General features: G+C 42.7%; 5 protein-coding genes across 5 annotated transcripts; 2 read left to right on the forward strand and 3 right to left on the reverse strand.

Annotated features, from left to right (window-relative positions):
- The first annotated feature begins 7,851 nt into the window (after nt 1-7,851).
- LOC311004492 (uncharacterized protein) lies at nt 7,852-40,355 on the forward strand. The gene is made up of 13 exons (XM_083996568.1): nt 7,852-7,958; nt 9,444-9,542; nt 9,710-9,864; nt 13,698-13,815; nt 18,386-18,448; nt 19,584-19,646; nt 21,152-21,178; nt 23,795-23,863; nt 24,299-24,343; nt 24,632-24,703; nt 27,005-27,064; nt 27,827-27,991; nt 39,808-40,355. Exons 1-13 carry the CDS (start codon nt 7,868-7,870, stop codon nt 39,939-39,941), a joined length of 1,161 nt encoding a protein of 386 aa, XP_083852694.1. The 5' UTR covers nt 7,852-7,867; the 3' UTR covers nt 39,942-40,355.
- A 14,286-nt stretch (nt 40,356-54,641) lies between these two features.
- Nucleotides 54,642-75,391, forward strand: LOC311004754 (uncharacterized protein; the record flags this gene model as incomplete). Its single annotated transcript, XM_083996923.1, has 12 exons — nt 54,642-54,732; nt 57,087-57,241; nt 60,858-60,975; nt 65,049-65,111; nt 66,508-66,570; nt 66,832-66,858; nt 67,825-67,893; nt 68,343-68,387; nt 68,527-68,598; nt 70,901-70,960; nt 72,108-72,272; nt 74,845-75,391. 12 exons carry the CDS (start codon nt 54,642-54,644, stop codon nt 74,976-74,978), a joined length of 1,062 nt encoding a protein of 353 aa, XP_083853049.1. The 3' UTR covers nt 74,979-75,391.
- Nucleotides 75,392-112,536: 37,145 nt separating this feature from the next.
- LOC311004502 (complement C1q-like protein 2) lies at nt 112,537-114,523 on the reverse strand (the record flags this gene model as incomplete). Its single annotated transcript, XM_083996582.1, has 2 exons — nt 112,537-112,716; nt 113,942-114,523. 2 exons carry the CDS (start codon nt 114,521-114,523, stop codon nt 112,537-112,539), a joined length of 762 nt encoding a protein of 253 aa, XP_083852708.1.
- Nucleotides 114,524-121,044: 6,521 nt separating this feature from the next.
- Nucleotides 121,045-126,887, reverse strand: dbi (diazepam binding inhibitor (GABA receptor modulator, acyl-CoA binding protein)). Its single transcript, XM_083996589.1, has 4 exons — nt 126,752-126,887; nt 124,993-125,110; nt 122,205-122,267; nt 121,045-121,367 (listed from the first exon to the last, which is right to left on the reverse strand). The coding sequence occupies exons 1-4, from the start codon at nt 126,764-126,766 to the stop codon at nt 121,294-121,296; spliced, it is 270 nt and encodes an 89-aa protein (XP_083852715.1). The 5' UTR covers nt 126,767-126,887; the 3' UTR covers nt 121,045-121,293.
- Nucleotides 126,888-128,843: 1,956 nt separating this feature from the next.
- LOC311004506 (UPF0538 protein C2orf76 homolog) lies at nt 128,844-134,701 on the reverse strand. Its single transcript, XM_083996587.1, has 5 exons — nt 134,485-134,701; nt 133,483-133,533; nt 133,124-133,161; nt 132,885-132,966; nt 128,844-129,216 (listed from the first exon to the last, which is right to left on the reverse strand). The coding sequence occupies exons 1-5, from the start codon at nt 134,612-134,614 to the stop codon at nt 129,140-129,142; spliced, it is 378 nt and encodes a 125-aa protein (XP_083852713.1). The 5' UTR covers nt 134,615-134,701; the 3' UTR covers nt 128,844-129,139.
- Nucleotides 134,702-144,179: the final 9,478 nt, after the last annotated feature.

The following is a 144,179-nucleotide window of genomic DNA, read 5'->3' on the forward strand; positions in this document are numbered from 1 at the left end:
TTCTTCGTCCAAAAAGACACACCAAAAAACATCCAAATACCTCCATACTGCTCGCGTGTAATGTCCCTCTTGTATTGAAGCCCCGACATGAGAAATTTTCCGCCGGACACAGGAAGAGCAGTGAACTGAGACACTGGGAGCTTCCGCTACAAACAAGCTTAAAATATAGACTTATTTAATTTTTTTTCAGAACAATTTCTCATGTTGGAGCTTCAATACAAGAGGGACATTACAGACGAGCAGTATGGAGGTGTTTGGATGTTTTTTGGTGTGTCTTTTTGGACGAAGAAAGTTGTTATCCATTGACAACCATTATATGGACAAATACTGCTGCACGGACCCCCCTGTAACTCAGAGAAGGCACGGAGGACTCTGAAAATTCTCACAGCTCTTAGTTGACATGAGGGTGAGTAGATAATGAGTTCAGCAATTTGAATTTTGGGTGAACTATCCCTTTAATATACTAGTTAATTGTATATTACAGAGACATGGGTGTGTCATAAGAAAGAATACAAAGTGCAATAAACAATTGAATAAATAAGTAACACACAAAGTGAAAAAGATGCCTTTAACTAGGCCTCTACTTTATATTAGTTTAAAAAAAATAGCTTGACACTGTCCATCAAGTGGTTGTGGGCATGGGAGTTAGCCTAGAGCTGTATCCAAAAATCACTCACTACTCCCTTTTCAGTACACTAAATACATACTAAGTACTACTTATGAATGTATAGTGAGAATGATTACACTCCATAAAGTGGACTCTGTGTATGCTGATACTGTTGTCTTTAGGGCAGGAAAACCAGTTTATAGGCTACATATCTATCTGACAGATGAATAATAACACAGTGTAGAAAAGTCCAAGGAAGACATCGATGGACCCAATGTCTTGTCTTTTATGACTTTAACCAGCCATCTTGTATTTGGGGTTTTAAGCTGGTTTTTCTTCCCAAACAATGTTTGTTGTTCAATGATGCTTTTCGTAACAAACTTCACCAGCTGTATTTAAGTACTCCTCCTGTGTGCTGGCAAGATACTGAGCCCACTCTTGCCCTGACCACTGTGTGAATGTGCGTGAATGCTTAGATACCAAGCACAACATGAATTGTATGAGTGTGTGTGAATATGACAGTGTAAAGCGCTTTAAATGGTCCTAGCAGCTAGAAAAGTGCTTCATGAGTGCATACTGTCAGACCCTCTACTCACCTTTCTGTTTTGTCTTCTTGACCACTGTACCTGCTCTCCTCTCTTCCTCAACATTACAGGTCAAGGATTGAGCCCTAACAACACAGAGTGATGGTATAGTCGTACAACTATGACTCATTATAACCTGGTAGTGTGCTTTTAATGACTGTCAAATTCAAATCAAAAACATACACACAGCCTATTGGTCAGTCTAAATTGCTCATAGGTGTGGCTGTAAATGTGAATGGTTGTCTGTCTATTCAATGTTGGCCCATTGAGTGACTTGTTCCATGGTGGTGAAAATAATTGCTTTATTGCAATACAGTACAAACAATATCCAGGGTTGTGTAACCCTCAAACAAGTACTGTATATTACTGGCAAATATTTCGCCTCGAAACATGTTGAGTGCTTTCAGCAGGAAGCCATGGCGACAGACCGCCACCTCCACACCCTCTTCATCCACTTTGCTGGTCGATTTGTTTGCAGCTTCCCGTGCCGCTACCCACTGGCCAGCTCCGCATCTCCCTTTTCCGGGATTCTAAATAGTTGAGGGTAAACACAGACACAAGAATTTAACAGCTTGACCTCAGCTGTAAGTATGGTAAAGTGACATGTTACTGTATCATCATGTCAACATATGAAATTGATTGAATGCACAAAACAAGTTTCCTAAAAGTTATACATTTGTACAATAATGTATACAAAATCAAATTTACATGTTTTGTTGTCCTATGGATGTAGTCCACAAAGGCTGAAACATCAGCATCTTTTGCGAAAAAACCATCATAAAATCCAGCAGGTCTGTAAAACACCAAAAACACACAGAAAATTAAAATCTTATACAGTTACAAGCCACTAATAGGAACATCTGTGTAACATAATGCAATCCCATACAACAGCTCTGCTATAATTTCTATTTATAGACACATTTTTATTTTTAAACATGGTCAAAGATGATGATTCTAGATCTTATATTATTGAGATGGTGGTGAGTATTGATTGTGGAATGCGTTACGCTCATACATCTTCAAATGTGTTCTTAAAGGGGACCCATTATGCTGTTTCAGTTTTTTGGACTCATAAAATGTTGGATTCTTGCTTTAGACCAAGACTAGAGAGTGGGGTGTTGTGACGTCACAACTCCCGCAGGAATACTTATATGGTCACTGCCTGGCTCTAAGGGCGCACTCACACTAGGCAATCGTACCGTGCCCAAGCACGTTTGCCCCCTAAAGTCCGGATTCTATTGCTGGTGTGAGTGCAAGTGTTCCGTGCCTGAGCACGGTACACTTCCCTGGCCCGGCACGGTTGGGAGAGGTGTGCTTGGGCACGGTACGCTTGGCCAGGAATGTGCACACGTAATGCGCTGCGGGCTCGTTCTCCACCACGTGTCTGCAACCGCATGTAAACAACAGTCACTTAACGATTACGTCGCGCCGTAAACATCGCTCGTTAACGTCGCTTTGATTAAACTTCAAGATAACCATGACAACCGGTCAACGCGCCGTTCTTTGTGCAGTCAGAGCACATCCGCCGTGTTGGTATATCAACGTGATGACGTATGTGTCGGAGGCAACCATGCTTCAGCACGCTTGGGTTCGAGGCAGTGTGAGTGCGGGCCAGCGGGGGACAGAGGAGGGGGGGCATTCGGGCTTCAGCACGGCACGGATCAACTGGCCCTAGTGTGAGTGCGCCCTAACATTCTTCGGAACCTTGTTACTGCCTCCCTGATTTAGGGGGCTTTCACACCTAATAGTCCGAGGACCAGACTTTTTTTGTGACATTGTTTCCATTTAGTCCAGTAAAGTTCGCTTTCACACTGTTATTATGACAGCGGACCAAAGGATCTACCTACGCCATGACGTCATTACCCGCAAGGGCTGCGCCTGCTTATAATTGTCAGTGATTGGCTTGTGGTTGAGCGTGCGTCTGACGTTAACGTGTATGAAGTGCTCTGAAAAAATAAAAATAAAAAACATTTGTAAAAAATAAAGGAGAGAAAATAGAGAGTCGTGCCACGGCGAGCCCGGTGGAAAATGCTCTCATTGATTACAGCGGCAGCAATCAGCTCCGGTGCAGCCCGTGGTGCTGACGGACGGATTAAAAGCCCCTGAAATTAGCATAATAGGTCAAAATAATCTACCTATACTACTACTACTACTACTACTACTACTACTACTAAGTGAATATAAAGCTAAATAGGTGTTGTGTTGGTTTGCACAGGTGACCTAATAAAATGGCCTGTGCTGTGCCCACACACACACACACACACACACACACACACACGACATACCCGACATAACCCGGTTGACTCTTAAACCAATAGAGTTTCCGGTTGCCATCCACGGCAATAGCCAGCATTGAGGGAGTGCATGCAGGGCACTGAAAGTGCTGCACCTCACACAGCTTCTCCACCTCAAATTTGGCATATGTCCACTCTAAAAATGCCTTTTGCATTGCGTCCCCACATATCTAGCCACTCTAATAACAAAAAAGAGAAATATTACATAGCAGCACAATACTATAAATGTTTTCCAAGAAGTGGGTAATTAGTTCCATCTTATACTCATCCGACCATAGAGTTTTGTTCGGTGGTCAAGCATGCTGATGAAAGCTTGACGTGAGATGGCTGGTGCAGTGATCTTGAGATCCTCGTATGTTGTGAATAAATTCACCTCATACAAGGTCTCGAAGTTGACTGTGGCTGGCCAGTAGCCACAATCCACAAGATCATCTATCCCCGGTGACCAACTCTTTCCACAGGAGCAGGTGGTAGTTGGAAGTAACAGATTGTATCTTCCTGTAAGTTGAGAAAAATCACTCAAAAACAAGCAAAAACAAAAAGACCATATCAAAGAAAAAAAAAATCTGAAAAATTCCTTACCATTAATTCCAATCAAGATCACCTGCTTTCCTTTGGAAGGAGTTGCTTGCCCACTTGTACAATCACTGGAGGGAAGCGTGATTGGTAAAAAAAAAAAAAACACTCTAAGAAGAAAATAAAGATTTTATTGAATACATACATAAAAATCAAGAGTGAAGGTGCTTTTAAGTGAGATTATTTTATCAAGATTTAGTTCCATCCACAAAAACATTTGTACATACAGTATACTGTACAGTCGTCCTCTAAATTATTCATACCCCTGGCAAATACAAGGAATTTCTTAATTTTGTCAGTCACAGATTAGTATTACAACTCAGATTTGAGATGAGTAGGACATGAGGGAAAGTCTGGAGCCATGACTAAAGTGTTTACAATTATTTTCAATGTTTTGGGGAGTTTTTTGAGCAGTTTTCTGACTATAAAAAAGTTGACTTGCTTGTGACATTTCAGTCATTTTCATGTCAACGCAAGACTTGCTATGGCAAAGACCAGAGAGCTCAGTGAGGACACATTGGAGATGCCAAAAAGGAAGGAAAAGGATACAAGAAGGTGCCAGTGTCAATGGTGCAAAGTATCATCAAGAAGTACCAACGATTTAACACAGTGAAAACCCTCAAAAACCCTCAAAGGATGCAGTCAAAAGTCAGTAGTGTCACCTCAGCTTGTCAGAAAAATCAAGCGAGATGTTGAAAACAATCCAAGGACTGCTACCAAGGCTGTCCTGAAGGAAGTGAGTGCAGGTGGTGTCACTATATCAAGACAGACACTACAACAGACACTGCACAAAAATGTATGGGTACAGAGATGTGGCTTTTGCCTGGTGACAAATGGGCAAAGCAGGCGGGACCGTGTTCTTTGACTTGTCTGCTTTGACTTTTATGGTCAAACCACTTAGGACTATAAAAGGACTACTACCAGGGCTGTCCTGAAGGAACTGAGCCTTGGTAGTAGTATTTTTCTGACTAGCTAAGGTGACACTACTGACTTTTGACCGCATCCTTTGAGGGTTTTCACTGTGTTAAATCTTTGGTACTTCTTGTATGTTTAGCCAGCTTAGCCTGCGGGTGATAAGCAGTTGTGCGATGCAGTTTCACCCCAAGGCTCTGGGCAACGGCGTTCCACAGCTCAGACGTGAACTGCGCGCCACGGTCAGAGGATATGTCCGAAGGGGTGCCGAAACGGGCAACCCAGGTGCCGATGAATGCCCGCGTCACCTCCACAGACGTCAGTGATGACAGCGGCACAGCCTCAGGCCAACGTGTGGTCCTGTCTACCATTGTCAACAGGTAAGTGAAACCATGAGAGGAGGGCAGAGGGCCGACAAGATCCACGTTTACATGATCAAAACGTCTCTCTGGCACCGGGAACATCTCCAACGGGGCTTTTGTGTGGCGGTGTACTTTGGCCCGCTGACAGTCAATACAAGTGTTAGCCCAGTCTCTAACGTCCTTTTTGAGGCCGTGCCACACGAACTTCGCTGCCACCAGTCTCTGTGACGCTTTCGAATCGGGGTGGGAAAGACCATGGATGGCGTTGAAAACTCGTCGTGTCCATCCTGCTGGAACAATTGGCCGAGGGCTGCCCATGGAAACATCACACAGGAGCGTGGTGCCGGCATCATCAAAAACTCCAGCGGTAATGTCCCGCAATGCGAACTGTGCTTTGGTTTGAGCAAACCATGCCGACGCTGACGATTCCCAGAATTCTGGAAGCTTGAGGGTAACAGCATTCGCGGTCATGGTCGTGTCGTGGTTCTGGATATGTCCAGCAACAAACGTTGGGGTCACCAATGTGGAAATTGTATGAAAAGGTAAGAACAATTTCTCAGCTTGAGTGCACAAACTGTGTGCCTCGTTTATTGACACAGGAAGTAAACTAACTTGCAAGATGGCGACGTACAGTAACCAAAAAACGAGCAGGGGCTCATCGTCATGAGAACAACATAGTTTCTTAAAGGGACCGTGATCCCGGAACAGTACTTCCTACATGCATAACACAATAAGAACTAATCGCATGACATAAGTGTATAGAACTACAAAGTGCAAGGGTGAATTATGTAAGTCCATTCACTACAATATAATTTAGGACTAGTAGAGAATCGAAAGTCGGCCGAAAGTGGAAAAATAATAACTAGGAAAAAATCCACACAATAACAGTAGTGCCAGGGCGAAGCACTGGTCCCTGCAGCTATTTCATAGCTGTAGGGGCCAGTGCCCGGTGCGATGGCCCGTGGCCCTAATAACATCAGTTTAGCACACAAGTATACATCAAGACATAATGGACTCAGAACAAATACTAATATAAATAGATGGCGGATAGAAATATTAGTCTAAGAGGATTTTATTTTATTTGATTTTATTAAGATCCCCATTAGCTACTACACCTGGTAGCAGCTACTCTTCCTGGGGTAGAGTAGAGAGTAGAGTAGAGGAGAGACAGCATTAAACAAGTACATATCATAATTAGTCTCTATGATTAGGCTCTATGAACCTTACTGAAGCAGAGTAAGGGCCCTTACAACATACATTCAAACATCAAATATACAAAGATATGCATACAAACATACATTATAAAAAGTAGTCCAATAATAACTCTTCATTAAGGCCCTTTGGGTGCACAGTTTGCAGCGTGTGGATTTCTTATGATGGAAAGAATCAGTCTCAATGTAGACTGAACATATTTGAAGCAGCTAAAGGACTCTGAGTTTGTGAGAGAGAAGTTTCTTGAGAGGGAAAACCAAAAAGAAGAAGCAAAGTTTCTTGTTTATCATGCCATTAACTTGTACGCCTCTAAGTTTCCACATGTCTCAGCTTTTTAAGTTTGTTGTCAAACTCTCACCTCTGACCTATCTGTGAAAGTAAGACAGGAGCCATAATGGAGAAGTGAAAATAAGTGTAGCATCTTTGGATATTTGTATATATTTCTGGTAACACTTTACAATAACAGTCCTTTAATTAAAGCAGAAGTAAGCAATCCAGTCGTTTTGGCTAACTTCTTGTCAGCCGATGGATTTAGCAGTCCCCGCCCTCGTCCCTACGTCACCGCATTAACGCGCATCCCTTGGCTGCACACACAGAGAGGACCGCCCCTTTATGCCGTTCTCTCTCCTCATTGGATAAAGGTTGTAGGATACAAGGAAAGTTTTCTCCTCGGCTTACAGCAGAGCAGAGTGACTGACAGACCCATGTTTCAGACCAAACACTCTATGTAAGTGATTGCTGTCGGAAGATATGACTATTTAAGACTTATATTAACACAAACATTCCGCTTACTTCTGCTTTAACGTTAGTTAGCACATTATTAAGCATTAATATATAAGCAAATGTGTTAATTAATGCTGAGTAATGCATACATAATGATAACAATTACATTATTCAACTTTTATTATTACTTAATAATTTAGGAACTAACTATAACTTTGAGTAGTAAACATTAATTAACTGCTTACTAATAGGCTACATTAATTAATGTGTTTCCTAATCCTAAGTAATACATAATAATGATTGTTAATATATCTGTAAACAGTTAATTAAGTAAGGGATAATGTACAGTTCGGAGGTTGTTATGGAGAAATAAACCCTGACAAGTTGAATGGAACCCCGACGTGAAGCTACTGCTACAGCTACAGTATTTTGTTGAGGTCAGCAAATGAGCTGTAGTTCCCTCCTCTACAGCAATCTTTTTTTGTTGTTTCAAGGAACAATATGTTGCAATCAGAGGAAATCTGTAATTTCCTGTGTGCCGGGTGTTATAAGGGGTCCTGAAATGGGAAGTGGAGGTAACTCTTCACTCTAGACACCATGGAGACATCAGTGGACTCGCACACCCACAGTAACCCGTTGTTTGGCCTGTCACTCAGCAGAAGTGATCTGTACAGCTTCCAGCCAGAAGGTGAGCACTAAGTGCTAAGTTTCTACTCGGAGAGGGAATTTTAGGTTTGAAACAGTGACTCAAATGTGGCCCATCAAGGCTACATTGTAATTTAAGCTGCTACTGCTAAAATCCAGATTTTATAACCACACACATCAGGCAAAGACGTAGGCTTAGCTGTAAAATAATCGCTTGATTTAAAAAAAATATATATATACAAGTGGAACTAAAAAGTATTCAAATGCATTAACTGACTAGTGAAAGGAAGCTGCAAGCTCACGCTGACACCACAGAGATGCCATGACTCATGTCTCATATGACAGAAAGAAAACAACCGACACAGCAAAACTGACTTCCACTGGGAACTTTACTTGCAGGTACAATTGATTTATTATATAAAGCTGTGTTGCCACACCTGTGCTGCTTCAGACACAAATCTGTCTCCGAGGTGCTGATTCAGAGACAGTGCCACATCAAAATGTACACAGGTCAGTTTTAACGTTGAAAAATAAGAAATGAGGAACTACCCTATCAAGCTCACGTGCAGAAGAAGACAATAGAAATATGACTGAGCACATGTATTTCAGAAAATGCTTTCATATCATCACTGTTTTAAATAAGATTATGAATGGGTTATAGGAGGTGTGTGTTGTAATGTTTTATTTCTTAGGTCAGTTATTAAAGGCAACACAGACTGGACAAATGTAAAACTTGTGTTGATCACATTTACACAATCCCTGTTTGGCACTCAGCGACCATTAGAAAGTTAATGTAGTAACAGCCATAACCAGCAGGTAGCAGCAATGATCCATTTTTCCTATTAGGCGGAGCAGATTCCTACTGGAAGTGTCTTAAATGAAAGCGATTAAAGCATTTCACAAGCAGGTATTGTAGAGAAAACAAATGAATTGCAGTACACAGAGTGGGTGTTTTGCATAAAGTCAGCCATACACATTATTACAAAAAGAAAATGTGTGATTTTGTTCATTTTATTTGATGAGCAATACAAAATTGCCCGTAGTGCATGAATGTGAGTTTCTGTGTGTTGTTCAACTCTCCAGGGTGTAACCTGCCCTTGCCCTATGGAAGTTAGCTAATCTGTATGATAATAAATTCGGTGGATCTTGCAACTGTTTAAAACATATTCTACAAATTCTGTAACTGATATGTGAAGATGAAACTCATTTTGAAATAAACTGAAAAATATAAATCTTCACAGACCACATTGATATCAGCTCACCCTCACAAAAAAGCATCTGTGAAAACTACAGAGGGAGCAGGAAATTCAGTCAATTTGTCAACTTTCCAGGCATAAAAAGAAATCCCTCTCTATGGACCCCCAGCTTCTGACTGACAGCTGACATTTCTATTGGTTGTCCACATATTTTATAATAGGCATTTTGTAGGTATGTGTACGGGCTAACTGGGATACCTTCTGTCCCTTGGAATCACATTTGCTGCAGAACACTGATCTGGTCTTTTAAACACTTCCTGTTTGTGTTTCAGCTGTGAAGCCTGTGAGGCCTAAAAGGCAGTGGTGCTTTATTGGAGTTGTCATTTACCTGATCTTACAGACTGTCCTCAACATCTTTCTCCTTTATGAAGGTATAACTCCATATATTACATTTATTATTACATTTCTTAAGTGATACTATGCATAAGGAGAATGAAGAGTATTTTTTATACCAGATTGTACTGGACCTTTTTCACATCATGATAGATATTGTAAATACATAATAAAGGCAGTTACTAACGTAAAAGTGTTGTCCCAGTCTTCAGGTTGAATGCTTCATTGTCCAATCCCAGGACAGAGAAACTGACATCCAATCATATTTCGCTGGGTGAAGACAACCTCCAAACTCTCATCAACAACAACAGTCAGGAAACCAGGACCCTGAGAGGCAATCTTTCAGCCCTGCAGAGTCAGGTATGCACCGGAAACAGCTTCTGTTCAATTTTGAGATCATATTTTCAATTCAATTTCATATTCAGTTTAGTCTACTGTATATCCATTCTATCTATCTATCTCACAAAAGCGAGTACACCCCTCACATTTTTGTAAATATTTTATTATATTATATCGTTCAAAAATCTTGAACGCAATATGTAATAAACTTTGCCACATTTTGTAATAAGGTGTTAGATTTTGCATCAGTTATTACAAATTGCGGGTGTTGCACTTTTTTTTTATGAAGAAAATGTAATAATTTGGTGTATCATGTAATAAACCACCAACACCCACCAATGTGTGGCAGTAGCCTATATGAATATCTACATGGACTGGACCATGGACCCCCAATTAGGGATGCACATTTAGAATTTTCTTTCTGACCGATAACCGACGCTCATTAACCGATGAGATTACAACGCCCGCTGGGGCGATCACTTTTTTTTTTTGGCCGTTGAACATACATGTGCGCTGCAACAGCTGATTGCTGCATCAGCTGATCGCACTCATAGGAGGTTAGATCATCCAATGTTTAACTTTTTTTATTAGGGCTGTCAGAGTTAACGCGTTAATCCCGAAAATCGCTGTTAATCGCGGCCCATTTTGTCCTCTGTCTGCTGTACTGGAGGACTGGAGTGTGGGACCTCCAGTCCAGTAGGTGGCGGTAAGTAGAGGTGGGTAGTAACCCGCTACATTTACTCCGTTACATTAGGCTCGTTCGAGATGAACTGCGCCTCGTCTGGATGGTCAGCGAGAGCAGGCGGCAGCAGCAGGGGGTGGTGACAGAAAGCTGCAGTCAAGTCGGACAGTTTCCAGCCGCCGTCAATACAAATAGGAAGTCACCAAAGTATATATTTCTTATGCTGTACTGCAATTGTCCAATAAATAACCAATATATTTCTCAGGACATAAGTTTGATTCAGTGTGAATATTTTTTTAAGCAGTAGGCCTACAACATGAGATTCATAATCTAACATTATACAACAGTGTTTGCAGTCCTAACTAAGAGCCAATCAGCTCGTGATCTGGCGCGTTTCCCATCATGCCCTGAGGCTTGCAGGCGGTAGCAGTCGGTGGAGAGCAACTGCGGCGCCTGGCTCTAAAGACTGCGGCCGCCTTCATCTCGTGAGGTTATCGTTGCAGGCGCGTGCATGACGTCAGAGCAAGTCGGGATCAAGTCGGACACAAATCTAACCGGCATGCATTGTGTGCTGGTCACCGGCGATCGATTCTGCGCACGCCTGGCTCATCTCGAACGCACCTATTTACTTGAGTAACTTTTTGGATAAATTGTACTTCTAAGAGTAGTTTCAATGCAGCATACTTGTTACTTTTACTTGAGTATATTTATTCAGAAGAAGCGGTACTTTTACTCCGTTACATTGAGCTTCATTCCGGTCGCTACTCGCTACTTTTTCTTATCAATCCAATGTGCAAATTGTTTTGTTTTAATGAGATACTTCCGAGCCTCTGTCACATGACTGCATTTCACCAATCAGATGTAGCCACTTGCGACGTTTGCCTCCGTGTAACCATCAGACAGAGCCAGGCAGTCACATGACTGCACACAAAATCTCCGCGGTAAACAGGACGGCCACTCCGCCTCAAATTTGAGAAACTGCGGCTAGTAAATGTTTAGGATGACGTCAGCCCTGGTATGTCGTGGATAATGTCCGTCAAGGCAAAGATATTCAATATAAACCGTCTTTGGTGAAGGTTCTCAGTCATCCAGGTCGTCTTATTCTTCTTCCTCCAAAGGAAGTTTAAACCCCATACACACCTGGAGACATGACTCCTAGTCACATGACCACCCCTCCAGTTTCGGGGGTGTGGTCATGTGACTTTGGTTTCACTAGAAACCAATCATAGGACCACCCACTCTGGGTTTAAATACCTGGTTCTGGCATTCAGACAGTTCATAGACCTATGTAAGTTATTGTGGCTGAATTTGTCTTAAAGCAGAAGTGAGTGGTCCGGTCGTTTTCGCTAATGCTGCGTTCCAGGTAGGCTTTTGAAATCGTAAATTACAGCTTCAAGTCACAACTTACGACTTTGTAGCGTTTCAGGCAACCCACTCGTGTTTTTCCGACCTGTTTTACCGGTGAAAGTCACTATAACGGCCACTCGTAACTTCCGACCGGTGAACTCGTACCAGATCGAACTGGTACCACTTCACGGTCGGAAAAATACGAGTTTCCTTGAACGCACCATAACAGTCCTCGTCCCTACGTCGCCACATTCACGGCGTTCCTTGGCTGCACACACAGCCCTGCATGCCGTTCTCTCTCCTCATTGGATAAAAACTGTAGGATACGATAAATGTTTTCTCTTCGGCTCAGAGCAGAGCAGAGGGACTGAGAGACCCGTGTTTCAGTCCAAACACTCTATGTAAGTGATTGCTGTCGGAAGATATAACTATTTAAGACTTATATTAACACAAATATATCACTTACTTCTGCTTTAATTTATGTTACTTTGTAAAAAAAAAAAAAAAAAAGTCATTTAGGCTATTGTCTTAGTTGTTAAATGTTGTTCTTTGGCAATATCTGAATTTTTTCATTGCTATTATATTTCTGTGTATTTGATTAGGCCTACATTTACGCGCTGATCATTAAGCGAACAAATCAGAGGTTACTCAGCAGTTACTCAGTACTTGAGTAGCTTTTTCACCAAGTACTTTCTACTCTTACTCAAGTAAATATTTGAATGGCTACTTTTTACTTTTACTTGAGTAATATTATTCTAAAGTAACTATACTCTTACTTGAGTGCAATTTTTGGCTACTCTACCCACCTCTGGCGGTAAGGCACCTTCAAGTTGGATGCCAACCGCCAGCCCCGAGACGAAGAAAAATGAGAGCGGATGTTTACAGTCTATGGGATGTACTTTGAGCAGTGTCAGAGTGTTGCCGACTTTCTCTTGTCAAAAACGACTAGCGACAAATCTAACGACTTTTCCCGGTGGTGTTACAAACGTTGCTGGTTTGAAGACTCACAGCTGTTTTCAACGAGTAGATGGTGCTGCCGTGAACTCCAACCGCTGCTGCTCGGAGTTGCTGCTTGTGTGTCTCGCTGTGACTCTCGAGCTGTGTCCCAGTGCAAGGGCTGCAGCCTGAACTGGCACACAGCTTCGGGCTCGGATTTGATAGCCATAGTACAGATAGACAGGAAAGGGGGAGGCAGAGAGAGAGGGAATGACATGTAGGAAAGGTCTGCCCGACGCGGGATTCGAACCGGGGACGCCTGTGTTGAGGACTGTAGCCTCTACATGGGGCTGCCGCCTTAACCACTGTGCCACGCACCGCCCCAGAAGGAAACTTCTTCTAAAGATGATGCACAAGAAAGGCTCCCTGTGTCGCGGTAACACAGACAAACTGTCTTTTTATTTATTGTCTGATGTCAATAAAGATGCGTCGGGGGGAAAAAGTAGTTTTGTTCCAGTGGTGCTATGGTGAGCTCCTTGTTCTTGGCATGATGGTCTGGTGCTGCTCATTGCAAAAATAAATTGTAGCCTGTTGCAAATACGCGCCTGGTTCTTATAAACGCCTGGGCTCCAAGTCGATTTAGCATATTAAACGCCCGGGCTACTAAATGGTCATCTACGGTAAATGACATTCTTGATTATCCAAATATATCTCCTTTATTTATGAACAAAATCATTGATTGTACTGTATGGACAGTTATATCATGCTTGTCTATCAGAATACAACTTATGTGAAAGAGGAAAGGTACTTATTTTTATTCAGAAAGAAGTGTTTCTTCTAGCACTGCTTTGACATCACAGTTAAAGGTTTGTTATTGCCTTGTCAACAGGTCAACGGTCTGTGTGGGGAGGATGGCCAGTTGGTCAGGCTGAGGGCTGACCTGAGCCTGCTCAACACCAGCAACTACAACCTGCAGGGCAGACTGACAACCATCAGCCTCACACCAGGTACGATACTGTGTGTGTGTGTGTGTGTGTGTGTGTGTGTGTGTGTGTGTGTGTGTGTGTGTGTGTGTGTCAGGACAGTGGGGGCGTGTCCGCTGCAGGCCAAGAAACCACGCCCACTGCATAAGAACTAGGCCTGTAGCCTACAACGTCTCTGATACAACCTAAAAATGAGGTCCTCAGTAGAGACACAGCTCAAACTGTTCTGTAAGGGATCTAGCTATGCTAGGTTGAGGTTGCTACACGGATCTGTTTAGGTGGTGCACACTTGAGTTAAAGCAGAAGTAACCGGAATATTTGTGTTAAGTCTTAAATAGTTATATCTTCCGACAGCAATCACTTATTTAGAGTGTTTGGTCTGAAACACGGGTCTGTCAGTCACTCTGCTCTGCTGTAAGCCGAGGAGAAAACTTTCCTTGTATCCTACAACCTTTATCCAATGAGGAGAGAGAACGGCATAAAGGGGCGGTCCTCTCTGTGTGTGCAGCCAAGGGATTCGCGTGAATGTGGTGACGTAGGGACGAGGACCAATAGATCCATGACGAGGGCGGGGGCTGCTAACTCAATCGGCTGACAGGAAGTTAGCCAAAACCACCGGATCGCTTACTTCTGCTTTAAGAAGTAAACACAAGTTGGATGTACTCTGCTCTCCGTCTCATCATTGTTATCGCCCGACATAAGACATAACACAACATGGTGTCAGTGTGGGATCTGTAAACTCAGAGAAGACAAACTAAACCTGAAAAAAAAGAAGAAGAGAACAAGGGAAACATGCTAGCAGCAGCGGCCGCACAGGTAGCCCCGCTGCTAGCTCCACAGCTAGCCCCACCAGGCAAGTTCGACTTCACGGACGCTAATGAATGGCTGAGATGGATGAAACGCTTCGAACGCTACAGAATGGCATCAGGACTGGACAAGCAATCGGAGGAGTTTCAGGTGAACACTTTTATGTATGTGGCTGGTGACGACGCTGAAGATATTTTGAATGTACAACCTCTGACGGACGCAGAGAAAAAGTCATACAAGCGTGTCACGGAAGCTGTCAATGTGCACTGTGTCAGCAAGCGGAACGTCATATTTGAAAGAGCATGCTTCAACAGACGGAGCCAGGAGCCCAGTGAGAGTGTGGAGTCTTTCATAACTGCAGTACACACACTGGCTGAACACTGTGAATTTGACGCCTTGAGAGAACAGTTAATAAGGGGCCGTATAGTTGTAGGCATACGAGATGCTAGGCTATCAGAAAGCTTACAGTTAGATGCAGATTTAACATTAGAAAAAGCCATTACAAGAGTTAAACAGAGTGCAGCAGTGAAAAAAAACAACAGCCAGTGCTGAGAGGGACAGAGTAAGCAACTGGAAAAGTGGAAGTCATTTATAAAAAGAATAGCAGGGGACAAAAAGGGACAAAAGAGAAAAGTGACACACAGTCTTCAGGATGTGGCAGATGTGGAAATTCAAAGAAACACCTGTGGAAAGACTGCCTTGCCCGTGATGCAGAGTGTAGGAAATGTCACAAAAAAGGACCTTTTGCAAAGAAATGCAGATCAGGCTGCGTTGTTCATGACATTACACAGGTGCAAATGGAAAGTAACGAAAAGGAGGACTTTGCTTTCTTAGGAGAAATGCGCTCAAAAGAAGCCAATGAGTGGATTGAAATGCTACAGTTGAATGGGGATTTTTTAAATTTATTTATTTATTTGATTAGGACATTGCATATTAATCAACATGTCAGCCAGAGCGTCAATGTAAATATGCCGGAGTTAGCATAGTTGCTAATTCACATCCGTTGTCCTAAGGCACCACACCAGGCGCCACACCATATGTCTGCCCCACGTCGAGTTCCCCTCCCACTACGCGACAAGGTGAGGACATAACTGGATCGGATGGAGGCTGTGGGGGTGATATCTAAAGTCACATGACCCACTTCATGGTGTGCTGGCCTCGTGGTGGTGCCGAAACCAAAATCAACGGAACGACTCAGACTGTGTGTAGACCTGACAAACCTGAACACGTGGGTCAAGTGGGAGAGACATATCCTGCCAAATGTGGATCACTCACTAGCGATGCTGACAGGAGCAAACATCTTCACCAAATTAGACGCCACATCAGGGTTTTGGCAGATCCCCCTGACCGAAGACAGCGCTCTCCTGACCACTTTCATCACTCCATTCGGCCGCTATTGTTTCAACAGGCTGCCGTTTGGAATATCCTCAGCCCCAGAACACTTTCAGCGTCGGATGACACAACTTCATGAGGGCTGTGAGGGCATGGTGTGTCATGCTGACGACATTTTGGTGTATGGCAAAAATCAGAATGAACATGATACTAGACTGCACCAGGTGCTGATGAGACTTAGTGAGGAGGGGCTGACTTTGAATAAGGAAAAGTGTGAATTCGCCAAAAGCAAACTCATGTTTCTTGGACACAGTGAAACCCGACCCGGGCAAAGTCAAAGCCATACTGGACATGCCAGAGCCCACCTGCGTTGCTGATGTCAGACGAGTGATGGGCATGGCTAACTACCTGGGCAAGTTCCTGCCTCACCTCTCCCCATATACACAGCCCCTAACAATTCTACAGTCAGAGAAGACAGAATGTTGCTGGGGGACACCACAGCAGAAAGCTTTTCAGAAGCTAAAATCAGAACTGAGTTCACCCTGGAGAGTCCTGGCCGTATACTCACCATATGCAGAGACGCGTGTGTGTTGGCTGATGCATCGTCATTTGGGATCGGAGCGGTTTTGATCCAGAAACAGCCAGCGAGTGAAGACTGGAAACTGGTGGTGTTTATCTCCAGACAGCTATCTGATGCTGAGAAACACTATGCTCAAATCGAGAAGGAGGCACTGGCAGCAGCCTGGGCATGTGAACGGCTGCAATCGTACCTGCTAGGTATGAGCTTCACAATCGAGACTGATCACAAACCCTTGGTCTCTTTGCTGAGCTCCAAAGCGCTGGATGAGCTTCCTCCTCGTGTCTTGAGATTTCGACTAAGACTGTTCAAGTCTGCAGGCTGCAACAGCTAGCAGAGAAGCAGAAAGATGACCCTGTCTGCAGTACATTAAGACAGTACTGTCAAACAAAGTGGCCTGACAGAGCTCACTTGCCACCTGATATCGGTATGTGAGAAATTACCATAGACTGTAAAAAGAATGGACGTAGCGTCCGTGACGTCACCCATTGGTTTTGGGTAGTCGTTTTTGTGACTCAAATATGGCGGCCTGGACAGCGCCATGTTGGATTGGCCGGCCGAGAACCCGCCCACTCGCCTCGAAGCAGCTGTCCACGGAGCTGCTCGGACCTGTCACTCAACGTTTCCGCGCCCTAATTGGCCAGAGCTTTAACCTTATAACAGTAAAACGGTAGAGTTAAAAAAAAATTCACCCCCCTCAGAGTGTGTGCGGGGGTAGAAACTATCGATTGAGACGAAAAAACGTTCTGACACCAGGCTTTTAACATGTTTACTGAGGATGTAAAATCGGCGATTTTAACATGGGGGTCTATGGGGAATGCTCCCTTCTGACACCAGCCCCCAGAGGAATCCGAGGGGATTGCAGTTTTTTGAACGCGGAAGTGAGCTTCACTTCTCAGACCGACAACTGCCCCCTTGGAAATTACCTGTCCATGGCTGGAGACCTTCTCTTAAAGGGACAGAGGATCGTCATCCCCAGCTCCTTAAAAGATGACATCCTCCACCAGGGTCACCAAAGGATAGGAAAGTGTCGAGCCAGGGCCCGTCAGTCAGTCTGGTGGCCAGGGCTCTCAACTGAAATAAAGAGAAAAGTGGGAAACCATATGCATCAAACACAGGACCACACAGAGGGAGCCTCTGTTGACAACCCCTATACCTGAGAGACCGTGGCAACGTGTTGGAACGGATTTATTCATCTGAAGAATGAACAAGAAAACCTAGCTTTTACTGTAGGGCAGGCAGGATTTTTTAAGTATGTTTTTTGGGGCTTTTTTCATACGTTTATTTGACAGTAGGCTACAGTCAAGAGAGACAGGAAATGGGGAGGCAGAGAGATGGGGAATGACACACAGGAAAGGGCCGTCCGATGCAGGATTCGAACCGGTGGCGCCTACACGAGGACTACAGTGTAGCCTCAACACATGGGGCGCCTGCTTAATGCACTGCACCACCCGGCACCCCGGGCAGGCAGGAGATTTTAACAACAGCATATAAATCACCGATTGAATCTGTCCTGACCTTCATCATCACATCCTGACCTTCATCATCACATCCCGGTTCACACTAATTTCAGTAAAAAACAAATCTAAGCACCCCCGGATCATCAAACAATCATGTAAAATAACTGGAAAAACTCAAACTCTGCTATCAGAACTCCATAACTAAGCAGTCCCCTTGTCAAGAAAAACATTTAATTCATTCCCACAGTCATACATCCCACATTCTAAACAAAAACTGAACAATTCAAATGCACCACAACACTGATTACGTTGTCAGCACTTTAGTCCGTATGCAGTATACCTGTGTTTTTCTTTCTTTTAGCATTAATGCCAGGTTCTAGTGTGTACATATGAGCAATATTCTTATGTGTTTCTTTAGGACCTCCTGGTTCTCCGGGCAGAGATGGAAATACTGGGCCACCAGGAGAGAAGGGCTACAAAGGTGGGGCGCATGACGTCTGTCCGACTACCAATTCTCCGACCATACATTTCTTTATTTTTGCGTCCATTAGTCCTACCTCTCATTCCTCTGACTTAAGTAGCCCTAACCCTTAACCTTACCCTAAACCTAACCTTAACACTGTAGAATGGGTAGTCAGAGAAATGAGCCGTCTGACTTTTGGGCAGTCGGACTGATGTATGCTCCCCACAAAGGTGAGTCACCCTTCGTTGCTTCCTCACCTCACATTTAGTGTTTCACTTAGAGGCCAGGAAGCAGCTGCACTGGCTTTCTGTTCAACGCCACCTTAAAAATGTGCTTCTCACAACTAAGTCACAACCTGCACCTATGCATATCTCTAATCTGCTCTACCTTGCAAACCTGCCCATCAGTGACGTGCGGTGAGCTCTAGGACAGGGTAGGCAGGCGGGGCGGGGGGGTCAGGTCGGCACATCAGCTCACATACATACATTAGATTATCCCTCACTTATTAAAATCCAACTCATCAATAACAGGATCACGATATTGGTGCACTGCTCACAACACCCAACAAACCCTTTTTCTAAAAAAGGGTCCTATGTTCCCCGCTTTTCCCCAAAAGGGTTCTATGTTCCCCTCTGTGTCCAGACAGGGGAACATAGGACCCTTTTTTAGAAAAATGGTCCTATGTTCCCCACTTTTCCCCAAAAGGACCCGGGGAACATGCAATTTTTGTACACATACCTGGAAGTGGAGTTGTGAGTGACTTGGCATATTTTTGCCTATTTTTGAGTGAGAAGTTGAGTTGTGACTTTGAGTGAAAAGTGTAGGCTAATTGTCCCATTGGTTGGGTTTAGACAATGAAGAAAGGAGTTGGTTAAGTTTAGTAAAAAGACCAGGTAGAGGCTAGACAGGCCAGATAGATAGAGTCCAGATAAGTAGAGAGAGTCCATCGACCAGCAACAGCGGGGAACATAGGACCCTTTTTCAGGAAAAGGGTCCTATGTTCCCCAGTATGTATTGCGACCGGGGAACATAGGACCTTTTTGGTAAAAACGGGGAACATAGGACCCATTTTCAAAAAGAGGGCCCTATGTTTCCCCATAGGGGAGTTGTCTAAAAATACCATAAATATAATTTTATATTATATTCTCTCTAGGGGACAGTGGTGTTCCAGGACCCAAAGGTGACATGGGAATGAGTGGACAACATGGAGAACCAGGTTGGTGGGTTTCATTAGGATTCTTTATATCATGTACTTGTTTTTATATGATTTTAAAATGTGTTCTCATATGGAGGATAAATGACATAATGAGGCTCCAACATAGTAAAAAATGTGTAAAAAAAAAAATGCTGCTGCGGACATTTAGATAACTGACAAAGAAGAACAAACTGTAGCACCCAGACAAAGCAGGACTCACTGCAGTCATCTCTTATGGCGCATTTCCACTAGCACGGCTCGGCTCGATACGGCTCGGCACGGCACGGCTCGGCTCGGTTTGGTTGTGTTGTGTTTCCATTACAACTGAGTATCACTAGTACCGCCGTGACGTCATTTACACGGCGCCGAGCAACGCTCTAAACTCTGTAAATATATAACTTGAGCAACATTTGAAACATTTTCAGGCGAGAAAGTAGTCGTTTAGATCCCCAACGTGTTGAAAAACTGACAAAATACCAGCTGTTTACAATTTTGTTTCAACGAAGTCGGCGTTACTAAAGCTAGCCGTAGTGAGCAACGCACTTCCGGTTATTTTCACAAAATAAAATACCCGTTGCCTTTTATCATAAGGAAAGCCATTACGATAGAATTGGTGCTTTTACTTTGTAAACAGGAAGTGAACCTACCATCGCTGTAGCTAGCTTTAAACCGCCGTTTTGACTCCTATGCTCTCGTCCCGTTAACGGCATTTAACCGTTCAATATGCCTTACCGGAGAGTCTACCAGCTCTGAGATCGGCCTGGTTCATTGTAAAACATTTATTTATTGATGTAAATGTGGTGTTTTCTGTGCGTACAGACCCCAAGGCAGTGCTGCTCTTCTGTCTAACCACAAACAAACTTCTGCTACAGCCACAATTGTTAGATTTCATCAATGAGACCAACATTTAAGAGTTTAACCAGCCGGTGGTAAACCTCTAAAAGCCATCGGGGAAGTTAATTAGCGGTCTGTTCTCCTCGGGGTGACGATGGTAGGCTGGCCCGGCGGAGCACGTCAGGAGCCGGGCTGCTGCCTCTGTGATGAACCGGTCGCTGCTCGGACCTGGAGCTTCACTTCTCCGAAAAACATCGGGGCAAACTTCTAAACAGCCGTCGTTTGGATAAACTAACCGCACATGGGGATCTAAACAGTTACTTTCTCGCATGAAAAAATATTAAAACTTAATAAAGTCACGTAATAACAGAGCCAGTCCCAATATTAGAAATTCTCTGGTAATAACAGGCTTCAGCAGGAACATTTCTGTTGTCGGTCGTCGCTTCCAGTGACGACACTCATCGGCCAATCAGTGGAAGGCAGTCGGCTGACGTCACGTTTTAGTAACGCTTCGGCTCGCTTGGAACCAGGGCTGAGGTGATACCAAAAATGTACCCGGTTGCAGGTACTGCGTGCTAGTGGAAACACGCAATAGCGCGCCGAGCCGTGCCGTACCGAGCCGAACCGTGCTAGTGGAAATGCGCCATTACTGTACTGTACTGCTCAACCTCAAAACTGCTTCCCTGTTTCAGGCCAACCTGGACCTCCTGGACCTTCTGGTAAGCTTCCAGTTTTGATAAACTTCCATGACATTAGAAACCTTTGGTTGAGACCAGGTAGCCCATTATTGGGTCCTCCCATCATGGTGTTGTCAGTTTGATCTCAACCCTGATCTCAGCTAATATTGGATGGATATCATGAAATCTTGTAAAGACAACCATGGTCTCTAGAGCAGCCATTCCCAACCTGTGGGCCGCGGCCCCCTGGTGGGCCGCAACGGTATTGCAAGTGGGCCGCCAAATCATTTTCAAAATAGTATGATTTTTGTGGAAATATTTTTTAAAACATATTATATATAAAAAAAATAAGCCTGGGCGATAAAACGATCTCTAATCGGGACCGCGATTATGATTATCAGCTATGGACATGTTTCCTTGATATCACACGGCAGAAATTAATGCGACAGCGGCCTGTCAGTCTGCCGTCTGACACACCGCCGCCTGTCGCGAGTGTGTAGTAGCCTAGAACACGGTGCGTGTGGAGCGGTACATGAGACGAGTCCGACCCGGTCCGTTCGCCTGTGTCGGGTCGTCATGTGTTTGAAGCGTCGCACCAGACACCCAGCAACGTAGGCTACTTTGATTAGTGTCGGAGGCGGAGGGTTGAGTGTCCAGTAGAGCAGCAGGCCAGTGGGGAGACAGAGGAGGCTCCAGCAGCTTCATGTTGCTGCTGAGAGGAGCAGAGTTGAGCCAGAGCAACGTGATGTCACTCCGGTAAGAAAGGAGGAGAAAACTCCGAATGTAAAAAAAAAAAAAAATACTCCGAATGTGGAAACACGGCGCTGCTCGTGTTGTTTATTCTGCGGTAACACGTCTTATATGTTGACTGGTCTACGGCGTGAAGAACATGCGCTAGGCTCCTGTAGATGCAAGGTTGTGTACGTGTGTCAGCGCTGTACACAGACACACACGCACCGTTAATATAATACATCCATGACACGCACACACGGGGCGCAGCGTCGGAGCAGTGAAACAATAACCTGATCACCTGAGCTGACGTGAACTGTGAATCAGAGCACTAAAAAAAAGCTAAATATTCATCAAGAACCATATCCTATTATCAAGATAACAGATGTTGATGTAGGCTACAGCTGCCTAATCCCTCTCACTGCAGGTAGCCCAGTCCTAACTAATGCAATCTAACATTGAACAGAGAGGCATGAACATCTTTATAATGAAAATATTATAATATATATATTTTTTTTTTAATGATTAAAATAAAAATAAAATATTAATATTCTTTAAAATGAAATGAACAGAATGGTGTTTCTGGAGAGTTAAAAAATAGGAAAACAACAACTATGTAAATCAAACCAAACTGTGGACTTGTGAACTGTCTCACTCTCAGTGAACATGAAAGTGAACTCTCCCAAACTGAAGCCTTCTCTGTTATTCAGGATTTAGTCAGGATGCTCCTCCAACTGGCAGCTGTGTTACAGTAGTGACTGTGGAGCTTCCTAAATGTCCCCTGCTTTCAGTTCAATCCTGAATCTTTATCATTAAATAATAAAAATAAAAAAAGCTCTGAGAACGCATCATTTGGTCGATGTAGGTATGAAGGTGGGCCGCGAACATTGTTTAGATTTTCAAGTGGGCCCCGAGTTGGAAAAGGTTGGGAACCCCTGCTCTAGAGAATGAATCCTTTACTCTTTCTGATTCCTCTATATAATTCAGAATTCAAAATCAATTAGATTTGTTAAAAAATAAAGAAAGGAAAAGAAAAAACTATACTCCAGCTGGCTCCACTGGTCAACTTACTGTATATTCAGCGCAGATGTACTGTAGGGTTAGGGTTAGAATCAATCTGATGCATAGCGTGGCAAAGGCCACAACTTGTCCACAAGAGAATTTTGGCGTTTCTGGATTGTGTATTTGCTGAGTTTTGAGGGACAGGGAACCAGTACTGTTCACTTCAGCTCGTGTCTCAAAATAACATGGACCGATAATTAAAGTTATTACACCGCTCTATTGAATGCTGCTCTCTGATTGGTCCATTGCTGCGTTCTGCACGTGTGTGTGTCTGTGTGTGCCTGTGTGTGTGTGTGGGGCACTTGGCAGAGGTTCATAAAGAGACCTGACGGAGTATTATCTTGAAATTTCCGACCAAGTCGCAGAGTTTACTTTCACTTTCATCAACTTACCAACTGGAGCTTTAAAGCAGAAGTAAGCGGAATATTTGTGTTAATATAAGTCTTAAATAGTTATATCTTCCGACAGCAATCACTTATATAGAGTGTTTGGTCTGAAACACGGGTCTGTCAGTCACTCTGCTCTGCTGTAAGCCGAGGAGAAAACTTCTTGTATACTTCCTTGTATCCTACAAGCTTTATCCAATGAGGAGAGAGAACGGCATGAAGGGCTGTGTGTGCAGCCAAGGGATGCGCGTGAATGTGGTGACGTAGGGACGAGGACCGATAGATCCATGACAAGGGCGGGGACTGCTAACTCCATCAGCTGACAAGAAGTTAGCCAAAACGACCGGATCGCTTACTTCTGCTTTAAATACAGGACATTTTACAGCAACCGTTTGTTTGTTCTTAAACCACTCTTTTAAAATATTGCGCTGTACCAGCAGTCAGTGTGTGTGTCTGTGTCTGTGTCTGCGTCTGTGTGCAGGTCCACCTGGTGTCCCAGGGAATCAAGGACCAAATGCAAAGGGAGAGAAAGGAGAGCCTGGAGGCTCAGGTAAGGATCTTTCACATGACCTAATGAATAATAAGAATTGTTTTGTGCCCATTCATAGATTTTTTTTTTTTTAAAGAAATGCCTGTAAGTTTATTGTGGTTTGCCAATGTTGTCAACACATCTTGGAGTGTACCCTGATGAAAACCCTGACTGCAACTGGGTTTTAGGGTGTGTAAAGCCCTTTGCAACAAACTGTTTCTAAAAAACGGGCTATAGAAATAAAATCGCCTTGCCTTGCCTTTTAGGGTTTAGCCTTCTGTATCTGAGAACAGAGACAAGAACATCATGAGAAGCTGTTTTCAAGTCACATGTTTCCTATCCAGTGAACACATGTGGTTTACTTTTGACATTGTAAAGAAGAAGATTCTAATCGACTATAAAAAAAAAAGGGCTCAGGCCATAATGTTGTACTGACTGTTGTCCCCTTGATTACAGGCCCACAAGGAGACAAAGGTGACATGGGGAATTCTGGCAAAGCAGGTACCTGAGAATGTGAAAGGCTGCGTATATGTTGCGTGGCTGCGTATATGTTGTCGTATATGGTGTATAGACCTTTTCAGAGAGTATAAACAAATACAGGTGTTACCAAGGATACTAATTAAGGCTCCATTCCATTTAGTGTACCAGAGCGTTTTCTAATGAGCCACACCTGTCTTTGTTTATACTCTCTGAAAAGGTCTATAGCTGTCTGTGTGTGTGTGTGTGTGCTGATCTGTATAGCTTGTGTGTGAGATACCTCACTTCTTTTTGTTGATTTGTTGTGCACAGGGTCACCTGGAGTTCCTGGGCCCAAAGGAGACAAGGGAGACCGGGGAGATGTTGGTGCAACAGGACCTACAGGTGAACTGTGTAACATCTGCATTGTCAAGTATCCCAGTGCTAACTCTTGATTCCTCATCATCAGCTCATGCTGTGATAAATGACATGAATAATGTTTGAGTTCAGTCTTCATTTGTTTTACATGCACATTTTGTAAAGGTAATGATTAATTTAGGATCAAATAATGTAAGACACAAATGGTGGCCATCCAGGCCTTTATGTCTTTAAGACAAACCTGAAGTTTGATTTATCTGGTTAGTCTCATGTGGCTCTACTGTATAAATGAATACAGCTGGGTATCATTTGTGTAAAGCTGCAATTGTAGCTTAAAGCTTTGATAAGATGATAAGAGCTTACTGACAGACGAATGTAGGGTTTAAATCAGGGCTTGGTCCATAAATACAGTTAATATGACAGGACAGGGCAGGTTGGAAGAGAATGTGCACATGTCATGCTGGGATTTTTGGATCTAAGCTCTGATTTAGAACAACATATTCCTCCTGCTGCAAGCAGGTTTCCCTGAGACTCATCATCACATTAATGATCAGTCATCAGATTGTTGACCAATAGGGATTAAGACTACGTTTACAGGTGCCCGGCTATTTTCATAAACGGACATTTCACCCTCTCCGTTTACAAAAAAAACTGCGTGCACACCAATCCGTTTTCAGAAAACTTTTCGTTTACACTAACTGTGCGTTCACACCAAAAGCCGGAAGTCAATTCATTTTCAATGAGAGCCCGGCGACACTGAGCGTCCAAAGCGTCAACAGGCGTCGCCGCGCTTCCAAAGCGTCCAAAGCTTCCAAAGCATCACCAGATGAGAAGTTGAGCCAGGTTTAACTTTAGGGTAATTAGCTATGACGCGGTTCAGCGGCAACCGGCGGCAGCCTGTCAGAATAGAGATGTCCATCGGCTGCCTTTTTTTTGTATTTCGGCTCCCCAATGACCAGCGCGATCGAACTTTGACGTCAGTCACCTGACGAGCGGCCAAAGCGGCTGAAAATATTTGCCGTTTTGGGAGCTGTCTTGTCTGACGCCCACCCTCGAGCGTTTTTGACGCTTTGGAAGCTTTTGGTGTGAACGCACAGTTACACGTGTATATATGCCGTCAAGAGCATCAGAATCCCGCACATGATCCCACATAGCAAGCAACAGCAACAACAACAACAACAACGTCACTTGCCCTCCTTGTGTGTAAAGTTTTAATATTTTTTCATGCGAGAAAGTAACTGTTTAGATGCCAAATATACAGCCAGTTTATCCAGATGACGGCTGTTTAGAAGTTTGCTCCGATGTTTCTCGGAGAGGTGAAGCTTTTTTTTTTTCCGGAGAAGTGAAGCTCCACCTGTGGAGCAACGACCGGGACATCACAGAGACAGTGTCCGCTCTGCAAAGCTGCTCGGTCGGCCAGCCTCTGTCGTCCTCCCGGGGGACAAAATTATCGCTAATTAACTTACCCGCAGGTTTTTAGAGGTTTACCACCGACTGGTTAAATTATTTTTAGGAGATAAATGTTGGTCTCATTGATGAAACCTAACAATTGTGACAGTAACATTAGTTTGTTTGAATGAAAAGAGAAGCTTCATGTGTGTGGACAGAAGAGCAGCGCTGCCTCGGGACTCTGTACAGAAATCACCCCATTTAACGTTCTAGCAATAAATAAATGTTTTACAATGAACACCCAGTCTGCATTAAATTTTATCATTATTATTATTTATTTATGTAATATGGTTACGGCTACCCAAATCTCAGTTTTTCTCTGTTTACATGCAAACGTGCAAACGGAGTTTTACAAAATCTCCACTCTGGCCGGAGTTTTTGAAAAGCATCGTTTTCAGGGGCGATTTCTCCGTTTGCGTCTAAACTGAGGGTGCAAACGATGGTTAATGTCTCTGGGTACATTCGTACGCCTAAGAGGAGAGATCTGATATTTGACAGTCCACATTGAATCTTTCTTTTGGCTCTATTATAGTAGTTGTATTACTTTGGGTTTTTAGAACTCCTCCTCTATTTATTTTTGTTGAAAAAAAAATCAGGACAGTGGGAGGCAGACACAGTTTCTCAGGGGTTAGTGGCATGCAAGACTGTGATTCTCGTCTCAACTCTGGGTTGTCATGGTGTTGACTTTCTAATGAACTCAGTCAGATCACTACGAATGAGAGCAGCTCCATCCAGTGTAGAATGTATGCTGTCTCTTCGCTTACCTGCTACTGAGCTTTCAAAACGTCTGTTCTGAAGTTTTCAATCTTTTTGTTTGTAGTTTAAAGTTAAAACAACAGTGATGCCATCAATATGACACACTCATGCTTTCCTCCACAGGTTCACGAGGACCACCAGCTCTCAAAGGACAAAAGGGAGAGAAAGGAGCTATAATGGGTTGTAAGTCTGCGCTGTAGTGAACAGAGACAATAGGATTAACGAACAGAATGTGGGAAACATGGAAATGTTAACAGGAGTTGATGAAGGCAGCTTGAAGGCAGACTTTGACCAGTGCTGTTTCAGTACTATGGTGTTCTCTGAATCCAGATTGGAAAGCTCGTTGCTGTGCAGATGTTCGTGTAGCTGCTCTAGGACAACCTTCTCGAGGATCTTAGAGATGTAAGGAAGGTTGGATATAGGCCTATAGTTGGCTAAGACATCTGGGTCAAGAGAAGGTTTGGCTACACATGTAGTTTACCACCACCAGTGTGAATGCGGCATGAATGAATAATGGTTGCTGTACGCGCTTTGGGTAGCTATTGGGTAACAATAGAAATGCACTATATAAATGTAATCCATTATTATTATTATTAGTCATATTTTTCAATGCAAATGCAAATGTATTAAACATTAACCAAAAATCAATATTAATAATAATAATGATACAAATCTCCAGAGCCATCAAAGGCACTGTATTGACATTAAAAAAATATGATCCAATTATTACACGATGCACCACCTGAGTGCTTACAAGCTGATTAATTTCTGGCTAATTTCAATCATGGGTCAGGCCATGGAACGCAAAAGTCATGCATTAATCAAGCATTATTGCAGGCTTAAAATGTATGAAAGTTAAAAAAATATATATATATACTCATGGAAGCCACTAGTGTAACTGTTGGATCTCTTCCATCATTAACATGGGGATCTCTGTTGTCACAGCGGATGTGCGACTTGTGCCAGGGCCGTCACGAGGACGAGTTGAGGTCCTGTACCTTGGAGTCTGGGGCACCGTGTGTGATGACGGCTTTGATCTTATGGATGCCAATGTAATCTGTAGGACCCTGGGCTATAGGTCTGCCTCTTCAATTATCTCTGTCTCCCCAGGTAAGAAGTGCACTTTACCCATCATGTTCTCTGCCCCATACCATCCTCTAATGCTCAATAATCTACAAACCCTCACAATTAGTTTTCTTAAGTATGAATTTACTGTGGGTTAATCTTCTTAGGTCAGACCAGGGTTTCCCGCAGCGCTTTCCTGTTAAGGCGGCCGCCTTAACAACAAAGAGCTGCCGCCTAAACTAACGTCTTAAAAAAATAAAAATGTAGCGATATTCACAGCACACACACACACGACGGTGACATTAACGCGCGCCGCCACGTCTGCTCATAGCGCAGCAACAATGCAGCAGCGTCAGGCCGTCACTGAAACGCTCCGTGGAACCGAGACATGACACGGCGCGCCCGGTGTAAAAGTTCTCAGAATCAGCCCCGGTGACCGCGGCGCTGACGATTGGGGGTGAGTCGCGAGCGTCATATGTCTTGGTAGAGCACGGCCGCTGCAGCGACCCTCCGACAGTCCCATCGCTGCTGTCAATCCCCCCTCTCACTTTCTCTCCGCGTCCCCGTCTCTCTCCAGCTGCCATTTCAAAATAAATGCATAAAAAGCCAGAGAAAAAAACAAAGTAGGGGAAACACTGCTTTGTTTTTTCTGTCTTTTTATGGTTTAGTAATTCTTTCATTGGTGCAGTAGCAGCGTTCAGTTACCACGAGCGTAGTTGTGACCTGTTGTGATCATAGATGGCATGGCATATGTTTTTTATGTAAGTCCCTTCGAAAAGTCCCATGACCAGCCAAACTCCTAAAAAAAAAAGCGTGATTTATAGTTCATAACATGGTACTTTTGGCATATGGCACCAGGGCCGTTGCTAGGAATTCTGGCCCCCCTGAAAGTATACTAAAGTGGGCCCCTGCCCCCTCACTTTTCCACTTTTACGTATCTATTATCATTTCTTATTTAGCCTACTTTGTTTTGATGCTAATGCAGCATTACTATGAGTATCAGTCAGGGTCTTATGCAGAATAATTCAGTCATACAAAGATTAGACTACTGGGGTTTTCGTGGGCCCTACTGGGCGCTGGGCCCCTATAATGATCATCACCTTTCTCCCCTATACAACGGCCCTGTATGGCACTACAGGACCAGTTAAATATAAAACACAATTTTATACAATATACTGTATATAAGTAGGGGGTCCCCGCTCCATCTCTCCATCAGTTTGGGGGTCCTTGGCCTGGAAAACGTTGAAGACCCCTGCTCTACACACCACAGAGAAGCGCGCATGCATAACGGCAGCGCGCATGGTGAAAGCGAAACTTAATATGGCGCACCGACCGCCCGACCCCCCCCCCCCCCCCCCCCCCCCCCCGCCAACAGGACAGACACCACCTTAACTAACACATTTTCTGGGGGAAACACTGGGTCAGACAGCAAAACAACAACATAATTAAGCACTTGGAAAATGAGGACGGGGTTATGGTAACAGACATGAGTTACATGAATGAATCATTCTCAGCATTGTTTCAAGCATTGTATGCATCATACCAGGAGGAGAGAATGTTTTATGTCCCAGATGCATCTGTCTTCTCTGTTGGGGGACATTATATGCAGTCATTTCGGGTAAACTCTGGACTATATCCCTTCAGGACACTTGGATTGCCCTGGACGAGCGGTGTGGAGGAATATTTCAAGGTTTTTGTGTAGTTTTATGGACCTGTTTGAGTCGGGCACGATGCATGCATGTGTCGCATGAACGTGCGAGCGCGCACCAGGCAAATTAAGATTAGGTTAAGGTTAGGCACATAATGAGAATTAGGGATGGGCATTTCGAATAATTTTCTAACCGAGTATCCTAACCTTGTCGTACCCGGGTAACCGAATACTGTAATAAAAAATAAAATTACGTCATGTCTGACGGACAGAGCGCAGCCGGTGCATAAATGCGCTCTGTCCGTCAGACAGTCCACATTACTGACACACAGCGTTGTCAGACTAAATATCAGGTGGATAATAAGAGTAGAGACTGGAGTTTAAGATGCACATATGGGGCATATGTGCATCTTTATGCCGGGGAATGTAGTAAACCTTTATTTTACCAGGCAAGAATTGTTAAGAATACATTCTTATTAAGGCAATGGCCTGGTAGGAGGTGAAAGACCTCCTAAGGGGAAGGGAGAGGGGGAGTATAACATTAAAATATAGACAATAAAAGCACATACAACAACAGTGACACAAAAGAAGAAAGACTAAAGACAATAAGCCAACATAATGCAATGACATACCACAAAATGACAGTTAGTTTGACATACAGTGACATACAACAAGTTATGTAAGGACAGAGACACTAAAAGTAAAAACAGTGATACTAGACAACCATAAATGAGACAGTAACAAAACAACAACAGTAACAGACGGTGTTAGTGAGGTTAGTGAGGTGACAGGATCAGAGAGAGCTTTGGCTGGGACAGCTGCAGGTATACTTTATGGATTTAGTTATGACATGTTTGAAGGAGTTGACAGAAGTAAGAGTTTGTAACTGTAAGGATTTTTGGAGTTGATTCCAGCTGTCGGCGGCAGCAACCTGGAAGGAGGAACAGCCCAGGGAAGAGTGCACCCTTGGGGCATTTAACAGGATGAGAGGGGCAGAACGGGTGTTGTGTATAGGGGGAGGGCGCAGATGCAGAAGCTGGGTTAGGTAGGGAGGAGTAAGACCTAGGAGGGTTTTGAATACCAGCATCAGCCAGTGAATGTTGCGCCTGGTTTCCATGGGGGGCCAGTTTGCCAGGGTGTAGAGGTCACAGTGATGGGTCCTGTACGGGGCGTTGGTAGCAAATCAAATGGCGGAGTGGTATAGAACGTTGAGCCGTTCCAGTGCTCCTTTGCAGGCAGATCTATATATGACGTCACCGTAATCAAAAAGTGGAAGCACAGTGAGCTGGACCAAGGAGCGTTTGGCAGTGGCAGTGAACGAGGAGCGGTTACAGTAAAGAAAGCTGAGCCTGGCCTTCACTTTTGACTGCAGTGAGGATAAGTGCTCAGCGAATGACAGGCTGCTATCTATCCAGACTCCCAGATATTTATAAGAGGATACCAGGTCAAGTTTATGGCCGTCAGCGGCCAGAATGGTACCATCTTGGACAGCGTGCTTACGACCAAACCACATGACCTTGGTTTTGCTGGAGTTTATGGATAGGCCGAGGGCAGAGAAACCAGACTGTACGGCTTGGAAGCTCTGTTGGAGTGTTTCCAGGGCGATTGCATGGGAGGGGCCGGTGGCATAGAACACTGTGTCGTCGGCATACAAGTGAATAGATGAGTTGGCAGCTGATTTAACTATATCATTTATGTAAATTGAGAATAGGACTGGGGCTAAGATTGAGCCCTGTGGAACACCATTTAAGATAGACAGGGGTTGTGAAGAAATACAGTCAGATTTCACAAATTGGGTGCGTCCAGTGAGATAGTTCTCGAACCAGGCTAACGAGCTGTTTGAAGCACCGATGGAGTTGAGGCGAACCAAAAGCTGTTTACTGTTTAATAAATGCGCTGCATGCTCTCTGAGCGCTGAGCGCAGCGCATTTATGCCGCGGCTTCCTCGGAGGAGAAAACTTTTTTTTCTTTTTTTTTTAAATCATTAGCGGTGCTTATTTATTAGTCCACACTACATTTTGGTGCCTTCGGTCCTCTCTGCCTCGCATCGTTTCAGGAAATAACTGGGAAGGTTTCAGAATATTTGTAAACTGAAAGTATATTTTCTAACAGACTTGATGACACCTGTCGTCTCCCTCCCGACGGCTTACGCCGAGGGAACCACCACAGATTATTGTAAAAGGTTTGAAAGTCCGAGGCTCGATCCAAAAACGCTTTTACACAGCAGAAAATCACGTTGCTTGATCCGAAACTGTTTAACACTACAAAAAGCCGAACCATGGCGTGATGATGTAGTTTGATCCGACACTAGACTGCGCTCTAACGTGCCATTTCTTATAGGTTAACCGGATAATAAATTCATAACCGAGTAGCAGATTGCCTACTCGGGTACCCGGGTACTCGGGTAACCGTGCACATCCCTAATGAGAATAATAAAATCACAATGAATGGTGACAGATAAAAGTGCAGTGATGCATCCTATTGAAGGACAGGGATCAAGAAATAAGTTTGTAGTAAAACATGAACAGGAGAGGGGGCAATACACACCCCTGGGGGAACCAGTGGAGGTGCAGCTCTGGATAGATAAGAGTGCCATTGACCCGTACTGTCTGTGTCCTATTATTTAGGAAATTTAAGATCCAGCCCACAAGATTATTACTTAAATTGAATTGTTCCTTGAGCCTATCTATTAGATTAGAACATGGGGTTGGATTATATTAAACGCAGACGTGAAATTAATAAATAAAAGCCGAACATGTGTGCCTTTCCCTTCTAGATGTTTAAAGCTCATATTTGTAAGAGTGACAGTAGCATCCTCAACTCCTCTGTGTGGCCTATAGGCAAATTGCAAAGGATCAATATCAGACTCTGCCCTCTTTATAATTTCAGATCTCACAAATCTTTCAAAGGTTTTCATTACAGTGGATGTCAGAGCGATAAGTCTGAAGTCATTAAAGCAGAAGTGAGTGGTCCGGTCGTTTTGGCTAATGCTGCGTTCCAGGCAGGCTTTTGAAATCGTAAATTACAGCTTCAAGTCACAACTTACGACTTTGTAGCGTTTCAGGCAACCCACTCGTGTTTTTCCGACCTGTTTTACCGGTGAAAGTCACTATAACGGCCACTCTTAACTTCCGACCGGTGAACTCGTACCAGATCGAACTGGTACCACTTCACGGTCGGAAAAATACGAGTTTCCTTGAACGCACCATAACAGTCCTCGTCGCTACGTCACCACATTCACGGCGTTCCTTTTTTTTTTTTTTTTTCTTTCTTTATTGACAAGCAAGTAGAGTACAATATCGTTTTAAGACAAAAAATAGATATGGAACAAGGTAAAAGTCAGGCGATACGGTAATAAAAAACAAAACAAAACAATAACAATTAGAAGAGGAGAGAAACAAATAAAAAAAAAAAGAAAAAAAAGAAAAAGGGTACATACATTGGTCACGCATAGAATACAGAGTACACAAAGATTATGATCATCAAAAATCCATAAAGTCATTAGAAATAATATTAAGATTAGACATTCATCAGGCTGTCGTAATACTGCAGTAATAGATCTTTTTTTTTGTCATTTATAATTCTGAGAGACTTAAAATGAAAGTTGAATTCAAGTAGAAACACCTTAAACTTCGGTTTAGTTTTGAGAAATCTGTGTTTGTGTATAAAGAATTTACAGGAGAGAATTAAGTAATTGGTAATGAATTCAACAGACTTGTTGTTATGAGAAAAATAACAAAGAACATCTCTTTTGGTGAACAGGTATGAGACACTAAGAAAGTTAGAAAAATGATTTCTCAGGTCAATCCAAAAATCATGCACAACACAACATTCGTAAAATACATGAGCGATAGATTCCTCTACATCACAGAAGACACATTTACTGTTCACATCCATAAACTTAGATAGGAATGCATTACAAGGGTAAATTTTGTGTAAGATTTTAAGATGTATTTCTTTGACCTTATTAGAGATGCAAAACTTATAAGGCAGTAACCATGCTTTTTTCCATTTAACGTCATAAATTAACTCATCCCAGAAGAATTTCCCTCTTGGAGAACACTTATTTTTAACATGGATGGCGTTACGTATGAATTTATTATTACATTTTTTATCCAGGAGAGGGCGACCATCAATAATTAGTTTAGGGTCAATTCTTCCATTTGTGCTGTATGAAAGGTGACATTTCATCAACTGTATGATACCAGAAGGAATCGCCTGACATACAAGACTAAATTCTTTAAATCTAATAGGAAATTCAAAGGTTCTAAGAAAATCATTATAGGAAAGGAGATTACCGTGTTTATCAAATAAGTCAATAATAAAAGATATGCCCTTTGTATGCCAGGAAGGAAGATAGATAGATTTGTTTTTTACTGTGATATCTTTGTTATTCCATAGGAGGGTTTTATGAGGGGAAAAGTTGTGAACATAAAGAAGTTTCCATGCTAAGAGAGCTTGTCTGTGAAAGTTAGACATTTTGAGAGGAAGTCTAGAAGGACAATAATTACATTTTAAGACATACTGTAAACCACCACATTTTTTAAAGATATTGCAAGGAATGAGATACCACAAGGAATCTTCACCATTAAGCAAGCATCTTCTCAACCAATTAATTTTGAAGGTGTTATTGATGTCAATGAAGTTGATAACTTCAAGACCCCCTTCAGACCTATTATTTGAGAGAACAGCTTTTTTTAATTTGTGCTGTTTATTACGCCAAATAAAGTTCAAAAAGATGTCATTAATATCTTTACAGGTGGAGTCTGAAGAGTACAAAGATAATGCTGGATATACAAAACGAGAGAGACCTTCCGCTTTGGAAAGAAGAACTCTGCCAATGATAGAGAGATCTCTTTGAAGCCAGTTGTTAAGAATTCTCTTAGTTAAATTTAATCTAGGAAGAAAGTTGAGATTTTGGCGTGTAGTTTGGTTTTTGCAGATGTGAATACCTAAATATTTGACAGAGTCTCTAACAGGTATACCACAGATTACTTGGTCATTTGATTCATGAAGACAGAGGATTTCACATTTATTCAAGTTTAAGTGTAGACCAGAGGCTTGGGAAAAATATTCAATGGATTTAAGAGCAACGGGAATTTGATTTTTATCTTTTAGAAACAGAGTAGTATCATCTGCAAGCTGAGAGATTCTAATTTCCTTATTAAAAATGGAAATGCCTTGCATAAGAGTGTTATTCATAATGCTAATGGACATTAGTTCCACCACCAGAATAAAAAGAAAAGGAGAGATGGGGCATCCCTGTCGAACGCCTCTATGTATACAAAATCTTTTGGAGGTGTTATGGTTAATAATAATAGAACTGTTAATGTCTTTGTACAACATTTTGATAGCAGAGATGAAATTAGATCCAAAGCCAAACATTTCCAGGGAGGCGAAAAGAAATTTGTGTTCTACAGTGTCAAAGGCTTTACAAAAATCTAGAAATAGAATAATGGCATCTGAGTCAATAGAGTCAGCATAATCAACCAGATCAAGAGCCAGTCTTATATTACTGCTTATATGACGACCCTTCATGAAGCCTGTCTGTGTTTCATTAATCAGGGGGTCCAAACATGTTTTAAGTCTATTTGCAAATATTAGGGCGAGTAATTTATATTCGATAGTTAGTAAACTTATAGGACGCCAATTATCTATATACAGAGGGTCTTTTCCAGATTTAGGTATTAAGGAGATAACTCCCTGCTTCATAGTGGTCACCATTTCCTCTTTTCTGAGACATTCTTTAAATAGATTGAAGATAGGTTTTTCTAATAGGTCCCAGAAGTGTAGATAGAATTCAACCGGTAGACCATCTATGCCTGGTGCTTTATTTTGTTTCATAGACTTAAGAGCATTATTTAATTCTGTAATTGTGAGCTCTGCATCACATAAGGATTTGAAATCATCTGTAACAACAGGAGCATGGTTACGCACTTGTTGTAGAAAGGTCTCACATTTGTCTTCCTGAAACTCGGATTTGTAAAGGTTTTCATAAAACGAAGAAATGAAGTCAGATATTTGAACAGGGTCTTTACACAAGGTATTATTAATATTTAGGACAGACAAAGATTTACGTTTATAATTTCTTTTTTCAAGAGCAAAAAAATAGCTACTGTTTTTTTCACCTTCCTCAATCCACTTAGCTCTGGATCTGATGAAAGAACCCTTGGCTAAATCAGTATATAATTTATCAAGTTCCAATTGAGTTGTTTTTAATTCCATTAATTCTTCATCAGAGTGATTATCTTTGTTTAAGAGACTATCAAGCTTAAGCATGAGGGTAGATTGCTTAAGAAGCCTGTTTTTTTTCAACTCCTTGCTACGTTTAATAGCAAGCCCTCTAACCTTGAACTTAAATAGTTCCCATTTGCTCCCATATGTTGATTCTGCATCTGAATTAAAACATTCAGACAAACATTCTGTGACAGAGGAATTGAAAGCTGAGTCATCTAAAAGTGAAGTGTTAAACTTCCAGTAACCGCGGCATCCATTAGATGAGTCAGAGGTTAATAACTTAAGAGATATCAATTTATGGTCGGTTAGAGGAGCGTGAAGATGACAAACATTTTTAACATATTGCAAGAGAGGGTGGGAGATAAGAAAAAAGTCTATTCTAGATCTAAGGGTCTTAGAGCCATTGCACCAAGTGAAATCCTGTATGTTGTCATTAAAGAAACGCCAAGCATCAACTACAGATAATTGATTACATAAAGAAGAAATTATACCATTTGTTTTAGAGCCCTGAGATATACGAGGGGGAAATCGGTCTATGAGGTTGTCAGGGGTCTCGTTAAAGTCACCTGCTAAAATCATTTGAGCATTTGTATACTTATTTTGTAACTCAAAAATCTTGCTAGTAAGATCAGAGAATAAGACCTTATTGGAGTTATGAGAATTATAACCGTATATATTACAAAGAAGAAAGCAGGCATTATCAATATTAACTATCAGTATCAACCATCTTCCTTCACTGGAAGTAACCGATTCAATAATGTCACCTCTAAACTTGTGAAGTAAAATCATAACACCAGCAGAGTGATTTGTGCCATGGTCAAAGTAAATAGAATTCCCCCATTGTGATTTCCAAAATTTGCAATCAGATTCACCAGAGTGGGTCTCTTGTAAAAAAATCAGATCTGCTTCAGAGTGTTTACAAAATAAAAAAAGTGCTTTTCTTTTTGTTAAGTCTCTTAGACCTCTTACATTTAAGGAGACAGTATTAAGTGAGTTGAACTCAAAATTTTGCATGACCTTGTAAAAGAAATAAACAGAAGAAAGGACAGACACAAAAAAAAGATGAAAAATGTACTAGTACTAAGACTAGGAAGCTTAGTGATAGTAAGGAACCTGAGCTTAAGGAACTATGCTGTCCCCAAAAACATGGCAGCAGTGACCTTTAAGTAATCCGTTGAACTGATATCAAGCAAAAAGTCATCAGAGTGAAAGCTTTCTGTTGAAAAACACAGACCCGGTGAAGAACAGTGGGTCAGTTGAATATAAGAACAGTGAATGAGTATTGTGTAAGTCTTTTCATTCAGAAACAAGTCAATTGAGGTTATAGGAAAAAGTTTCAGACAGTTTATATATGGTGAAAGGCTAGCCCATGACACAGATGATAATGAAGTCAGGCTAGGCCAGGTATTCAGCCATTTTAATAAGTTTTTTTTTTTTTTTTTTTTTCTCTATTTCACCTCCAGGAAGTCGATCTTCTTGCCATCAATGTAGGCGAAGGGGCCTCTGAAAGATGCTCTTTTTCCTTCATCCCTGGCCTTTTTCACCAAAGGCCACAGTTTTTCTCTGGCAGCTGCATCCTCGGGAGTCAGGGCCTCTTTGATGCGGAGGTTGTTGTCGCGTAGGAATCCGGAGTTCTTCGCTTCCCGCCAGATGATGTCACGGTAGAATCGCATGGTGAATCTGACGATGACGGTGCGAGGAGAGCCGACCTTTTTCATGGTGCCCAAACGATGTGCGATGTCCACGGCGAGCGCCATCTTGTCACTAATTTGCGGTGCCACTTTGGAAAGAATGTCCATGGTGATGTGCCTTATGTTCTCCCCGTTTTCCTCCTTCACTCCGTGTAACTTCAAATTCCACAGTCTACTGTGACGCTGCATATCATTTAGTTTCATCTTTAGCTGAAGGTTTTCTTTCTGCAGCTTCTCTGTCTCTAAATCAATCTTCTGAATTTTCTCGCTGTGGGTGGTTACCTGATTTAGCAGAGACTGCACAGTAGCAGTGAGGGCATCCATGGCTTTGGCAGTGGCTTGAGAAGATTTTTCAATGGAGGAAAGTTTTTCGAGGATGACACGAGTTGCCGAGTCATTGCTGTCGACTGCTCTTAACTTGGAAGGAGGGCTTTTGCTCGGAGTTGCAGGCAAAGCTTCAGCTGAAGAGTCATCATCCATGAATTCAGCCATGTTGTTGAGATCCGAAGCTAGCTCTGCCGTTAGCTCTGCCGTGTTTCTTCTTTTGCGACCCTTTTTTCCCATCAAAGAGAGAGGAAATAACGCCTACAGAACACTTTTTGTGTAAACTTCACAAAACAAAACAAAACGGGTCTGGGGAAACGCGAGTTTCATTTCAATACAGTCACATACTGCGATATTTTCGGAGACGACGTTCAAAAACTCCCGCTCACGACGCCATCTTGGCACGTCCCCCTTTCACGGCGTTCCTTGGCTGCACACACAGCCCTGCATGTCGTTCTCTCTCCTCATTGGATAAAAACTGTAGGATACGATAAATGTTTTCTCTTCGGCTCAGAGCAGAGCAGAGTGACTGACAGACCCGTGTTTCGGTCCAAACACTCTATGTAAGTGATTGCTGTCGGAAGATATAACTATTTAAGACTTATATTAAAGCAGATATCAGTGGAATGTTTTTGTTAATATAAGTCCTAAATAGTCCTATTTTCCGTCAGCAATCACTTACATGAAGTATTTCAGCCTAAACACGAGTCTCTCCGTCACTCTGCTCTGCTGTAACCCGAGGAGAAAATTTTCCTTGTGGGATACAAGTGTTATCCAATGAGGAGAGAGAACGGCATGAAGGGCTGTGTGTGCAGCCAAGGGATGCGCGTGAATGTGGTGACGTAGCACGAGGACCAATTGATGCCTGACAAGGGCGGGGGCTGCTAACTCATGGTGCGTTCAAAGAAACTCGTACTTTGTGTTTTTCCTTCCTGTGAAGTCATACCAGTTCGATCTGGTACGAGTTCACGGGTCGGAAGTTACGAGTGGCCGTTATAGGGAACTTTCACAGACAACAGGATGGTAAAAACACGAGCTACGGGTTACCTGGAACGCTACCAAGTCGTAGTTGTGACTTGAAGCTGTAACTTACGGTTTCAAAAGCCTGCCTTGAACGCAGCATTAGCCGAAACGGCCGTGAAGCTGATATCTGCTTTAACACAAATATATCACTCACTTCTGCTTTAAGTACCTTAGGGCAGTTGGTTTTGGGGACTGGGACTACTATGGCATCCTTCCAACATTTGGGGACATGCTGTGTTTGCAGGGACCTATTGAATATGTAGTGAAACATAGGGCCCAGTTCTTTTGAGCATGATTTAAGCAGGCGGCCACAGATTTTATCCGGACCCTGGCTTTTATTTGCTTTCATTAATGAGAAGGCTCTCACAATGTCTTCTTTTATATTAAGATGGCTTGTGACTTGTCTCCTGTGTTTCTCTACTAAAATCCATTGTGTCAAATCAAGAATAAAAACTATTGAGGGCATTTGCATGGTCATGACAGTGCTGCTGGTATTTGAGTTGGGCCTACCAATACCCACAATACTTTTCATGCTTGACCCTGCTGAGCCCAGCTTGTTTGCAGTCATGTTGTTTTCAGTTTTTTCCTTGTAATCTTGTTTTGCTTTTAATATCTCAATTTTCATATTTTTATTAGCTGATTGTAGCCTAGCTATGATGCATCTCTTTCCTTCAAAGCAAGTTTTTTGGCCTGTATGCTAGATTTTACAGACTTTGTCACCCATGGTGTGTTATTAGGGTAGATTCTTACTCTTCTGCATGGTATTATTATGTCTCTGCAAAATGCAGAATATGAGCAATTGAGCATATTGCATCAGCATCTGTTTCATCAACTGTTTCAGGATTTGTCTATGTGTGTCACACTAAGCAATAAGACAATGGCAACCATGTGGCCTTGACAATACCGACTAATCAAACTGTTAATTGGTCCTTCTGCAGGCTCCGGTAAGATCTGGCTGGATGATCTTCGATGCACAGGTTTAGAGACTGACATCTTCGACTGCCCAAGTTCTGGAATTGAGCAACACAACTGCCAACACAGTGAGGATGCAGGGGTGCAGTGTGTGAACTGAGGACACACATGATAAATACAGTGCTCCTACAGTACATTCCTCAGGGAACACATGCTGTACATCAGAGTACACGTGGCATCACAGTCATTCAGCCTACAGTAACTAGGTTTGTCTTATGTCACATGCTTATTGCTTTGCCTAACATGGATTTAGCTTAATGTTTCCTTTAAAAAAAAATGTTGTTGCTGTTGAAAACAGTGGGAGTATTGTACATGACCTGAGGACATTTGGACACAGGAATGGAGAAGAGTCTGACTGAATTGCATTCATCAATTGCATTTTGTTTGACCACAATGCCTGTAACCATTGATCAACTGTGTAAGTGTCTCACTGGCCTTTTCTCATGGTGGGTGTACTGTATTTCCTCAGACCTGCTTTTTCTGTAGACTCACTGTATTCTGAAAATACAATAAAATCATACCACCACAGCAAACATTGGAACTAATATTCTTCTTTTGTGAGATTTTATGTTTTTCTCTGCGCAAATAGTCGGAATAGTTACTCCTACAGAAGGAAGTTGTAAGTAAGCGATCCGGTCGTTTTGGCTAACTTCTTGTCAGCCGATGGAGTTAGCAGTCCCCGCCCTCGTCATGGATCTATTGGTCCTCGTCCCTACGTCACCACATTCACGCGCATCCCTTGGCTGCACACACAGAGAGGACTGCCCCTTTATGCCGTTCTCTCTCCTCATTGGATAAAACTTGTAGGATACGAGGAAGTATACAAGACGTTTTCTCCTCGGCTTACAGCAGAGCAGAGTGACTGACAGACCCGTGTTTCGGACCAAACACTCTATGTAAGTGATTGCTGTCAGAAGATATACATGCTACAGGGAGGCTGCTCGCGCTGGGTGACCGGACAAGGGTGCTGTGTCTGGGGGAGAGGAGCAGGAAGAGTTGGGGCCTGGAGCTCCGCGGCGCCACAGTGCAGAGAGACCCCGGTCAGGCTGAAGCTGCGGCTGGAAGTGGTTGTGTGTCGGGGAGAGGATCAGGGAGACTCGACGCGGCACCGGTACTAGTAATAAGGGCAGCAACACATTCTGTGCTTCTGTACTGAATGATGAACACACCAAACAGACGAGGACCCGATGCCCGACTGTCGGGCAGGTGTGTCCTTGGCTTAAGTTGTAAGCTTCAGAAACCATCAAATATGGAAAAGTCATGGACTGAGAGACCTGTAGTTATTACATATAGCCTACAGTACATTAATGACCTCATGTCGGAATGGCGGAACGTTTGAAAAAAAGGAAAGAACCGCCATTCCGACAATGGAAACAGAAATTGTCGAAGTGGTGGGACCTTTTCAATCAATGGAAGTGCCACCATTGCGACAACTAGACGTCAACGTCGGAGTGGCGGTATGTCGGAATGAACCGCGGATACCGTTGGGAGGACCATTCAGGAGGTAAAACAAAAGTGGTTTGATATAAAAATAGATGCCAAAAAACTAATCAAGATTAATAAAACCAACACTTCAGCCATGGGAGGAGGAGGACCGTCCCAGCCACCACTGAGTGCAACAGACCAGCGCATCGCTGGCATCATTGGGGAGACCTCCTTATCAGGGATCATTCCTGAAGGAGATAGCGACATGCCTCCTTTGGAGCGGTCACCATCAAACTCAGAAGGTAAGGTCACACGTGTCATATCACAATACATTCTGAAAACCATCAATTATAGCTTAGTGCTAAGTTATGGGTCCTATAGTCCCACCAAACAAGCAGCATGGGGTGCTCTTTAAATTGAATGAATAGGCAACCAGAAATTCTATTTTGTGCTAATGATAAACGTTAAATAAATCAATAAATTATTTATTTTTAGTCCTGCAGTGCTGCGAGTCCTTCATCCTTTTTTCACGACAGTACATTTGACTAAGCCGGCCCTTTCCTTATGAGATGTGCTTGTTTTTTATTAGATTTTTCAAAGACAACAGTTAGCCTACAGCATTTAGGTCATTCAAATTTAATTAAAAAATTAATTTAGGTTTGTGGTGTTCAAATTAGGCCCAATTAATTTTTTTAAACAAGTTCTGTTTTTACAAGTTCAAATAAATCTACTCTTCAGCCAACGTAAATGTTTTTTTTTTTTCAAAGCTATTTATAGATGTTTTTAATTGTTGCAGCCGGCGAGTGCTCTTCCCGCGGCGCCAGTCCTCCACCTGCTGCTCCTGCTGCTCCTGCTGCTCCTGCTCCTTCACCCAGACGCCGAGGCCGGAGAGGTGACCCGGTCCTAACCGACGAGGTGCTGAGGAACCAAGCGGCCATTGTTACAGTAGGGCAGTTGAACAAATAAACACTACCCTGCAAGACATCAACACCAGCCTTAAGGAAATCTGCCAGGCACTTTTGCCCCCCAAAAGATAAAATTTGCTTTTTTCAGTGTCCCCCCCTGTGTTTGGTTATTCTGGGTAAAAACATTTGGAGCTGTGGAAAATAATAATCAGTGTTGGCTACTGCCTACTGCAAGAACAAAGGCAGTATTAAAATGAATTGATGAACTAAAATAAGCGGGATGTTGGATAGATACAAAACAAACAAATATACGTTTTTGCAACAAAATAAAATGTTCAGAGTAGCTTTTTTTTTAAAATGTTTATGGTAGCTTTTGCAGTACTTTTTAAGGTATTATCTATGTCGATGGTTTATTTATTTTTTTATTTCGGTGGTATTTGTATTTGACTGCGTCATTATGTGCACACGGCATAGCTACAAAGCGCAGCGTAGACCCTTTGCCTCGCTAGCTATGCTAGTCACTGACAGTCCAGCGAAATGAAAAGAAAAAAGCCCGGTAAAGCGGACATTAGAAGTTTTTTGACTACCAAAATTAAAGAGTCCGAGAGTCCCATGCAAGAGCACGCCATGAGCTGCAGCAGCAATGAAGCCGACCACAATGCTTCCACAACCGGCCCCCGCCCTCCAGACACCTGCGGCCTCTCTCCAGCCACTGGCCTCCATCATGACGCCGGCTGCCTCCCCCCGGATACCAGCCACTGCCTGCCAATCACCGGCCTACCTCCAGACCAGATGGCGGTTGCCCCCGAACACCTGCGCGCACCCTCCTCCAGTCACTAGCCTACGTTACCTCCGGACACCTGCTGCCTCCCTCCTCCAGTCGTGGAAGACCGCGAATGGTTTACGTTTGGATGGCCGCTGCAGCGGGGGGGGGGCGACCCCCATTCCGAAGGACCGCCATTCCGACAATCTGCCAGTCCGAAAAGTCCTTTGTGTTTTATTTTGAAAATTGACCGGATTCTCTCGTGGTTTGACTTCCTGCCCGGCTTGACACGATCGCGCCGCGGGGACAGCCCTCTTAATCCAGGTGTGTCTGAGTAGTCACAATGGTCAGACACACCTGGATTCATCAGTTTGTCCAATAATACAAGACAGGAAATAAAGGAGCTGCCTTAAATTCAGGAAGTAGTGGAGCTGTGCATAGAGCCCATAAGGATGATGATGACAACACATCAAAATACCAATGGTCTTCAGAAAACAACTGTACAAAATGTATGAGTCATGGTAGCTGATGTTTGACAAATACATCAGAATTTTACCTCAAAAAACTAAATTTTTCACAGCATTTTCAATTTTTCTCTCATGTGAATGTAACGGAGTTAAAAGATAATTTGATTCCACTTGCCATAAAAACTCACCACACAACACAAAAACTTGTTTTTCCTATGGTAATTAAATGCATCGCCCCTGCGGATTAGGGTCGTGCACCCCGGGGGGTAGCCGTAGTCGGACGATGCTGTTTCCCTGGTAGGTGCACAAGCTACGAGCTCCGCTATTGTTTCATATTAATTACTTTAATTTCAATGCTAAGGCGTGGTTTAAGTTGTATTTCTTAAGCATATAGCTCCCGAACAGTCGAGCACGTCCTTTTCCATATAAAGTTGACGGTGTTTTTCTTTTATTTCTGTTTACAACATGGCTAGGGTTACATGTGGTAGCTAACCTGCACTTTCCTTTCGGTTTACATTTTTCAGCCGTGTATGTGTGTGTGTGTGAGAGAAGAAGAGCTGGACTGACTGTAAATGTGGATTTCTCTGCCAGGTACGCTTTGTGTTATTTTATGTTAGTTTTGAGAATGTTTAGGTAGTCGGACGATGCTGTTTCCCTGCCGTGTATGTGTGTGTGTGTGAGAAAAGAAGAGCTGGACTGACTGTAAATGTGGATTTCTCTGCCAGGTCAGTCCATGTGTGCACAATAAACGGCGAGGTTGCCAACGGTGAAAGTCTGACTCGTATGTTAAAACTACACAACGCAAGGATGAGTACCAAAACCGCTACAATGGTGCCGTGACCCGTTCGTGAACTACACTGCTGCCGGGGTCTGCTCGTCTCCATGGTGACGCAGCGAGCTCGACGTGGGACCTGTGGCTCTGCACGCGACTGCTTCACCTGTGCTTTATTCATGCCCTGGGTATCGTGAGTCCGGTTGCAGCAAAGAACCCGGGTTTGGACTGTGTTTGTTTGTTTTTTTCTGTTTATAAGTGGCCTGTCTGTGCCACGGAAAAAAAAAGGAAGTAAAAAAAAAAAAAAAGAGAAGGTTTTTTTTTGTGGATTCCAGTAGTGAACATGTCTTTGATATAGTGATGTGTTTTAATGTGTATTAGTGGGGATATATTTTTTTTTCTTTCTTTTTCCACTCTTTCATCATATTTGTGGTCCAATTGATGCATAAATCCCCCAAGGTATATATATATTTTTTCTCTATTTGAGATAACTGTCAACAAGACAGAAAAGAAAAAGAAAAGAAAGGAGAAGAGTAATAAGTTAGTAACTTAAAGCTGCAAAAGGGCAACAGAATCTTAGTTGTAGATTTTGAGATTTTATTTCATTTTTTCAAAGACAATGGCTCAACATAACGTGTCAAGTGTTGGTAGGGGTTCTAGACAGTGGTTCAGTCAGTTTCCTACACTGGATGGGTTTAGTGAAGGCAGACATGTTACATCTACTCCTCACAGTCGCCCTGGGAGGGATAGTGCATGTGCCACTGCAGATGTTGGGGTGGATGGGGACTGCACTTTCTGGTCAAGATGTCCACGTTCTCAGTGACCTGGTGAAACGGATAGGGACCAGTATAGGTGAGAACATTGTTTCATGTCTTAAGTTCATTCCAGCTACTGATGCTAACATGACTCAGTCAACCACAGCAGATCTTTCTAAAGTTAACTTGACAATTACACATGACAGTTATGAACCACATCCTTTCCGGGGGGATAACACTGATAGGATGTCAGTCTCTGAGTGGGAGGAAGCTATGAGGCTTTACCTGAGTAGGAGGGGCATTGAGCTATGTTACCAGGTGGATGAGGTTTTGGGCAAGCTAAGGGGGAGGGCACGTGATGTAGTGACCATTGGGCTTCGCAGTCAACCCTCCTTAGACTTAAATTCAGGCCCTCAACCAGTATTTGACATACTTAAGCAGCACTTTGGTGACTCTGTGACCTCCTTTATGCCCCTTGCTGACTTTTATGACACAAAGCCACGACCCACTGAGACAGCTGTTGACTATTGGATCCGGCTTAACAAAGCCATTGACACTGCTGTAGATGGACTAAAGAGACAGGGAAAGACTCTCGACAATCCTTCCCGTGAAGTCACAGTCATGTTTATCACTCACTGTCCAGATACTGAGCTGTCTCTAGTCTTCAGCTGCAAGCCGCTGGAAGAGTGGACGGCTACTGATGTTCAGGTGAGGCTGGATGAACACCACCGAAAGAGGCGCCTCCAGCAGCGTCAGTCTTCAACCCCAACCGGAAGCCTGCAATCCAACCAGGCTGCGAACGTTTTGCAGTGCCACGCCCAGTCTGCAGGGGGGGCCCCTGCCCCTCAACTAGTTACAGTCGGCAGAACGTCACAGTCTGAAGGGCAGTCGCTTGACCATGTCATCACTCTCCTTGAGCAGTTACTGCAGCGAGGGGGCTCCCGTCATTCCAGGTCACCAAGGTCAGGTGCTGGTGGCCGCAGCAGGTCTCGGGGGCCGTGTTCTGTTTGTGGGGGTGACGACCATGACACTGTGTCTCATTGCAGGAGAGAGCGGCTTTGTTTTCGCTGTTACGCTACTGGACATCAGGCTGTGACCTGTCATAGCGCTCCTCCTTCTGACTTACCTGCTGCTCAGTCTGGTGGTTCCAACCAGCAGGGAAACTAGCTGGCCCACATGAGCAGGGGAGTAGTGTAGGGCCAAATGACGTGTCCCCACAAGATTTTGATGATGTTGATCTTGAGTCAGTATACTCACAGTTCTGCTCCTTAGCAGGTGATAACTCCACTGTGATTATTCAAAATACACAAAGACTGTCTGCAACTGATAACCTGTTTCACACTGATGTGCTGATCCAAGATACTGTAAAACTTAGAGCTATGCTTGACAGCGGCTCTATGGCCTGTTCCTTGAGCTCTAGTGTGCTCCCCCTCCTGAAGCGGAATAATGTTGTTTCCCCTGACTCTGTCTCTCCCACTTCAGTTGTCCTTGTTGGATGTGGAGGTTCGAGAACAAACCCTGTTGGTGTGTGTGAGTTGCAGATGAGGGTGTTTGGCTGTTGCTTCTCGGTTCCAACGCTCATCGTGGAGGGCCAAAGTGATGATCTCATTCTTGGCAGCAATGTCATGAAACACCTCATTCGAGCGCTGAAGCACTCTGGAGACTTCGGGGAGAGAACGTCTCTTTCTGGTCAAGTCCCTGTGGAGGAAGGGAGCCTGCTGCAGCTGTTGACCACTGTGGAGACATGGAGAGGTGATGAGTGTCCTGCTAAGGTTGGTACTGTTAAACTCAAGAATGCAGTGACCCTGGAGCCCTTGACAGAACACTTAGTCTGGGGTCGCCTACCTGCCCATCTATGTCTCTCAACTGGCAGCACAGTGGTTGTGGAGCCAAGTGTGTCAAGAACTGTGCCGCGTTCAGTGATGGTGGGCCGTGTTGTGACACCACTGTGGGGCGACGGATGTGTTCCAGTGAGAGTCATTAACCCCTCCCCCAGACCAGTGACATTGAGACGCAACTGCAAGATTGCTGACGTGTCTCCCTGTGTGGCACTGGAAGACTTTGACACTGACTACTTTTATGTAACTGACTCGCCTGATGAAGTGAAATGTACTGTGACAAAGACAGCTGACAAACCTGACACAGCCAGTGAGAAGAGCTTGACTGTTGACTCAGACTGTACAGCCAGACCGACACTTAACCCTATGCTCTCTGACCTTGGACTGCAGGACATTGACATTGACGCAACTCACCTGTCCCCCTTCTGGAAAGCGAAGCTTGTTGACCTGCTGGCTAAGTATGAGTCCATCTTCTCTCGCCACAGGATGGACTGTGGTAAAGCCAAAGACTTTGTTCACCGCATCCGACTGAGTGACAGCAAGCCCTTCAGACTCCCCTATCGCCGACTGTCCCCATCACACTATGAGAAGCTGAGGGTAGCTTTAAATGAGATGGAGGAGCGTGACATCATAAGGAAGTCTGCAAGCGAGTACGCATCACCTCTTGTTCTTGTCTGGAAAAAGAACGGCGACCTGCGTCTCTGCACTGATTTTCGGTGGCTGAACGCACGCACTGTCCGCGATGCACATCCCTTGCCTCACCAGGCTGATGCCTTGGCTGCCCTGGGGGGGAATGCGTTCTTTTCAACCATGGATCTGACCTCTGGGTATTATAACGTGGAAGTACATGAGGAGGATAAGAAGTTCACCGCGTTCACCTCTCCTTTTGGGCTATATGAGTACAACAGGCTCCCGCAGGGACTTTGCAACAGCCCGGCCACGTTCATGAGGATGATGATGGCTATCTTCGGTGATCAAAACTTTTTGTGCCTCTTGTGTTATCTTGATGATATTCTTGTGTTCGCCCCCAATGAACAGCTGGCGTTACAGAGGTTGGAGATGGTGTTTGAGAGGTTAAAGGCGCACAACCTGAAACTAGCTCCCAAAAAGTGTCACTTCATGAGACCTTCGGTGAAGTTTCTGGGGCATATTGTGACGAAGGAAGGCATTTCAACTGATCCCGAGAAAGTCAGAGCTATTGTGGAGTTGCAGGAGAATGACTTAATGGTGGAGGGCACTGACATCCCATCCCCCACCAAGATCAGATCCTTTCTTGGGATGGTTGGGTTTTATCAGCAGTTTTTTGAGGGGTACTCTGGTATTAGCAAGCCTTTGTTCGCGCTGACATCTGGTGGAAAGAGGGTGCGACGTACCAGAGGTAAGCAGGTCCGGCTTACATCTCGGACCCTCTCTTCGGCTGATTGGACTCCTGCATGCAGTGAGGCTTTCAGTAAGCTAAAGCGGGGTTTGTTGAACAATGTCACTCTCGCTCACCCCGATTTCAGTAAGCCTTTCCTCCTGTCGGTTGATGCCTCCTCCAATGGTCTCGGGGCAGTGCTTTCTCAGCTGGCTGATGGTGATGATGTTGCGAGGCCCATTGCGTTTGCCAGCAAGTCGCTGAATTATGCCCAGTCTCGCTACCCAGCACACAGGCTGGAATTCCTCGCACTTAAGTGGGCTGTGTGCGACAAGTTCAGCCATTGGCTGAGAGGTCACAAATTCACTGTATGGACCGACAATAACCCGCTCACTTACATTCTCAGTAAACCAAAGCTGGACGCCTGTGAGCAGAGGTGGGTGTCGAAACTGGCCCCATATGACTTTGACATCAGATACATTCTTGGTCCTAAGAATGTGGTGGCGGACGCCCTCAGCCGTGAGCCTTTTGTACACCCCAGTGTTCTCCATCGCCTCACTACAGTCCCCTATGGTGCACTTTTGGAGGCAGCAAATGCCTTGGAACCTGACTGTGTGCAGGATGCTTTTCGCTGGTCCTGTGATCCTCTCAGCCGCCTGCAACATCGTCCCTTGACTGTGGCCTCCAACAGTGCAGTGGCAGTGCCCCAACACCTTCCTATCTCCTCAAAAGCTGTGTCAGCTGTTCTTGAACACTCTCTGGAGAATGATTGCTTGCCCCCTCATGCATTCTGTTTGCCGCAACTCACTCAGTCACTTCTGCCTTCCGACCTGTCTGATTTCCGCCCTTTGCCCATTGACAAACTGACATCGTTGCAACGTGCTGATACATGCTTGGGTCGAGTTCTCCACTTTGTGGAACGCCAGAGACGTCCGTCGAGACGAGAACGCCCCCGTGAGCCAGCTGAAGCCTTGCGGCTTCTCCGGCACTGGGAACAACTTTCCATCAAGGCAGGTGTTCTGTATCGCACGTCGAAAGATGTTGTGACAAAGAGAAAGACGTACAAGTATGTTGTACCCACACAACTGAAAAGTAAGGTCCTGAAAGGTATCCACGATGAGGCGGGTCATCAGGGGCAGAAGAGGACGCTCTACTTGGCTAGACAGCGGTTTTACTGGATCGGGATGGAGAAGGATATCAAGGATTATGTGCAGCACTGTCGGCGTTGTTTGGTCAGTAAGTCTCCTGAACCTGAGGCCAGGGCGCCACTCGAGAGTGTTAAGACATCCAGACCTCTTGAGTTGGTCTGCATTGACTTTTGGTCAGCTGAAGACTCATCCAACAGATCTCTCGACGTGCTCGTTGTGACTGACCATTTTACTAAACTGGCTCAGGCCTACCTCTGTCCCAACCAGTCCGCCAAGGCTGTCGCTCATCAACTCTGGAACAACTTCTTCTGTGTTTATGGCTTCCCAGAGCGAGTGCACTCAGACCAAGGTGCGAACTTCGAAAGCAGCCTGATTGCAGAGATGCTCCAAGTCGCTGGCGTTGAGAAGTCTCATACAACACCTTACCATCCCATGGGCAATGGGGCAGTCGAAAGGTTCAATCGCACCCTTGGGAACATGATCAGAGCTCTTCCACCCAGAGCCAAACAGAAATGGCCCCAGCTCCTGCGTTCACTCACCTTCTCCTACAATGCAACAGTCCATGAAACCACAGGTTTTGCACCTTTTCTACTCATGTTCGGCAGGGTTCCTAGATTGCCTGTGGACATGTTGTTTCAGTCTGTGCTCATGGATGAGCGAGTGGTGGATTATGATGTCTATGTGCAGTGTCTCCGCCGTGACTTGGCAGAGGCTATCAGGATTGCTCAGATTTCAACCACAAAACAACAAGAGAAACAGACTGAGCTGTACAACCGCAAGGTCAGGGGTGCACCTGTGGAGGTCGGGGACAGAGTCTTGTTGGCTAACAAAGGAGAACGAGGTCGGAGGAAGCTGGCTGATCGCTGGGAGAGTCATCTGTACACTGTTGTGGAGAAACAGAATAACACTCACACCTTCAGACTCAGTAACTGTGCGACAAACCAGGAGAAAGTGGTCCACAGGAACTTCATCATGCCTGTAAACTTTTTACCTGTTCCTGCTGATCCGGAAGATGGTGGCTCTTTTGTCAGTGACCTGACTGATGAGGCTGAGGATGAGTCTGTGGTGGGTGTAGAACATGATGGTTCGACTGTTCTTCCTGGATGTGGACCTGAGGACAGGACTGTCTATTGGGTCTCTCAGCTCCCAGCCTCCACCGGAGATCAGTCGACCTCTATGGCTGATGTGGATGGACATGACAAGACCGGATTTGGCGCACCTGATCAAGTTGACCCTGACAGTTGCAATGAGAACAGGCTTGACAGTTCAGACAAGAGCATTTCTGACAAACTGAACCAGTCTGACCCTTGTGGTACTGCTGTTAATGCTGACTGTTCTGTTGACTTACCTGACTTTCAACCTTCTGTCTCTCTCTCAGTTGACTTGCTGCCTCCTGATGCTAGGTCTGTTACTACATCAGAGGCAGGACAAAACCATTCCTGTGATAGTTTGCAGCGAATGCGAACAAGATATGGAAGAGTTGTTAGGCCAGTCGTCAGACTTATTCAGAATATGCACCAGAAAGTTGTTGCTGGCCGCTAGTATTATTTCTTGTTATGGCCTTACATATGTGTAGGTGATTATTGGCTCAAATATGGCCTATGAGTTCCTTCAATTTTGAGGAGGGTTTGGTTCTTATATTTTTTTGTGATGGTTTGACACCTGTGTGTGACTACTAGATGGGTGTGTCCGGGTGGTAAATTTGTGTGCTGCTTTACTGACATGATTTCTAAGTAATTTAACATGTATATGGGCATGTTATTCCTATGGGTGTCGGAAGGCTTTGCTACCCTTCCTCATTCTGATTCTTCAAGAATAGTCTCTTGACTGGAGTATTTGGTATCTGTGATATTAGCAGCACTGTACACTTTGAACATTTTTTTTTTATCCATTACCTCCTCTTGATATGATGTTATTTGTACCTGGTATGTTTGTACTTATGGGAATATGCGGTCCAGTTTCATATTTTTTTTTTCTTTTGGTTTGGTTATATGGGCAAGTGGAGATCAGTAGGGGGGAATGTAACGGAGTTAAAAGATAATTTGATTCCACTTGCCATAAAAACTCACCACACAACACAAAAACTTGTTTTTCCTATGGTAATTAAATGCATCGCCCCTGCGGATTAGGGTCGTGCACCCCAGGGGGTAGCGCAGTCGGATGATGCTGTTTCCCTGGTAGGTGCACAAGCTACGAGCTCCGCTATTGTTTCATATTAATTACTTTATTTTCAATGCTAAGGGGTGGTTTAAGTTGTATTTCTTAAGCATATAGCTCCCGAACAGTTGAGCACGTCCTTTTCCATATAAAGTTGACGGTGTTTTTCTTTTATTTCTGTTTACAACATGGCTATGGTTACATGTGGTAGCTAACCTGCACTTTCCTTTCGTTTTACATTTTTCAGCCGTGTATGTGTGTGTGTGTGAGAAAAGAAGAGCTGGACTGACTGTAAATGTGGATTTCTCTGCCAGGTACGCTTTGTGTTATTTTATGTTAGTTTTGAGAATGTTTAGGCAGTCGGATGATGCTGTTTCCCTGCCGTGTATGTGTGTGTGTGTGAGAAAAGAAGAGCTGGACTGACTGTAAATGTGGATTTCTCTGCCAGGTCAGTCCATGTGTGCACAATAAACGGCGAGGTTGCCAACGGTGAAAGTCTGACTCGTATGTTAAAACTACACAACGCAAGGATGAGTACCAAAACCGCTACATTTGCATGGTAAAAACACAAGTCTGAAGACTGCTGGGGGCTTGAAAACTGCCGCTGATTTGAAGAGTGCAGCTGACGGGAAGAGGTTTCAGCGACAAGCGTGGAATCCACTGCAGGAGTAATGTGCGCGGGCAGCGCAGCCATGACACACTGTCCCTGACTCGCCAGGAAAAATTGATCAGCTTCTCCAGCTAGTTCACGGCAGTCAGTGATCGTGGTGTTGGCTAACGCAGCCCTTACTGTGGAAGGCAGCTGGCACAGAAAAAGTTGCACAAAAAGAAAATCGGGTCTGTGCTCCCCCAGTAAATCCAGCATACGGTCCATGAGCTCAGACGGTTTGCTGTCACCCAGCCCCTGAAGGGAGAAAAGCCTGCTGGCTCTTTCAGCGTCCGACAGTTCAAATGTTTTCAACAGGTGGGCTTTGAGCGTGTCATACTTCTCAGTCGCTGGAGGATTTTTAAGGAGGCTCACCACTCTGGACGCCGTTGAATTTCCGAGAGCCGACACAACGTGTTGCATCAGCGGTAATGTCCCGCAACGCGAACTGTGCTTCGGTTTGAGCAAACCATGCCGACGCTGACGATTCCCAGAATTCTGGAAGCTTGAGGGTAACAGCATTCGCGGTCATGGTCATGTCGTGGTTCTGGATATGTCCAGCAACAAACGTCGGGGTCACCAATGTGGAAATTGTATGAAAAGGTAAGAACAATTTCTCAGCTTGAGTGCACAAACTGTGTGCCTCGTTTATTGACACAGGAAGTAAACTAACTTGCAAGATGGCGACGTACAGTAACCAAAAAATGAGCAGGGGCTCGTCGTCATGAGAACAACATAGTTTCTTAAAGGGACCGTGATCCCGGAACAGTACTTCCTACATGCATAACACAATAAGAACTAATCGCATGACATAAGTGTATAGAACTACAAAGTGCAAGGGTGAATTATGTAAGTCCATTCACTACAATATAATTTAGGACTAGTAGCGAATCGAAAGTCGGCCGAAAGTGGAAAAATAATAACTAGGAAAAAATCCACACAATAACAGTAGTGCCCGGGCGAAGCACTGGTCCCTGCAGCTATTTCATAGCTGTAGGGGCCAGTGCCCGGTGCGATGGCCCGTGACCCTAATAACATCAGTTTAGCACACAAGTATACATCAAGACATAATGGACTCAGAACAAATACTAATATAAATAGATGGCAGATAGAAATATTAGTCTAAGAGGATTTGATTTTATTTGATTTTATTAAGATCCCCATTAGCTACTGGGGTAGAGTAGAGAGTAGAGGAGAGGAGAGACAGCATTAAACAAGTACATATCATAATTAGTCTCTATGATTAGGCTCTATGAACCTTACCGAAGCAGAGTAAGGGCCCTTACAACATACATTCAAACATCAAATATACAAAGATATACATACAAAAATACATTATAAAAAGCAGCCCAATAATAACTCTTCATTAAGGCCCTTTGGGTGCTCAGTTTGCAGCGTATGGATTTCTTATGATGGAAAGACTCAGTCTTAATGTAGACTGAACATATTTGAAGCAGCTAAAGGACTCTGAGTTTGTGAGAGAGAAGTTTCTCGAGGATGAAAACAAAAAAGAAGAAGCAAAGTTTCTTGTTTATCATGCCATTAACTTGTACGTCTCTAAGTTTCCACATGTCTCAGCTTTTTAAGTTTGTTGTCAAACTCTCATCTCTGACCTATCTGTGAAAGTAAGACAGGGGCCATAATGGAGAAGTGAGAATAAGTGTAGCATCTTTGGATATACATATATTTCTGGTAACACTTTACAATAACGGTCCTTTAATTAAAGCAAAAGTAAGCGATCCGGTCGTTTTGGCTAACTTCTTGTCAGCCGATGGAGTTAGCAGTCCCCGCCCTCGTCCCTACGTCACCACATTCACGCGCATCCCTTGGCTGCACACACAGAGAGGACCGCCCCTTTATGCCGTTCTCTCTCCTCATTGGATAAAGGTTGTGGGATACAAGGAAAGTTTTCTCCTCGGCTTACAGCAGAGCAGAGTGACTGACAGACCCGTGTTTCAGACCAAACACTCTATGTAAGTGATTGCTGTCGGAAGATATGACTATTTAAGACTTATATTAACACAAACATTCCGCTTACTTCTGCTTTAACGTTAGTTAGCACATTATTAAGCATTAATATATAAGCAAATGTGTTAATTAATGCTGAGTAATGCATACATAATGATAACAATTACATTATTCAACTTTTATTATTACTTAATAATTTAAGAACTAACTATAACTTTGAGTAGTAAACATTATTTAACTGCTTACTAATAGGCTACATTAATTCATGTGTTTCCTAATCCTAAGTAATACATAATAATGATTGTTAATATATCTGTAAACAGTTAATTAAGTAAGGGATAATGTACAGTTCGGAGGTTGTTATGGAGAAATAAACCCTGACAAGTTGAATGGAACCCCGACGTGAAGCTACTGCTACAGCTACAGTATTTTGTTGAGGTCAGCAAATGAGCTGTAGTTCCCTCCTCTACAGCAATCTTTTTTTTGTTGTTTCAAGGAACAATATGTTGCAATCAGAGGAAATCTGTAATTTCCTGTGTGCCGGGTGTTATAAGGGGTCCTGAAATGGGAAGTGGAGGTAACTCTTCACTCTAGACACCATGGAGACATCAGTGGACTCGCACACCCACAGTAACCCGTTGTTTGGCCTGTCACTCAGCAGAAGTGATCTGTACAGCTTCCAGCCAGAAGGTGAGCACTAAGTGCCAAGTTTCTACTCGGAGAGGGAATTTTAGGTTTAAAACAGTGACTCAAATGTGGCCCATCAAGGCTACATTGTAATTTAAGCTGCTACTGCTAAAATCCAGATTTTATAACCACACACATCAGGCAAAGACGTAGGCTTAGCTGTAAAATAATCGCTTGATTTAAAAAAAAAAAAAAATACAAGTGGAACTAAAAAGTATTCAAATGCATTAACTGACTAGTGAAAGGAAGCTGCAAGCTCATCGCTGACACCACAGAGATGCCATGACTCATGTCTCATATGACAGAAAAAATCAACCGACACAGCAAAACTGACTTCCACTGGGAACTTTACTTGCAGGTACAATTGATTTATTATATAAAGCTGTGTTGTCACACCTGTGCTGCTTCAGACACAAATCTGTCTCCGAGGTGCTGATTCAGAGACAGTGCCACATCAAAATGTACACAGGTCAGTTTTAACGTTGAAAAATAAGAAATGAGGAACTACCCTATCAAGCTCACGTGCAGAAGAAGACAATAGAAATATGACTGAGCACATGTATTTCAGAAAATGCTTTCATATCATCACTGTTTTAAATAAGATTATGAATGGGTTTATAAGAGGTGTGTGTTGTAATGTTTTATTTCTTAGGTCAGTTATTAAAGGCAGCACAGACTGGACAAATGTAAAACTTGTGTTGATCACATTTACATAATCCCTGTTTGGCACTCAGCGACCATTAGAAAGTTAATGTAGTAACAGCCATAACCAGCAGGTAGCAGCAATGATCCATTTTTCCTATTAGGCACAGCAGATTCCTACTGGAAGTGTCTTAAATGAAAGCGATTAAAGCATTTCACAAGCAGGTATTGTAGAGAAGACAAATGAATTGCAGTACACAGAGTGGGTGTTTTGCATAAAGTCAGCTATACTCATTACAAAAAGAAAATGTGTGATTTTGTTAATTTTATTTGATGAGCAATACAAAATTGCCCGTAGTGCATGAATGTGAGTTTCTGTGTGTTGTTCAACTCTCGAGGGTGTAACCTGCCCTCGCCCTATGGAAGTTAGCTAATCTGTATGATAATAAGTTCGGTGGATCTTGCAACTGTTTAAAACATATTCTACAAATTCTGTAACTGATATGTGAAGATGAAACTCATTTTGAAATAAACTGAAAAATATAAATCTTCACAGACCACATTGATATCAGCTCACCCTCACATAAAAGCATCTGTGAAACCTACAGAGGGAGCAGGAAATTCAGTCAATTTGTCAACTTTCCAGGCATAAAAAGAAATCCCTCTCTATGGACCCCCAGCTTCTGACTGACAGCTGACATTTCTATTGGTTGTCCACATATTTTATAATAGGCATTTTGTAGGTATGTGTACGGGCTAACTGGGATACCTTCTGTCCCTTGGAATCACATTTGCTGCAGGACACTGATCTGGTCTTTTAAACACTTCCTGTTTGTGTTTCAGCTGTGAAGCCTGTGAGGCCTAAAAGGCAGTGGTGCTTTATTGGAGTTGTCATTTACCTGATCTTACAGACTGTCCTCAACATCTTTCTCCTTTATGAAGGTATAACTCCATATTACATTTATTATTACATTTCTTAAAGGAGTATTATCGCAAAATTCGGCCACTAGATGGAGCCAGGCGGAGTTTATCAGATATAAACAAGTGGGCAGCTGTCAGAGAGAGAGAGCAGCCTCGTTTAGTCCCCCCCCGCCCCCCCTCCTTCTCCCTCCCCCCTCCTCCCCCCTCACCAGGCTGTATGAACGTGCAATCGCGGGAAAAAGAAAACTCGCTAGTGGAAGCGGCAGCTCTACGTCGCGCACAACCACAACAACAACAACTGAAACGTCCTCCTCCTTAATAACGCTGAGAGGACAGCTGAAGAAAGACACAGGGACGTGGAGACAAAGTGTTCTACCAGCGATTCAGTGACTGTGAGCACCCTAACACTGCTACATTACTTACTGTTGCATATTTGTCCGGTTCGGAGGTCGGATTTGCGAGTTCCGAGTGCATTTTAACGCAGCAAGCGCCGGGCCGGCTTGGATCATAACAAAGACAAATGCTGCATTTGCCCCACGGAAACTATACTGTTGGCGATTTTTTTTGTAAATTTAGTTATGGCTCCCCCCGACCCATCTTTTGCATATTTCAGCTTATTTTATGCTATTACTGCTGTATTTGCGATAATGCTCCTTTAAGTGATACTATGCATAAGGAGAATGAAGAGTATTTTTTTTATACCAGATTGTACTGGACCTTTTTCACATCATAATGATAGATTATATTGTAAATACATAATAAAGGCAGTTACTAACGTAAAAGTGTTGTCCCAGTCTTCAGGTTGAATGCTTCATTGTCCAATCCCAGGACAGAGAAACTGACATCCAATCATATTTCGCTGGGTGAAGACAACCTCCAAACTCTCATCAACAACAACAGTCAGGAAACCAGGACCCTGAGAGGCAATCTTTCAGCCCTGCAGAGTCAGGTATGCACCGGAAACAGCTTCTGTTCAATTTTGAGATCATATTTTCAATTCATATTCAGTTTAGTCTACTGTATATCCATTCTATCTCACAAAAGCGAGTACACCCCTCACATTTTTGTAAATATTTTATTATATTATATCGTTCAAAAATCTTGAACGCAATATGTAATAAACTTTGCCACATTTTGTAATAAGTTGTTAGATTTAGCATCAGTTATTACAAATTGCGGGTGTTGCACTTTTTTATGAAGAAAATGTAATAATTTGGTGCATTAGGCTATGTAATAAACCACCAACACCCACCAATGTGTGGCAGTAGCCTATATGAATATCTACATGGACTGGACCATGGACCCCCAATTAGGGATGCACATTTAGAATTTTCTTTCTGACCGATAACCGACGCTCATTAACCGAATTAACCGATGAGATTACAACGCTCGCAGGGGCGATCGCTTTTTTTTTTTGGCCGTTGAACATACATGTGCGCTGCAACAGCTGATTGCTGCATCAGCTGATCGCACTCATAGGAGGTTAGATCATCCAATGTTTAACTGTTTTTATTAGGGCTGTCAGAGTTAACGCGTTAATCCCGATGCGATTAATTTAAAAAAATAACGCGGCCCATTTTGTCCTCTGTCTGCTGTACTGGAGGACTGGAGTGTGGGACCTCCAGTCCAGTAGGTGGCGGTGAGTAGAGGTGGGTAGTAACCCGCTACATTTCCTTGAGTAACTTTTTGGATAAATTGTACTTCTAAGAGTAGTTTCAATGCAGCATACTTGTTACTTTTACTTGAGTATATTTATTCAGAAGAAGCAGTACTTTTACTCCGTTACATTGAGCTTCATTCCGGTCGCTACTCGCTACTTTTTCTTATCAATCCAATGTGCAAATTGTTTTGTTTTAATGAGATACTTCCGAGCCTCTGTCACATGACTGCATTTCACCAATCAGATGTAGCCACTCGCGACGTTTGCCTCCGTGTAACCAATCAGACAGAGCCAGGCAGTCACATGACTGCCATAGACTGTAAAATGAATGGACGTAGCACCGTGACGTCACCCATTGGTTTGGGGGAGTCTGTTTTGTGCCGCTACTACGGGGGTTTGAACCGCGCCATGTTGGATTCTACTTGCCATATTTGGAGCGGTGCGGCCGTTGGCCGGCCGAGAGCCCGCCCACTGGCCTTGTAGCAGCGGTCTCCGGACCTGTCACTCAATGGTTCTGCGCCCTAATTGGCCAGAACTTTAACCCTAATAATAGTAAAACGGTAGAGTTTTAAAAAAAATTCACCCCCCTCAGAGTGTGTGCGGGGGTAGAAACTATCGGTTGAGACCAAAAAAATAAAATGTACCAGGCTGTAAATATGTTTGTTTAAGCTGTAAAATCGGCTATTTTAACATGGGGCTCAATTGGAGTTGCTCCTTTCTGGAGCCAGCCCCCAGCGACAGCCGAGGGGATTGCAGTTTTTTGAACGCGGAAGTGAGCTTCACTTCTCAGACCGACAACTGCCCCCTTGATGACTGCACACAAAATCACCGCGGTAAACAGGACGGCCACGCCGCCTCAAATTTGAGAAATTGCGGCTAGTAAATGTTTAGGATGACGTCAGCCCTGGTATGTCGTGGATAATGTCCGTCAAGGCAAAGATATTCAATATAAACCGTCTTTGGTGAAGGTTCTCGGTCATCCAGGTCGTCTTATTCTTCTTCCTCCAAAGGAAGTTTAAACCCCATACACACCTGGAGACATGACTCCTAGTCACATGACCACCCCTCCAGTTTCGGGGTGTGGTCATGTGACTCGAGTCTCGGGGGTGTGGTCATGTGACTTTGGTTTCACTAGAAACCAATCATAGGACCACCCACTCTGGGTTTAAATACCTGGTTCTGGCATTAGTTTCAGACAGTTCATAGACCTATGTAAGTTATTGTGGCTGAATTTGTCTAAATTTATGTTACTTTGTAAAAAAAAAAAAAAAAAAAAAGTCATTTAGGCTATTGTCTTAGTTGTTAAATGTTGTTCTTTGGCAATATCTGAATTTTTTCATTGCTATTATATTTCTGTGTATTTGATTAGGCCTACATTTACGCGCTGATCATTAAGCGAACAAATCAGAGGTTACTCAGCAGTTACTCAGTACTTGAGTAGCTTTTTCACCAAGTACTTTCTACTCTTACTCAAGTAAATATTTGAATGGCTACTTTTTACTTTTACTTGAGTAATATTATTCTAAAGTAACTATACTCTTACTTGAGTGCAATTTTTGGCTACTCTACCCACCTCTGGCGGTAAGGCACCTTCAAGTTGGATGCCAACCGCCAGCCCCGAGACGAAGAAAAATGAGAGCGGATGTTTACAGTCTATGGGATGTACTTTGAGCAGTGTCAGAGTGTTGCCGACTTTCTCTTGTCAAAAACGACTAGCGACAAATCTAACGATCTAACGTGTTGCAAGACTGAAGACTCCGACATGAAAGCACGTATAACAGCTGTTTTCAACGAGTAGATGGTGCTGCCGTGAACTCCAACCGCTGCTGCTCGGGTGGAGTTGCTGCTTGTGTGTCTCGCTGTGACTCTCGAGCTGTGTCCCAGTGCAGGGGCTGCAGCCTGAACTGGCACACAGCTTCGACCTCGGATTTGATAGCCATAGTATAGATAGACAGGAAAGGGGGAGGCAGAGAGAGGGGGAATGACATGTAGGAAAGGTCTGCCCGACGCGGGGTTCGAACCGGGGACGCCTGCATTGAGGACTGTAGCCTCTACATGGGGCTGCCGCCTTAACCACTGCGCCATGCACCGCCCCAGAAGGAAACCTCTTCTAAAGATGATGCACAAGAAAGGCCGCAAAGTTTGCTGAAGACAAGCAGACTGGGGACATGGATTACTGGAACCATGTCCTGTGGTTTGATGAGATCCTAACCAAACTGGTGCACAGGAGCCACATTGCTTAAATTTACTTCATTTTTATTAATCTTCACATACATACAGTATTTCCAAGGCAATTTAGAGAATTACTTCACAATATGATAGAGAGAAACCTTTATTTATTTGTTTATTTCGGGCATGTCAATTAAATCATCATCATCACACTTCATTTTAGTTCAAATAATATAATACACATGGCCGAAAGGGAAAGCGGGAGAAGCTAAAGCTTATCTAGTCCCGCCCCATAACCCACAGAATAAAATCTTCATCATAATCTTATCTAACCTGACAACAGAGAGGAGCGTCTACCAGGATGACCAAGTTACCAGTAATATTGTTTATTCTGTAGAAACACAGAAATCAATTAATCAATAAATAAATACAGACATTAATAAATAAACAAGTACATGTAAAAAGTGCTGAAGTAAATATATAATTAACTGCACAAATATAAATGTGAAATTACATAAATGACATTCTTGATTATCCAAATATATCTCCTTTATTTATGAACAAAATCATTGATTGTACTGTATGGACAGTTATATCATGCTTGTCTATCAGAATACAACTTATGTGAAAGAGGAAAGGTACTTATTTTTATTCAGAAAGAAGTGTTTCTTTGAAGGTAGATTTCTAGCACTGTTTTGACATCACAGTTAAAGGTTTGTTATTGCCTTGTCAACAGGTCAACGGTCTGTGTGGGGAGGATGGCCAGTTGGTCAGGCTGAGGGCTGACCTGAGCCTGCTCAACACCAGCAACTACAACCTGCAGGGCAGACTGACAACCATCAGCCTCACACCCGGTACGATACTGTGTGTGTGTGTGTGTGTGTGTCAGGACAGTGGAGGCGTGTCCGCTGCAGGCAAAGAAACCACGCCCACTGCATAAGAACTAGGCCTGTAGCCTACAACGTCTCTGATACAACCTAAAAATGTACGTGTTGTCATAAAGTTGTAACAGTTTGTGAGTGAGAGTTGGTCGTGTGAGCAGGAAAAACAGAAATGTCCACAAAAATAGTTCACTTGGGACTTCACTCTTGCCCTTTTATTGAGCCGAACACTTCATACTATCATACATGACAAAGAAGCGGTCTCACTTTACTCAATGTTAGCTGAGTTAAGAAGAAGAAAAAGGAGAAACCATAGGGAGAAGTAGGCTAATGGCGTCCACTCATCGGGTAGCCTTCTTCTCAACTGAAAACAAAACAACGCGGCGCGACGCTCAATGACGTCCCGGCGCCGCCACGCTTACGTTCCTAAAGGAACATTTACAACTGTTACAAAGTAAAGAAGGGAAAGTGACCTCAAACACACATCAGAGTCCTCAGTAGAGACACAGCTCAAACTGTTCTGTAAGGGATCTAGCTATGCTAGGTTGAGGTTGCTACACGGATCTGTTTAGGTGGTGCACACTTGAGTTAAAGCAGAAGTAAGCGGAATGTTTGTGTTAATATAAGTCTTAAATAGTTCTATCTTCCGACAGCAATCACTTATATAGAGTGTTTGGTCTGAAACACGGGTCTGTCAGTCACTCTGCTCTGCTGTAAGCCAAGGAGAAAACTTTCCTTGTATCCTACAACCTTTATCCAATGAGGAGAGAGAACGGCATAAAGGGGCGGTCCTCTCTATGTGTGCAGCCAAGGGATTCGCGTGAATGTGGTGACGTAGGGACGAGGACCAATAGATCCATGACGAGGGCAGGGACTGCTAACTCCATCGGCTGACAGGATCGCTTACTTCTGCTTTAAGAAGTAACTCATCATTAGAGACATAAGACATAACACAACATGGTGTCAGTGTGGGATCTGTAAACTCAGAGAAGACAAACTAAACCTGAAACAGGTAGCCCCGCTGCTAGCTCCACAGCTAGCCCCACCAGGCAAGTTCGACTTCACTGACGCTAATGAATGGCTGAGATGGATGAAACGCTTCGAACGCTACAGAATGGCATCAGGACTGGACAAGCAATCGGAGGAGTTTCAGGTGAACACTTTTATGTATGTGGCTGGTGACGACGCTGAAGATATTTTGAATGTACTACCTCTGACGGACGCAGAGAAAAAGTCATACAAGCGTGTCACGGAGGCTGTCAATGCGCACTGTGTCAGCAAGTGGAACGTCATATTTGAAAGATGCATGCTTCAACAGACACACGCTGGCTGAACACTGTGAATTCGGCGCCTTGAGAGAACAGTTAATAAGGGGCCGTATAGTTGTAGGCATACGAGATGCTAGGCTGCAAGCTAGAAAGCTTACAGTTAGATGCAGATTTAACATTAGAAAAAGCCATTACGAGAGCAACTGGACAAGTGAAAGTCATTTATAAAAAGAATAGCAGGGGACAAAAAGGGACAAAAGAGAAAAGTGACACACAGTCTTCAGGATGTGGCAGATGTGGAAATTCAAAGAAACACCTGTGGAAAGACTGCCCTGCCCGTGATGCAGAGTGTAGGAAATGTCACAAAAAAGGACATTTTGCAAAGAAATGCAGATCAAGCTGCGTTGTTCATGACATTACACAGGTGTAAATGGAAAGTAACGAAAAGTTTGATTTATTTATTCAATTTATTTACAGTATTTGATTAGGACATTGCATATTAATCAACATGTCAGCCAGAGCATCAATGTAAATATGCCGGAGTTAGCATAGTTGCTAATTCACATCCGTTGTCCTAAGGCACCACACCAGGCGCCACACCATATGCTTTGTCTGCCCTACGTCGAGTTCCCCTCCCACTACGCGACAAGGTGAGGACAGAACTGGATTGGATGGAGGCTGTGGGGGTGATATCTAAAGTCACACGACCCACTTCATGGTGTGCTGGCCTCGTGGTGGTGCCGAAACCAAAATCAAAGGAAAGACTCAGACTGTGTAGACCTGACAAACCTAAACACGTGGGTCAAGTGGGAGAGACATATCCTGCCAAATGTGGATCACTCACTAGCGATGCTGACAGGAGCAAACATCTTCACCAAATTAGACGCCACATCAGGGTTTTGGCAGATCCCCCTGACCGAAGACAGCGCTCTCCTGACCACTTTCATCACTCCATTCGGCCGCTATTGTTTCAACAGGCTGCCGTTTGGAATATCCTTAGCCCCAGAACACTTTCAGCGTCGGATGACACAACTTCATGAGGGCTGTGAGGGCATGGTGTGTCATGCTGACGATATTTTGGTGTATGGCAAAGATCAGAATGAACATGATACTAGACTGCACCAGGTGCTGATGAGACTTAGTGAGGAGCGGCTGACTTTGAATAAGGAAAAGTGTGAATTCGCCAAAAGCAAACTCATGTTTCTTGGACACAGCCTCTCGACAGAAGGAGTGAAGCCCGACCCGGGCAAAGTCAAAGCCATACTGGACATGCCAGAGCCCACCTGCGTTGCTGATGTCAGACGAGTGATGGGCATGGCTAACTACCTGGGCAAGTTCCTGCCTCACCTCTCCTCATATACACAGCCCCTAACAATTCTTCAGTCAGATAAGACAGAATGTTGCTGGGGGACACCACAGCAGAAAGCTTTTCAGAAGCTAAAATCAGAACTGAGTTCACCCTGGAGAGTCCTGGCCGTATACTCACCAGAGACGCGTGTGTCGGCTGATGCATCGTCGTTCGGGAAACACTATGCTCAAATCGAGAAGGAGGCACTGGCAGCAACCTGGGCATGTGAACGGCTGCAATCGTACCTGCTAGGTATGAGCTTCACAATCAAGACTGATCACAAACCCTTGGTCTCTTTGCTGAGCTCCAAAGCGCTGGATGAGCTTCCTCCTCGTGTCTTGAGATTTCGAGACTGTTGAAGTCTGCAGGCTGCAACAGCTAGCAGAGAAGCAGAAAGGTGACCCTGTCTGCAGTTCTGAACTGAACTGAGTACATTGAGACAGTACTGTCAAACAAAGTGGCCTGACAGAGCTCACTTGCCACCTGATATCGGTATGTGAGAAATTACCTGTCCATGGCTGGAGACCTTCTCTTAAAGGGACAGAGGATCGTCATCCCCAGCTCCTTAAAAGATGACATCCTCCACCAGGGTCACCAAGGGATAGGAAAGTGTCGAGCCAGGGCCCGTCAGTCAGTCTGGTGGCCAGGGCTCTCAACTGAAATAAAGAGAAAAGTGGGAAACTGTCCCATATGCATCAAACACAGGACCACACAGAGGGAGCCTCTGTTGACAACCCCTATACCTGAGAGACCGTGGCAACGTGTTGGAACGGATTTATTCATCTGGGACAAGAAAACCTAGCTTTTACTGTAGGGCAGGCAGGATTTTTTAAGTATATTTTTTGGGGCTTTTTTCATACCTTTATTTGACAGCACAGTCAAGAGAGACAGGAAATGGGGAGGCAGAGAGATGGGGAATGACACGCAGGAAAGGGCCGTCCGATGCAGGATTCGAACCGGTGGCGCCTGCACGAGGACTACAGTATAGCCTCAACACATGGGGCGCCTGCTTAATGCACTGCACCACCCGGCGCCCCGGGCAGGCAGGAGATTTTAACAACAGCATATAAATCACCGATTGAATCTGTCCTGACCTTCATCATCACATCCTGGTTCACATTAATTTCAGTAAAAAACAAATCTAAGCACCCCCGGATCATCAAACAATCATGGAAAAACTCAAACTCTGCTATCAGAACTCCATAACTAAGCAGTCCCCTTGTCAAGAAAAACATTTAATTCATTCCCACAGCCATACATCCCACATTCTAAACAAAAACTGAACAATTCAAATGCACCACAACACTGATTACGTTGTCAGCACTTTAGTCCGTATGCAGTATACCTGTGTTTTTCTTTCTTTTAGCATTAATGCCAGATTCTAGTGTGGCATATGTACATATGAGCAATATTCTTATGTGTTTCTTTAGGACCTCCTGGTTCTCCGGGCAGAGATGGAAATACTGGGCCACCAGGAGAGAAGGGCTACAAAGGTGGGGCGCATGACGTCTGTCCGACTACCAATTCTCCGACCATACATTTCTTTATTTTTGCGTCCATTAGTCCTACCTCTCATTTCTCCGACTTCAGTAGCTCTAACCCTTAACCTTACCCTAAACCTAACCTTAACACTGTAGAATGGGTAGTCAGAGAAATGAGCCGTCTGACTTTTGGGCAGTCGGACTGATGTATGCTCCCCACAAAGGTGAGTCACCCTTCGTTGCTTCCTCACCTCACATTTAGTGTTTCACTTAGAGGCCAGGAAGCAGCTGCACTGGCTTTCTGTTCAACGCCACCTTAAAAATGTGCTTCTCACAACTAAGTCACAACCTGCACCTATGCATATCTCTAATCTGCTCTACCTTGCAAACCTGCCCATCAGTGACGTGCGGTGAGCTCTAGGACAGGGTAGGCAGGCGGGGCGGGGGGTCAGGTCGGCACATCAGCTCACATACATACATTAGATTATCCCTCACTTATTAAAATCCAACTCATCAATAACAGGATCACGATATTGGTGCACTGCTCACAACACCCAACAAACCGTTAACAATTAATCCACACTCAAACTGAAGCAACAATAATGTTAACTGTACTCAACAAGCTATTATTACAAGGTTTACAACAGACAACCTGGGCTGTGTGTGTGCGTGCGTGTCTAAGAAAGAGAGGGAGAGAGAGAAAGTAGTATAACCTGCTAACTGTTAGCTATGTAGCTCAGCTGGGGATCATCCCTATGTTCCCCAGGTCCTATGTTCCCCGGGTCCTATGTTCCCCACTTTGTATGGGACAGGGGAACATAGGACCCTTTTTCTAAAAAAGGGTCCTATGTTCCCCGCTTTTCCCCAAAAGGGTTCTATGTTCCCCTCTGTGTCCAGACAGGGGAACATAGGACCCTTTTTTAGAAAAATGGTCCTATGTTCCCCACTTTTCCCCAAAAGGACCCGGGGAACATGCAATTTTTGTACACATAACTGGAAGTGGAGTTGTGAGTGACTTGGCGTATTTTTGCCTATTTTTGAGTGAGAAGTTGAGTTGTGACTTTGAGTGAAAAGTGTAGGCTAATTGTCCCATTGGTTGGGTTTAGACAATGAAGAAAGGAGTTGGTTAAGTTTAGTAAAAAGACCAGGTAGAGGCTAGACAGGCCAGATAGATAGAGTCCAGATAAGTAGAGAGAGTCCATCAACCAGCAACAGCGGGGAACATAGGACCCTTTTTCAGAAAAAGGGTCCTATGTTCCCCGGTATGTATTGCGACCGGGGAACATAGGACCTTTTTGGTAAAAACGGGGAACATAGGACCCATTTTCAAAAAGAGGGCCCTATGTTCCCCCATAGGGGAGTTGTCTAAAAATACCAGAAATATAATTTTATATTATATTCTCTCTAGGGGACAGTGGTGTTCCAGGACCCAAAGGTGACATGGGAATGAGTGGACAACATGGAGAACCAGGTTGGTGGGTTTCATTAGGATTCTTTATATCATGTACTTGTTTTTATATGATTTTAAAATGTGTTCTCACATGGAGGATAAATGACATAATGAGGCTCCAACGTAGTAAAAAATGTAAAAAAAAAAAAAAAAATGCTGCTGCGGACATTTAGAGAACTGACAAAGAAGAACAAACTGTAGCACCCAGACAAAGCAGGACTCACTGCAGTCATCTCTTACTGTACTGTACTGCTCAACCTCAAAACTGCTTCCCTGTTTCAGGCCAACCTGGACCTCCTGGACCTTCCGGTAAGCTTCCAGTTTTGATAAACTTCCATGACATTAGAAACCTTTGGTTGAAACCAGGTAGCCCATTATTGCTCCACTGGTCAACTTACTGTATATTCAGCGCAGATGTACTGTAGGGTTAGGGTTAGAATCAATCTGATGCATAGCGTGGCAAAGGCCACAACTTGTCCACAAGAGAATTTTGGAGTTTCTGGATTGTGTATTTGCTGAGTTTTGAGGGACAGGGAACCAGTAGGCCTACTGTTCACTTCAATTGTGTTCACTGAGCAGCTCGTGTCTCAAAATAACATGGACCGATAATTAAAGTTATTACACCGCTCTATTGAATGCTGCTCTCTGATTGGTCCATTGCTGCGTTCTGCACGTGTGTGTCTGTGTGTGCCTGTGTGTGTGTGGGGCACTTGGCAGAGGTTCATAAAGAGACCTGACGGAGTATTATCTTGAAATTTCCGACCAAGTCGCAGAGTTTACTTTCACTTTCATCAACTTACCAACTGGAGCTTTAAAGCAGAAGTAAGTGGAATATTTGTGTTAATATAAGTCTTAAATAGTTCCATCTTCCGACAGCAATCACTTATATAGAGTGTTTGGTCTGAAACACGGGTCTGTCAGTCACTCTGCTCTGCTGTAAGCCGAGGAGAAAACTTCTTGTATACTTCCTTGTATCCTACAAGCTTTATCCAATGAGGAGAGAGAACGGCATGAAGGGCTGTGTGTGCAGCCAAGGGATGCGCGTGAATGTGGTGACGTAGGGACGAGGACCAATAGATCCATGACGAGGGCGGAGGCTGCTAACTCCATCAGCTGACAAGAAGTTAGCCAAAACGACCGGATCGCTTACTTCTGCTTTAAATACAGGACATTTTACAGCAACCGTTTGTTTGTTCTTAAACCACTCTTTTAAAATATTGCGCTGTACCAGCAGTCAGTGTGTGTGTCTGTGTCTGTGTCTGCGTCTGTGTGCAGGTCCACCTGGTGTCCCAGGGAATCAAGGACCAAATGCAAAGGGAGAGAAAGGAGAGCCTGGAGGCTCAGGTAAGGATCTTTCAGTGCACAATTAACATGACCTAATGAATAATAAGAATAGTTTTGTGCCAATTCATAGATTTTTAAAAAAAAAAATAAATGCCTGTAAGTTTATTGTGGTTTGCCAATGTTGTCAACACATCTTGGAGTGTACCCTGATGAAAACCCTGACTACAACTGGGTTTTAGGGTGTGTAAAGCCCTTTGCAACAAACTATTTCTAAAAACGGGCTATAGAAATAAAATTGCCTTGCCTTGCCTTTTAGGGTTTAGCCTTCTGTATCTGAGAACAGAGACAAGAACATCATGAGAAGCTGTTTTCAAGTCACATGTTTCCTATCCAGTGAACACATGTGGTTTACTTTTGACATTGTAAAGAAGAAGATTCTAATCCACTATATAAAAAAAAGTGCTCAGGCCATAATGTTGTACTGCTGACTGTTGTCCCCTTGATTACAGGCCCACAAGGAGACAAAGGTGACATGGGGAATTCTGGCAAAGCAGGTACCTGAGAATGTGAAAGGCTGCACAGGGTGTATAGCTGTCTGTGTGTGTGTGTGTGTGTGTGTGTGTGTGTGTGTGTTGATCTGTATAGCTTGTGTGTGAGATACCTCACGTCTTTTTGTTGATTTGTTGTGCACAGGGTCACCTGGAGTTCCTGGGCCCAAAGTAGACAAGGGAGACCGGGGAGATGTTGGTGCAACAGGACCTACAGGTGAACTGTGTAACATCTGCATTGTCAAGTATCCCAGTGCTAACTCTTGATTCCTCATCATCAGCTCATGCTGTGATAAATGACATGAATAATGTTTGAGTTCAGTCTTCATTTGTTTTACATGCACATTTTGTAAAGGTAATGATTAATTTAGGATCAAATAATGTAAGACACAAATGGTGGCCATCCAGGCCTTTATGTCTTTAAGACAAACCTGAAGTTTGATTTATCTGGTTAGTCTCATGTGGCTCTACTGTATAAATGAATACAGCTGGGTATCATTTGTGTAAAGCTGCAATTGTAGCTTAAAGCTTTGATAAGATGATAAGAGCTTACTGACAGACGAATGTAGGGTTTAAATCAGGGCTTGGTCCATAAATACAGTTAATATGACAGGACAGGGCAGGTTGGAAGAGAATGTGCACATGTCATGCTGGGATTTTTGGATCTAAGCTCTGATTTAGAACAACATATTCCTCCTGCTGCAAGCAGGTTTCCCTGAGACTCATCATCACATTAATGATCAGTCATCAGATTGTTGACCAATAGGGATTAAGACTACGTTTACACGTGCCCGGCTATTTTCATAAACGGACATTTCACCCTCTCCGTTTACAAAAAAAACTGCGTGCACACCAATCCGTTTTCAGAAAACTTTTCGTTTACACTAACTGTGCGTTCACACCAAAAGCCGGAAGTCAATTCATTTTCAATGAGAGCCCGGCGACACTGAGCGTCCAAAGCGTCAACAGGCGTCGCCGCGCTTCCAAAGCGTCCAAAGCTTCCAAAGCATCACCAGATGAGAAGTTGAGCCAGGTTTAACTTTAGGGTAATTAGCTATGACACGGTTCAGCGGCAACCGGCGGCAGCCTGTCAGAATAGAGATGTCCATCGGCTGCCTTTTTTTTGTATTTCGGCTCCCCAATGACCAGCGCGATCGAACTTTGACGTCAGTCACCTGACGAGCGGCCAAAGCGGCTGAAAATATTTGCCGTTTTGGGAGCTGTCTTGTCTGACGCCCACCCTCGAGCGTTTTTGACGCTTTGGAAGCTTTTGGTGTGAACGCACAGTTACACGTGTATATATGCCGTCAAGAGCATCAGAATCCCGCACATGATCCCACATAGCAAGCAACAGCAACAACAACAACAACAACGTCACTTGCCCTCCTTGTGTGTAAAGTTTTAATATTTTTTCATGCGAGAAAGTAACTGTTTAGATGCCAAATATACAGCCAGTTTATCCAGATGACGGCTGTTTAGAAGTTTGCTCCGATGTTTCTCGGAGAGGTGAAGCTTTTTTTTTTTTTCCGGAGAAGTGAAGCTCCACCTGTGGAGCAACGACCGGGACATCACAGAGACAGTGTCCGCTCTGCAAAGCTGCTCGGTCGGCCAGCCTCTGTCGTCCTCCCGGGGGACAAAATTATCGCTAATTAACTTACCCGCAGGTTTTTAGAGGTTTACCACCGACTGGTTAAATTATTTTTAGGAGATAAATGTTGGTCTCATTGATGAAACCTAACAATTGTGACAGTAACATTAGTTTGTTTGAATGAAAAGAGAAGCTTCATGTGTGTGGACAGAAGAGCAGCGCTGCCTCGGGACTCTGTACAGAAATCACCCCATTTAACGTTCTAGCAATAAATAAATGTTTTACAATGAACACCCAGTCTGCATTAAATTTTATCATTATTATTATTTATTTATGTAATATGGTTACGGCTACCCAAATCTCAGTTTTTCTCTGTTTACATGCAAACGTGCAAACGGAGTTTTACAAAATCTCCACTCTGGCCGGAGTTTTTGAAAAGCATCGTTTTCAGGGGCGATTTCTCCGTTTGCGGCCAACTTGAGGGTGCAAACAATGGTTAATGTCTCTGGGTACATACGTACGCCTAAGAGGAGAGATCTGATATTTGACAATCCACATTGAATCATTCTTTTGGCTCTATTATAGTAGTTGTATTACTTTGGGTTTTTAGAACTCCTCCTCTATTTATTTTTGTTGAAAAAAAATCAGGACAGTGGGAGGCAGACACAGTTTCTCAGGGGTTAGTGGCATGCAAGACTGTGATTCTCGTCTCAACTCTGGGTTGTCATGGTGTTGACTTTCTAATGAACTCAGTCAGATCACTACGAATGAGAGCAGCTCCATCCAGTGTAGAATGTATGCTGTCTCTTCGCTTACCTGCTACTGAGTTTTCAAAACGTCTGTTCTGAAGTTTTCAATCTTTTTGTTTGTAGTTTAAAGTTAAAACAACAGTGATGCCATCAATATGACACACTCATGCTTTCCTCCACAGGTTCACGAGGACCACCAGCTCTCAAAGGACAAAAGGGAGAGAAAGGAGCTATATACAGTTGTAAGTCTGCGCTGTAGTGAACAGAGACAATAGGATTAACGAACAGGGGGTTAGGGTTAACAAATGAATGTTTAATTGTGACTAATTGCACAAGTGTCACTAGTTGATCACAATTAATTGCAAATTACCTCACCACCTTGCCTCATGTGAATGCGTATGAATGATGCAGGGCAGCTGTGGCTAGGCAAGGCAAGACAATTTTATCTGTATAGCCCGTTTTTACAAACAGTTTGTCTCAAAGGGCTTTACATGTCATCACAACAACATCCTCTGCCCTTAGACCCTCAAATCGACTGAGGAAAAACTCCATAGAAAACCCTTTTAACAGGGAAAAATCTGAGAAACCTCAGGGTGAGCAACAGAGGAGGGATCCCTCACCCAGGACGGGCAGACGTGCAATAGATGTTGTTACAGACAAGAAAACAGTTTATAGTTTATGACACAGAATGTGGGAAACATGGAAATGTTAACAAGAGTTGATGAAGGCAGCTTGAAGGCAGACTTTGACCAGTGCTGTTTCAGTACTATGGTGTTCTCTGAATCCAGATTGGAAAGCTTCAAAGAGCTCGTTGCTGTGCAGATGTTCGTGTAGCTGCTCTAGGACAACCTTCTCGAGGATCTTAGAGATGTAAGGAAGGTTGGATATAGGCCTATAGTTGGCTAAGACATCTGGGTCAAGAGAAGGTTTGGCTACACATGTAGTTTACCACCACCGGTGTGAATGCGGCATGAATGAATAATGGTTGCTAATGGTTGTATGCACTATATACATGTAATCCATTATCATTATTATTAGTCATATTTTTCAATGCAAATGCAAATGTATTAAACATTAACCAAAAATCAATATTAATAGTAATAATAATGCAAATCTCCAGAAGCCATCAAAGGCACTGTATTGACATATAAATATGATCCAATTATTATACGATGCACCACCTGAGTGCTTACAAGCTGATTAATTTCTGGCTAATTTAAATCATGGGTCAGGCCATGGAACGCAAAAGTCATGCATTAATCAAGCATTATTGCAGGCTTGAAATGTATGAAAGTTAAAAAATATATATATACGTATATACTCATGGAAGCCACTAGTGTAACTGTTGGATCTCTTCCATCATTAACATGGGGATCTCTGTTGTCACAGCGGATGTGCGACTTGTGCCAGGGCCGTCACGAGGACGAGTTGAGGTCCTGTACCTTGGAGTCTGGGGCACCGTGTGTGATGACGGCTTTGATCTTATGGATGCCAATGTAATCTGTAGGACCCTGGGCTATAGGTCTGCCTCTTCAATTATCTCTGTCTCCCCAGGTAAGAAGTGCACTTTACCCATTAGATCATGTTCTCTCCCCCATACCATCCTCTAATGCTCAATAATCTACAAACCCTCACAATTAGTTTTCTTAAGTATGAATTTACTGTGGGTTAATCTTCTTAGGTCAGACAGCAAAACAACAACATAATTAAGCACTTGGAAAATGAGGAAGGGGTTATGGTAACAGACATGAGTTACATGAATGAATCATTCTCAGCATTGTTTCAAGCATTGTATGCATCATACCAGGAGGAGAGAATGTTTTATGTCCCAGATGCATCTGTCTTCTCTGTTGGGGGACATTATATGCAGTCATTTCGGGTAAACTCTGGACTATATCCCTTCAGGACACTTGGATTGCCCTGGACGAGCGGTGTGGAGGAATATTTCAAGGTTTTTGTGTAGTTTTATGGACCTGTTTGAGTCGGGCACGATGCACGCATGTGTCGCATGAATGCACGAGCGCGCACCAGGCAAATTAAGATTAGGTTAAGGTTAGGCACATAATGAGAATTAGGGATGGGCATTTCAAATAATTTTCTAACCGAGTATCCTAACCTTGTGGTACCCGGGTAACCGAATACTGTAATAAAAAATAAAATGACGTCATGTCTGACGGACAGAGCGCAGCCGGTGCATAAATGACAGTCCACATTACTGACACACAGCGTCGTCAGACAAAATATCAGGTGGATAATAAGAGTAGAGACTGGAGTTTAAGATGCACATATGGGGCATATGTGCATCTTTATGCCGGGGAATAAATGCGCTGCATGCTCTCTGAGCGCAGCACATTTATGCCGCGGCTGCCTCGGAGGAGAAAACTTTTTTTTCTTTCTTTTTTTTAAAATCATTAGCGGTGCTTATTTATTAGTCCACGCTACATTTTGGTGCCTTCGGTCCTCTCTGCCTCGCATCGTTTCAGGAAATAACTGGGAAGGTTTCAGAATATTTGTAAACTGAAAGTATATTTTCTAACAGACTTGATGACACCTGTCATCTCCCTCCCGACGGCTTACGCCGAGAAAACCACCACAGATTATTGTAAAAGGTTTGAAAGTCCGAGGCTCGATCCAAAAACGCTTTTACACAGCAGAAAATCACGTTGCTTGATCCGAAACTGTTTAACACTACACAAACAAAACCCTAACCCTCTAACGTGCCGTTTTTTTAATCCTAGGTTAACCGGATAATAAATTCATAACCGAGTAGCAGATTGCCTACTCGGGTACCCGGGTACTCGGGTAACCGTGCACATCCCTAATGAGAATAATAAAATCACAATGAATGGTGACAGATAAAAGTGCAGTGATGCATCCTATTGAAGGACAGGGATCAAGAAATAAGTTTGTAGTAAAACATGAACAGGAGAGGGGGCAATACACACCCCTGGGGGAGCCAGTGGAGGTGCAGCTCTGGATAGATAAGAGTGCCATTGACCCGTACTGTCTGTGTCCTATTATTTAGGAAATTTAAGATCGAGCCCACAAGATTATTACTTAAATTGAATTGTTCCTTGAGCCTATCTATTAGATTAGAACATGGGGTTGGATTATATTAAAGGCCGACGTGAAATCAATAAATAAAAGCCCAACATGTGTGCCTTTCCCTTCTAGATGTTTAAAGCTCATATTTGTAAGAGTGACAGTAGCATCCTCAACTCCTCTGTGTGGCCTATAGGCAAATTGCAAAGGATCAATATCAGACTCTGCCCTCTTTATAATTTCAGATCTCACAAATCTTTCAAAGGTTTTCATTACAGTGGATGTCGGAGTGATAGGTCTGAAGTCATTAAGTACCTTAGGGCAGTTGGTTTTGGGGACTGGGACTACTATGGCATCCTTCCAACATTTGGGGACATGCTGTGTTTGCAGGGACCTATTGAATATGTAGTGAAACATAGGGCCCAGTTCTTTTGAGCATGATTTAAGCAGGCGGCCACAGATTTTATCCGGACCCTGGCTTTTATTTGCTTTCATTAATGAGAAGGCTCTCACAATGTCTTCTTTTATATTAAGATGGCTTGTGACTTGTCTCCTGTGTTTCTCTACTAAAATCCATTGTGTCAAATCAAGAATAAAAACTATTGGGGGCATTTGCAAGGTCATGACAGTGCTGCTGGTATTTGAGTTGGGCCTACCAATACCCACAATACTTTTCATGCTTGACCATGCTGAGCCCAGCTTGTTTGCAGTCATGTTGTTTTCAGTTTTTTCCTTGTAATCTTGTTTTGCTTTTAATATCTCAATTTTCATATTTTTATTAGCTGATTGTAGCCTAGCTATGATGCATCTCTTTCCCTCAAAGCAAGTTTTTTGGCCTGTATGCTAGATTTTACAGACTTTGTCACCCATGGTGTGTTATTAGGGTATATTCTTACTCTTCTGCATGGTATTATTATGTCTCTGCAAAATGCAGAATATGAACAATTGAGCATATTGCATCAGCATCTGTTTCATCAACTGTTTCAGGATTTGTCTATGTGTGTCACACTAAGCAATAAGACAATGGCAACCATGTGGCCTTGACAATACCGACTAATCAAACTGTTAATTGGTCCTTCTGCAGGCTCCGGTAAGATCTGGCTGGATGATCTTCGATGCACAGGTTTAGAGACTGACATCTTCGACTGCCCAAGTTCTGGAATTGAGCAACACAACTGCCAACACAGTGAGGATGCAGGGGTGAAGTGTGTGAACTGAGGACACACATGATAAATACAGTGCTCCTACAGTACATTCCTCAGGGAACACATGCTGTACATCAGAGTACACGTGGCATCACAGTCATTCAGCCTACAGTAACTAGGTTTGTCTTATGTCACATGCTTATTGCTTTGCCTAACATGGATTTAGCTTAATGTTTCCTTTAAAAAAAATGTTGTTGCTGTTGAAAACAGTGGGAGTATTGTACATGACCTGAGGACATTTGGACACAGGAATGGAGAAGAGTCTGACTGAATTGCATTCATCAATTGCATTTTGTTTGACCACAATGCCTGTAACCATTGATCAACTGTGTAAGTGTCTCACTGGCCTTTTCTCATGGTGGGTGTACTGTATTTCCTCAGACCTGCTTTTTCTGTAGACTCACTGTATTCTGAAAATACAATAAAATCATACCACCACAGCAAACATTGGAACTAATATTCTTCTTTTGTGAGATTTTATGTTTTTCTCTGCGCAAATAGTCGGAATAGTTACTCCTACAGAAGGAAGTTGTAAGTAAGCGATCCGGTCGTTTTGGCTAACTTCTTGTCAGCCGATGGAGTTAGCAGTCCCCGCCCTCGTCATGGATCTATTGGTCCTCGTCCCTACGTCACCACATTCACGCGCATCCCTTGGCTGCACACACAGAGAGGACTGCCCCTTTATGCCGTTCTCTCTCCTCATTGGATAAAACTTGTAGGATACGAGGAAGTATACAAGACGTTTTCTCCTCGGCTTACAGCAGAGCAGAGTGACTGACAGACCCGTGTTTCGGACCAAACACTCTATGTAAGTGATTGCTGTCAGAATACATGCTACAGGGAGGCTGCTCGCGCTGGGTGACCGGGCAAGGGTGCTGTGTCTGGGGGAGAGGAGCAGGAAGAGTCGGGGCCTGGAGCTCCGCGGCGCCGCAGTGCAGAGAGACCCCGGTCAGGCTGCAGCGGGAAGTGGTTGTGTGTCGGGGAGAGGATCAGGGAGACTCGACGCGGCACCTGTACTAGTAATAAGGGCAGCAACACATTCTGTGCTTCTGTACTGAATGATGAACACACCAAACAGACGAGGACCCGATGCCCGACTGTCGGGCCGGTGTGTCTCTGGCATAAGTTGTAAGCTTCAGAAACCATCAAATATGGAAAAGTCATGGACTGAGAGACCTGTAGTTATTACATATAGCCTACAGTACATTAATGACCTCATGTCGGAATGGCGGAACGTTTGAAAAAAAGGAAAGAACCGCCATTCCGACAATGGAAACAGAAATTGTCGAAGTGGTGGGACCTTTTCTATCAATGGAAGTGCCACCATTACGACAACTAGACGTCAACGTCGGAGCCAGCCACCACTGAGTGCAACAGACCAGCACATCGCTGGCATCATTGGGGAGACCTCCTTATCAGGGATCATTCCTGAAGGAGATAGCGACATGCCTCCTTTGGAGCGGTCACCATCAAACTCAGAAGGTAAGGTCACACGTGTCATATCACAATACATTCTGAAAACCATCAATTATAGCTTAGTGCTAAGTTATGGGTCCTATAGTCCCACCAAACAAACAGCATGGGGTGCTCTTTAAATTGAATGAATAGGCAACCAGAAATTCTATTTTGTGCTAATGATAAACGTTAAATAAATCAATAAATTATTTATTTTTAGTCCTGCAGTGCTGCGAGTCCTTCATCCTTTTTTCACGACAGTACATTTGACTAAGCCTGCCCTTTCCTTATGAGATGTGCGTGTTTTTTATTAGATTTTTCAAAGACAACATTTAGCCTACAGCATTTAGGTCATTTAAATTTAATTTAAAAATTAATTTAGGTTTGTGGTGTTAAATTTGGCTCAATTAATTTTTTAAAACAAGTTCTGTTTTTACAAGTTCAAATAAATCCACTCTTCAGCCAATGTAAATGTTTTTTTTTTTCAAAGCTATTTATAGATGTTTTTAATTGTTGCAGCCGGCGAGTGCTCTTCCCGCGGCGCCAGTCCTCCACCTGCTGCTCCTACTGCTCCTGCTGCTCCTGCTCCTTCACCCAGACGCCGAGGCCGGAGAGGTGACCCGGTCCTAACCGACGAGGTACTGAGGAACCAAGCGGCCATTGTTACAGTAGGGCAGTTGAACAAATAAACACTACCATGCAAGACATCAACACCAGCCTTAAGGAAATCTGCCAGGCACTTTTGCCCCCCAAAAAATAAAAATTGCTTTTTTCAGTGTCCCCCCCTGTGTTTGGTTATTCTGGGTAAAAACATTTGGAGCTGTGGAAAATAATAATCAGTGTTGGCTACTGCCTATACTGCAAGAACAAAGGCAGTATCAAAATGAATTGATGAACTAAAATAAGCAGGATGTTGGATAGATATAAAACAAACAAATATACGTTTTTGCAACAAAATAAAATGTTCAGAGTAGCTTTTTTTTTAAAATATTTATGGTAGCTTTTGCAGTACTTTTTAAGGTATTATCTATGTCGATGGTTTATTTATTTTTTTATTTCGGTGGTATTTGTATTTGACTGCGTCATTGTGTGCACACGGCATAGCTACAAAGCGCAGCGTAGACCCTTTGCCTCGCTAGCTATGGTCACTGACAGTCCAGCGAAATGAAAAGAAAAAAGCCCGGTAAAGCGGACATTAGAAGTTTTTTGACAACCAAAATTAAAGAGTCCCATGCAAGAGCACGCCATGAGCTGCAGCAGCAATGAAGCCGACCACGATGCTTCCACGACCGGCCCCCGCCCTCCAGACACCTGCGGCCTCTCTCCAGCCACTGGCCTCCATCATGGCGCCGGCTGCCTCCCCCCGGATACCAGCCACTGCCTGCCAATCACCGGCCTACCTCCAGACCAGATGGCGGTTGCCCCCGAACACCTGCGCGCACCCTCCTCCAGTCACTACGTTACCTCCGGACACCTGCTGCCTCCCTCCTCCAGTCGTGGAAGACCCAGATGGTTTACGTTTGGATGGCCGCTGCAGCGGGGGGGGGGGGGCGACCCCCATTCCGAAGGACCGCCATTCCGAAAAGTCCTTCCGAGAAAATTGACCGGATTCTCTCGTGGTTTGACTTCCTGCCCGGCTTGACACGATCGCGCCGCGGGGACAGCCCTCTTAATCCAGGTGTGTCTGAGTAGTCACAATGGTCAGACACACCTAGATTCATCAGTTTGTCCAATAATACAAGACAGGAAATAAAGGAGCTGCCTTAAATTCAGGAAGTAGTGGAGCTGTGCATAGAGCCCATAAGGATGATGATGACAACACATCAAAATACCAATGGTCTTCAGAAAACAACTGTACAAAATGTATGAGTCATGGTAGCTGATGTTTGACAAATACATCAGAATTTTACCTCAAAAAACTTAATTTTTCACAGCATTTTCAATTTTTCTCTCATGTGAACATTGCAGTCAATGCAAGGATGGCATTTTTAAACATCAGTTATTCACTTATGGAGCAAATCAATCATTTTTGAAAAACAAATTACCAACATCTCCATGCTGTCTAGATGCAATACTGTATGTGTATTTTCAGATTTTTGTCTTGATAACTGATTTTTTTTTTTTTTTACAGTGGTTTAAAATCTGCCTGCACAACAGTGAATGGCTTACTCCATTTGTGAAGCCACTGTTGAATTGCCACTTGCCAATTAGCTCAAAGTGACAAATGATGGTCTTTGGTTCCAGAAGTTGTGGGTTTGAGCCTCAACTGGTTCAAAATGAACATTATAATGTCAACTGTCTTGTCTTCCTATTGTTGCTCAGAATTGCCTAAATTGGCCACAAATAGCCGGGACCCGACCCATCGCTGCGCAGCAGCTATAATTTATCCATTTATTGCATGACATGTATTATTTTGTAGTGTGTTGCGTATTTTTCTGTATGTGCGTGTTGTGTATGTGTTGACCACTGCTGCACAGACAATTGCCCCCTTGGGGATAATAAAGACTGATTGACTGTCCATACCATGTCCACCTTTGGGTGACTTGACTGTTGTAAAATGATGCTGCTGAAATAAAAGGTGTGTGTGAGTGAGCGGTTAAAACGCACACATGACCTGACTGCATGCTTTCTGTGCTCATATAGAGTCACTCTACACTGCCACTCACAGAGATTCGCCATAAACAAAACAGATACATAGCTCCTATACTATTGTTTATTTTTCATTACACAGTCTTGCCTGCTCCTATCAGCTGACTCTGTCAGGTCTGTGAAAACTGGACTTGAAAGATCCTTTCTATTCAAGTTGTTGCAGGTCTGTCTGGTTTCATTTGGTTCCCAGATGAGGAAGCTGAGATCAGAGATTAATAAAACATAATAAATGCTGCTAATGCTGCCTTTAATCTGGTAGAGTGGGACATTTAATTTCAGAACTGAGCTCCTGTAAATAGATTGGTCCAATGAGAAAGTGAAGTGTCATCACAGCGTAACCTGAACCCTCTAGGCTGGAGAGGTCGGACTTGATTCACAGCTGCTTTGTCTGCCTGTATTTTTCCTCCAGGCGACAGCGCTGTATGATGTCTCTCTAGAAGTGGCTTACAGGCCTCTGTCCGCCATCCCTCAGTCCTCACACAGAGATGGATGGAGAGTGGGTAAATTAAAACTCTAAAGTGCTTGTTATCATTCAGCAGCTGTGTCCCTCGTTTTGTCTTAGAGGCCTCTGCTCTGGGTGAAAGATGGAAATAAACATGGGGGGGCAGGGGGAGGGGGGTTCTGTCATTCATTAGCCAAGCCAACCCCACCTCACCCAGACCTGCTCCCTGGCCCTTGGATAAATAAATGATTGGAGTGAGGAGCAGGGACTGGGGAGAGGCGTGGAAGGTAACAGAATGGGAAATGGGTAATGAGGGTGCCCTGACTGTCTGCTTCACCTGTGTGAAGCACCTCTGTACTGCCACAGACTCCCTGAGCAGCCAAGACATTTTGGCCATCATTCAGCCATTACTGCACATTATTGAGTCCTTTGAGTCACCCCTACTCCACCCCCCTTTTCCTCTCTCACTGTAACTGGCTCTGCACTGTATTGAGTTGTGCAGTGATGAATAGGAGCTTTCTTCCTGTATTTTCCTCATGTTTATGACAGACAGACATACAGACAGACAGACAGACAGACAGACAGACAGACAGACAGACAGACAGACAGACAGACAGACAGACAGATTCAGAACTGCACATTCAGATTCCATTTGGAACTGATGATGCCCCTTATCTCTCAGTATTATTGTCTGTGAATAGCCCTGAGCTGGGGGTTTGAGGTATCAGCTTTGCAATACATCCATGACTGAGCAGTGCTATGGGGCAAGCTGGACAGGCCTGCCATGCCATTCTAATGACAAATCGATCACCCTCAATCTCCTGTACAGGAGTTAAAATTGCCAACCTCTCTTTTGCAGAACTCCAAATCCTCCCACCTTTACCACCACCCGCCATCTTTGTCAGTTTGGTTGTAGTAATTAACTTATTAATCAAGGCTCCTAAATGATCGTTGGTATACTTTATGAAACTCATTATGATTACTTTGTGTATTAATTAATAACTTATTTTAGTATTCATATTTTATCTAATTTTGATTGCCTACTTATGCACAACATTGGTATCCATGAATAGCCATAATCCCTATAGTCTAGGAGTATATAGCAGTAGGTTCGTTACCTTTAATTGTTGGTGCAAGCTATTTTTTAGAACGGTGGAGCAAAGCCGCGATACACAACCCAACTCCAAAACGCTTTGGTGGACAAGTTGTGACCTGCACATTCACCACGCTATGAGATAATAATGGAACGTTACAAGACCGAGTTGTTTTAGAGGTAAATCCATGCAAAATCGCTGATGTTCTTTCCCATCTGGGGCAGTTTTTCGGCACGCAGTCTCCGCATTTACCTCTAAAACAACTCTGTCTGGTAAAGTTGTGTTATTATCTCATAGCGTGGTGAATGTGCAGGTCACAACTTGTCCACCAGAGCGTTTTGGAGTTGTTGGATCGTCTATTTGATGAGTTTGATGAGGGAAACCAAGAATTCCCAAAGCTCTGAGCATCACCTTCACCTTGCCACAGTATTAAACCAAGAGTAAGAGAGAAGGTGAGCACAGACTCGATAAAGGAACGATAAAACATATTCAGCAGGGTCCTGTCGACCTGGAATTTTGCAAGTTTCCTGAGACAGAAGAGGCACTGCTGGCTCTTCTTGTACACTGAATCCACGTTACACTCAAAGGACAGTTTTTTTTTTTATCAAGAATGGTACCTAAGTACTATAAGAGTCTACTAGTTCAATGTCCTGACCATTTATTACAGAGTTGAAAGGAGAAGACTGAAAATGGCTAAAATCAGTTACCATGTCCTTGGTCTTAGAGGCACTGATTGCTAAAAACGAATCCTGACACCAGGGGCCTGTTGTTCGAAACCTAGATAAGGGATTAAGCCGGGATATGTTGGTTATCCTGGCCTAATTTAGCCTCAAGTCAGTTGTTTGAAAGCTGGATATTTATCCTGGTCAAGTTACTATGGTGATTTATTCTCTGCAGCTAGCCTGCTCCAGACCAGGCTAACAGCCAGGCTTAGTTGATTCTGTTGTCTTTATCTGTGAAGTCAGCAGTCACTCTGATCAGAAATCAACGTGTTTCATACAGTTATTCCATGTTCTTATGTACATATTGGCCTGATTTATAAATAAATAAAATACATTTACAATATTCAAAAAACACGAAACATTTACAATATTTATTAGGCTCTTTTTTCATAATTAGGCCTTCAAAATTATTTTCATAAAATATGTTACAAAATAGATATGTCTAAATATTGGTTGAGGTAAGAAAATAAGAATAAAATTGAGTGAGTGTGAGCACCTTCCAAATAATTTATAGACCTCATCTTTGTTATCGGCAATTTATTGAAGCACCAAACAGCATAATGTTCTAATATTTAATTAATTTTCACCTTTTGCACTTTTGGCCATGTGCTGTGAACTGTACTTTAGATTTGTGCAATGAATCAACCTCCACTGCTCATCATTAAGGCAAAGTGCACCAACTGTTAATTTGTGAAAGGAATTTGGATTATTAAATTAGTCCGCAGTTGTCCGCTGCGCTCTCTCTGAGCTTTACGACAGCGACGGTGCTTTTTTTTTTTTTTTTTTTGAAAGAGGTGTGTCACCTGACATCAGCATTAAGATCCGCTGTTGATTGGAGGAAAGTGGCCACACCTGTCCTCTCATCAGTGAATCTGTGATCAATGTCTGTGGTCTACTGACGAGAGAATTAGTTACACCTGGCTTGACAAAGCCGCTCCTCCTCAGCCTGGCTCGGCGTTCCAACAACCAACTAAACCAGGATGGACTTATGAGACTTTGTCCAACCTGGCTTTCCCACTTATCCTGGATATCTTTATTCTACTTTCGAACAACAGGCCCCAGGTCATAAAATAATCAACAACAGGACCATGAGAGACATCGTCTTTGCTCAGTAGACTCACTATCACCGTATCATCGGCAAACTTCAGAATGTGGCCATTCTCGTAATTACTTCTGCAGTCGTTATATAGCCTAATATACAGTAGTGGGGAGAGGACACACATAACATCCTTGGGGAGAACCTGTAGATGTTACAGACAAATCAGACAGTTCCCCATTTACTCTCACTCTTTGGGTCCTGGTGGTAAGAAAATCAAGTATCCAGCCAACAATACTACTGTCCACAGAAAACTGATCAGTGAGCTTCTTGACAAGCAGATGAGGCTGTATAGTATTAAAGGCTGATGAGAAATCAATGAATAATAGTCTGGCGTGAGTACCAGGGCCCTCAAGGTGGCAATAGATAAAGTTAAGCAAAGTTAAAGTAGCGTCTTGCACACCCCTTTTAGATCTGTATGCAAATTGCATAGGATCAAGCAAATGTTCTGACCTGGTTAATATTTCTTTCTTTATCAGTTTTTCGAATGATTTCATCACTAATGAGGTCAGTGCTACGGGCCTGAAATTATTTAAGGTCTTCGGACAAGTGACTTTAACAACAGGGACTATTATGGACTGTTTCCACATTGCAGGGACTAGGGATGGGCATGATTAATCGATGATCGATTATTGATCGTTAAGAATTTTATCGATCACGTAAATTTTTTATCGATTTATTATAAGGGATCATGTAGAGGGCAGATGTTATGTAGAATTTTTTTTTTTTCATAACAACTAGGGCTGTCAGGCGATTAAAAAAATTAATCTAATTAATTATAGAATTTGTAATTAATTAATCTAATTAATCGCATTTTTATCTGCTAAAGTTACCCAAATAAAGAATTCAAATTCTAGGACATTACAAAATTGTATTGCATGACTAATCAATTGAATACAAGAAGAGAAGATTTGAAATCCACATTTTTATTGGTGAAGTGCGTTTCATAAATTAAATTTAAAGGAAAAAGCACAGCGCCCTGGAGCGGATGCAGTTTCAGATCACACACACAAAACACACAAACAAACAGGGAAAGAGCGAGAGAGAGAGGCAGAGACGAGTGACGAAGTGGCAGAGACGAAGTGGAGGGAGTTGTTTGACCCACAGCACACGCCATTATAATTATATTAGGTTATTTACTTATCCATGATGTAAAAAAAACAGCCCTGAATGTGAGTAAACAACAGCTGAGGAGCAGAGGCGCTTGCGACCGCCGCGGAGAAATCAGCGTCTGGTGTGAACTGGAGGGACGCGGCTCGCGCGCGATTTCTGCGGCCGCAGCTTCGGCGTCCCTCTCTGGCCGCACATCTCGGGTTGTGGGACGGCCACTGCAGCGCTTCAGTTCGCCGTCTGTTCTATTTTTCACACGAGCCGCAAGCGCTGTTGTCATCCTGGATAGACGTACCAGACAGGAAGTCGGGCTCAGAAAAGACGAGAGAATCCGGTCAATTTTCAAAATAAAAGAATTAAATGATGATTAATTAAGTTGTTGCTTTTCCGTCTATCTGTCAGTTGCGTCTGCACGCGAGACACACACATCCATTCATACAGAGCTAGAAACAGACCTGTGTGTGTGGAAAACCGAGTACAGACGGGTAGAGATGCGAGTGGAGTCAATATTTGACCGGCGGGGAGAGAGCAGGAGAAGCAGCTCTCTGTGCAGCCAGCCAAGCGCCTGTGAGGACGCGCTGCTCCCGCTCCGCTTCCGCGGGCAGTGCGTCCGGGCTGTGAGTCGTGTCCATGTCGGTCAGTCTGTTGTCACTCTGCTTTGACCAGCGACGCAGGTGGGAAGTGACCAACACGTCCGGACAAGTTCCTCGGTGCTATGCTACCGTGACGTGCCACTGCCAAGTAGCCAGGGTCATTCAATGGGCCAAAGTGCTCGTGCATTGAATTGCCACTCAGAATTAATTGCGTTAATTTTTCTAACGCGTTAATTTGTAGTGTACGTCCGTTGTTGTCTGACCTTCCTAAACGGGGACTGCCCTGGATTACTGGCACACGCCATAGCCGCACGCATTCTGTTATTAAATTGAAAATTAATATTCATATTAATATGAATATTAATATTAACGATTAAATCGATAATTGATCGTTAATTTCCCCGATGATCGATCAAAAAGATTTCTTCAAAATCTGGGACCCAACTGCAGAGGTGGCAAGTAACAAAGTACAAATACTTTGTTACTGTACTTAAGTAGATTTTTCAGGTATCTGTACTTCACTTGAGTATTTATTTTTCTGACGACTTTTTACTTTTACTCCCTACATTTATACACAAAAATATGTACTTTCTGTTCCTTACATTGTAAAAACAGGCTCGTTACTTCTTTTTTTGACACGACATAAAAGCATAGGCTACTACCGGTAAAAGACGTGACAAACTAGAGAGGGAAAGAGGGACAGCTCGGACCGCGGGAGCGAGGCGCGAGCGCTTGGCTGGTCGCACAGGGAGCGTACTTCTCCTCCTCTCTCCGCGCCCGTCAGACATCGACTGCAGTCGTCCATACTCGTATTCACTCGGTATTCCACACACACATCTCATTTTTCTGTATGGATGTGTTGTATGGTGTACTCCTGAAAGCCCTTGCCCCTCCCACCTACCTCTCTCTGTGTGTGTGTGTGTGTGTGTGTGTGTGTGTGTGTGTGTGTGTGTGTGTGTGTGTGTGTGTGTGTGTGTGTGTCTGTGTGTGTGCCGTGCACACGCAACGGTCAAATATTTATAGACGGCCATCAACAACTTTATTAATCATAATTTTATTTATTTGATTTTGAAAATTGACCGGATTCTCTCGCCTTTTCTGTGCCCAACTTCCTGTCCGGTATGATCTGTTCTATCCAGCTTGACAGACGGCGCTTGCGGCTTGCGTGAAAAATAGAGGGGGGTAGTCATTTGAACACTGTAGGCTACAATCACAGCGCGATATAGCGCATTTACCGTTTACGAGCGGCAATACTAAGTAGGGGAGAGTGGGGTAAAGTGAGACACTTTTTACATTTGCTCCCCTCTAAGCGAGCTAAAATTATTTATCAGTAAAATTTACACATTTCCCATTAATTCAGGATGTTGCCTAGCAATGGAAATTATCAGAATGTATTTAGGACGAAGGACAGTGAAAATATGATTGTTTTTAAAAAAAGTGGTCTTGTGTCTCACTTTACCCCAGGTCAGGGGTAAACTGAGACAAACTAGAAAAATCAATGGGGTAAACTGATCCACTTACTTTTTCCACTCTGAAACTACCATAACAACACATGTTGTAACAGCTAGAGTCCTGACAGCTAGCTTGACAACCACACTTTCCAGAACTAATGTCAGACTAGTAGCAGAATCATGGGGATTGGTAAATTAAGCACTTTTGTTTTCTCAACACAAAGTGACTCAAAACCAAAATCAAATACAACACAAAATGTTTTAATAAACATTCAAATGACAGATAGAACCAGTTAGATAGTCTGGGGGTCAGATTGTAGGCCCCGACAATCGTGACCATTTTGATCAAAAGTCCTCTTGTGTGTGGGGGGAGCCGACAAAGTGGAATGTGACTAAAATTGAGTTAATTAACCAATAAATAAGCAAGCTGACTGAGAGCACATAGCATAACAAAGCAGTTTGGCTACAGATCAATGATCACGCAAGATTTCTGGCTTGGGGGACGAGATTCTAGTGTAAATCTTTGTGTGTGGTGTGCTCACAGTGTCTCACTCTTGGATTTATTATAATACATCCATGGTCTCACTTTACCCCGCAGCATTTGTCTCACTTTACCCCAACACCCCCATTTTAGAAAAAACGACCTCTCTTAGAAATTCAGGCTTATTTTCAGCCAGTATCATCACATGGTTTTATGTGTTGGTAGTTCATCATCATGTATCATATAAGTTTTTCTACCTGAATCAATTTGCTTTGGCACAACAGTTGATTAAGTTGACAGCAAGAAAATTTACTTTTACATGCAAAAATTATATTTTTGTGAAAAAAACATGCTTTCCACAACATCATGAGGTCCTCTCCTTCATGACCATGGGGAAATGGAAGGGGCTTGAAAACATAATGGTCACATGACCAAAAATGTGTTCCGTTTTCTAGATACAGGGGGTGTCTCACATTACCCCACTCTCCCCTAGTGCGTTACTGGCATCACTGCATATGGGACACCTCTACCCACTGCGCCACACAGCGCCCCAGCCTTTGGAAATGTTTTAGTCCTATACCCTTTCTCAAAAAAACCTCTGACAGATATTCATGGTGAGGACTGATTTTACCTTTAGAAAGTAAAACATAAACCTTCAGCAACATTAAACACACAGATCTGTGCAGTCAAACATTAACAGATGCTGTAGCTTCTCAAAAAAATGTCCTTACTTGTCAACAGTCACCATTAAATCTTCAGATGCTGGTTTGCAACTCTCATATTTCTCAGGGCCAATTAGAAGAACTCAACAAGTTTCTAATTTAATCCTAGACTCAGTGTTGTCTCTTCAGCCGACTGACCTGTGACTCCTGTTGAATCTGCACTCAGGGCAGCACAGACCAAGGGTCTAATTCAGCCAACTAATCAAATGAGTTTCTGTTGCTCATTAAAACCACTCATTTGCAATGCAATGTGCACCTGCTAACCTTTGACACCAGCCCTGCAGGGGTGGTGTGCTCTCATTTGTATACAATGCATGTCAATGACAATGTTAAAGGGCAACCAATAGCACTTCGGTGAGCCTTCAAATAAACTTGTCTCAAACATCTAGTGCAGGTTAAACATGGCAACTTCCTCCTATTCTCCGTGGGGGAACAGTTGAACATTTAATACAAAACATCTTAAAATTGGTTTACAGTTACATATGAAGAAAATTCACTGTATGAGAGAATGTAATGTTAATGTTAGCACGTGAATTTGCAGGTCACAACTTCTTCATGAGAGTGTTCTGAAGTTGTTGGATTGTATATTTGATGAGTTTTGAGGGACAGGGGACCATTAAAGGTAATTAACCTACCCCTATGACTATAAGGATTATACCAATGAGCGAATTCTCTAAAATGCTGAACTATCCCTTTAGTTATCAGAAAAATGGCACAGGGACATGTGAAAAGCACGAAAAACATGATTTTCATGGGAGGGGGTCTTTAAGACGTCTTGAGACCCTGTGATGGCTGGGTATGACAGCGATTCACAGTGAAAATAAAGCAGCAGTGGCTCCAGTAACACCTTTGTAGCAGCAACAGACACTCACACACTCATGATTGGAGGGAGGGTCAAACAATCACCAGCGCGGGGCGGTGCGTGGTGCAGTGGGTAGAGCGGCTGCCCCATGTAGAGGCTACAGTCCTCACCGCAGGCGTCCCCGGTTCAAATCCTGTGTCGGGCAGCCCTTTCCTGCGTGTCCTTCCCCCTCTCCCTGCCTCCCCCTTTCCTGTCTATCTCTACTGTGTACTATCAAATAAAGGCAAAAAGCCAAAAAAAATATATACTTTAAACAATCACCAGCGCACACAGGGAGCACGGAGCAGCACACAACCTCTGACCCGGAAGTGGGAGCTGGGAGATGGGAGTGCAGAGGAAGAACCAGTGGGCGGACTTCCGCTTTTGTACCGGTCCACTTCAATGGTGGAAATGACAAAAACAAAACAGAAACCATAGTAACCAATGTAAACAAAAAGAGTGAGGGGGAAAACAAGACAAAATGCTTATATTGCTACACACATAAACACCTGATTGTGTGCCTCTTTGTGTGTGTTGAATGTGGTGCTGAGAGGCCTGCAGTTGGTTTTTCAGGGTTTTTTTTTTGTAGTTTTTGTTGCTGTAATTGTGTTGTTTACTTATTGGTGTATTCTGTTGCTATTTATTAGTTGTTTTATGTGTTCTTCCATCTAGGCTTTGGTCAGGATTCTGTGATGAACTGTGATGTGGTCCTGTTGAAGATGGAGCAGGTAAACAGTCATCCCTTTCAGGGGCATGGTCGAAGCTGCCTGCCACCAAGGTCACTCTGTCTAACATGCCCCTGTTTATCAACAGTGAGTATTGAAAAAATCTTGATTTTCCTTAACTTAGGATAGACCAACTTGAGATAGTCAGAACAATACTGCTGTGCAAACAGGAACCATTCAATCCCTGCAAAGTTTCAAACTCATCTGGTCTCCTGCATTAGAAACTTGCTGAAAGAAACATTACAGTAACAGACAACTCAATAATTCATGATTACCCAGCACTGATCTCATCCTTCATCAGCTCACGCCCCTGTACAATTCCACTTTGTCTACAATGCTGAGGGGTTTTCTGTGAGGATGTGTGGGACATTAAAGTTGCTCCGGACAGCAACAGCACTTTGAAGGAGCCATTTGGCATAGAAATAAGATGACATCATCATGTCCGAGGGACTCACCATGAGCCTCCCTGTCCTGGAGAATGATGGTGAATCTGATATGAGTAGCTCTCCGTCCACCCCAGTCTCTTCCCCTCAGGGCAGCCATACTGCATGATAGATTCTCAGATCTGTGATACTGTCCCATTACATATTGCTACCATGAATAGAAATGTGACACATCTGCGAAACAGTGGATGTGCATTATGGCTGATTTGCAGCACCAGGGATTTAAATCAACCCGAGGGAAGCGGGAAAAGGGGACATAATTCAGCCACAATGTCTACCTCAGCCTATATCTGTAACATCCACTGAGAGGTCAGCAAGGAAGTGAAGAGGATAAAAGAGGTGGAATTGTAAATATGGACCACAGAATGGAAATAGTTCTTTTATACAAAGTCTCAATCTGAGTTCCTTCTTCACTATGGCTACCAGGCAGTTAGAGAGGTAGTAAATGCAGAGTGTGATCATCAAAATGAAGGCTTTCCTAGCTGGGTCTCAGCCTTTGTAACATGTTTCTGGGCTACTTCAGTCATTACTTATTGGGTGTTTTATGATCAGTGAACACCCAGTTGAAGTGAAAGCCAAATACATCCAATTATACATCCAAAGAGTAACCAGTGCCCTGAAAAAATAGGTTAACAGGTTGAAAAGCGGGTGTAAGGGCCGATAAGTTAATAATTTAATGGCAATAATTTCATTTAAAAACAGTTGAAATTGATAATGATAATTTCATCATAATTCATAAAAGATTTAAAATGTCTTACTTTAAAATGTATAAGTTGGTAATGTGTAGGCCTACATGATAAAAATGTTCTGTGTCTTTACATTTTTTGCTATGATGTCATCTGACAGTTGTAACTGTGACCGGATGTAACAGTTGTTAGTTTGAGTCAGATAATGGTGGAAGCTACACAGTCTTTTGACCATGCGTCAGACATTGTAATTTACTTTCAAGTTTTACAACTGTTACAGAATACTAAGTTGTGAAACAGCATACATGTTCTCTCAAGACAGGAGGAAGATTGATGGAAAAGTTTGCCCAGGCAACATGGGTTGTGGTTTCACCCATTTTTCTTGCAGGTGTACCCCTTCCCCAAAGAGAGAGGACACTTTGACAAAGTATTGTAACAAGCATTTCTTATTACAAGTGTAACAAGGACCTGTAAGTATACCAAAATACACTATGTATTTACAATGTAAGTACATGTTATTACATACGGTTACATAGGTAATTACACTGTAATTAATTAGGTAGATACACAGGAATAGTGACCCCTTAAAATAAAGTGTTACCGATATATTAACAATCATTCTTATGTATTACTTTAATTAATACATTAATTAATGTAGTAAGCAGTTAATTAATGTTTACCACTCAAAGTTAGTTAATAAATTATTAAGTTATAATAAAAGTTGAATAATGTAATTAGTTATCATTATGTATGCATTACTCAGCATTAATTAACACATTAGTTATTAATGCTTAATAATGTACTAACTAACGTTAATTAAGGGACCCTTATTGTAAAAGTGCTACCAGGATTTCAGTTAGTATGTATATCATCATGGCTCTATTTCATATTAAAGTTATATGTTTTAATCTTTTAAATTGTATGGAATTATAGATGTATGACATGTATGACAATGTAAGGGGGGTCTGAACTTGATAAGCTTTTTTCTTCCTTCAGCCCCCTCAAACAGTGTGTCATTATTGTTTTTTTCTTTGTTTTTGTTTTTTACATACGTATACTGTTTGTCTTTATGCTGTGCTTGTTTGAGACAAATAAAAATCAAATCAAATCACTTTGTGTACAGCAATTACGAATTTAAGCTAACTGCACTGTGATTGCCTCTCATCTAGTTGCTGTTACTCTCCTTTTGTTAAAGCCCCAGTATGTAACTTATTTGGCTTTTTATTAGCAAAAATAAAATATTGCTTTCATAAATACTTATTTCACTGAAGTGGAATCACACCCGCATACAAATGAAAGCTTTCTCGTAGCCTACCTTAGAATGAGTTGTTACAAGTCGTTACAAATATACAAGGGGGGGTGCACCGAACCTTGGCTGCCAGGTTGCTTCATCGCCATTTTTTACGTTGAGTGGCAGTGTGGACATAGGTAACCATAGAAACTCAGCGGAGCTGTCGGCTCGGGAAGAAAGTTTTCCAGGTAGCGCCTGTTAAAACTGTCACCACTGTGTAGTGTGAGGAAGGACGGAGGCACTGATGTTGCATTCAGGTGCAGTCAGGCAGACAGCCGTCGGCAAACCAACCGGATGTCATTTTACTTGACCAGAGAAAGACGGTAAAACATGGGTCAGGTAAACAATACGACAACACCATGACAACATATTGTCATGCCTGTATTGTTTTGCCTCGTGCTGGCGGACCACTTAGAGGCTTGTTTATCCTGTTACATGCAGCGTCTGTTGTCTGTCTGACGTCTGCCCGATTTCACCTGAATGCAACATCAAGAATACGTTTCGATATGCAACCGCACCGCTGGATGGGGGGAATTCCTATACCTTTAAGGTGTGAGAGACTGCGTAAGTTAAGTAATATTTTTGTCATTGAATGCAGGTGAGCAGATAACGTTGTTTATTTTTGTGCAACAGAGAACTGTTGTCTCCGACTCTTTCATCAGTCAAACACAATGCAGAAGATTAACTGAGTCATTGTCAGAGCAGACCGGCTACACAGAGACAGTGACTGAGACGAAAACTGTTAAAGTATTAAAAACCTTGGTTCAGCAGCAAGCTGAGGTGATTGCTTTGAACACGAGGTGCTGCAGTGACCTGCAGGCCTACAGAGAGGCACAGCAGAACCTGCAGAAAGGCATTGAAGAAGGCAAGCACACTTGCTTTGTGGTATACAAAATCTCTCACTGGAGGGAGGACAGCTAGAAAGATACTAACACCACAGACAGGACCCCAACTGACACAACGTCAAGTCAGATCCACCCTACAGTACGAGGAGTCAACGCGAGGAAGGTCCAGATGGCATCACCGGGAAAATCCTCACGGCCTGCGCAGACCAACTAACACAGGTATTTACCATACCATTTTTAACCTCTCGTTACAACAGTCTGTAGCCTAATCTTCAATAGTTTCAGAAATCTAGGCCCACTTTTCAGTCAGTCAATATACACAGGGGCATTAAATACTTTGGCGAGCACCTGGACAGGAAACTGCTGGTTCCTGAACACAGATGCCATCTACATTAAAGGGAAAGAACAGCTTTCTTCCCCAGCTTCTGCACTGACATGTTGTGCATGTTCATCAGTCACTGATGGCCAGTGTGCTGTTATGCTGCAGTCAGCTTTGGCAGCAGCCTGTCTGACCCTAACACAAGGAATACAGACAAGCTGGTTGATAAATACCAACAGATTAACCATTTCTTGTTGATATTGTCATATGCTTCTGCTGGAATGTGTGTATATTTTCTTAATTATGTGTCTTTTTCATATGTTCTTACAAATGCTGCTTTCTTTCTTTATTGTTATATTTATTACCTGTGCTCTATTTGTCTTCACTGCAACCTTGTAAATCTCTCCATTGTGGGATGAAAAAGGATTATTATCTTATCTTGATTGTAAGAGACCTCAACCAAAGCAAGTAGAGTATGGACTCACTGATCTATTTGGAGGAGAGGCTGAAGATGTAGTTCCTTCTGAACACCTCTGGTGACTATGGAGTGGAGTGAAAAACCAGAGAATTGTAAATACGGGCGGAATCTTCTTTATTGAACTAATGCATGATCACTGTGATTAAGATCAGTGAAGTGGTTTGTAAAAGATGAGAGAGGGGAAGTGAGGGAAGGACTGAGGGTGACTCTGGTGTGGTGTCAGTGGGTGTTTAAAAATAAACAGATCCTGAGGCCTTCGGATGAGCGTTGTGGGCTCAGCTGCAGAGCTCTAGGGACAACATGCCTTTAACTGTGACATGTCGCTCTAACAACAACAGACCAAGATCACCATCTCTCACGTGAATATTACACTCTGTCATCAAATTGTCAACAGTCAATCTGACACAAGAGCTGGGTCTCTGGACATTTCCACAAGTAAGTCAACAGGTCACCCAGGTTTACTTGGTATATGGCCTGAACAGGGATGACATTTGATAGGGATTGGACCTAAAAGGAAAATTCTGGCCATTTTTGACCCCTAAATCATTGTCCTGATGGTCACCCAGTGTTGGGGGGGAGCAAATAACGCAACTAAAATTGATGCAGGCAAACCAGAGTTACACCATGGCTACCCGGCGCCAGGGATAGCGACAACGCTAACCTAAATGACTGGAATCCTTACGAGACACCACTGAACTCATATAGTGTACAGCAGGGTTCCCCAATTAGTTTTCAGCGAAGGCCAAAGTATGTTAAGTGTGCCAAACCGAGGGCCAAAACGTCCAGGTTTTTTTTTTCCCCATCGTGCCAGTAAAAGCTGATTTTTGTACAGATAATGTTGCTGGTTTCATTGTTATCATTGTTGATAAAATTGAAGAAAAGCGTAGTACATTGTAGAAGTAATAATTTAGGCATGGGAGTCTCAAAGGGTCAAACAAGAAAAAACAGCCACTGCTGTTTAGATAAAATAAAAAAAAGAAAATACGAAAAAATCAAATAATGGCCCAAATTTGTTTTTGTTTTTTTCTTTTCTTATCAATATGACGGCGGACAGACCAGAAGCGCAAGTGAAGTGTAAAAACTTCAAAATAAAAGTAGCGTGCTAATTATCATACACATTATACCGTTCTCTTTATACACCCATGTGGTAGCTACATTTATTTTAGTAAAGTGAAACTATAACAACTGATTGTTTGGGAGAATGTGATATATAATTATTATTAGAGTGTTAGTGTGAATGCATATTGTGGAAAACTTTTACTGCTATTACATTTCCTGCCTAAATAAAGAGCATAAACCGCGTTTCCACTGCAGGAGTTCCTGGTAAAAGGAGGGGGTAGGAACTTCTACAGGAACCGTCCTCTCTCTCGGTGGCCGTGTCTCCACTGCAGACAGGACCCACCGGGCTCTTATGGCGACGTGCAACAGTTTCGATCATTGCGTGGTCATTGTGCAGCGTTTTTTTGTTTTTTTTTACTGCTCTTGTTGTTGTTGTTTTTTTCTGTCAGTATAGACGCTTTCTTAATGTCACATGATCCTGCTTTGAGTCTGACCAATCAGCACAGAGTAAATCTCAAGCCCCACCGGGACATTTTCAGGGCCGATCCGAGTACCTACCCCCAGGCAGGGACTCGGCCCAGTAAAAGTTCCTGTAAGCGGCCCTGTGGGGGTAAAATTACCCCAAAGTTCCTGCAGTGGAAATGCGCCTATAAAGTTACCAGCAGAGGTCTGAGAGCAGTGCTGGACACAGACACCTTTGAGGGAGTTCTCCTGAAGCCTACTGATGCTGACCAGCATGACAAGGTAAAGAACGAGCTCATTGACGCCGGTGCATCACTGCTAGATTTAGTGATGTGAACAGTGGTGTCCTGCAGGCGATGCGGCTGACCAGTTTCCAGTGCTGGCCAGAAGCAGACATGAGTTCAGGTTAGCAATTCAAATGTAATGGACAAATCTTTACGCATTTTATGTTTTAAGGCAACTGCTTAACTTTATATGAATGTTTTCCCCTTTGTTCTCAGATTTTGGAGATGGAGAGATAAACAAACTCATCAGTCACTTCCGACATCTGCTGCTGTCTGCTGGAGTGGATGTGGAGTTGATCCCTGATCAATGGACAATTCTCAAGACTGAACTCTACACAGCAGGATTCAGCCATGGTACTTGGAGAATGATGTTTGAGGAAAAAAATATCATACTGATGTACCTTAACAGTAGCATTTTTAAGCAAGTGCTTGAAAAGCTCTATAGAAATGTCTGATATTGTGAGACAGTTTTATTTTATCAGCAATCAGAGTGAATGCCATTTGTTAAAGGCACAATCCAAATATGATGCTATCTTTTAATAACTAAAGTTGCATTTGAAAATAATTGTTTGCATTTTGTGCATAATGCTGTCTGACCCTGCTACAGGAACCTTTGAGAAGACCTGGCCTACTGTGAACAGAATGCTCCGCCATCGGTGTCCTGACGTCCTTGATCTCTTTGATGCTCTCCTCACCATCCCTGCAACTACAGCTGATTGCGAAAGAGGGTTCAGTGTGATGAATCAGGTAAAGAGTGACTGGTGCTCACGCCTGAAAGGTGAGACCCTCTCTGACCTCCTGAAAACCCAGTTGTGCTCACCTGACATCAAAGACTTTGATCCTACCAAAGCCATTGACATCTGGCATGCAGACAGTTTGCGCTCCCGCAGGCCTGAATTTGTGCGCAAACATGGAACAAAAGGAACTGAGGATGGCTCAGATTCAGATGAACAAATGAGTTCAGAGAGTGCTGAAGAAATTTGATGTGGTAGAGCTCTGAAATTATCAAAATGAAAAATAAATGATTTTTTTGTTGTATGCATGTACTGTATGTGTATGTATTGTACTTGGATTGTGTTAATAAAATCCAAAATGTAAAAATAATTCATCCAGCGGCACTCATCTCTCTTATCTAATCTTTCTTATTTTCACTGGAAAAAATGTGGCTAGTGGAAATTCTGATTGGCTGGTAACTTGGCTGGTGATCAAAAAAGTTAATTTAGAACCCTGATCGTAATTACTGGGAGTCGGAACACCGGGCATACTTAAATCGAGGAAATGGGAGGTCGGATTAATGGACGCAAAAATATAGAAATGTGTGGTCGGACTTTGGGGTTGTCGGTGAAATGGTAAGTCAGACTAATGGGAGCAAAAATATAGAAATGTATGGTCGGAGAAATGGGTAGTCGGACTGACGCCATGCGCCCCTCAGAGGTTAGGGGTGTGAATAGCGCCCAGTGAAACTTACCATATAACTAAGATCTTTTAGATTAACTTAGTTCAGGGATGGCAGATATAGACTTAAACTATTCAGTGACCTTCTTAACATAGAAGAACAGCCCTGACACCTAGGTTGAGATATTCAGAGGTCATAAAATTTAACTCAATGGTTAAAGGACATGACACTCAATCTTTTCTATTCAACTCAGAGGTAAAGGGTATGAATGTTACCAAATGAAACTTACCATATAACTAAAGACCAAATACATATCCAGTAACAGATTCTTAACTATTTAGAACAAAGTCTCAATAAGGCAATATTAGAAATGAAGGGTTAACATTCCAGTTTATTGTGATGTACACAATGAACAAACTATAGCAAATAGTAAAGAAATAGATAATGCAACACACTCGATGTGTGGGAGCTCTGGTAAGCAGATCAACTCAAAGTGAGGTTCTTGCTCCTTCCCTTAAGCATCCAACCAGAACAGAGGTACTTCTAATTCACATAACAATTGGGACTTTGCATGGAGATACCATTCGCATCTGGAGATATGTAAATGATGATATGATGGGCTATGTCAAGATTTTTAATTTTATATCATACAAAACAAAACACCAAAGATGTGTATAAATAAAAATGATGTGCACAAGAGAAATAAAAATATAAAATATAAACAACCAAATTATTAAGCAAAAAGGTGAATTTAATTTCAATCTAGGCCTATTTGAATGTCCGGCCCTCGGGGTGTCTGTTGAGAAACATTCTGGCCCTTCGACAAATATAGTTGCCTACCCCTGACCTACACCTTTATACTTCTCGCACTGAGACTCTTCAGAGTGATTAGAGACAGTCAACAAATGGTGAAACTCTAACAAAGATAATTTTGATTAAATCACTAATAACCAAAGGGTGTAAATACACAAAGTGGTTACATCCAGTCTGGGGTAAAACTTCCATTGTTTCAGAGACAACATTTCAGGGTGGGGGTCTGACTGTCTTACAACTGTCCGATTTACGTGGCTCTCTTCGGCTGCTCCGCTCTCCTCCCACATGCCGCTCCGTGCTCCGCTCCGCTCTCCCTCTACATGGCGCTGCACTGACTAATTAGAGGCTTTGTAATTAATTAATCACATTTTTAATCGCATATAAGTATTTGACCTGAGAACTGAGAATACAGATTAAATGGTCTTTCCTGCCACTACACTATGATGATTACTGTATTTGTTGAACTCAGCCTGATGTAAACAAAACTCAGTAACCAATCACACAGGCAGCTCCATGTTGTCTCTGTGTGATGTTCAGGGACAGGCAGTGATGGGAATAACGGCGTTAAAATAAACGGCGTTACTAACGGCGTTATCTTTTTCAGTAACGAGTAATCTAACTAATTACTATTTCCACCGTTACAACGCCGTTACCGTTACCGACAATTAAATGAGGCGCGTTACAAACTACTCAGTGAAGCCGTTGTCCTCCGACTTGGCTCATCTCATCTCAGCCACAGAAGCTGCTAAACTGTTGTTGTTTTCCCTCCTCTCCTTTAGTGAGGGGAGGGGGGAGGGGGGAGGGACGAGACAACCGCATAAGTGATGATGATTGGTTGAGGCAGAGTAAGGTTTCATGCTAAGCCAATCAGAGGCAGTGTTCAGTTTGTACACAAACCACACACGCACGCAGTTTAGCCTCACACACACAGACTAGCAGAGGGAAGCTGCCGAGATCGGAGGGAAAGTGGAAACAGACACTACTTTAATCTCCCTGAGGTAAAAGACAAGAACATGTGAGGTGTAGCTACATTATGTCCCGGAGCGAAGTGTTTGTCCTGAGCTTCTGCTCACCTGACTCTGTGCAGCTTCTTCATTAAATCCAAACAGTCCGACACAGCGACGCACTGCTCCTCTTTGACTGTAAAGTCTCTGTAGCTCATCAGCTGGAACTCTTCCAGAGCAGCTACAGCAGCGTTGTGACCTCGACCATGGTTGGTGAGAGCAGAAATGTTGTTGTTGTAAGTGAAAATGGGCGGGCTCGTGAAGACGCGAATTTACACAAAGTCAAAACGAGCGATAAATCGCATTTCTCGCGTATCTCGCGTTTGGTCGCGCGTATAAACTCGAGCGAAAAAAAAGCGTTCCTCGTGTTTGGTGGGAAGCCCCTTGCGGGTCTTCCCACCAAACACGATGAAAAGGACGAAGACGCGAAGGTCCCGTCGCCATAAAAGAATCGGGTGTAGCGTCGCAAAAAAAAAAAAGTCGCGTCTACCGCGTCTCGCGCCTAATTGCGTCTCGCGCCTAATCGCGTCTTTGCGTCACGGCCTTTTACACCGCGGACGTAACGAATAAACGGTGACGGTGTGAACGGACAACACAGAACAGGACCAGACGTGGCGTTGTTTCCTCTTTTCACCTACAGCTCCACTCTCCCTTACTTACACTAACTACTGTTATTGTTGAGGCCAGATAATTGTGGGATTTGTAGTTTTTGACCAATCGCTCTTTCTTTTTGTGATTTTTCCGGTTCACACATGTTTGTTTTTTTTTAGGGGCAAATGCGAGTGAAATGCTCGCCCATGGTGGGCATAAGAAAATGTAAGACCTGTCTAAAATTATTTAAGACTTGAACACAATAATTCAACAAATTTAAGACATTTTAAGACCTAAAATTTAGATTTTCACATTTCAGACTTTTTAAGACCCCGCACGCATACCCTGTTATTTCATATAAAAGTTTAAGTGCATACATATTTTATGATGCTGTGTATTATATATTTAAGACCATCTTAGAATTTTCTAATACATTTAATACTTTTTAAGGCCTTAATTTTAGATACATGAATTTAAGACTTTTTAAGGATCCGCAGATACCCTGTTGTGCGCTCGCAGCAGGACAGATAATCAGATGGATAATCGGTAAAGTTAATAATTTCACTTAAAGGGATAGTTCACCCAAAATTCAAATTTCACTCATTATCTACTCACCCTCATGTCAACTAATAGCTGTGAGAATTTTCAGAGTCCTCCGTTCCTTCTCTGAGTTACGGGGAGGTCTGCGCAGCAGTAGGCTATTTGTCCATATAATGGTTGTGAATGGACACCACGTTTCTTCGTCCAAAAAGACACACCAAAAAACATCCAAATACCTCCATACTGCTCGTCTGTAATGTCCCTCTTGTATTGAAGCCCCGACATGAGAAATTGTTCCGAAAAAAATTAAATAAGTCTATATTTTAAGCTTGTTTGTAGCGGAAGCTCCCAGTGTCTCAGTTCACTGCTCTGCCTGTGTAAGTGCAAATCTCACGTGATTTGCACTGACCGGCGGAACAATTTCTCATGTCGGGGCTTCAATACAAGAGGGACATTACAGACGAGCAGCATGGAGGTATTTGGATGTTTTTTGGTGTGTCTTTTTGGACGAAGAAACGTGGTGTCCATTCACAACCATTATATGGACAAATACTGCTGCGCAGACCCCCCCGTAACTCAGAGAAGGAACGGAGGACTCTGAAAATTCTCACAGCTCTTAGTTGACATGAGGGTGAGTAGATAATGAGTGAAATTTGAATTTTGGGTGAACTATCCCTTTAATGTGGCCATGAATAAATTAATTTCGATGTTTCGCCTGTTATTAAACGCAAATCTTGAATAGGTCTCCGCTGTTTTCACATTTAAAAAGGTCTTTGTTGTCTTTGTACAGAGACAATATGAGATTTGCTTGTAGCCACACCACTTAAAAAACCCACTGTAACCTATTTTCATAGGCACACCAGCCTCGCTTTCAAGAAAACACACACTCGCATTCCATAATTGCGATCAGTGAAATATATGAAAACAATAAAATACAATTTAAAAACGAGAGAAAAAAAATCCAAATTCTTCGACATATTTAAACTTAAAAAAAAGAAAGAAAAAGTAACGCAATAGTTACTTTCCCTGGTAACTAGTTACTATTATAGTGAAGTAGTGGAGTTACTAACTCAGTTACTTTTTGGGAGAAGTAATTAGTAACTATAACTAATTACTTTTTAAAAGTAACGTTCCCAACACTGGGGACAGGTCAGGACAGTCTGAAGACAGACAGCTCTGGGGTTGAAGTCCTATAATGATGAGATGAGATGCAACTGTGACAGTGGCAGGTCTGTAGCTACGTCTTGACCACATGTCAGCTGTTCGGCTGCAGCAGAGGAAACTCCGCTGTTCTCAGCTCCACCGCAATGAGCGTTTTTTTTTTTTTTTTTTTTAATTAAGCTCCGGTAGCGACCGGCTAAAATACGGGAGTATAGCTACTGTAAACCAGCGCGGATCCGGTGTGTTTATCAAAGCTTGGTCACCGTGCTGAGGCACCGGGTCGGTTTGAGCTGCGTTCAGGCTGCATTAAAACTCCTCAGGCAGTGATCAGTGTTGGTGGCTTTTTAATTAAAATCCAGAGTCCCCCATATGGGGGACTTGAAGACATGCATAACAATAACAGAGCCCCCAGTGCACTGATTATGAAAGAATATGGTCATATTATATGTCAAATTCAACAGCAGAAGCTGGGCTACAACGTGTAAAAAAACATGTTTATATGACCCAAACACAGCGCAAACACTACTCAAACAAACAACTAGACATCAAACTTCATAAAGCACCTCTGTGTGGACCCAGTCGCCACATTTCTGGCTCTTATACTACTGTACATTATGCAAAACACATCAGCGACCGCTCATCTGAACGTAAACACTGGGGCGTCCCTCAACAACCGCGGCTAACACAGCAGCTAACAGCAGCACAGCAGAGGGAGAAGCCAACAACGAGCAAAGTCGAGCAAAAACAGACGCTGCGTGGCCAAAACATGGTCGTACATTTGCTCTTACCTTTGCTGTTTTGCCGTGAAAAGGTTGTGTTATGGGTAAATCCACAATATTTCCAGTTGAACTCTGCCTACTGTGCCTAGTGTTTACATCTGAATCAGCCGGACTGGAGGAGCCTGCACGTGGATCTGCTGATCTGATTGGTTCATGGCTGTCACATGGCTGCCAGTGCGGCCAATCACATCAACCTGGGTCTAGCGTCATTCCTCTCTCTCTATTGGTTCGAATGAGCCCCCACTCACTCGAATCGACCAATGCGCTGCAGAGACAGAGGCTGAAACCCCAACCCCCCCAAATAAGCTGCAGAGCAGCAGCAGGACGCAGAGATGTTAGTTGTTTACAATCGGTTCCAGTAGATTTATTTTCAGTTAGTTTATCCAAATTGTGTGAAAATAAAGATTAAACAATAGTTTATAGTAGCAGGTGGTTCCAAGCTGTGCCAAAAATGGACATTTTGGAAAGTTCGCCTGGATATTTTGTAGTAAAATCTCAATAATTTTGTCCTGCTTCAATTAATCAGAATCAACCACTGCAGAGACAATGTTCACATGTTGTACAATGATTTTATAGAGAGTTTGAGCTTCATCAGCATTATTCTAAAGGGCACTCATCAAAAATATGATTTTTTTTAGGCGAATATTAATTTTATTAATTTTTTTCTGTGTGTCATCTTCATTTACTCTTCACCAGTAACAGATATACTGAAATTTACACATCTCAGCAATTCCTCATTTTTTTCCCTTTACTATGACACCAAAAGTATTCAAATAGACCTTGTGGTTGCAGAGATATACTCATTTTATTATGGATATGCAATTTTCGAGAAAAGGCCTAAAAAATAGGCTCGTTTTTTTAATGTGCTCCTGTATAATCGGTACGCCTGAAACTCATCCAGTGAGAAACGTTCCGCGGTGCAAAAATAAGTGTGATTAAAATGTGTTAATTTTTTTAACGCGTTAATTTTTGTGTAATTAATTAATCTTAATTAACACGTTAAAGTCCCGGCCCTTGTTAATTGTATAGACAGGTTTCTTGTGTACAAACAATACTAGGTGTGCGCGCAACCAGGGAGCAAAAGACTGCTTCGGGGGGTAGCTATTTGAACACATTAGCTAGCATTAGCATGTTACCGTCACAACGCGACCTGCCCATCTGCCCGTGTGTGTAAGTGCCTGTGTGTGCGAGGAGGAGAGAGAGAGTCGCAGCCGCCAGACTCGTTTATTAATGGAAAACGCTGGATGCGCTGGTTGATAAGTTTAGCTTTTATCAGACCCATAGCTATAATATTCCCAGAATGGATTTCAGACATGTCCAAATGGCCAGCTATCATGGCTCGACATTTTCACTTATCTCATAGAGAAGCCCAGTGTGTACACAAACAACAATTTGCGTGCATATAAATCTGTATGTGCAAAACTTTTTAATTTTTAAATTTTTTTATATTTTATATTTTTTATATTTTTTTAATATTATTTTTAGTTTTATGACACCAGTGCTGCACAGACTCTCGCTGCCTTTAGGACCCTCAGGACCCCAATCCGCCCTTTGAATGGCCTGAAGCCATAATCTTCTAATTTTTTTGGCAAACGGATGCTGGTTTGTGCAGTTAACAGCACAACAACTCCTTGTCCTTTTCGTTTTCTGCTTGACTCCGCTTGTAAATAATGAGAAATGTCCGGCTTTCTGCCCCCTGGCTGCGCGCAAACATCTGCCATGACGTTGCACAGAAACCTGTCTATAGCTCACACAGGCTGATGTTGTGGTAACTGTGTAAAGAGTTTTGAAAAAGTGTTTTAAGTATTGAAAAACAGGTCATGATTGTAAAAAACTGTAATGTCCAGATATTTAAACGTGGTAATGTCAGTAAAGTCCCTCTTCTTGGCCGTCTTCCGTGTCTCCATGTCGTACAGTGGGCAGGACGAGGCCTCTAAAGCAAGAATATATCGGGGCGTGACATTTAAATTACTATCGTTTTCAGCCGTCAGATTTATCAACACCATGCTGGTTCTACACCGAAATCGGAAGCGTACACACTTTTAGTAAATCACACGTGACACTTGGTGCTCGCTGATATTTACACCAGAATCTACACCAGATCCTACGCAAGTTGGATAAATGAGGGCCAGTGGACTTTATTAAATCAAAGAGCACTGAGCACTCTGCCCTCTCCATACACAGGGAGGAGGTGGAGAGGGTAGACAGTTTTTAATTCCTTAAAGGATAATTTCCGTTTTTTACAACCTGGACGAAATTAGCCCCAGTGGGGCGGCGCGTATATCCGTATAATGCGAGAACACGGGGCACGCAATGCAGCCTCTAAATAACACATTATCCGCCGCAAAACTCGTCCTCTTATCTGGATGATGTCATCTCCGACCGCTGCCCAGCGCGGCTAACTTGCTACTGCTAATACTATGGTTCGTTTCTGCGTGTTTCTGACTTGTCAGAACAAAATGAGCAGCTGGATGAAGTTCAGCTTCCACAGGCTTCCTCTCCTCAACCTGGACTCACTAAAGCTCCGGCTAGTTGCACTAAAATGGACCTGAATGCCAAAGCAGAATGATTATTATCAGAATGAGCCGGGCAGCGGTCGGAGATGACATCATCCAGATCAGAGGTTAGTAGGTCAACCTACAGACCCCGGATGTTGTTAACATGCCACCACGGGCTCGGAGGGGAATAGCACTAGTGTATCATAACAAAATATTGGCGAAATGAACGAGTTTTGCGGCGGATAATGTGTTATTTAGAGGCTGCATTGCGTGCCCCGTGTTCTCGCATTATATGGATACGCGCCGCTCCACTGGGGCTAATTTCGTCAAAACAACTCCAAATGACACCAAAGTTGTCTGGGTGAGTAAATGATCTTATTTTATGCTATAAATAAGGTCCAGGTTGTAAAAAACGGAAATTATCCTTTAACAGACTCGGCTGACCTCACCTGGACCACACACATCAGACACCAGGGCAGGAAAGCCCAACAGGAAAATGCTCACATCCTTCAGCACCTGCTCATCAACTTCTACTGGTCAGCGATACTGACCTGCTGTTGCACTGTGTGGTTCTCCAGCTAGCAGAGAACGGAGAGGATCTGCACTCACTTAGCCTCCATATATCTACACTTGCTGAATGAAAAAGAGGCATCTAGTCCTTGGGCCAGACCAGATACAGGTATCACTTGAGTGGGCAAAACCTTGCCTATACTAAATTGTTTTTAGGGTCAGTATAAGTAAATTAAAATATGATAGCCTTTTCATAGGAGCAGCTTTTTATATATATTTTTTTTTTCCGCATTTTTCCCTCATAGGCAGATTGTCATTAAAGTGGCTCAGATCGGATCTGTAACATGAACGTGTAAACAGGACAAATACGTATGGAATCGGATATTGTCAGATCAGATTCAGGCCCCCGTTATATGTGGAAATAAATCAGATACAAATCGGATATCTGCCAATACGTCTGCAGTCTAAACAGACAGATCGGATCTTTCCTGATAATATTAATTCCTGTGCCCACACGTTTCCCTGAACCTCCGTAGCCTGTGATTGACACGTGGGGCTGACCGGGACTACTTTGGCCAGTTGTCACAGGAATTATAGTGTTTCATTTTCATGGTGTCCGCACGTCTGTTTTTGTCCAGTCTAAGCAGATCGATACCAGGGCAAGCAAGGGAGTGTGAAAAGAGAGAGCGCACGAGACAAACACCAGATTTCGTTTTCCTGCCGGCAAAAACTAAATTGAGCCGATTAGAAATCAAGACAGGAAAAACAAACAATGTATACAAATGTGTCCAAGAGGCTTTGTCCCGTCCTCACTTGAATGACGGAGGATTGAACGGTGGCACAACTGTCACCGTCACTATCAGCTGCTCATCTCACAGCAGGTCCGCTCCACGCCGCCACTTTACTGACTTTATTTAGAAAGGACAGACTAGGTGTTCACTTTGTAAACAGTGACGGGTTGGATATAAACTCTGAGCACCAGACTCACCTTTGTTTAAAATTATTATGGAATCATAACGTGACAAACTGATAATGATAATATTAATTCCCATGCCCACACGTTTTCCTGAACCTCTGTAGCCTGTGATTGACACGTGGGGCTGACAGGGGACTACCTTGGCCAGTTGTCACAGGAATTATAGTGTTTCATTTTCATGGTGTTCGCACGTCTGTTTTTGTCCAGTCTAAGCAGATCGATACGAGGGCAAGCAAGGGAGTGTGAAAAAAGAGAGCGCACAAGACAAACACCAGATTTCGTTTGAGAAAGGCCCAAAGTTGTTAAAGTGAGACTCTCTAACAAGGACAAAACCTTTGATACCTATGCCATCTTAGATGATGGATCAGAGTGCACAATGTTGTTACCTAGCAGAATATCTGGGCTGAGCAACTTGAGCTTCGTACAGTGAGGCAACAGACCAAGAAACTTGAAGGAAGAACCTTAGATTATCCGCTGCCTCAAGCCCTGAGAAAAAATACTTAATTGACAGGGTTTCACATCCACCACCTTTTGTTCACATTTTGTTGATCTGTGTTCATCATTGTTCAGTTAACAAAATAAAGGACTGAACTGATATCTGGATCCAGTGTTTTAATGTGCACACCACATGGTTGTTCTGTGAGTTCACGAAACTCACAAAAATATTAGATGTGGGTGGAGAAGATCCGCCAGGATGAGAAAATATCCAAACAAGGTCTAATCACTCAAGTTTCGCTTTGACGTCCATGACTTCATTCACAAAAGGACACAATGTCTGTCCGTCCTGCTACACACTCAGTGGACGATCAACCTCAGACTTAAATGAAGCGAACCTGGCCAGACAGCAGGTTTTCTTTACGGCACATGTTGCCATAGGAACTGATTTAGGATTGCACTGAACCTGCTCTTTGAAATGGAAAACTCTGAGTTTCATCTCAGGCTTAACATACCCAGAATTTTCATAACTCACAACATGTGGCAGCCATTATCAGGATATCTGTGTTTATTGATGTAGTTGCTGCATTATCAATGTGACACCGAATGACCTGTTACATATGGATGGAGCAATTATGGCAAAACAGGTGCAACACTGCCATCTATTGGTGTAGTGGGTAGCGTGGGAACTGCAGAGAGAAAAGAGTGTGGTATTATGTCCTCTTTCATGGTCTGGGATAATTAATGATTTTTCTCAAGGTTTCAGACACTCATATTTTATATTTTGCTGTGTACAGTTCCCATTGTAATTTATGCTAATTTAGTTAGAGTGCTTACCACTTTTTATAGTCCGTAAAGCAATGTTTAGAGAATTGTAAATATTTACCCTCATTTCACATTGCTGTGTTGTATGCTGTGTTGTAGTTAACATATCGTGCTTTTTTTGTTACTTTTCATGACTGCATACTTTGCCAGTGTGAGATGACTTTTAACCCGTTCAGTTAAATGGCTCATATTCATTTACCTAGCTCTGAATTTAGTGTAAATTCTGTTAATTAAAACATGACCCTGGATAGCGACATCAACTATACCTTTCAACTGGGCCATACGCATATCATCAGACTCTTATAATGGCTTGCTGCGCATGACACTGCAGATGTACTCAAAACAAGCCTCCTCGTCCTCTGGCGTTAGACGAGATTGGTCCATGCCTCGCACTAGACCCAGCGACTGGGCGATATGCAACAGTACATCAGGAGGGAGAGTCAGCAAGACTCTCTTGATAGTCCTAACAAGGTTTTCTTCTCACTGTCAGCCATTACTGCTTCCTTATTCCACGCTCACACAGTCCAGGATCTGCCATTTGTGTCTGTCCTTGGACAGTAGCATTTTTGCACAGCACATTTCTCATTCTTCATACAGTATGATGCTCACTAGTTTGCATCCAGATAACTCTGGTCCATGTCAGTATCTCTAGATCAGCTTCTGTCCTGCTCGTGGAAATGATCCCAGATGAGGGAGGGATTCGGGAGCTGTTGTGCACACTTTGGGTCTCATTCATGAAACGTGAGTAAATCTGTGTGTAGATTTGCACATAAAAGCTCACGTTACTAAAACTCTACTCCGGATTCATGAACGGTGCGGGAAACTCAGATTTGATCGTAAACACGTGTGTAAGATGATGAATCCCAGCCCATCGTAAACTAACAACACGCCCCTGGTGATCAGCAATTAGCATAGATCTCCATACATGAATAGCCATATAAGGAGATCCTGACCACCATATTAGGAGGTAGGTGCATCCTGCTCACCTGCAGCCATGACGCAAACGAGGAAAGAGGGAGAGAGAGAAAAAAAGAGAGATTGCGGATCGAAGTCATTTTGGGTGAAGTGGAGTTCAGAAAAAATATTTAATTCTCTTCTGTTAGTAGTGGTGTGACTGGGACAGGTAATCAAAGGCTGGAGGGAAGAAACAGATTTAGTGAATTAATAATAATAATAATAATAATAATAATAATAATAATAATAATAATAATAATAATAATAATAAATATAAGGTTTATTAAAGAACCGTTTAAGAAGTAAAGCCAGAAATATTCGATATGATGATATATGAAAATGTTCAATATCAAACATGAAAAAAAAACAGCAGCGACGGGAGGAGGAGTCTCTTCACAGCCTCAGCTGTAGGCAGGTTATATTGTTACAGAAGCACTAGCTGTCTGTCACAGCTCCATCCAAACCGGTGCCGACTGCGCTGCTGCGCAGGGTGAAGTGTGCACCCACCGAACGTGTTGCAACACAAAAAAGTTTTTTTCCGGTTTTATATCAGATTATTTTCATCATTAGATGGAGCCTTGACGTGTTTGTGCGTGTCCGATCCCTAAAACGTCTCTCTCTCCAAATATTTCTAATTGTTTGTCATGTTTAAATTACGTGTTTCAAAGGCGTCGGCATATTTTGAACATGAGAGAGAGTAATGCGGATTAAAGTTGTAATTTTCAACAGTGACAAGCAGTATTTCTGTGCATTCCTACATTTACACAAGCGCAACACACAGTCCGGAGCAGGTGTAGATTTTGTGAGTAGCTACGAAAAAATCAGCACTACTAAAAGATTGATGAATGCGGAAATCCACGTAAATTTGCGCTGCTCAGGGTTTACACACAAATCCGTGCTGCTCACGTTTCATGAATGAGACCCTTTAAGTGTATGTTTTGTGTTGTCTGTATGTGATTGTACTGTATTGTCTGATTGTTTTGATGTATAGGACCCCCTGGAAGACGAGATGATGCATCTCAAGGGGTTATCCCATAATAAATTTGAAATTTGAAATATGAAACTCCTGCCTCTGGGGCGTTTCCTGTCCTCCTACTCCCATAACATTCTAAATAAACCCCTCTAAATCAATTATTATCAAAACGGAAATAAGATGAAATCATTTAAAATTGTGGGATACATTTAAATAATTAAACTCCACAGTGAGCATCACACCTGCACTGGTTATTTTGCACACACTGAAATTGTAAATAATGTATACTGTTTTTCAGTTTTCATGAACATGCGTAAATATGGGAATATCACTTATTTGCTGCTATCAGGTAAGTTTATTATGATTTTTTATTTTTATTTCTTCCATTCTAACCCGGTTATTGAAATATTCGACCTATATCTTTGATCTTGTCATTTTCATTTTTCCATCTCAGGAACTTGTAACAAAAGAATTTCCCTCCAGGGATCAGTAAGTAATTCTGATTCTGACTCTGATTCAACCTGGCAGCCGAACACTGATATACACTCTGCTATACCCATGACATACAAAATTTTGGTATGCACTGTCATGGGCATGTGCCAAGACCTAGAGTAGATTGGCCATTTGGCATACCTCAGTCCATCCCTGTTAGTGAGTCAAACAAATTCTTGTGACATCAAGTGATTTTTGCCAACTCCAGTGTGAGCAAGCCTTATAGAACAGCTGAGGGGAAGTGAATAAATCCTGGACATCACCCCTCCTTCTCCCTTCGCATTCATCTTCTCCATTAATCTCCCTTCAGTCTGCTCCCCTAATGGTTTTACATTGCTGTATTCATCAAGCTGAAGATGGGTTAGCCTCACTCCCACCCCTTACTAAAGCAAGATGACCAAAAATTAACATGCTTTCCAAAAGTGGCAGCATGGTTACTTTTGGCTAGTAATTCAGTGGTTCAGTCGCCTCAGTCTTCTGGACAGACTGGATGGTCAGGGTCTCTGTGGTGCTACTCAAGAATGGCCTCTTTTTCTTTAGTGAATAAATTCAGTGTCAAAAAACTCCAGCAGTTTTCTTTCCTCCTGTTAGAGCATATTGGGTTTTTGTGGTATAAATTTTCTCCAAGTGCTATTTTTGCCTCTGTTTGCTCTCTGAGATACAAACCTATTTTAAATCCTTGCCTCTTGTCAGAAAAAGTTAGCCTGTGATGCCCAGCGCTTGCCAGCAGCGCTGTCCAGCTCTCTTGTTTGTTTCTAGGAGTGACAAAGAGCATCTTGTTGTTTTATTGGTGCTGGTGACAAGTAGCACCTGTGATAGACCCCTATCTCAGGTGTCAATCAGACAACATAAAGAATGCACCTGGCTGCCAGGGGCCCCTGTGAAAGCAGGCTAAATGAGAGAGGTGGGAAGACAAGAAATAGTGTTTCATCCACCATTCATCTGTAGTGTCCTGGCACCTCTTTTGTGTAGCACCATAAAAACCTGTTGCCTTTCATTTAAAGGAGTGGCTTATGGGGTGGAGAAGGGGAGACAGTAAACCAGCATGTCTGATTAAGTCTGGCAGCTGCTGCTGACAGAGACAGAGGCTTCTGCCACAGCAGCTCACAGATGGTTTACCTCTGATTTGTATGTACTATGAAGTGTCACCTGTTTAAATAGCTTTTAACTCAGTGTCAAATGCTTTTTAAAGGGCCCACATTCCTCATACTAAACCTTGTCTTATGTATTTCCTTGTTTTCTAGATGTTTACTACATTTGTGTGTTTACCATGTTGAGCTTTTAATAAATCAGTAACATCAACCAGAGATCCGAAAAAAAAACCTTTCACATGTGTTCAGACATCCCTTTTGTATTTTGTACGCAATGAGCTCTGCAAGGTCTGGAATTCTTAATGGTTAAAGGGATAGTTCACCCAAAATTCAAATTTCACTCATTATCTACTCACCCTCATGTCGACTAAGAGCTGTGAGAATCCCGTTCCTTCTCTGAGTTAGGGGGGGGGGGGGGGGGGGGGGGTCCGTGCAGCAGTATTTGTCCATATAATGATTGTGAATGGATACCAACTTTCTTCGTCCAAAAAGAAACACCAAAAAACATCCAAATACCTCCATAGTGCTCGTCTGTAATGTCCCTCTTGTATCGAAGCCCCAACATGAGAAATTGTTCCACCGGTGATTTGCACTGACACAGGAAGAGCAGTGAACCGATACACTGGGAGCTTCCGCTACAAACTAGCTTAAAATATAGACTTATTAAATTTTTTTCGGAACAATTTCTCATGTCGGGGCTTCAATACAAGAGATGAGCAGTATGGAGGTATTTGGATGTTTTTTGGTGTGTCTTTTTGGACAAATGAAGTTGGTATCCATTCACAACCATTATATGGACAAATACTGCTGCGTGGACCCCCCCCCCCCCCGTAACTCAGAGAAGGAACGGAGGACTCTGAAAATTCTCACAGCTCTTAGTTGACATGAGGGTGAGTACTAGATATTGAGTGAAATTAGAATTTTGGGTGAACTATCCCTTTAAGTTGTTTTTCTGCTGTTCACATAATTCATGAACCATTGTTACAGGAACAGATTTATCCTTGGTCCAATGTTAAAGGAATCTATTGCACGTCTGCCCGTCCTGGGTGAAGTATCCAATTTTTCCCTGTTACAAGGGTTTCCAGGAGTTTCTCCTCAGTGGATGTGAGGGTCTAAGGACAGAGGATGTTGTTGTGATGCCATGTAAAGCCCTTTGAGACAAACTGTTTGTAAAAATGGGGTTTACAAATAAAACTGTTGCCTAAAATAAATAAAGCCACCCACAAATACAATCCAGCCAACAAACCACTGCCTCATGTCAAGGCGTCTCATGAAAACCTCTGACAACTGCATGAAGCAACGTAGACTCTCGACACAAGTCAGGATCAAGTTCTGTTGTGATGCACATGCTCAGGGATAGTACTCCATTACACGTCAGCAAGCAACAAGTCACAAGGTTTGGTGTCAAAGGTCAAATCACTAAATGATATTTTTTGTGGAATGATGTGTCTGCCGGTGAACTCCTATGTCTCTGAACTGAAACATCTGTTATGTTGTACAGAAGGATTTACATTATTACGTTATATTTTATTTTGCAATTGTTACATTAATTAAATTTTACATCACCTCAGATTTATTTGTAGTATGGGTCCAGTCTTCCTGATCATTGACCAGTCGAATGTCGTTTCACAAAAATAAAGGCCAACTCTTTTCAAGCCAAAAACATCAGACACTTTATCCCCAGTCTCACTCAAATCTAATAACACTGTTGCCATTATAACAGTGACACTGGCACTGACCAAAGTGCTAGCACAACAACAATATATATATATATATATATATATATATATATATATATATATATATATATATATATATATATATATATATATATATATATATATATATATATATATATTTTTTTTTTTTTTTTTTTTTTTTTCTTAAATTAATTTCTTTATTCAAGTATTTGGAATTCATTGTGGATTAGGATAGAGGTGGACTGTGGATCAGATCATTTAGACTCAGACTATTGCACTTAGAGGGAAGGTCAGACTTTAATTAGACTATCTTTGTGAAACCAGGCTCAAGTCTTTCTTACTGACAGCTACAAAATCACACACCAACTTAGAAAACATAATCATTTATTTTTTATTAATAATAATAATAATAATAATAATAATAATAATACATTTTATTTTCCTTTCTGTCACTGAAGGACACCTTACAATGAACTTAAGAAAGTGCAAAATAAACAATAAAAACCACAAGAAGTACACAAGATTAAAGACAGGTTAAATAAAACAGTGCAACTGAATCAAATCAAAGGGAAAACGCAATGTTAAACAGGTGGGTTGTTAAGTATGGACTTGAATTGTGAGAGTGAATTGATATTCCTTATTTGAGTTCCAGAGCCGGGGAGCAGAGCAGCTGAAAGCTCTGCTCACCATGGTGGTGAGACGGGCGGCAGGGACAGTCAAGTGAAGGGAGTAGGATGATCGAAGGGTCTGAGAGGGATTGGCAACATAGAGAAGATCAGAAATATATGGAAGGGCAAGGTTGTGGAAGGCCTTGAATGTCAGCAGAAGACTTTGACCGGAAGCCAGTGGAGCTGCTGCAGGACGGGAATGACGTGGTGGATGGAGGGGGTTCTGGTGGTTTCACCGGCAGCTAAATTCAGGACCAGTTGAAGCTTATAGATGAAATTTTGTCTATGCAATAAACAATAAACTTAAACATAAGCTTATCGAATTATTGAAATTACTGACTAACATTTTCAATACCAAGACAAGACATATATAATCATGTTAACAACACTAGATAGTCAACTGGAGCCTACGTGGGTTCACTGATTTCCAATTCATTTTAAATAGATATATACATAACAGCATACATATGTGTAGATTATAGGAGTGGTCATCAGAGCCCTACAGCCCTACAGCCCAGTCCAGTTCACTATTGAGTGACCTTAACTCCACAAAACACACATGAAACAACACCTACACTGCAAACACAGGCTGTGACTCCATCCTGCAGTTCAGTTCATGCTGCAGAGTCCCAAAAAACTGTGTCTAACTGATTATCTGAAACTGAAATTATTATTTCAATTTTCAATTATTCCCAAATCAAAATAAGTGTTTGAGAAGGGTCCATGAATGTGCCACTCTGGAGACATCGGCTGTTTTTAGTTGAGCAAGACTGGAATGAGTGTGATCGGATGATGACATCACCTGTGGACCGACACTCATCCACATGATTCAGATTATGAGACAGAGTTTAACTGCAGGAAGCTTCCTCCGATCTAACCAACCTAATTCGTTCATTTAAGGTGGACATTATTCCATTTTAATCCGGGTACAAAAGGAAACCAGAAAACGTGCTATATTTGTTGTTGTTTCCGCCATGCGCCTTTCCACCGTCCAGCTTCACATAAATCTCATCCCCGGAGTCCAGATGCAGGACAACGCTGTTGCTGGCGTAGTCATAGTTCTGGTCTGCATCCTGTGCTATGGCACTGGCTCGAACCTGCAAATCGAGAGAGAGAACTTAAACCTTGCAAACCAGCAGTTTCACCTACCACCCAGCTAGGCCAACCAAACATAAGTGTGGCTCCAGTACCAAGTAACACACATCATAGGTTGAGTCAAGGGCGTAGGGACGGGACGAGACGATATTGTCCTCCCCAATATTGGAGACAAGCGCATTTGCCCCCCGCAAAAATTTGACATTTTTAACTCACCTGCTTTTATTTTGAAAGTGCAACACAGCGCCATGTGACTGGCCCGCCCCGCAGTGTTAGAGAGACAGGAGTCAGGACTCAGCTGCCAGCAAGCAGTGTTGCCAACTTGGCGACTTTCTCGCTGAATCTAGGAACTTTTCAAACCCTCTTTTCCCTTTTTTGTCAATGCGACTAGAATCTAAATCTATTAGCATCTTTTCCCGGTGTTGTTACAGACGTTTCTGGTTTGGAGACTCCGACGTGAAAGCACGTCTCACTGCCGTGAGCCCCTCACCCGTCCCAAAGCATTCACCGGCGGTAGTGTCACGGAGCGGCAGATATAGGTGCTATTTAGTTTGTTGATAATGAGAGGAAGGTTTGAACATGATAATGACAGTTGAATTAAAATTCTATAAACAAATATATAGGCTATAATTATTTATAACAAACATGATTTTATTATTGCACTAGCTTGTGTGTTTCTATACCTCATTCATGTCCTCTGCTTTCATATTAGAGACCAGATGAAGTTAAGCTGGCAACTGATGTTAGTCAGGGTAATGCAGGGAGAGCCAACACTTCAGAGTTGCAGGAAGGTGCTATAAGGCTTAGGTGATTTTAGTTTGTTGAGGTAGGTTTGAACATGATAACAAGTGAAGACGGTTGAATTAAAACTATAATTATTTATAACAAACATGATTTTAATATTGCACCCCCCCCCCCCCCCCCCCCCATATCTACGCCCTTGGGTTGAGTGACACCAGAGCGTGCATCAGGCGCTCTTCATAGATGCACTACAGCTGGTTTTCTGTCAACTCTCTGGTATGACGGACACTTTAGTGATCTTCATGTGCCATTACGCATCATTTCAAACGGATGCTGTGAACTGCTGGTATTTTATATCATCACTTGGAGAATTACAGTGGCGCAGATCGATCGTTCCAGTGCGTTAGAAGAACCACCAATCTCAATGTATGATCAGTGTAAGTAGGTTTATCATGTGTCACAGTTTGAGAGTGAGGTAATATTTACCTGACCGTTCTTGCATAAATCTGCCCACATGCTGGTACCATCTCCTCCGCGCATCAGCACATGGTAGGTGAAGTAGTAAATCCCAGACACCTGGCACGTGAACTTGCCAGTTGTCGCGTCATAGTGGTTCCCGAGGTTTGTGACGACGTCGTCGAACCTCAACACTTCATATCCCTCGTGGGGGTTTTTCAAACCCACGTAAAACGCAATTTTCGCCCCACCGATGACAGAGCCCCTCTCCGCGCCGGTCTCGGTCTGCGCAGTCCCCACTACGCCGGAATAACCAATCTTTCCTGAATCACCAATGCTTCCTGGCGGTCCTCTCGGACCGGGTGGTCCCGGTTCGCCTGGTGGTCCCCTAGGACCGGGTTTCCCTGGTCGACCCGGCTCACCTTTAGTCCCATGGACAAAGGTTGGAGACGGTATGGCACTCAGGTCCTGCATGACCTCAAGAGCCGTGGCGCTCGGTTTGGGGTGATACGGGTCACAGATCATCCGACAGGTCCCCATCATTTCGTAGTGTGCATTCGTCTTGGAGGTCTGGACCAGCAGGGGAATAGCGATTATGAGAGCCAAAACCATGATGATGCAAACGACCGCGGCGACGACTCTCTTCCTCTGGAGGGTCCGAGAAGCGAGCGCTAAAAAGTCTGTTTTGATTTGGGACGTAATCGTGGAAGGTGGTGAGAGCTCCAGGAGGCACGGCAGAAAGATTGGAGACCAACACAGAGTCGCTCAGTCCCAGGATGAAGAAAGCAAACAGGAGTGAAGAGAGAGGCGCTTTAATTGCCCTCGAACCCAGCGCAGCCCGCAGCTTTCAGCGCGGTGCCACTGTCAGTAGGCTTCACGCAGCTGACAAGGGAAATAATAGTTGTGGCATGGCTAGATGCGGCGGATCTCCGAGCAAAGAGGGGCTCCCAGCAGTTTTGGTCGTCTGCAACAAGGGAGAGGGGAGTCAAGAGCCCTGACGTAACAAGTCGAGGGCAAAATTCGGATTATAAAACTGCAACAATAATCATGTCATCTTTATGTATGAATCATAAATCCCTCCCTGAACTCAGGGGAAAGGGATCAGGATGCATTAGCGACTGAATTTCTAGCTGTTAGATATTTCCTTTTTTTTCTCCCTCATTTACAGACAAATCATCTGAGAGCAGAGAAGGAATGAATTAATTCAGATGTTCAAATGTAGCTACTTGAATGAAAAGGTGTTCATGTGAAAGTATAGCAGTTTTAATTCATCTCAACCCATCTGCAGCACATACATTTTACTGTGGACCTGAGTTCAAAATTATTTCTGTACAGAGAACATCGGTGATGATGTCTTCACACTAGTTAGAAAGGAGTATTGAATCATTACCAGAGCAGTCAGAACATCAAATATAGGGTTGGTTCAGTAGACTTTAAAACCTCTTTTTCCTTTTTTTCCCTTTTTTACAGAGGTGAAGTTTGGTTATGGTATATTGAGCAAACATTAAACCTTAATATTTCTAAAGCATAAAACACTGACTTCAGATCAGACCACGGTGTCTGGAATCTTCTGCTTCATGTTTAACTGGTAGCATCAAAGGCACGCTGTGACTGAAAATAAAGATAAAAGGACATTCATTCACTAAGTATAAGCCCTACTTCAAAGTCAGAGAACTTCATATAAATGCAGTGGTGTCATATATATAGGCCTATATAGAACCCCCCCCCAAAAAAAGAAAAGAAAAGAAAAAAAAAATATTTGCCTAAAGCACAGACATATTTATGAAGGGGAGCCCAGTTATGGTTTTAATATGAAAAATGTGTATCTATTACGCCAATGTGTTCCAAAAATGATGCAAAGTAGTTACATGTTTCAGCTATGGTGCCAGTTTTAATCCTTCAAGCTATGTCTGGTGTAGTGAAATGTTACAGTTCGGCCCATAGGCCAGATTAGTTCTAACATTCTAACATTCACTGGCTTGACATGTAAAATTATTATATTATGATTTATTTCATATTAAAGGTGATAGCTACAAGTTTAATTCCTCCTGGCCAGTAGGTGTAGAACTCAGACTGCCTGCTCTCGCTCCAACCTTCCGTTTTACTGGTTGCCAGTAGACACATGACATCAATGTTCTAATGCTACAGAGATCATTCCATGCCGACGTTGCCAACGTAACCAGATGTAAATATTTACATATTTCGGACCCGCCAAAATTTATTAAACAATTATTTATATACTTTTTTTTTTTAATTCAGTAGAAATTTTATTCTGCACCCCTCTAGACATTCTGTGGATGTGTTCTTTTTGAAAAATGTATCCTTTTGATGAAAAAGTTGTAGCTATGACCTTTAATTACTATATTATGAGACTGTCCCAGGCAACTGCTTCCTCCTACTACTTCCTTATATGGAATAAATTGAGCTGGTATAGGATGAAGCCCACTCAAGTAGATGACTTGTTTACTGAACTGAGGAGAAAATCTGTGTTTTTCATGTGTTCAGTTGATATCATCTGGCCTCTGATTTCAAATTAATTCATGCTCTGGGATCCCTCAGAAGCTTCTCCCTCCCCACACAGCCACCTGGGAAGGAGCCTCTAAAGCGGGAGCCTTCTAAAACTGTCTGCTGTCAATTTTCTGTTAGTCTAATCTGTTACAGAGGCATGACTTGCCTTCTGTTGTCAGGGACACCTAATCCTTATCTCCACAGATCCGGGATTTGACTTCTCATATCCCTTTGTCTCAGCAGGCTAGACTTGTTGCTAACAAAGCGCCTATGTGTCAATTCCCTGGAGCTGCCCCTCACTGCTGATGTGTGCCCTCTCTCTCTCTCTCTCTCTCTCTCTCTCTCTCTCTCTCTCTCTCTCTCTCTCTCTCTCACACACACACACACACACACACACACACACACACACACACACACACACACACACACACACACACACACACAGGAAGCCCAAAGAGAGCCCCCATAGCATCACAAATTCCCTGATGAGCACAAATGAAATCTCTCTGTTGGTGATTAGCCTCTACGTATGTGAATCTGAGAGAGAATTTTAAATAAAACAGATTCAATCTTTGAATGAGTTTGATTCTGTTCGACACTGAATAATGCATATTCATTGCATTGTGTGTGTGTGTGTGTGTGTGTGTGTGACTGACTTGACACATGTTATGAGCTGCATCCTGTGTCAGTCTGATTTGTGTCTGTGTTTATAAACATTTAAACGAGCGCCAGGTGGATTGTTTATGAAGTTAACGAGCTCTGGCCTGAGAATCAGACGTTACCACAGCAACTTGAGGTGGTTGCCAATGACGATAGAGACCCCCTAGGTTGAGGCAGACAGAAACGTTGAGAAAAAGAGTGATTTTCTGCCTCTGCACCGGTCTCACATTTAGGCTTACTGTGACAAAACGGTAACTCCTATCAGAACAAAACACAGATCAACGTTGCTCTAAGGACTTCCTGAAAAATTTGGTACGATTTGGTGTTTCTACAGTAAATATTTTGGAGACGCTGGCAGTTTTAAAACTTCGGTCCGTTCTGCTTCTCTCAGAAAATCTTTGTATTGGAGTCAATGACTGCGTTTACATGCACTTCAGTACCCCGGTTTTAATCAGATTTTTTAAGTACCCCGTTTGTTTGCTGTATACATGATAAATACAGTATCCAGGTTTCTTATCACTGCGTCTTATGTGTGTTACACATGTTTGCGTGTTTCATGTTTATTGTTTACAACAGGAATCGCAACTACTAGGAAATATGTAGGTCAGAAAATTTACAAAATGCTGCCATGTTATATAACTTGATAAAAGAAAAGAAAATTTAATGCAGACTGATCGGTTCATTGTAAAACATGCATTTATTGATGTAAAAGTGGTGATTTCTGTACACATAGATTGACATAGATCATAAAATATTAACTTAAAAACTAAAATCATATGGTATTAGGGGAGATGCTCTGAACTGGTATACTTTCTGGGATAAGTCTGAGTATATGAACATTGTGTGTGGGGTCCCACGAGGCTCTGTCTTGCATGGGACCTACACTGTTTAATCAGTACATTAATGACATTTGTGAAGTATCCAAGTTGTCACAGTATGTGATATTTGCTGATGACACAAATATTTAAATTCAGGAGAGGACTTAACTCTAGCCAAAAGTATATAAAATGAAATGGTAAAACTGAGAGAGTGGTTTGAGGGAAATAGGTTATCCTTCCTTGAATCTTTGCAAAACTAAGTTCGTGATCTTTGCCAAACAAAGAAAGGAGAGAAATGTACACTGTTCATAGATGGAGTAGAGATTGAAAATGTTTCTGAAGTTTTCTGTTTTTGTAGATAGATTATAGAGACTGACATGGAAAGCTCATATAAAAAATAAAGTGTCTAAAAATATGTTTGTTTTGAACAGTTGAAAAAAGCAAAATGTGTGTTGAATGTAACTACTGTATTGTTCTCTTACAACCCCAGTTCGTACAACCAGGACTCGTACTGTATTAGGGGCAGGTGTCATCTTGCCTGCCAAGGTGGTAGGCCACACTGCAGCTCCGATAGACTGGATGGTGGGAAAAGTGTGGATCTGGGACATGGACTGGGAAGCTGTGGAAAAAAACAGACTTGCATTACAATGTGTGTGGGGGTGTTTTGCTGTTGTGTTACACTTACCTATTGCTTTTTCAAGATTGCCTTGTCATATTTGTGATGATAGAATAATAAAATAGCAAATACAATAATTGTCACTGAACAGCAATTGTACAATGAAATTTCAGTGCTAGGCTACTCCTTTCAGGGGATACAAAAGATAAAATGCAAAATGACAAACTGGATAAAGAGATTAGAAATAAAATTTTGACTTGAAATACCTAATGAGTAAATAACTGAATAATAAAAGTAATAAATACATTGCATATTATATTATATTGCACATTATTTTATAATCTTATTTGGTTATATCCAGTTCCTTGATGGCGCATGTGTAAAAAGTATTCAATTGCCTGGAATTGCAAGCCTGCATAGAACTGTAATGTCTTACAGAAGGCAGCAGAGTGAAGAAGAGATCAGCAGACTAGAGGAGTCCAGTATTGAGTGTTTGGCTGTTTTACACACTCGCACCGCATTCTCACACAGTCAACACCTGCACCCACACTACTGACTCCACTGAAAACTCACACCTCACTAATTATTGAAGTTTTGATTTGGCTTATTATGATTTGAACAATAAATTGGTTCTTTTTTTTTTTTCAACATCCACCCGTGTCTCCCACCTTTTGTTGCGGCCATTTGAGCCGGGTCGTAACAGGTAGTTGTGTGTTTGTAATGCTCTGCACAGTTTTAATTATTGCTCTCTTGTCTGCCATAGTTAAGATAGCAAACTACACCAGGATCATTCTGTCATACAGAATGTGGAGAATAGGACTTGGTAACACAGACTTGTGGGGCTCTGGTGCTGAGCATCAGGCCTGGGGAGTGATAGAACCTCACCCTGATATATATTGTAGATTGTAGATAAATAATTAATTCAATGAAATGTAAAACGGCAAGTTATGCATTTGTGATTTGGAAAAACAGGGATGTAACATTAGTGGAGGAGGCATACAACCATGAGGATGTGTAGTCTAGTCCTGATGTCATTTTTCTGCACTCTTAAAAATTTCACACCAGATGCAGACGCTGAAAGCTGCAGGACAGAACAAAACTGTCCCTTCAGGCAGGTATTGAGGACAGATTACAGAGATACAGATGCTACTCATGTCACTGTCGCTCACATAATCACTGTAATTAAACAGCCTGTTGGGTATTAGTGCTGTGATGAAGCTGTGAAAGAAGACAGACATAAAAATTTTAAAAAATCTAAAGATTCACACTGACAAACACAGTAATATAAAATATATATATCAAAATCAAATAAGATATGGTCATAAAACTGTAGTTTCATTTGAAATGTCAGTGTTTTCGATGACATTGTTTTCAGTCTAAACTTTTGCTGTCTGGTTGTCTTGATATAGTAGCCCATCTGCAGCTCACTCAGAATCATTGATGGAGTCTCCTGCAGTGGACATCAAACTTCACATGAACCTGAGCGCAGTGCAGGTTGCAACCATACGTTGCCTTTTACTGCCCTCTTCTGGTTAATGTGAGGAACAACACCTTTATGATGGCAGTGACAGTAGGGCACAAAGCCAATGTAGTGGCTTCCTCTGATGATACTTTGAAGACATGCTCAAATTAATTACACTGCTTAAAGGGCTCAGTGGACACTAGTTCATTATTGACATTGAGGGAATTAAGGAGTTGGATGGACCTTTCTACCACATCTCCTGGTCTACCTAAATGATCAAATGTGGACAAAGGTGTAAAACAACAGGAGTGATACCAGCGGACTGGGCAAGTAGCGTCTCAGCTGTACTGCCTCCTTGGATCAGGGAGCACATGCTCTTCTTGTGGAGGATGTTGTTGTGATGCCATGTAAAGCCCTTTGAGACAAACTGTAAAAACGGGCTATACAAATAAAATTGCCTTGCCTCGCCTTCTTTCTGCTGCCTTTTGTTGTTCGTTTGTGGGGGTTGTCTATGTTTGATGTCTTGGTGTTTTCATCACGTGGTTTTTGGTTACACAGGCATTGATGTCTTAGTATCTGTCCCTTCAACTCCACACTAATCTGTTTATCAAAGATTCTGACTGTGTATATAAATAGAAGTGCTTGATGAGCTTGGATAAAACAGGTCTACATCAGTAATAGTAATACAACCAATAATTGTACAGTTTCTTAGCGCAACCCAAACCTGTGAAGAGTTGCTGATATTGTTTGTACTTTTGGCCATGAAAGCAGTGTAGCTGTGAGGATGGGGACATACACTAGGTCAGTAATTTGGTCCAGTGCAACATACAGACATAACATTTCACAGGTGACATAACATTTGACACAACATTTTTAGCTTTTCGCCGTACAGTATGTCAAAATTTAGTAGCACTTTTACACCCTTTTTGATAAATGAGGCCCCAGAGATGTTCTATATTTAAGACTCAAGTAATGGAGATGTGGAGTCTACCTCTGTTGATCAGACTGTTCAAATATGATTCAAATGTATTCAATTAGTGTCCAAAATCAGATGACCCCAAGACAGCAGTTTGAGAGAGATCATTTTATTTTGAAATGAAAGGACCTGGTGTAAAAACAGAAAAAAATATTGTTGTGGGTGGTGGACAAGATTTGACTGTATCTCTACAACAAGCAGTTCATCAGGTATTCATGTGTTGAGTGAGGACAAACTCCTCAGGCTGAAAGGCATCTGGATGTGGCACCAGTGGTGCTGGTCTCAATCTGAGCTCCATCCATCCAGCAGTTGGTAGAGGCAGGCAGTTGTCGTCAGATGACACTAGAATCCATACTTCTGCTTCAGTTGATCCACAAGGCTGATATATTCATTCATCGCATCCTCGTTGCTCTTGCCTTTAACAAAAAAGCCAAAATGCATTCAACTAAATACATGAAGATGAGTGAATAAACTACCACTTCCTGCTGAAAACTGTGTGGTCTTAAAGGGATAGTAGCATTTTTTTAAAGTGGGGTTGTATGATCTACAAATAACCCCTAAGTACTTTAATAGCAGTAGAAGACTCTCTGCACTCCTCCCGTTAGCAACGCCAGCCCATAACCTTGCCCAGAGATTTACAACATACATTGTTGTGAATGGACCCAAAGAAATGGCCTATTTCCGCGGCCTAAAAGAGGTTTTACCTGAAAAAAAAAAATACACAGTTCCATTGTTCGCTATAATATAATTTTTTCCAGCCCCTCAAAGTGCAGGAAAAACGCAGTTTTTATTTGGACCTAACCAACTGCTGATCGGCGGGCGCTAACCCTGGGCGGAGGGATACGTGAGTTGGTTAGGTCCAGATAAAAACTGCGTTTTTCCTGCACTTTGAATGGCTGGAAAAAATTATATTATTGCGAACAATGGAACTGTGAATTTTTTTTTCACGTAAAACCTCTTTTAGGCCGCGAAAATAGGCCGTTTCTTTGGGTCCATTCACAACAATGTATGTTGTAAATCTCTGGGCAAGGTTATGGTTACGTTGAGGCACTAGGGAAGGCAAAATTGAAAAGTCAAACCAATTTTTGTTGTTCTGTTAATTTTAACAGTAGTTTCTTTTTGAATATTGCCAAGGAGGAAGAGCTGGTGACCCCTGAACTAGAGATTAGTACAGTGAAACTAAAATACAATAAGATGACATACTGGAAACTTTGTTTAAAATATTTCCAACATCCACAGGGCTAAGTGTGTACCTTTCTGCTTCTCCCAGGCATCCCACTTGGCTTTCCCAGTGAAGTCAAACATCCCAGGACGAGCTTCAGAGAGAAGAGTGATAAGACAAGTTAGCAGACACCATCGCAATGATCAAGCCACTTGTTAAAGTGAGAGGTGTGGTTATTTTACATGGGGTAATGTGAGGTAGTCATGCACAGTCATGTGCTCCAGTAACTGCAGTAGATTCAGATCTGTGTCTGTTATCTGCAAATTGGATCACAAAGAGCTCTTCACTTTGTTTTCACAGGACAATTAAATTAAATGCTGAAAATATTATACATTAAGGGGCCGTCCACACGAACCTGGGTATTTTTGAAACCGTGTGTCAGAATCAATTAGTGGATCGATGGATTATCGTTACGATGTGTGTATTTGTGTATTTTCGTATCTGTCATAAACAAGAGATTACGGGCGGGGTGTGTTAGTATAGCGCGGACTCGTGGTGCCGGTCAGTTTGAGCCATAGACTGTATAAAAAAGAGGTTTGAGCCTCCACTCTCTTTGTACAAGTTACAGCTGCTTTCCTGTTAGGAGTGATATCGCCACCTACTGCTTTGGAATGCACATGACATTGTTTGAGACGGATTTGCGGTCTCATGTGAACAGAGTTATTTTTTATCACACCGGTGGTGTGGATGCAAATTTTTTTTTAACCGGGGTCCATAAAAGTTTGGTTTTAAAAATACCCGTGTTCGTGTGGACTAGGTCTAAGAGAGCCCACTGAAATATCAGATATTCTAGCAGACCACATTTTGAAAATACACAAGTCAAAACTCCCAGTCCCTTTCCTCAGGCTGCTCTCTGAAGCCACGCCTTCACCTTTCTGCGGATGTGGGTGAAGACTCCGGTCGCGCATGCGGGAGGAGGGAGAGAGACGGCAGCTTATTTGGGCGTAGGCAGAACTAGACATGAAGGCATCGGATTGGATTTTCCTTTTTGGAGCGAAAAGCATGGATTGGCCAGAGTTGTGTCAGTCCTGCAGCTGCCACAGAGGTCTGATTTTTTTCTGAATACATAATGTATTGACAGTGGCGGCCTTAGACATCTGGGGGCCCGTTTCAATATTTCATATGAGGCCCTACCCTGTTAAACATAAAATTATTTGCCAGCTATGTGCCCATGTGTCGCTGATGCTTTCAACCCTGAAAGGACGCAGTAAACGCACTATCCATGCATCCCAGCTACGCACAACACATTAAGTGTTAAAATCACTACCAGGGCAAGAAACCAGCAGGACTTAGCAGAAAAAACGAGGACTGAAGTTGGTTTTCATCAAAAAGCAAAATCATTATGTACATTTTCAGACAAACTACAGGCTTTAACAATATTCTGAATTTAAATTGGCAACAAAAGTAATGAGAGCAAAGTGCTCCGTGTTATTTCAGCACCACGACCACGGACAAGGAAAGGACGAGACATGCAGACAGACAGACGTCTACAGGCGCTGATCCTGTCGGTGCTGCGGTGCTGGAGCAGCAGACAGACAGCTGTCTCCTCCATTATTAAAATCTGTAAATAAGCTGCCAATAATATCACATTTTAGTTGTGCTCTCGCTGTGTTTATTTCTCTGTTAAGTTAGGACGTACTCATAGATCGCCTGTTTGGAGGCATTTTAACCCGAGGAAAAAAAGAAAAGAGGAGGAAAGTGATTGACAGACGTCAATCATCAGGTTACGCAACTAGGCGCACGTCAGGAGGAAAGCAGGAAAAACACAAGGACATTAGAAACGCTAAGAGAAAATGAATAATACTGGTAGAAGGAAAACGAGGGTCTGTTGGTAGTTTGCGGGCCGTTGTCAAAGGTAAGCTACGTTGTTATTGATTTACTGCCGTATTATTAATTAGGAGTGATTAGTACCGTCGCGGTGTGGCATGATACGCGCATCAGTGAGAGCGGATCAGGGGTCGAGTGTGTGACCGCACGGTGGACAGAGCTGTTTGTGTGTGTGGTGGATGTAGGCCTGTGTGTGTGTGTGTTGAGGTGAAACCTATGAATTTTACTTGGTGGCTGGCAGCTGGGGGCCCCCCTGGTGGCTGGGGCCCGTTTCAATTGAAACGGTTGAAACATAGGTAAGGCCGCCTATGTGTATTGACTAGTACTCTTTTTATGTGATTGTTTTCCAACATAAATAATATAAAAATGTAATCCTATTAGATACCCTTTCTCTTTTTTTTTGCCGGTTGACACACACCAATAATCTGTGTAACCAAAAATATACCGAAACCGAAATTTAGATCCTCTAACCGCAGTAATCTTACGAATGTCGGTTATTACTTTCCCTGTGCCGCCCACTTGGGGAAAAAAAACAAAAAACTATGCTGTGTAAGTCAAGCGACTCTGCCTTCACTCAAAGCGAAGCGAAGCTAATGCTGCTGACATGGAGGAGACGAGCACAAACACCGAGCCAATCAATCAACTCGAACAGCTTGTAGTACACAGACCTTGGTTATAACAGTTTTGAAAATCCTGTTTTATTTAGTTTTTCTGTTTGCTTTTTTAATTTCAGTTAAGTTTTAGTTAGTTAAACAAGGGATTAAGCAGTTTTGGTTCAGGTTATAGTTTAGGAATGAACTAGTAGTTTAGTTTTTATTGAGTTTTTCAGAGGAAAGCATTGATTTGCAGAGTCCTGTATTTGCTGCCACTCCCTGAAAGCAGCTTGTCATCTCTAGAAGTCATCTATGCATTGTGAACACACTACATACTAAATTGAATAGAACATTAGTAGGTGGTTATGAGCATGAGCAGTGCAGAGAGTGCTGTCTCACCTGTGTTGACGTCACCTACGGTGGCCTGTTTGAACAGGGCGTAGACCTGCAGCATCTCCTCATCAGCTGGCTTTGCCTTCAGCTGCTTCACATCACCTGCTGCTGCATCAAATTTAGCCTGGAGAGAGGGGGACAACCATGTCATTAACACTTCAACCAGAGGGCTGGAGGTCAGGGCCACATACTATCCAATAACTTGGACTTATGGTCCCTGGAACTGAGTTCAGTCCTAGCTCTTTTCATGTTCACAAGGTATACAGTGAAATTGTACATTCACATTTCTCTGTTGCTGAATTACACATAGGGAGCTGAATCACATAGCAGGGTTTCCTGCAGACCTTATTTGACCAGACGCCCCGCCCGGCCTGAAATCTATAGCGCCCGGGCTAGAATGACCGGCAAAAAGAAAAAGGACCCGGTGTCCCCCCAACACCGGGTGACCATCAGGACAACGATTTAGGGGTCAAAAATGACCGGAGTTCTCCTTTAAAGGTATATTGTGTAGGAATTCCTCCCATCTAGCGTTGTGGTTGTATATCACAAGCAACTCAATCGTATTTTTCATGCTGCATTCACGTGAAATTGGGCAGACAGCAGACGGACGACAGCCGCTGCAGGTAACGGCATAAACAAGCCTCTATGTAAACAAGTGGTCCGTCAGCACAAGGCAAAACAATACACGTGACAATATGTTGTCATGGCGATGTCGTATTGTTTACCTGACCCACGTTTTACCGGCTTTCTCTGGACTTCTGTGACTAAAATGACATCTGGTTTGTTACCGACGGCCGTCTGCCCGACTGCAGGTGAATGCAGCATCAGTGTAACGCTCCATTCGTCCTCACTGCGTTACCGCGGTGACTTTTCACAGACGCTGTGTCTCCGCTGAGTTTCCGTGGTTTCCTACCGTCACGCTGCCACTGAACGTAAAAACATGGCAACACGACATGGCAGCCAGCACCGAGCTTACCCGCTCCATGTAGATATGAATGATATGAACGGCTAATTCAGAGCTGAAAGGAACACTTCAGTTTGTTGATGGGGGGATTACTGATTAATGAAAAACAGACTTTTAAACCAAATAATCGATTTTCGTGAATAAACAGGAGAAGTTACACAATGTCCCTTTAAGTGAAATACGTATTTATGAAAGCAATATTTGATTTTTGCTAATAAAAAAGACAAATAATTTACATACTGGGGCTTTAAGACACTACAGATATGAATAAATGCACTGAAAACTAGATTCGACATGCAACTGGAACGTGAAGGAGGAGCAAAGATCAGGTTGCTACATCATTGATGAGGGTTTCCCCAGCAACAGGCAGGACTGAGTAGGTGAAAGGTCTTCTAGGATTAAAGTCCGCCTCATAAACACCTCTGGGTTTATCAGCTGCATTGTTATTGAACTTTAAGCATTTACTCAGACAGTGTAATAATACAGGAAGACTCGCCACTCAGACAGTCCACCCGCAATACTGAAAGGGATGTGAGTTCTAAGGACTGTTGCTTTAACTGTACTTTGCTCACACGCGTCGTGGAATGAGTGTGTGAGTGACCACACACACACACACACAGTGACCACGAAGAAACAACACTCCACTGTTTAGTTAGGCTATCGTGTGCTCATGTTAGCTCGAGACTCTCGGATCTCCTTCCCGTTAGTTAACAAAACCGAAAAATTATATATTATTATTGCTACTGCCACAAGACACAACCCACCATGAACCTGTATGTCACAGCATCAATCCGTACTCACCTGGAGATCAGACATGTTGAGATTCAAGTACCACACCGCACAGCAAGCTCCGTTGATCAGCAAGAAGAACCCGCAGCAGAGGTTGAGGAGGCAAAGTCCGTTTCATTCTACTACCGGTCCCTCCTCAACGCCCTGCGCCATGACCACGCCCCGCTCAAAGCTATTGGTGCTATCTCGATAGTTCACCCAATATAACGGTCAGTCATTGGGTGGTATGAGCATTGTAACCAATCGAAAAGGAAGAAAATAGGCATAGCGGTCTGGGGCATAATACATCCATGGTCTGGGGCCGTTACTCGCTGTTTTGGTAAGGAAACGGATGGAGGGTGAGAGAGACAGGCCTTTCCGTCAAAATAAAAGCATAGCTAATAAACTGCGGTGGAACACTTTAAGGAATATAATTTGCAAGAAAGTCCCAGAGCCCTTAAGTTAACATTTTGCTTCTTACAAGTTAATGTCTATTTTATAAGATTTATGTTGGTGAACAATTACTTTGGTGAATTTTGTGATTTCCGGTTCCGCTAGAAAAAATCGGACACCAGCTGAAAAATAGTTTTCCTCCTATGTAGGATAAATGTAGATGGTTGAACATATCAGTCCTGTAATGTAATTCCGTTTTAATTAGGGTCCGGGCAGCTAAGTTGCCAGGAGAGGAATTCTTCTTCTTCAGAGGAAATCATACTTCCCATGGGCGAAAACTCACCAAACTCTACAGAAATGTTCGACCCCATGCCAGATTTACTCAACTCCAAATAATGACATGTGCCCCCCCCCCCCCCCCCGAATTCCTACCAAACCAAGGGTAGCCTACATGCTACAGTTTTGCAACTTTCACCAAAATGTCGCCCCAATACTGCTAAAACTTTTGTCCACTCTGATTTTTTTCAAAAACTGTAAATGTTATATCTACTGTAAACATATATCCAATTCTTGCTAAATACATTTTCAATCTTCCTGAAAAAAATTGAGAATATTTTGGAGTCATTGTTAATGAAGTTTGGCAAATATCAAAATTTTATTTCAAAAGCTGAATTTTTGAGAACATTTTGAATTCTGCTCTAATGGGAACAGAGTAAGAGTGGCATTCTCTTATGAAGCAAAACACTTATCATTAAAAACAAATCACCAAGTTGATAGCAGCAGATCGCTCTACCAGCCAATTAGCTCAGTGAGTTAAGACCTGGTTCTTGGTGTCAGAGGTTGTGGGTTCGTGACCCAGCAAGGGTGATGCTGATGATGACAGATCAAAATGTCGGATGTCCTAAACTGTTAAGAAAAGACAATTGTCCTGATGGTGGCATCACAGCAAGCCTCTAAATTAAAAAACAACAACAAATAGCTTGGACTGTGGGCAAAAGCTCACCAAATCATACTTCCCATGGGCGAAAACTCACCAAACCTCACCCCATGCCAGATTTAATCTACTCCAAGGAAATATGCTCAGTATGATAGACAACGGTCTTTGGTTCTCGAAGTTGTGGGTTCAAGCCTCAACTGGTGCAAAATTAACATTATAAGGTTAACTGGCTTGTCTTCCTATTCTCCTCTTTGTTGCTCAGAATTTGCCAAAAATAGCCCAGACCCAACCCATCGCTGTGCAGCAGCTATAATGTTAGGATTGATGTTTGGAAATATTAGAATGCCCTGCTGTAGAACTCAGCTGCAAAGGCTTTTTTTTTTTTTTTTTTATCCCTGTTGCAGTGAAAAAGCTCAACACGATGAAACAAGGGGAGACTCTATTCTATGTTATTTTCTTTACTTGTCCTATTGAGTCCCTTTCTTTTATGTACTAACTTTAACTTATTAGCATTGTTTGTATTTATTTGTTACTTGTATGTCTGACTTCTATCTGCTGCAAATCAATTTCCTTCAGGACATAATAAAAGTCACAGACCAGAGATTTTTCATTAGCTATGAGGTGAAATATGTCATCCTTCATGTAAAGAAACTAGGGGAACAATAAACATTTCCATAATCTTCAATATTCTTGAGATGCACAAGGGGATTGGTGATTTTTTATTTATTTATTACTTTGTCCAACAGAAAAAATAACTTACAGCCATTGATTTTTCTCATTACCATGTCTTGCTACTGAAAAATAATACAGTTGTACACACATAACAAATTTCAAAACCACTGCAGCTATCAGACAACTTTATTGAGTATATATTTAAAACAATGAAAACCAACATTCATGGTTTAAAAAAAGGAAATAAAAGGGCATACCGATGCAACCATCACAATGAGCTGATGAACGGATGTAAAAAAAAAAGCTGCACAAATTAAAACCCTGAAACATGATGAATCATTCTTGTTCTCCTGTTGGTCCAGGCATGCCTGACCTTTGACCTTTAATAATCTCCTGCACTATAAAGTAAAATATTGTGGTCACCAGGCACTTTGGGGATTTGTTTTATAGAGACTGTAGTCTTCTCCTTTGAAGAAGGCCAGTTCAGTTTCATTGGCTGAAAAGACAACAGATATTGTAAATTGAAAACAAAGACATGGTAAATATAGATATATTTTCTAAATGTAATTTTATGACATTTAAAAAGCAAGAGGTTAAACTAAAAGTTTTTCCAAAATAATTTCAAACACTCAAAGTATGGGTCGAAAAGTAATATTGTGAAAACACTGCTATTCAGTGTCTGAAAATAACGGATGACTTTTTAGTCTTAACGCCCAGGTCCTGTTGACTTCAGCACAAAGGAATAAGGCAGATATGGCATACAGTGTATGAACAGTACCACCAGAAAGTATCCAACCCCTTTGCTTTTCTGAAATGTTCTCATGTTGCAGTTTTGTGCCTAAACAAACAGCCCTTCATTATCAATCGGCAAACAATCTTGGTCTAACCATCTCAACTTTCACACATCTTGATTTGTGAATTATTTTTTGTTCTTCTCTTTAGATCCTCACACACTCTAGCAGATTGATGAGGACCATGTTGGACAGACATGCTCTCCAGGGGCCAAGTTATCAAGCTTCTTAGAGTGCCATTTCATTCTTAAGTGCTGACAAGCTTTCATGGCAATAATGATTTCTCACCACTAGAAGAAGGCAACAATCTCAACACTGAATTAATGACTATTAGATTAGCTGTGACTTTTTATGACAGTGTTTTAAAATATGCACTCCATTGACCAAAACAGCGGAAAAGCAACCAGACTTGCATAGTTCCCCTTTAAAGTGGAATGTTTTCTTGCGTGTTACTCATTGCATGTTTAATGTTTGGCAGTTATTCAATACACTTTAAATGTCAGTATGAGAACTTTGACTATTTCATTTGTTTTCATTAAAGCCCCTGCAAGGAACTTTCAAAAGCGAAAGCATTTTGCCGGAATGAAGACTACATTTCTCATGAGCTCTAGCGCATATTGTCGTCAAGACGCTTATCTGGCTCACGCGTCCAGACTAACTTTTTTATGAGCAGTTTAAGGCAAATTACTTTGGAAATATATTTAAAACACTTTAGAAGAGCCTGTAGCAGGACAGCAGAGCAGGACGGGAGCTCTGTGCTGGATGAGAGGAGAGGAGAGACTCGGCTGGCTAACTTATAGTTTGGGTGTGTCTTATAGCTCACTGAGCGGAGACAAGGAGTGTTTTAGTCCTCCCCGCAGTGAGTCCCAGTTCGAATCCCCGCTGGTCCTTTTCTGCGCATTGCGCTCACTCCTCATTTCATGTCTCTCTCCACCTGTCCTCTTGAAATAAAGGTGTAAAGGTCTGAAAAGATACTTTAAAACCCTCATCAAAGGTACAAAGTGAATGTAGATAGTGACACCTATTAACTATTTATTTAGCCTAATAAACCTAGGCCTAAATTCACAAAATGTGGTTCATCACATTTATTTCACAATTGGCTTTATGCACAGCTCCACTACTTCCTGATCTTAAATCAGCTCCTTTATTTCCTGTCTTACATTATTGGACAAACTGATTGAGTTGAGGCTCAGGTTGATGGAACGGGAAGTCAGAGTTTAGCTCGAAGTGTCAGGCTTAGCCCAAACCACGTTTCCATGGTTACTGAGGTGAAGCTTATTTTGGCCATGTTGATGGAACCGAACTCTCACTAAAATAAGCGAGACTCGGCCATTTAAGCCAGACTTTGAGCTACGCGAGCTTGAAAAATCTAGTTTTGACTGTGCCTGGAAGTTATTAATCATCATCCTACATATTTTACGTCCCCGGGAGGACGGGACGGTCTTGAGCCCAGCCGCGCGTACCATCTCCGGTCTGAGTGCCGCAAATCGTTTCGTCCGTGGTCCGACCCGACCACTGCCTCCTGGTTTCACTATTTAGAAATAGCTAATCTTCACACAGATGGGCTCATTTGCTGTTGCAGGTGACACACAGACATCAGCAGAAACTAGAGACTTTTGCATATCCAGTTAAGTTCCTTGTAGGGGCTCAACATGACATATGCCTTTAGTGATGATCGGATCTTCAGGTGCTCAAAATGAAAATATTCACAGGTATCTGTTATACATGTATTTCATCACTTGGAGGCAAAAGTAATATAACATTGTTCTAGCGCACTCTTGCAGCACTACATGCTATGTATGAGCAAGAGAGAAAGAGGACTGGCCAAAGCAGGGTATCTGCAGGTTTCAGCAAGTCAAATTTAAGACTTTTTAAGACCTTTTTAATGCCACCTTGAATGAAATTTAAGAAGAATTAAAAAATCCTATAAATATAAGCGATGGTTGGGGATTCCACTGTACTACGACCTCAATGATAATCAGTCAAGTTTACTTATTGTCTGTTATTAATAAACAAACTGATCATCAATACAAAACTAGAAAAAGCACCAAGGAAGGAGTGACTGACACTGAAATCACTCACACAACTTTTACTCAAGGACAATGGAAAAATGAGCAGTTCTAAGTATTGAAATGAGTACCAGAAGGCTGACCAACGGTGACCAAACCCCTGTAGGAGGGCATACAGGTGCATCTCAATGAATTAGAATAAATGTAGGAAAAATGTATGGAAAAAAGACCAATTTAAAAAAGCATTTTTAATATGGAAATGTTTGCTTTCTGATAAGTTTGTCCATCCATATGCTCTCAATACTTGGTGAAGGCTTTTTGACTTGAACTACTGGAAATAGAGTTTTCCATGTTATTCTGGTGCATTTCATTAAATTATTAGATATATATACACACACACATATTCTAATTTATTGAGATGCACCTGTATACCTGAAGATGCATACTGTATAACTGCAAACTCAGAAGGGGTGAAAAAGTCACCAAAAATTTGTGATTTTAACACATAAATGAAGCATTCAGGTGTACTCTGAGAAGAACGTGAAGGGAACATTTGTTTCAGATTTTTAAAAAAGCACACCGAGCACTGACTCAACATTGATGCACTCACAACCCGCAAAAGACGCTGCATCTGAACGGCCCCCCATGTGTTGCTTTAATCTAGCGAAAAGATGCAGACATTCTAGGTGCAGAGAAGGGATCCTGTGTTAATACGTAACCTTCATCTGTAAAGATGTTTTTGACTGAAATAGCATTTGATTTGACTAAAATGATATCCAAGTGCAACAAAATACAATAGATTTCCATTTACAGAGTTGATCAATTTAAAACTCTGATGTGCGTAATAATTTGGAACACTATTCTAAGTCATTAAAAAAAAAAAAAAGTGTTCTTGTCATCATTGGTAGTTTTGTTTCACAAAATCCAGATATAGATTGTTGAGATTATTGTTGAGGAATAAATCCTATTGACTGTCGGTTTATTAACTATTTAGGGGGGGAAAAGAACAAAAATAACATTACGCATGATAATTTGAAACACAGTGTATTTGAGCAGTCATTATTAGCTGAGCTCTAATGATGGATGACCTCCGATATCAACTGATACAACCCGGAGGAGGATGCACTTATGATCCAATCATAAGAATCTGTTCAAAATCAGTTTTACCTCAAACAATCTGATTACAACTAGACACACTGAGGGTACATTTCACACCAAAGACAGTAGCTGAGGTTTGTCCAACAGTTTTCATTGTTAGACACATAGGGCATCTGAATAGGCTACTAAATTATGTAATTTTCAAAGAGCCACAAGTCACTCATTTCATTCCACTGAGTGCTTAATAGGAATTGACAAACTCTTACCAACACCAGCAGCCCTGAGGGTTTGTCTATCTTGCAGAATGAGCTTTTCATCGTTATCTAAACTCATCACCAGCTCATTTGTCTGAAAAGAGATGGAACAAATATATGTGATAAACATACGGCCTGATGGAATCTTTTTCCCCAACACAAATCTCCTGCCTGGTTTCTGAGATTGAAACCCACTGCTCCACATGTTGATGCACAGATGATTTGTGTGTGTTAAGTGTGTGTATGGATACCTTCGCTCCATGTGCTTGGTGGATAATTTTCATTGTGTCTGGAAATAAAGGAAAACAGAATCAGGAGAAGAATATGGACTTTGTCAGGTGTTATTGTGAACACATGGAATGAAAACAATCTTTTTGCTTTGATCCACTAAAGTCCCCATTTGGCTGCCTCTCTCATCATCAGCTGATTGCAGAAATATTTTCAGAATCACCACCAGGCTATATGATAAGTGACTACTTAGAAACTTTATTTGCAAGTGCAACCTGAACACAGATTTCGTCCTCTGGTAGCCTACTCTGGTGATATTCCTCTGCTTTCTGCAGAAACCAAGAATACGAAGCTTCAACAGTGTGAGTCGTGTCAGACATACCATAAGTATATTTTCTGAGAGGAGAGGGGAGCCCTGGTCTCGTTGCAATATCTGGAAGACAGGGGTGCAGATCCGATGTCAGAATCGGGGGGGACACAAAAGTGATTATTATTATTTATTTTATTTTTTTTGCCCATATGCAACTCATACCATGCTACCATAAATCATAACTTTGTAGAGGCTCGCCATATCATTCAAAAAGTACTGCACAGGGACTCATTTATTGTGCTTACCTGTCTTGTAAATTTGTCCTAAACAGCCAACAGCGTGAATCACTGCTTACTTAACTCTTGTATTACTAAATCATAATTTTAAGGGTCTCGGACATGTAATGTCTACTCACATTCTTGTCTTTCGCCTCCCACCGACCCTCCCAGATTCCAAATTCTTCTCACCATCTTCCTATTCTCCCAGTGTATGGAACTAGACCTAGGACCAGTCCCAGCCTGGTCAGATGCGTACATGAACTAATGAAGCCTCTTGAATGAGAGGCGAAACGTCTTCCTAGACAAATAACTAAGTCCAGTTGCTTTCGATTTAACCTCCTTTGAAATACTATGACCTGGACAAATGAGAATATGCACAGGCTTACTGTATGGAACTACTTAATGCACGATTCATTGATAAGAATGAATAACAAAATATGAAGCCCTAAGATTGAGGGGGTCGTTTAAAAAAAAAAAAAGCCTGCTGATGTCATCAGCGTCTGTGTAAGAAACTACCTATTTAATTTGCATCATAGTGGAGGAGATGGAATGTGGAGTCACACATATATTTGTCAAACATTATGTTCCACCATTTCAATCATTTCTTTTCAGATGTGAATCTAAAATGTCAAGAATGTGAAGTCTGAAAATACATGTGTTCAATTTTGAATAATTTGGGGTATTTTTATTGGGGGGGGGGGGTGTTTTTGAGGGATCTGCACCCATGCTGGAAGATGCAGTTTGAATTTCTACTGTTAAAAATGAAAAACGTTAATGTAACACGTTAACCACTCACCGTCTCTGACCATCTCTATGAAGTCTTGCACCGTCTGCTCCAGATTTACTCCGTGAAACACCACAGGTTTGAAGTTTCTGTGCTCAAAGGACCGAACCAGACGAACGGTGAGCACAGCTTCTCCCGCCATGTCCTGCTGCTGGACACCGGTCGGTCGCTGCTTCTGATGAAACGGTGTTTTACGGGGACTCTTCTGTAGGCAACTCACGCTTTTGGCGTAACGAGGCTCAGGCACAGACAGAACCGACAGAACGTCGTGCCATCCACTTAAGGCGAGAGTAATCACACACTCAGCAGACTCAAGGAGTCGATAACCGAACGATCTTTCTCAAAACCACGGTGAAGGAAAATGGCGCCGCCTAGTGGATCAGAATTTGAAGAACACAACGTTTTCATTTAGCAGAGGTCCACTACTTACCCAATGGAGATCACATAGCTTATGTGTGTTCCTCCTTCATCAGTCCCATACGATGACAAAGTGAAAACAAGTTTTACCCTTTTTTTTTTTTTTTACTTTTTTTTTTTATTAAAAAGGTTAAAAAAAAAAAAAAAACTTAAATCTCACATTAGGCTAATATTCAGGCACACCTGCAGTTTATCTCAGGTTCCTCAATTTCTCTGGATCATCTCATTGATAAAGTCCAGCTAAACTGGGCTGATTGGACATACACTTGTTGTCTATTGATAGCTTTCATGTGACGTCACGGCCCGTATGGAACGCCCCCCTGGCGGTCAAAACAATCCACTTCCCCGCTGTCCGCGGATTAGGACAAGGCAGAAAAACACACACTGCTCCCTGCTGCTTCAAAAATACCGGTGTTATGGCCCAACTGGTGTCTGATTTAACTGGTTACCGAACCGAACAACAGCTGTGCTGCACTTCCGTCCGCAGATTTGTCACAAATTCACAAATAAAGCCGCAGTTCACATGTTACTGCAGCCAATATGCTTCTGTGAGTGAACCTGTTCAGGCAATCTACAGACATCAGCGCCACACTACTCTCACTAGTCTGCACAACACTGCACAGTATGACAAAGCCTGTCATGTTAAAGTTACGAACTAATGGAAAACACTCTGAAAATACGCTAAACAACACCGGTCATCGTCCTCGCCGCGCCGCGGTCGGTCCCGACCCCCGTTACCGTGTCGCTGCCGCCGCGGGCGGTGCTGTTGCCGGTGTCCGGTGGCGGCGGTCCCGCCGGGTTACCATCGCCGCCGCCGCCGCCGGTCCCGCTGCTATCGGACCGCCGTCATCGTTGCCGTCGGTAGCGGTGCGTAGCAAAGCTCCGGGGGGTAAAGGGGGGCAGCTGGTCACCGTGCAGCCCAGCTAAGGGCTCTGGTTTGTGGGTGAGAGGAGCAGGGAGCCTGGGCTCAGTGGGCTGGAGCTCAGACTGTGGAGCTCAGCGGAGCTGCGGTACCAGGACGGTGTTCCCGTACAGGAAAGTTACAGGTACATTTCTACCACTTCAATGAGTTCAGAAACATTATTTTAAGATAAAAAAAAAAACTACAAAATGGGGCTTTTAATCAGAAACCAGTTGAGCCATAACACCGGAAATATTGGTTGTAAGCGGTGGAGGATGATGGATTCTCCACCAGGTAAATGTAAACATCGCCCAACTGGAGCTTCGGCAGGGAACTGGTCATCTTAAACAGCTCGTATACAGCAGCTGGTGTTGAATATGGGTCACAAGTGCCCAAAACTTCAAAGTTGTTTTTATATCTTTCTTTCTCGGCTGCTGACAGATGATTTAAGTCATTACTCGGTTGTTTGTCCATAGAAAGTCCATTGCGGGGCCATTATGGAATGTTGCTTTTGACCGCCAGGGCCCTGGGAAGTGACGTCAGTGAAAGCTATCAATAGCCTACAAAGTTAAGTGTCTATGGGCGTTTTCACACCTGCAGTTGTTCCGATTCAGCAACTAAACCGATACAACTGTTGCGTTCTTTTTTCTGGGCCGTTTGTGTTCACATTGCATGATTCTAAAGCGGTACAGCGCTTTGCGCTGTGGAACAGCGCCGTAGCAACGGCCCTAACAACACCCCATCAGCTGATCAGCAACAATGGCAACAATGAACCGCGGGCTGACTTGCAGTAGTGAGGAGGTTCAATTTCGTATTAATATTTGGGCAGACGAGTAGCCTATTTAGTTGAAGTTCAATTAAAAAAAATGCCCAAGCTGACTGGTTTATGGCTGGGGCGAGACCTTGAAGTATGCCTATAATGTGCTATAGCTACAAATGTAGTCTAATAGGCTACATTATTATTTATAATTATTATTATTATTATTATTAGCTAGTGACCAAGCGTGCTGTCCGCTGTCTCAGTGCTGACACGTGAATGAATGACAGAGCGTGTCACTGCCCGTGAGAGAGAGAGAGAGACAGAGAGAGGGGTGATCAGGTTGTGTTGGTCAAGCTGTGTTTTCAGTTTCAGGTGTCATAGTTATGTCAGATGAATTGTCCTCTAACACAGCCATTCTCAACCTTGGGGTCCCTCCCGACCCCAGTTGATGGCTGGAGGGGGCGAATGAACGACATGTTTCTTGGCATGCATTGCTGACCTGGGCATTGTTTCTTAATAAATTAGAAAAACTTTTCTTGTCATTCCCCTTTTCCGTGCATGGTTGAAGGAGATTGGCTTGCATCCACGCTCCACTCGCTCCTGCGCCGACAGGTCCCCGCATGTCACATAAACCAGCCCGGGTGTGTGGACACCGCATCAACTCGCCACCCGCATCTATTTAAACTCCGTCACTTTGTTTTGTTCTTTTGCCCTGATGAAAACCTCCAGGTCGGAATATTGGCCATGGAGACAAAACTACAGCAGCCAATTATTTTTTTCAGTGCAGGGATCAAGAACTAAAAAGGCAAAAAAAAAATCCACCGCGGACAGCGCTGCGCTTTATCCATCATGCGTTCACACCGGCGTGTGTGTGTTTGTGTGTTGGGGCGGGGGGGGGACAGCAGTGCATGTGAAATTGGGGGTCGCGACTCAAAAAGGTTGAGAACCACTGCTCTAACACACCCTACAGTTTGACTCTTTTTTTCTTCTAGTAAACGGGCAGCGTAGCATATAGTTATAGGGGTTGTTTGCGGAGCTCTGCCCGGTGCTGATCGCCGCGGGTCAGCTTGGAAAGGCTGGTGGACTCATGGCTTGAGTTTGCGTCTTTCTTTTCTTTTGGCCACCGGCTTTCCTGTTTTGTGTACATTATGAAAAGGCCAAGACGACACGCTGCTGATGCTCCATTATGTTTTTGGGGCAGTTGCATGGTCCTCCTCCTCCGGTTGCCAGGTAACCAGTCAATTTGTTCCGATACATGTGTTGGTTGCGTTCTCACTACAAACGAACCGCTCCAGGGCTCGGATGGAAACGAGCCGAGACCGCCTCTCCCAAGCGATCTCGGCCCGCTTGTTTTGTTCCGCATCGAGCGCGATTGCTGTGTTCACATCTGACCAAACGAACCGATATATGACGTAAACGCTCCCTGTTTCGGAACAAATGGTCAAGTGTGAAAGCGCCCTATGTTCTTTCTTTGTGTAAAATGCAGTGTTGAAATAAAAAAGGTGGTTAGTAGCTACTAAGTTGCAGAGGTGGGGACTTGGACTCGGGACTTTAGACTTGACTTGGACTCGAGTCCCGATTTTGATGACTTAAAGGGATAGTTCAACATTTTGGCAAATTGGCCCATTGCCATAATCGCTATAGTCATAGCAGTAGGTTCGTTACCTTTAATTGTCGGTGTAAGCTATTTTTAGAACGGTGGAGCAGAGCGGCAGGCTGCTCAGAGCTACGCTATGGAGGCTAAGGGAATTTCTTGGTTTCCCTCATCAAACTCATCAAATACACAACCCAACAACTCAAAAACGCTGTCGTGGACAAGTTGTGACCTGCACATTAACCACGCTATGAGATAATAACGGAACGTTACGAGACGGAGCTGTTTTAGAGGTAAATTCATGCAAAACCGCTGATGTGCGTTGCGTTCAGGGACAGTTTTTCAGCAAGCAGACTCTGTATTTACCCTGTATTTACCTCGAAAACGGCTCCGTTTCGTAACGTTCCATTATTATCTCATAGCGTGGTGAATGTGCAGGTCACACCTTGTCTACGAAAGCGTTTTGGAGTTTTGGGATTTTGTATTTGATGAGTCTGATGAGAGAAACCAAGAAATTCCATTAGCCTCCATAGCGTAGCTCTGAGCAGCCTGCCGCTCCACTCCACCGTTCTAAAAATAGGTTACACCGACAAATAAAGTTAACGAACCTACTGCTATGACTATAGCGATTATGGCAATGGGCCAATTTGCCAAAATGTTGAACTATCCCTTTAAGACTTGCTTGATCAAATCAAAAAAAGACTTGGACTTGGGACTTGATGCCAAAGACTTGAGACTCTACTTGGACTTGAGAGCAAAGACTTGAGACTCTACTTGAACTTAACCCTCATGACTTGAATTCAAGTCAAGTCACATGCAGCAAGCACAAATATTAAAATATTCTTTAAAAGTAGCACATCAATGTTATACTGTAGCAGCCAGCCAGAGACGTTCCTACAGAACCCACTCCTGTTATCAGTCTTGGCTGTATAATTAATGCCAACACACTAATGCCTACCACACACATATAGATAATCTGGCTGATTTTGCCCAGATTTTCCCCCTTCCGACCAAAAACAAAAATCGCCCAATTATCTTAGGCTCTTAAGATTATTTTATGAGATTCTGGTTCTGGATTGTGGTGTTTTAAGATTTAAATTCTCCCGACAATCGGCTCGTAAAACGGTTGGCGCCAACAATCGTAAATATTAAAGGAGCTTGAGGCAAGATCAAGGAATAAAACTCATTAGCGATACAACGTCAGGGTTACTGCAGCCATCAGCCAAGCTGGTGCGGGAGCGCGCATCAACTCTCCACAGCAGTGCAGCTGATGATGTGACAGTGGCTGAATTGGAAACGGCAAACTTTACCAGTGTTTTCCATTAATCAGCCGCCACAGTTTCGTTTGGGTCCGCCGCAGCAGTCTCTCACAGAAAAAAAAGGACAGCTTTCACTATCTCGCATCTCTGCCAGTCAGTCTAACCCTTTTTTTCAAAATGGCCTGTGTGGTTTTTGGTCATTTTCTCCAAAACCACCGGCCCGATTTCAACCAAACCTTCTGCGTTGGACTCCCCTCGGACCCCCAGATGATATATCCGAGTTTGGACATGAAAAGCGAAAAAAGGAGACCACACACATCAGCTCCCTTATGTGCAGATTTATTAGCACATCAGTAGTAGTAACGTTTCGAGCTCATAGCTCTTCATCAGACTAACTCATACAACATTAGACCCCCCGCTTTTAAACCTGCCCCCGAGGGTCACATGGTGAGTCACATGGTAAAAGGGAATGTATTAATCAAAACCCCTCTTGTGCAGAATCAAAACATACAGAAATAGTCAAAAACATCCAGAAATAGTCAAACATCATAATTAAATAGACCGACACCCATCAGGCCAACTGGCCGTCATACAGATCTACTGAATTAGAGGCGCCTCTAGTAATAGGATGGCTAATTTTCAAAGTCTAGGACAAGGTTATCACATTATTAATATTCCAAACATTTCAATCATGTTTAAAGATTTAACATATATTGAAGTTCACTTATTTATAACCTTGAGCTAGATAAGGAACAATCCAACCACAAAAAATAATATATAGACGATCAAATATGCATATAATCCAAACAGTAGAATTCCCCCATGATAAATGTAACATGAGAAGTGACTACTGCAATGATTATACGCAGAACTCCTCAAGAGACCACCTATCACAAAAAATGGAATATAAACAAATAGAAAATAACAAATCACAAATAGCAAATAACAAAAAAGAAACAAGATAGCAAATATAGCAAATACCAAGACCCGTCACAGTCGACCCTAATGGAAAATACATCAGGGGAGAATCATCTTAAATATTACACAATATTAAAATATTACACAGACTCTTTCACAATGTTCAATTTCTTCATCAAGCCCCCAACAAAAAAGCTCAAGAAGAGCTCACAAAAAGATCACATAAAAGGTCTGATGTTAAAGTCCTCGTTTAGACCCTTGGGAGTTAAGGTGTCTAACGTGTATATCCAGTATAGTTCTCTCTTAAGGAGTAAAGTGTCAACATTGCCCACCTCTGCGAGGGAGTTTGATTGATTCAATCCCAATATATTTTAATGAGGCAACGCTGTGACGCTCTTCTGTGAAGTGAACTGCAACTGGACTGGACGGGTCATGGTTTCGGATAGCACATCTGTGCTCTGTGATCCTTGTTTTTAAAGGCCTTGTGGTTTTCCCAATGTAGGCGAGACCACAGGGACATTGGAGCATGTAGATGACATTTTTAGTTTTACAGGAGATGATGCTCTTAATAGGGAATCTCTTTCCAGAGTGAGGGTGGTTAAAGGAGTGTGTTTTGTATGTGGAATTGCATTGTTGGCAGTTCCCACATCTGTAGTTACCAGGTTGGATTTGGGTGAGGAAATGTGAGGCGACGGGTGGTGGTCGGTCTGCTCTCACCAGTATGTTATGCAGGTTCGGAGGTCTTTTATGGATCATTCGAGGAGGGTCCTTGAAGCATCCCTTCAATGCGGGATCCGAGTCCAGGATGAACCAGTGCTGTTTGATGATTTTCTCGATTTCCCTACCCACAGGTGAATATTGAATGCAACATGATGTCTTAATCTCAGATTTTTTGTTTTTTATTTTGTTAAGGCATTCATTCTGGGAGGTCATACGAAACCTGGTTTCCGCTCCAGAGATCCACTCCTCCTTGTATCCCCTCTGTCTGAAGCGGTCCTGTAGAATGGCCGACTGTTCCTGGAAATCCATATCTTCGCTGCAAATCCGTCTAATACGGTTAAATTGGGAAATTGGGAGACTCTTTTTGAGAGGGGTAGGATGGTATGAGTCCCCATGAAGTAGTGAATTTTTATCTGTGCTTTTTCGATATAGGCTGGTTTTTAGAGTGTCCCCCTCCTTCAAAACCAGAATGTCAAGAAAGTTCATTTTTTGAGCATCAAACTCCAAGGAAAAGTTCAAATGTTCATTTTTGTCATTCATAAATTTGTGAAATTGTCTTAATTGTGTCTCTGTGCCAGTCCAAACGAAAAAAATGTCATCGAGATACCTTCTCCAATGAGATATGTGGTCCATGAAGGGGTTAATGTCTTTATTGGAGATCACCTCCTGTTCAAAGAGTCCAACATAGAGGGATGCAAAGCTCGGTGACATTTTGGATCCCATCGCTACCCCAGACACCTGGAGAAAAAAGTCAGCACCAAACAAGAAATAATTAGAGGTCAATACACACTCAATTAAATCCAGCACACATTGTGTTTTAGGGGTGTGTATAGCCCTTTTGTTCAGGAAATACTCTGCAGCTTCAAGGCCCCCTTTAAAAGGCACATTAGTGTAGAGTGATTCAATATCCATTGTAACCAAAAGTTGTTGTTCCTGAGATATATTGATAGTTTTAACATGCTTCAAAAAATCCACAGAGTCTCTCGTGTAGGAGGGAAGAGATGTAGTGAGCTGCTGCAGAGAATGATCAACAAAAGCAGAAATTTTTTCGGTTAAAGAATTAGCAGCGACTATAGGTCTCCCAGGTGGTGTATCCACAAACTTTTTTATGGATTTTAGGCAGAGTATAAAATACAGGGGTAATGGGAAAATCCACTTTCATAAATGCATATTTGATCGTCTATATATTATTTTTTGTGGTTGGATTGTTCCTTATCTAGCTCAAGGTTATAAATAAGTGAACTTCAATATATGTTAAATCTTTAAACATGATTGAAATGTTTGGAATATTAATAATGTGATAACCTTGTCCTAGACTTTGAAAATTAGCCATCCTATTACTAGAGGCGCCTCTAATTCAGTAGATCTGTATGACGGCCAGTTGGCCTGATGGGTGTCGGTCTATTTAATTATGATGTTTGACTATTTCTGGATGTTTTTGACTATTTCTGTATGTTTTGATTCTGCACAAGAGGGGTTTTGATTAATACATTCCCTTTTACCATGTGACTCACCATGTGACCCTCGGGGGCAGGTTTAAAAGCGGGGGGTCTAATGTTGTATGAGTTAGTCTGATGAAGAGCTATGAGCTCGAAACGTTACTACTACTGATGTGCTAATAAATCTGCACATAAGGGAGCTGATGTGTGCGGTCTCCTTTTTTCGCTTTTCATGTCCACATTTTTGAGGCCAGCACCTATTGAACTGGATGTGCGCGACTGTATCTATCCGAGTTTGGAGAAATTTAAATTTTTGGTCAAAAAAAAAAAATAATTTGGTCAAAAAAAAAAATAATTTGGTCAAAAAAAAAATGTAACCCGCGCGGTGGCCTTTTTTTTCAAAATGGCCTGTGTGGTTTTTGGTCATTTTCTCCAAAACCACCGGCCCGATTTCTACCAAACCTTCTGCGTTGGACTCCCCTCGGACCCCCAGATGATATATCCGAGTTTGGAGAAATTTAAATTTTTGGTCAAAAAAAAAACTTTAACCCGCGGAGTGGCCCTTTTTTTCAAAATGGCCTGTGTGGTTTTTGGTCATTTTCTCCAAAACCACCGGCCCGATTTCAACCAAACCTTCTGCGTTGGACTCCCCTTGGACCCCCAGATAATATATCCGAGTTTGGAGAAATTTAAATTTTTGGTCAAAAAAAAAAAAAAATTTGGTCAAAAAAAAAACTTCAACCCGTGGAGTGGCTCTTTTTTTCAAAATGGCCTGTGGAGTTTTTGGTCATTTTCTACAAAACCACCGGCCCGATTTCTACCAAACCTTCTGCGTTGGACTCCCCTCGGACCCCCAGATGATATATCCGAGTTTGGAGAAATTTTTATTTTTGGTATAAAAAAAAAAAAAAAAAAAATTCTCCAAAACCACCGGCCCGATTTCAACCAAACCTTCTGCGTTGGACTCCCCTCGGACCCCCAGATGATATATCCGAGTTTGGAGAAATTTTAATTTTTGGTCAAAAAAAAAACTTTAACCCACGGAGTGGCCCTTTTTTTCAAAATGGCCTGTGTGGTTTTTGGTCATTTTCTCCAAAACCACCGGCCCGATTTCAACCAAACCTTCTGCGTTGGACTCCCCTCGGACCCCCAGATGATATATCCGAGTTTGGAGAAATTTATTTTTTGGTCAAAAAGAAAAAAAATTTGGTCAGAAAAAAACTTTAACCCGCGGAGTGGCCCTTTTTTTCAAAATGGCCTGTGTGGTTTTTGGTCATTTTCTCCAAAACCACCGGCCCGATTTCAACCAAACCTTCTGCGTTGGACTCCCTTCGGACCCCCAGATGAAATTTCCGAGTTTGGAGAAATTTAAATTTTTGGTCAAAAAAAAAACTTTAACCCGCGGAGTGGCCCTTTTTTTCAAATTGGCCTGTGTGGTTTTTGGTCATTTTCTCCAAAACCACCGGCCCGATTTCAACCAGACCTTCCACGTTGGACTCCCCTCGGGCCCCCAGATGATATTTCCGAGTTTGGAGAAATTTTAATTTTTGGTCAAAAAAAAAAAAAAATGTTGGTAAAAAAAAAAACTTTAACCCGCGGAGTGGCTCTTTTTTTCAAAATGGCCTGAGCGGTTTTTGGTCATTTTCTCCAAAACCACCGGCACGATTTCAATCAAACCTTCTGCGTTGGACTCCCCTCG

Source organism: Trachurus trachurus (genome assembly GCF_905171665.1).
Source record: "Trachurus trachurus genome assembly, chromosome: 21".
NCBI classification, from domain to species: domain Eukaryota; kingdom Metazoa; phylum Chordata; class Actinopteri; order Carangiformes; family Carangidae; genus Trachurus; species Trachurus trachurus.

Bases quoted from the DNA above. Each gene is read 5' to 3' on its own strand.
- dbi (XM_083996589.1), bottom strand. The intron at 122,268-124,992 runs GTGAGACAGCAC...TTCTCTCTGAAG, and splicing joins CGTAGGTGACGTCAACACAG to CTCGTCCTGGGATGTTTGAC. The intron at 121,368-122,204 runs GTACACACTTAG...TTTTTGTTAAAG, and splicing joins TGCCTGGGAGAAGCAGAAAG to GCAAGAGCAACGAGGATGCG.
- LOC311004492 (XM_083996568.1), top strand. From the start codon at position 7,868: ATGGAGACATCAGTGGACTCGCACACCCACAGTAACCCGTTGTTTGGC. The intron at 23,864-24,298 runs GTAAGGATCTTT...CCTTGATTACAG, and splicing joins AGGAGAGCCTGGAGGCTCAG to GCCCACAAGGAGACAAAGGT. The intron at 27,065-27,826 runs GTAAGTCTGCGC...CTGTTGTCACAG, and splicing joins GAAAGGAGCTATAATGGGTT to CGGATGTGCGACTTGTGCCA.
- LOC311004506 (XM_083996587.1), bottom strand. From the start codon at position 134,614: ATGGCGGGAGAAGCTGTGCTCACCGTTCGTCTGGTTCGGTCCTTTGAG. The intron at 133,534-134,484 runs GTGAGTGGTTAA...CCTGTCTTCCAG, and splicing joins CATAGAGATGGTCAGAGACG to ATATTGCAACGAGACCAGGG. The intron at 129,217-132,884 runs GTAAGAGTTTGT...TTGTCTTTTCAG, and splicing joins CCTCAGGGCTGCTGGTGTTG to CCAATGAAACTGAACTGGCC.